Consider the following 141,366-nt stretch of genomic DNA (forward strand, 5'->3'; position numbering starts at 1 on the left):
TTAACATTATGCACTTAGCTCCACAGTCTTAGTGAAATACTGAAGTTCACCTTTTTGATCATTTCTTTCAGAGTGTAAAAATACCAGGTGCAGTTTGAAACCTGACAGATTCTATCAAGTGAAGGATTTCCAGAAAGGAAGGATGCCTGGGCATCTATTTATAGATGCCTATTTAAACTGCAGAGGTGCTGGGTGCTGATGGGCACACAGCACTGGCCAGCTATGGACAGAGCTGCCTCCCACTCAGCAAGCAGTCCATGGGTACTGGGACCAAGGCAACCAGGACAGTGCTCCTGCTGCTGTTCTGAGGGCCCAGAAGGCTGATAAACCAGTGCTGCCTGGCTTTCCTGGCCAGAGATCTGGGGCATTTCTGGCCAAATTACCCACACCCTAGTCTGAGAAAAAGATAAAAAAAGCTTTATGAAAAAATAGAAAAGGGAGGCAAGATAAGGTGAAGATAAATAATGGGGAGAGGAAGTGGAGCACCTTGGCTGGGTAAAAGCTGAAGGGCAAGGAGAAGAGGAATGGCCACAGCAGACAGTCCAGGGAGTGTTCTCTGAGGAATGTCCCTTGGTGTACTGTTCCTAACAGGCAGTGCTGAGAGTTGATCCAGCAGGTCATACCCTGCTGTCCCGCCTGCCTGTGGAGCAGGGAGGCTTCTGCTGAGCACTCTGTAAGGTGACAGGGTGGCATGGGACGGACCACAATGGCCAGGAAGGGAAATAGGAGGGGATGACCATGCAGATGAGAGGAGAGAGCGGGCATGAGGCATGAAATGGAGGGGAGGAGGAGTAAATGGACTGCCTGGGATTGCTGGGAGAGACCTGGAGCAGAGGTGTCCAGGAAAGAGCACAGGATGTTGCAAAAGGATGGCAAAACATGGCAAAGAGCAGTGGCAGACATTGGTACATTACTGCTGTGGGAGAATGAGTGGTTTGGGCTTTTGAAGGAACCTAGCCCAGAATTAGGGGGTACAGGCTGCCAACCAAACCTAGAGGACTTGAGACTCAGCACGAGAGCCCCACCCAGCAGAGCACTGCACAGGCACCCCAGCCCATGCCACGGGGGCTGCTCCACATGGCAGCACAGCACTGCTGCACCACGGTCTTCCTCCATTTCTTGATCTTTTCTGGCATTGTCCAGAGCAAATCAAAGGAATTTCTTTGCCTGCAGGAGATAAATTTCTCATCCTAACCGGGGCTGGAGAAGCCTAGAATGTATTAGTGTTACTTAGGCCAGCAAGTAAACTCTGCCACTGATATTGGGCTACTGGTTCTCTCAGGCACTGCACAAAATCATGGTAAGAAGTGATCTGTGCTCCAAAAAGGTCATTATCCAGAACAGGCAAGGAGATAAAGTCACTTGCTCAACTAAGTCAGCAGCAGAAAGGGGGAAGGAGTCCCAGCTTCATTTGTCTGAGGTTGGTGCTTGCTGGACCAGATGAGATTGTTTCTCACATTGCCCATATCAGCCAATCCCACCTGCCAGTGTTTATCTCACATCCTTGAGCAATAGCCCTCAGGACTCTGCAGTTGGGTTCTGTTTTATTTTATGGAGGAAGTGACACTCACAACATGCTCAGAGGTTATGTTGCTGCATTGCAACAGCTCTCATCCCACACAGAGATGGAAGAAATCTGAGTGGTGCAGATGTGATGACTCAGCTTTGCTGGATTTTACAGTAGTGGAGCTCCACTGACATTTCACAGAAATATTCTGATGAGCTTCACAGAATCACAAATCCACTAGATTGGAAAAGACCTTTGAGATCATCAAGTCTGACCTATGACCTAATACCACCATGTCAACTAGACCGTGGCATTAAGCACCACGTCCAGTCTTTCCTTACACACCTCCCTGGGCAGCCCATTCCAAGCATCTTTTCTGTGAAGAAATTCCTCCTAATGTCCCACCTAAACCTTCCCTGGTGCAGCTTAAGGCGATGTCCTTGGACAGCCAAAAATGCTGGCAAGAGCCCAGTGGACTGGTTCTCTTTGGAGTGATCCACTCACACAGATCAACCCATCTCATGCAGAATCAGATGTAGTTTACCAGTTCTTCAGGTACTAATTCACTGGGGCAAGAGGGCTTCTACCACAGCCCAAGCTTTGAATGAAAGGCACCTGATCCTTGTTGGTGCCTGCCTGGTTTGGGGTGATTACATCCATCCAGCTGTGATTCCCAGAGAGCCAAGCCAGGGGTAGGGAAGGGGCTTCCTGTGCCAGAGGCAGCACTGAGGGGAGGAAGGGACAGGGCCAGGTCAGCAGGCCAGGTAAGGCAATGCTCTGCTGCTCAGATCCAACTGGCTAAGCCTGACTGGTTTTGCTCTCTCTGTTAGTATTTTTGGTCATCTAACCACACTTGAACAGGGACTTTATCCCATATCTCAGCATGCCAGAACTTCAGGTGAGACTGACACGCCTTCACCAGGAGGATGATGGTCCTTTATCAAATAGATATCACCGTGCACCTATCCAATTGAGAACTGCTCACACAGTTTCCACCTGCAGTGCTGTGCTCAACACAAGTCAGCACCAAGCAGTGAGCTCAAGTTCCAAACAATGCCAGTTGTGCACATCCCAGCTCTGCTCCTTGGGATAACACTGCATGCATTAATTGCTAAAAGATGTTGTTTCACGTCGTATGCACACTTACATAACCTCACACCATATCATCAACACAGCTCTTGGCACAAAGATATCAATCATTCTGATCCCCAGCACAGAAATCCACCTCAGCTCTTATCATGTCACGAACACAACATTAAAAAATGACAGTTTCCAACCTCCACACCTGCCAACGCCCAGCACAGCTTGATGTTCCTGGAGATGATGGCTCATTTAAAACCTCTGAATGACACATGACCACCTCTGGCAACCGGCAGCAGCCAAAATCCAGCAATGTCCTTCTGCTCCAGCACAGAAAAAAATAATTGTGATGATGAGGGGGTGCCTGAGGGAAGAAAAGAAGCCAGGAAGGAAGGGGGAAGGAAGGTACATGAGGGAAATAGAGCCCTTTGCACTGTGTTCCCTTACCCTCTGCCCATCTCTCTCCCCACGCAGCCCCACTGCTGAGTGTTCTTTTCCAGCCTGGGAGCAGAGGCTCAGTCTCCTCCAGAGGCAGCACTAGCAGCAGGCTGTGGGTACTGATCCTGCACTCCCACACACAATCCCCTCTTTGCTCAGCTCTTGTGCACCTCTGAAAGGACCACAGATACTGCCTGCACCTTCAGAGCAGGCACAGGGGTAATTGTGGGACACTGGCAGGGGCTGAGAGACCTGCAGGACCCATTACTGCAGCTCTGCAGGGGCCGTGGCAGAAACACAGCCACCACACCAGGCTGCTGCCTCAGGCCTGTGCTGACCCTGCCCTGAGAGCCCCTCCTGATGCTGCCAGCTCGTGAGGAGGGCAGGATGCTCTCACAGACACAGGAGTTTTGAGAACTTGTTTCTAGGGCAGGATGTGGCTGTTATTCCCACATCCACTTACACTTATTCCTGGAGATGATCCCCTCCATGGAGCAGCAACATCCCTCTCTTATTTTTCCATCCAGGGAGCACTGTGAGGACAGAAGATGCCTTTTTTTTTTTTTCCTGAGGGGAAACAAAGGGGCCCTCTTTTGCCCCAGCATTGCTTGGAGCATCCAAGAAACACTGCAAGGTGCTTGGCACATGCAAAAACATGGGGCAATAAAATCACCTGAGAGACCTATCCTGGCCTATTCTTTGGGAGTCTAGGTCAGCCTTCTCCTCCTTCTAGCCCTCCACAAAGGCTGTCCCTAACCAAAAAATGGGAGAATGAAGAGCAGAAGGCTGTTCCTCTAATTTGCAGCCAGTCTCTCCCATGCCACCACCACCACCAACCCCTCCAGACTTCCAACTCCACAACCACACACAGAGTGCACCATGTGCCTCAAACCCAGCCGCAGGGGGATGTTGTTGGACCCCCAAGTGCTGCAGTGGGGCCCAGCCCTCGTGTGGCGCTGCCAGACTGAGTGCACAGCACAGCCCAATGGAATCCCTTGGTTTTCCCTCCAGGAGAAGGAGGCAGCGCCACGAGCAGGGCCACAGTCTGGCATCCTCGAGGCTCTGGTACCCTCTGCTGGCCCTGAAGGTTTCTGTTGCTGTTGAAACCTCTCCTGGAGTTTTTCAGCCTGAAAGCAGCCACAGGCACCAGCCTGCCCACCACGGGCAGCAGCTCTGCTCACCCAACACCGCTGCCTTCCAAGGCCCCCACCACTGTCCTCACAGGCTGCTGAGAGCAGGGCCCTACCAGCACCATACATCTTTGTGAGAACACCTGAGAGAGCCAGTACTGATTTGCTAGAAATAACAAAAATCTGCCAAGTTTTCAAGGGCAAGGTTGTGCTGCAAATGCAGTGCAAGGGTGAGTAGCTGCAGAGGGCAGTGTCCAGGAGAGGCTCCTGGTGTGTGGGACAATCTTCCCCAAGGCCACTGGCATAAGGGAGGAGGTGGCAGGGACTACGTGGAGGACAGCACACAGCTCATGGGGATTATCCTTCATCTCCATCCTCACTGGAGCAAGGAGTGAGGATGGAGATGAAGGATAATGAAGGGAACTCTGCCCATGCCTCAAGCAAGACTTTCACACAGCCCTTTAACACTGCAGAGTAGAGTGTCCCTGCTGCAGCCCAGGAAGAGAGCAAAGAAGGATTAGCAAAGAGCAGGGAACAAACAGCAAATAATTTCCTTCACTGCCACTGGCTGAGGGGGAGGGAAGCAGCAGACTGCACACAGGGAGTGGCAAAGTGCCTCCTGCACTGCTGAGCCCAACTGGACAGCTTGTGCCAACAGGCTTCATGCCTTAATAGACAAACCCTGAGTGAGAACTGAGTTTCTGCCTTCAGGGCTGCTGGTGCTGCCCATGAGGCTGGAGCCTGGGTGAGAGTAAGTGCATTAAGGGAGGGCAGGCAGGAGGGACACCCTTCTATCCAAAATCCTGCACGCCCTTCAAAGGAGGAAGGAGATCCATCCCCTCTGCCCCTCAGGGGCAAAGATCCCAAGCCACCAATATCAGGTTTTATTTTAATACAAACTAAAAGCTTTTGAAGTTCAAAGAAACACAGACATGACACAGCAACAGAGCACAAAAGGGATGCCCTAAGCACCACAAATCCTCGTTCAAGATGGAGGCCTGGGGCTTTTGGGCTCCCCGAGGAAAAGCTTCTTTCAGGAGCAGGCCCCAGCTCCCAGGGGCACTCTGCCTGCTCCTGGGCAGTGTCAGCAGCAGCAGTTCCTCCTGGAGCCTGGGACAGGGAGGTCACTTGATGCGGTACAGGACCTTGCGCTGCATGCGGTGCTGGATCTCCCCCCGCCGCATCATCAGCTGCAGCACCTTGTAGATGGCGTGTTCTGGGTACTTCTGCAAAGGAGGAGAGCAGAGCAAGGTGAGCCAGCGTGGAATAGCCAACAGGAGCTCAGCAGGAACCTGCAACCTCTGCCAAAGCCTGGCTAGGACTCTAAAAGGAGCAAGCCCAAGACACTGATGCTTCCTTTCCCTACTTTAGATCTGACTGCAGCCAGTGTCACAAACCAAACAGTTCTGGTTTCAAGGGTAGGACCCCAAACAACCCCAGCCCTCAGAGCTTTTGCAGAAACTTACCTCAGTCTCCTTAAACTCTGCAATCACATTGCACACCATTCCCTACACACAACTTCTAACGCATGACCAAAAGGTTCACCAGTCTGCCCTTGAGGAAGGGGTTTCATGCCCCCAGCAGCAGCCTGGGGTCCCTGGTCTCACAGCCCAGCCCTCCCTGGGTCCCTGACCCACCTGGCGCATGAAGTCCTGGACAATGCTGTGCTCGGACACCTGGGAGCCGATGGCGAAGCGGCGCTTGAGCTGCTTCTCAATGCGGGACAGCATCTCCTGGTCCTCCTGTGTTGTGAAGCCTTCTGCCCCTGCAGGGAGACACTGAGTGAGCTTTTGTGCTGCCCAGCTGTCACTGTCCAGGACACAGAGCTCAGCTCCTGTGTCTCCCACCACACCTGCACAGCTTACAGACTTTAGGGAACCTATGAACAACTCCACTGTAAAAGGCTGTGGAGCTCCAACCACAGAACTCAATGTGGACCTGGCTGCTGGAGCTTTCTTCAAACCCTTTGTTCCATGCTGCTGCCCAAGGAAACATTGTCTTCACGCCCATAGAAAAAGATCTTAGAGGATTAATAGGTTTGGGAAACCACACCTAGCACCAGATTCTGCCCTTGGGGCCACAAGGGTCCAAACCAGCCCTCCCCTGAGCAGCACAGTGTCTGCCTTTGCTCTCTGTGTGAGGCACAGCCCCAGAGCCATGCTGGCCCCTTGCTGCCCAAAGCATTGCTTTGTCTTTGCTCAGGAAGGAGGTCCAGCACCTGCCCCTGACAGCTAGGTCCTGAAGGAGGAGCTCGTCTCTCCCTGCCCTGAGCAGCCAGGCCCAGCATGTCTCTCCTACCCCCACAACAGAGCATCTCCTCCTCACCTGACAGGCTGCCCGACATGGCTGCATCCAGCGTGGACACGTGGAAGAGCCGCAGGGCCTCCTCCACGTCTGCCTCGGTGGCAAAGGGCTGGAGCCTCATCTTCGCCAAGGACTCGGCAATGCGCACGATGGCCTCCAGCTGCCTGCAGCCACCAGAGACATTCCCTGCTTTCTACTGCCGCTTCAAGGGTGTTTTCTTCCCCCCAGCTCCTGCCATCCCCACCTACCCTACTCCATGCACCTCCTGCCTCCCCCCACAGCACTTTCAGGGCTTGGGGCCACACCCTCTCAGGCCAGCCCCTTCCTGGGCGAGCCAGTAACACGGCCTAGCCCCAGAGGGGGTGCTGCCCACCGGACAGTGATGGGGATGCTGGAGCGGCGGTCGCTCTCCTGCTCGTGCTGGCGGGTGCCGCTGCGCATCAGGACGTAGCGGTTCTTCAGCTTCTCCGCCGCCCCTGCCGACAGCCGAGGGCCACACTTCCTGCAAGGAGGACACCAGCTGGAGCCAGCGCCCAAGGGGAGGGAACCCTGGGCACCCCTCCCTTCCCTGGGTGTTGCAGCACCACAGAAAGCTCCTCCTGCAGCCTTTTCCCAAGGCAGGAGTTAAGAGAAAGGGCACCCAGAGTGCCGGGTGCTTTGCCTCTCACCACTGCCTCCCAGGTGCCAAAGGCATGCCCGACAGACACTCACGTCCGACAGAAGGAGATGAGCTTCTTCAGCTTGTTCAGCTCGATCTCGCCCTCCACGGCCTGGGTCTGCGTCAAGGCACTCACATGTAAGGCCATCACGTGCTTGGCCAGCGTCTGGGAAAGCAGAGGCAGTCAGAGAGCAGGAAGGCCCCTGCCTCCTCCTCCTCCCAAAGAAAGGGGCACCCTGAGTCCAGCTGCACCCGCGGCTCCACGCACCATGTCTCGCTCCTCATTGTGCTCATCCTTAACGATGAAGATCATGTCAAATCGGGACAGAATGGTGGGCATAAAATCAATGTTCTCCTCGCCCTTGGTGTCATCCCAGCGCCCAAAGACGGAGTTGGCAGCTGCTAGAACCGAGCAGCGGGAGTTGAGTGTGGTTGTGATTCCTGCCTGTGGGAGAAGGCAAAAAAAAAAAAAGGATGGTGTCAAGACCCCCTCCATGTCACAGCAGGTCATTATTCAGTGAAAGGCTGAAAGCCATCTTCAAGGACTCACTGTCAATCACTTTCATTTATATAAAGCCCCAAAGTAGCACCCAGTTGCTCTGTAATGGTGGGACAGGACCCACATGTCCTTCTGGAAGGGGACTGGCTTCAGCTGAGACTTGAGCACTGAGTAATTTCATTTAAAACCTTTTGTCGAGGCAGAGACAGAGGAGACCTCACCCCAGGTTTGTGATCTGAGACAAACAATGGGCAGACAGGGCTGAGTCCTCCTGGGCAGCTCTGGCACAAAGCAAGGGTTTGCAGGTGCAGCCTGACAGCCACCAGCAAGGAGAAGCCACAAAGTTCAGGCTGCCCAAAGCCTCCAGGCAGGGCTGGCTGCTCTCAGTGACACCAGCAACCATCAATACCACTGCCTGGGCTCTAAAATGGGCAGTTCTGGCAAAAGATGTGTGGCCACTGGTTGCAGGGCTCTCAGATTGCCACTTCAGGGCAGCATGCTCAACCCACAGCTCACCTTGGCAATGGAGATGGTCTGCTGCTCCATCGCCTCATGGATGGCCACACGGTCATCCTCCCGCATCTTCACATCCCAGTGAGAGAAACCAGGCAAGGAGAAAAAGTCACTATCAGTCACCTCTGCTACACACTCACTGAAGTGAGCCCCAACATAAACGTCTGTGAGGACCTCTGCCCAAGCAGGCGGGATGTAACTGAATTTCCTTGCAACCCCATCCCCGACCTTCCCTGGAAGGAAGTGAGGGAGTCTCAGAGGAGCTGCCCTTCCTCCTGCAGCTCTGGGCTCTGCTGGGACAGGCTGGCACCCCAAGGGCTCTCCTTCCCACTCCCACAGGCAGCCCCACAGGTACCTTGTCAAACTCATCGATGCACACCACTCCTCCATCTGCCAGCACCATGGCTCCTCCCTCCATGAAGAAATTCCTGGAGACAGGGTCACGGATCACTGAGGCTGTCAAGCCAGCAGCGCTGCTGCCTTTTCCTGAGGTGTACACCTAGGATGTGGAACAAGGAAAGGGACAGGACATCAGCTGCAGCAGCACCCAGGAGGCCACTGCTCCAGCTGAGAGACAAAACATCCCTGGCACCACAAAATCCAGAGCTCCCGAGAGAAGAACCTCCAAGAAAAGCCCTCAGCACATGTAAAAAGCAGATGTGCTGGGTGAAGAGCAGGGCTATTGCCTCATCCCAAGCCTCAGACTAAGCAGCTGTGACACACCGGAGGGCATGCAGACACAAACACAGATATTAAGTAAAGAAGAGGGAGTGATTCATTGTTTGGTGGGCTGCTGCATTAGCTTTGTTTGCCCCTGGAGGGAACAATACAGTCAGAGGCTGAGTTTAATAGAGACTACAAAAAAACACAGCTGAAAACATAATTCTATGCCTGGGCTCAAGCTGGAGGTCCGTGCCTGAGATGCAGTCAACTTAATTTGTCCTGACCAGCCAGCCCCTCTGCTGATCAAGTCTCAACAATAAACAGCAGCACCAGGCACGTCTTTGGACATTTGCTAACAGCCTGGCTCACAGCATAATAAAAGGCATGACCTTCTTCACCTTCCCTCCCTCACTGCCCATCCCTTCCAGGCTGGTACTGGAAATGGCAGCTCATCTGCCTGTGGATGCACAGGCAGGTGTCTGCCATGACCACGGTCCTGTCTCTGGGGCTAGACACGGAGCAGAAGGGAGAAAGGGGTGCACTACACGTGGGCACCTCAAGCCACATACCCCAATGGGCGAACACTTCTCAACAAACTTCAGCAGCTGGGATTTGGCCGTGCCAGGGTCCCCCAGCATCAGCAAGTTGATGTCCCCTCTGCGGGTCAGGCCATCTGGGAGCCTGGAGTGATGGGGTTGGGAGGAGAGAGGGAGGAGAGACGGTGAGCATTTATTTTGGTAACAAAACAGTGCAGTTGGGAACCAGGGCTGACCCTTCCCCACCTCTTGCGGGAGCCCCCAAACAAGAGGCAGGCGATGGCCTTCTTGATGTCAGTGCTGCCGTAGATGGAGGGCGCGATGCTCTTGGCAATGGTCTCGTAGATGTTGGGCATGGCAGCAAGGCGACGAAGTTCCTCCTCTTCTTGAGGGGTCACTGAGCCACTGAAGCTGTGTCCTGTACAGGGATGAGGGGAACGATGCAACAGTGAACAAATAGAGGTCTTAGAGGAAACTGTATCACTCCCCCCATTGCACACTGCAACCAAAATCCCCTCTTGAAAATGATGCCAAGTGCCACCAGGTAGGAAGGGTGGAGAGGGCAGGCATCTGCTAACCCAGCAAGGCAGGCTGTGTCCTTAGAGGCTGGTAAGAAAAAGCAAGGATCTTGGGCAAAGCAGCTCTGCAGGAACCAGAGGGAGAATTACAGTCAGGACTACGTTTTAAATACAGTCTTAACCATGGACTTCAGCTGGGATCCTCAGGGATGGCTTAGCACTGGAGGACCCAGGCTGAGACCTCATTTAACATGACTGGGAAAAAGCCTTACAGGACATGACTATAGAAAGCCCAGGACAAGTCAGAGCCTGGAATGGCTTGAACTTTCTGCTACATAAACAGCAGAGATAGATGAAGGCTGTGATTTCAAACAGTTCTTGCTGAGGGATCGCTTCCTTGTTCAGGAATAGGGTGGGAAGTGTCTCCCAACACCAGGCTACCAACACAGACCAAATGAACACCAAAAGCAGCCCTCACCTGAGCCCTCCGTGTCCACCTGGATCCCCACCACACGGATGTAAGCGCTCCGGATGCCCACCCCCACATTGTAATGGCCTTTGTTCTTGCTCTGTGCAGATTTCTTGATGGAGTAGATCCCCATGATAGTGACTCTGTTCCCTGGGACAACTTTGTCACACAGGTACCTAAGAGGAGACAGGCAGAGGATGGTGGTGGGAAAGGATGGCAGCAGCACCAGCCAGCAGGGGCAGGGTGGCAGGGCTGTGCCAGTACCTGTCACAGTAGAGCTGCAAGTGCCGGGGCATCTCCCCGTGCGGCACGGCGTCTGGAGACTCCTGCAGCTTCAGGACCTGGAAATCCACGCACTTGCACTTATCTGGCATGATAAAGTAAGGGTCCAGAGGGCACCTTGGGCGGCCAGCTTGTTCTCTGTGCAGAGAGATCAGTCAGGGGAGGCTGTTAGCACTGAGGAGCCACCCTTGGAGCGCACCTGAGGAAGGGACAGCAAGGGACAGCTGCCCCTCCAAGCAGTGCCACATCAGCAGCTAAGGGCAGACACATGGGGCCACACCAAAGGCCAGCAAGCTCTCTGTCCTGTCTTCTACAAGTGCCAAATGTGTACATGAGAGCAAGCAGAGGCAGGGTGACACTTGTCTGAGCACTCTCCCTGCCTCCCACCCCTCCCCTGCTAGCTCTAATTCATTAATTACACAGAGGGCAGCAGCACAGACTCGGTGACACGGCAGGGCGTTTTTCTTTACAACCTCATGCACTAAGCAAATGTTAAGTGGTTTCTGGTGAGAAAGCAATTAGCAATGTGACAAGGCTGACATCCACCTCCCAGTCTCTCCAGCCATATCTGCCTAGCTAGATTACAAGTTCTCTGAGACAAAGAGCAGCTCCACATCCTGCTGCTGTCTCAGAGTGGCACGACTGATGCCTGACTCCATGCAGGGCTTTCAGGTAGGGCAACACCAGAGAGCAGATGCACTCATGCAGTCAGGGATCGGGAACAAGGTGCTTTACAGACCACACACATTGGGAATGATCCCTAGCCCAAACCCCTCTAAAGCTGCATTAGAGTTCAGGTGCAGAAAATAAATACTGGCAGGTATGAACCCAAAGACACAACCCACCAGGACTGGTTGCCTCGAGAGTTGCAGCACAATGGCAGTTTAATGCTCACAGCTCTCAGAGGCACCAGGAGCTGTAAAGCAGGGTAAAAAGGCCAGCAGAAAAGCATCCCTAAGGAAGGTAACACAAAATAGCCCCCTCAGGAGTGGGAATGTGGAAGCAAGGAGTTTGTTCGGAAAAGAGGAGAGCAACTAACACAGCATTATGGGACAGCTGGAGGCAGGAATGAGCCTTTAGGCACAACAGGTGAAACTCCCTATGAGTAAGAAGAACTCCCTGGACACGGTCACTCAACGCTGCATGCAGCACTGACCGTGCAGGGTCACAGCCAGCACGCCCACAGAGGGACAGCTGGAACCTGCCAGCCAGAAGTGCACACTGGCTCAGGGGCAGCACGAAGGGCGGAGGCAGAGCCACGCAGATGCTGCTGCCTTGTGGAGCAGGGATTCTGCAATGCATGGGATGCAGCAGGAGCAGGAGGAGGGAATGCAGTCTTTCCTGGCCCTGCAGCCTGTCAGTGCTTACGTGTTGCACTTCCTGGGCAGGGCGTAGCCCTCCAGGCCCGGGCGCACGGCGATACTGCTGATGGTGTTGCGGCAGCTGCGGCACTGGATGGTGATTCTGGTGGCCTTGGCTCTCACGGGGGTTGCTGCAATTACAATCCCAGGGATCTTCACAAGGTGGGACATCTGGTCAGACTGAAAAGGCAAAGGTGAAGGGATGGTAAGAAAACCATCAATGGAAGATGGATAGAAATCTACAAAGTACGAGAGCAAAGGACAGAGCACTCTGTGCAGACCACCACCAACAGCAATAATGTCCCTGCAGCAGGAACCAGCAATAACAGCCCTCTGCAGTCAGATCTGAGCTGCAGAGTAACACTGCTTGTAAATTAGTGAGTGACCTGCTGTGGTGTTACATTTTATTTAAATTGTATGCTCAGTCTCACCCCTTGAAAATGTACAGTTTATTCCAAGCCTGTGATCCTCCCCTGAAGTATCATGTAAGTATCTGTAATCCCATTGGCCCAAGGCTTATTCTGTGCTCACTTTGAATCTCCCTGTAAAATTGTGCGAGGGAGACGAGGCTCTCTCTTGGCCCTTTGCTCTCTTTTGGCCCTTTTCTCTCTAGGCTCTCCCTCTCTTCCCCTTTCCCCATTCTCCTTCAGAAACCATGCTGCTCCTGGGGGTGGGACCCCCAATAAACGCTCACCTAATGAGCACCCTCAGAATCTGTGTGGAGTCTCCTTGCCTGCCTGCTGCTACCAGGGAACTTACAGCTTAGGGGGCCCCCAGGTACTCCCTGGGAACCCTCAAAGGAACAGCAACAACCTGTCCTGAGCCATGAGACCAGATCCCCAAAGCTGCCCTGCAATCACACCACAGGCTTCACTTCACTCACCTTCAGGCTGCGGATGTTGGCTGCGTTGGCATCCGACCTCAGCATCACCTGGATGTCCTGGGGAGTCTCTTCCCCTGAGGGACGAGGACGAGTGACCTCATCTGCAACTTCTTTTGCTGCTTCTTCCAACTAGAGAGGGAGCAATGGGCCATCAGTGGGTCTGTTACAGCAGAACATCAGAGCTGCTCTCGTGACAATAGTCTGGGTTGCCAACCCCCATCCTTACCAGCTGCAGGTGCTCTGTTGGCTGCTTGTACAAATAGTCTGCGAGATCTTCATCAAAGCTGGCCAAGTCTTCCATCTCCACCTCCACCCAGTACTGCCCCAGGTTGTAATGCCGCTTGAGCTCATCCCTGCAAGGCAGGAAACAGCAAAGCATTGCAGGGCAGAAAGCAGCAGTCAAGCAGGGATCAGAAAAGGCAGGCTCTGCAGGGAGTCCTTGGTTTGGAAAGCAAGCAGGGAAAATCAGGTGAGCTCCAGGAGAAGCACAGGGGAAGCTGGGCAGCCTTTCACCCAAGCCCACTTTGAAAGGTGACACAAGACCAGGGACACCAGTGCCGCAGTGGCAATGTGAAGTATTTACTGGAGTTACATGACCAGATAAACAGGGAGAAAAAACTTGCACGTAGGATAATAATTACTATACATAAGATGTGGTTTAAAGCAACGGAAGTAATAACAGAACAGGTAACATTTTCCTTAAAAATGCCAGGATTAATGAAATTCAGAGGTGAAAGCCTGTTCTAACCCTTGATTATGATGCATATCCATGTTTTCTCAACGTGTTGAGCTATGTCTCTAAACTGCATAAGCAAAAGGTGGCCAAAGGAACTTCATAGAGTTGAAAGGAATACGTGCAGAGTGGTGCACTGATTTAATGGACACAGACAATTCTCCAAACCAGAGAGCACTACAACTTCAAACACAGAATCTCAGAACTAAGAGCAGTGCCTGGCAGTGTGGATCCCTCTATTGCTACGTTTTCCACTGGCTGGCTGCATAAAAATTTGTGACAACACCAGACCTCTGCTTTTCTGTCAGGTTAAACACAAGCATCTCTTAATACTGAGCTTTTTATGGCCTACGAGAAGAGACAGAGCAGCTATTGTTTGTGGGGTGTGCACTGCAGGAGGGAGGTTAAGAGCGGACTGGATGTGCAGGTGGGGATGGGCAAGGCTCAGAAGGAGAAAAGGGGCCACAGCAGCACCTGTATTTGAAAGTGAAGCCCGTCCGGTCCGTGCCCACCCGGTACTGCCGCAGGAACTCCTTGAACCGCTTCTGCAGCTGCGACTTCCGAACCTGCCCCTCGTCCACGGACGCGTCTCCCCCGAAACTGTCGCTGTAGTAAATCCCGGGGTCGTCGAAGCCGGACATCGCGATCGCTGCTCCGCTGCGGGGCGGGAGCGCTGCCTCAGCCCCGGCCGCCTCTTTCCCCCGGCCCGCACCCAACGCCCCGCGGGATCGCCCCAGCCGAGGGCCCCGCGCCGCAACCCACGCACGGGCCGCGCTCCTTCACCGCAGTACCCCAGGGACAACCCGACCCCGACCCTGATCCCACCCCGACCCCGATCTCACCCCGACCTCCACCCCGATCCCGATCCCACCCCGTACCTCGCTCCCTACCGGAATCCGCTCCCAAAACTTTTTCGCGGCAAAAGCGGCGCGCGGCGGAAACCAAACCGGGGCGGGGAGCGCGCGCTAACTCCTCCGCCGCGCGCTGCGATTGGCCCGCCCGCCACGCCCCGCCGCTGATTGGGCTGCAGCCGCCCCCTCGCCCCGCCCCTAGAGGGAGCGCGCGGCGCCGCTGCCGCCGCTGATTGGCCGGAGCGCTCCGCCCCCTGCCCGCCCCCAGCGTTGTGGCGCGAAATCTGGGAGCGAAGGGCGGGGGGAGGCGAAATGGCGGGCGGGCCGCACCATTGCGGCGGGGCGCGGAGGGGGAGCGGGCGATACCATCGCATTAATCACTGCTCAGGCTCCTGGGACAGCCGGCGCCCCTCAGGGCTCCAGGGCCGCCGCACACGAGTCCTCCGGGCCGCCTTCCTCATGGCTGTCTGTGAACCTGGGGGAAGGCCGGCCGGCCGGTCGCTGGGTGCGCAGTTCGGCCCCTCCAAAGCCTGGTACAGCGCGCCCTAGTGCAGAGTGAGGCGGGAGTGCACGGCAGGGGAGGCCCAGCCGCAGCCCGCGGGAAATGAAGAGAGGCCATTGCTGCACAGAAAGCAGGTGTACTCATACCGATCATAGACAGGCACAAACAAAGCCTTGGTCTCCATTTCTGCGGGCTTGAGGCTCAGTCTGGAATCTCCCGTGTGTGACAGCAATGGCTGTGAGATACCCAAAGCAGCATCTCTCTCCTGGCGTGAGCAGGGAGGGTATGATGCCTGTCAGAACCTGTGAAAAGTGCATGTATTTTATGATTGGCTTCTCGCAAGTATTAAAATGAATATTATATGTGTTGTGTTAGAAAGCAATGCTGTATTAATTTTCTGAAGTACTGTGTTAAATATAGTTTTAGGTTATAAAAATTGTTAAAATAGAAACTATGCTATGTAAGATGCTTTGTTTAACAGAAAGGGCTTGCAGCGAGATGACAGCCACAGGACACCTAGATCTTTCAGAGAAAGGGAATTTATTGCCTTCTTATCAGAAGAAACAAACTTCTTCCCACCTCGAGGGCGCTATTAGGATTAGAGGGAAGAATTTGATGAAGACCAGACCGAATCCTGTGTTTGAATGGAATTTATGCATCATGTATGAGGTGTATGAATACGCAACCGGCTATTGTTTTTAAGGGTTAATCCTTTGTTAACTGGTGTCCTTTTTTGGGCTTGTGATGCCCAGAAAAAGGTACCCGGACGTCCGTAACTCTTTGTTTTTATTGTCTCATATTGTCTTAATTCAGTTTGTCCAAATGGTTATTACTCTAATTGTGTTACTATTTTTTAACCATTTTATTTCTATTAAACTTTTAAAAATTTTAAAAACAAGTGATTGTTGTTTTTCACAGAACCCATATTTCCCACCTTTGAGGCTGCAGTCAGGCTCTCTGAGGAGAGGAGAGGGCTGAGTGTGGTGCAGTGTGTTTCTGAGCTCATGGGCATTTGTTGGTCTCTTTGGGATCTGAGCTTCCTGATCATGTTTGAATGAACAAAATGGTTTAGTTTGGCTGGTTTAGAGTGTCTCAACAAGTAGAACTTAATTCAAATCTGAATAAACAAGTTCTTGTATTTAAATAGCTATCAAGCAATATTCCTGCTCTTCAAACACCCGACTATCTTTTTTGTGAATTAACTATTTTTTCTGGCAGGTGGAGCCAAAGGGAGAACTATTAAAGAGGGTTGGGGAAGGGATGCAGAGTGGAAAAGAGCCTGAGAATGATAACAGTCCTATTTTCCCACTGCTCATTCTCAGCAGGACCTGCCTGCTGATTCTTGTTCTTTGAGCAGGTTTGGTGCTGATCATTAAAACAGATCAGTAGGAACACGTTTCTTTGGGATTAAGGTCACAGCCAGAACAGGCACATCAAGGAGACAGGTTGATCACAGAGGCTTTCTGGGTGATAACACGGCACTTTTGTCAGTACCTGCAGTGCCATACCCACCTGCAGCCTCTCCTGTGCCGGGGGGGCTCCTGGAGCAGGCAGGGCCTGTGGCTGGGCACAAACCCAGCCCTGCAGAGGTGCCTCAGCAAAAGGCAAGGAGAGCCAGCTGTGTGCATGGGCTGCTGCAGCAGTGCTGTGAGTTTGGGGTGCCTTTAGCAAGGCCACCTGTGTGCCAAGGCCTGGGACTGAGGGTGAGGGCAGTGGTTGTGTGCTTGATGCCTCCCTTTCAGCCACCTTGACCGAAACCTGGGGTCCCTTTAACTTCTGGCAGGTGAAATCACGCCTGGCAGTTCTGATTCCCCATGAAGCTGTTGCAGAGGCAGCCTGTAATGCAGCCCTTTGCTGGCAGCTCAGGGAGAGCTTCCTGATTTCAACCAGCTGAGGGTCCATCACCTTTTGCTTGTGACAGAATAGCAACCAGCTCTTATGGGCCACTTCCACCCCTTAAAAGTACTCTGCACGCTCACTGAATTTCGTGCTGTTTCTAGAAATAGAGAGAGCAGTGTGTAGGAGCTGAAGGAACCTGCCCCAGCTTAGAACAGGTTATTGTTAGCACTGAGTGGGAGCGGAGTCTGGATCCCACTTCTCTCTATTGTTGTGTCTGTGCAGGCAGCAGCTCCAAAAGACATAAAGCCAGGAGGAAGAAAGACACCTCCTTTTTCCCCAGGTAAGGCTTTAATAATAGCAAACACCAGGCTCAAAGACTTTACATTGAATTTTATTACGTGTATAAATTATACAACCAGACAAGAATGACACTGTATGTCCAACAACTGTCTTTTGTTTTTCAAAGACAAAAATATGGGAAAAAGAAATAACAAAGACCTAGTAATGTCATGTAAAACGAACCCATGGGAGCATGTGGCTCCACAGGGAGAGTGATCACAGTATTATCTAGCAGTATAAAAAAACTGAGCAAACAGAGCTCCGAGGAGCTCCATCTTTCTGAGGAAAGACAGATGCCAAAGCTGTGTTTCTGATCCTGTAGGGTTTTTGTAGGCACTCTGTAAAGCAATGACAATTCCTGGCCATTGTTTTTAGCCTTTTGCACCCTTGGTTTTTGGTGATAAAGTTAGTCTCCGAGAAGAGCTCACACCAAGCACAGGAGAAACTTTGCCTGACCCCCCTTACAGCACTCTCTGATTTCCAGGAAGAAAAGTCTCCGAGTGTTAGTGGCAGAACCAAGATCACAGTACCCAGTCAGGGGTAATTTCTCTCATGAGGACTGGGGAGGGTGGATTAGTTCAGGGTGAGGGAAGTCACAAAGAGAGGTGAAGGTCCTGCTTTCACATGGCAAACAAGCCCACGGCGACGGTCATGGCGAGGCAGCTGAGCGCCACGACCCACCGCAGCAGGGAGGGCGCGCCGGCGTCTCTGCTCCTCGGCCGTGTCCTCTCGCTCTCCTTCCCCGCTGCTGCCCCTGCACCGGATTGGGAGAAAACCAAATAAAGACAAGTGAGAAGAGGCTGGGGCAAGGAGCTGCTAAGGAGCAGTGTGTGCTCTCCCCAGTGCCAGAGCACACCCTGCTGGGTTTGTCCAGGGAAGAGGGAGAAAGGCCAGAGCGCAGCTGGGAGAAACAGTGGCAGCAGGTTCTGCTCTCCCAGTGCAGAGGGGAAGCAGCAGACTTGACCTGGGAATCACAAAGGCCACAGCCCCTCTGCCTGGAGGTGACCACCAGCCTCTTCCCTTGTCTCCTCATGGGCTTACATGTGCACTGCCCAGCTCCATCGAACCCCTGAGACGTGCAGAGGACAGACAAATACTGAAGCTAGGATTTTAAAAGGCATTTTTTGTGTCCTACTTCTCACTGATTTAATTAGTTAAGCTTCTAAAGACCTTGAACAGTCTTCAGCACTCCAAGCAATTTCTGCAGTACAACTTCAGGATGGGATTCCTCATCCAACACCAAATTTTTCTGAAAATCTTACTCGTATGCATGTATTGGGAAAGGAATGGCAACGTTTCACAGACAACTTTTAATGCCTTTCCCACAGAAGCTGCTTTAAGCTTCACTATCCAGAGATGCTTAAGGCAAGGTTTGCTTTTCATCTTTGCCATGAAAAAACTGTGGTTCAATCCAGGATGCACTGAAAACAAATCTCCATTTTAGCTTCAGAATGGGCAGGCCATGAGGGGTTTTTATTTGAATTGCGTGTCCTCATGGGAACCACTCTGCTCTGCAAACATCTGAGCTCACTCCTCACTCAGGCACAGGCCTGATTACATTCCACCATCCACAGCAGTGCTCACTGTGAACCCAGCACACTCTCTGCAGTGTTTTCAGCAATACTTCTGGGAGGCAGGAAAATGATCAGAGGGAGATCCAGTCCAAAAGGACAGGCTGCTGGATAGGACTGGGTCCAGAGAACCTTCTGTCAGCATCACAGCACCACGGCTGATCTGCAGCACCCAAAATTGATGCCTTTGCCTCTGTGAACTCCAGGTCAGTTTTCTCTGTGGTGAATGAACGTACATTTTTTAAAGGCCTAGAGGTGGAGAGAGGAGTCTCTTTTTGTAAAGCTTCCTCCCTGACACACTTTCTGAAGAGCCCACATGTGTTATCCTTGCTCTGCCATGTCTAGAAGTTTTGCACACAGCAGTGCCTCTCCTTGCACTGCCTGCTGATGGCTGGAGAGGAGATGGGGCAAGCGCCTCATGCTAGTTTCCCAATGGCTTTTACAAACAAGGACAGAGGAGGGGAGGAAGGAGCCCTGTGAAGCACCTGCCCCTGGAAGTGCCTTACCATGCTGGTGTGATTTGTTGACGCTCCTCGTGCGAAGCTGCTCTGCCTGTGGCTGCACAGGGTGACCATTCTCCTGGCCCTTGGACACCAGCTCCTGCAGTGCCTCGAACACCTGGGGACAAGGAACCCTGTCTCATTGTGTGGCCTCCTCTTGCTCTTTCCCTGGACCCCCTGCCCCTTCCCCAGGCATTTTAGGAACTAGAGGAAGACACGAGGCTTCAGTCTAAATCTCCTGGCACATTTTGCATGGAACAAAAGTTGCCTGTGAGCTCAAGAGGATGTCTTTCAAACTCCTTGTTCTCTTTGCAGGTTCTCCCTGAAGCTTTCAGCTAAGGAGAAGCCTGTTGCCCACCTTCTGTTGGGAAGGAAAGTGAGGTGCCTGTCACCTAGTCAGAGTGCACAGGGGATCTGTGTAAAGTCACCACAGAGGCAGGACAGATACTCTGTAGTATTAACCCTCATTCATATCTGAATAGTGGCACATGGAATGACTGAATTCAAGCACTAAGGGAGGGAGAAGAGCTTTTCAGAGACCACTGTTTTATTTGGCTGCCAGGTTGGAGAAGCATGGCCATCCAACTCTGACCAGCTCGCCCTGATCCACAACTTCTCCTAAGCTGCCCAGTGCAAATACTGGCCTTGCATTTCCCCTGTAGCTATTTTCTTGTTTGAGAGAGGATGTGGGCTGGCAGGGCTGGCTGGTTCTTACTCACCCGTATATTTAACAGGAATGCTTTCTTGGCCTCCTCCGTGACTCTTTTCTTAGTGGCAAGGTCCATCTCGAGAGCGTTCATGCGGGAGCGATAGAGCTGCTTGAACTTGGTGGCATTGGAGACCCCATCAAAGGTGAAGAAAGCCAGCCCTTCCCCAGTGCTGGGCAGCTGGAGAGCCTTCTGGGCAATTTTCTTCAGCACCTGCCCCCCAGACAGGTCTCCCAAATAGCGAGTGTAGGCATGGGCCACCAGGAGCTCTGGCTCGTTCTTGCCTATGTAGTGGAGCCTCTCGACGTATTCCTGAGTAGCCTCAGGACAGGGGAGCTCTTCCCTCCAGTTTCTGCCATAGAAGTACTTCAAGTCTTCCTCCAGGGCAGCTTTGCGGTGCAGCTCGGCCGGAAAATACAGCGGGGCATAAACGGGATTGTTCTTGTTGCGTTCAATCTCTTCCTCCAGAGCAGAGTAGATGAAGTACAGGGATGCTGTAACCAGCTGAAAGAGAAGAAAGAGGGTGAGCTATAGGTGCATCTGTTTGTTGCTTTCAAGTCTGTGGGACAAACTGTACTAACAATAAAGGTACTCGTGGGCACACCCACTGTGAGTCACAAACATCTGTGATGTTGCAGATTTCCCACCTGGAAAACAGTGCAAGCTACAGGGAGACACTGTTTATCCCTTCCCTTCTGCTTGAGATAGCAATCAGGTGAGCCCTTTCCAGCAGGTATTGGTCTTACTTGCTCTGAAGTCACTGCCTTGCCTTCCAGTTAAAGTCTGGCAGCTTGATGTGATGTAAACTGGAGCCCTGTTTAAGCATTCCCGGTCCCTTCCCGTTCCCTCAGTCAATAGGAGGGTATTCCCAAAGGTATCCTTTCTGGTACATTGTTCAAATTTGAATGCTCCAAAATGTGGCTTTCCTTTGTGGGGCCTTGTGAGATGATGACACACCCTGGTTATTTTTCAACATATTCATCCTGTCAGCATCCCACCGTCCTGGGAACTGAGGCACCACCACTCTGCTCACTCAGGCATGCAATGGGGTTGCCTCCTCGGTTGCCCCAGGGAGACAAGATAAAAGGGATCTGGAAGCACAGCCTGCCTCTGAAAGATGCCTTTGTGAAGGAGTGCTGAGAGACTGTGTTCTCCCCTCTATTTTGAAACCATTGTTATTGTTGTTTTTCCCAGCTTATGTGATACTTTCTTCTATCTGCCAACTTTTCCATGTGATCTAAGACAATATAGCTGTGTTCTTTCCTTCCCCAGGCATTCTGTTTTCAGAGGCTCTCACACCTTCACCACCCCTTCCTTACCCTGGGACCCCTTGCGAGCAGCAAATGGTGAAAGCTGAAGGTGTTGCAGTAGAGCTGAGTCAGGTTTGGGTAGGGGGGATTATGTTGCTCACGGGAGAGAAAGCTGTTTACTTTCTCACAAAGCAGTCAGTTCTGCAATGAGAGAGTTCCTGTTTCAACCTTGCCCCAGTGTGCCAGAAAATAGGACTTTGATAAGCACATGGGCAGTGACTGGTTGTGGAAACAAATATCCACCATCTGGGGGGTCACGTAGCAGGCCAGATATATAGGTCTGCCAAGAGTAAACAAAAACAGTTTTTTAAACAGTAACCTGTTACCCAGCTTACCGGAAAAGAAACAAAACATGGCAACACTGCCTTCCAAATTAAGCAAAAATGTAGCTCAGCTGATTGTTTTCAGAGGCAGGTAGTGGTTTAATGAGAAACATGGCTTTTAAACACTTGTTAATTTTTAAAATCCATGTCCCATCTCATTTGCCTGACAGCATGTAAAAATCATCTAAGAAACCAAGTTCTGTTCCTGAAGGTCTTTTTACAGCTTGCCTGTCTCAAAGATCACTGCCTAACCAATGCCATATTTCGTACAGCAGGAAGTCAGCACCTGAGATTGAATTTATGCTTGGCTAAGTATTCTGAATGTCACCTATCAGAAATAAGCAGTCTCTTTCCTACTTCTGTGGATTTATTTGCCAAGGAACAATCCAACAACAAAGTAATTAAGCCACAGGTTGAATTGGTAGCTGTTGTTTGCAAGTCCATGTGTCACTTCCTATGGCCTCTCAGGAATTTCTGGCCCAGGTGTTTGTTTTGGTTTTGCTCTTTGTTATGTGGCTCAGATCCCAGGAATTGTATCTAGCCAGGTTAGGTTAATATGTGGAAATGTTTCTCTTTTCTCTTGAAAAAAGCAACAGGCTCCTGCTTGTTAGCAGCAGACACAGATTGCTCAAACTCAGTCTGGTTTTGAGTTATTGTTCATGATCTCAGCTGTGGTATAACTCAAGTGACAATGCAAAGTTCAGTGCCAGCAATGATCCCACATCCTCACTTTCTCACCATCCCATCATTATTTCTAGCTGCAGCTGCCTGGAGTGTTGTAAATACAGAATTCTCCCTCTTTTGGGCATTTCAGCTGCTCAAATATCTGAACATAGTTCTATCTCCATTAACTATGAGTGGCAATAATAACATGCAGGCATTTATGAAGCAAGAGAAAAGCAATAGCATTAGTCCCATCAACCTTTTTTTCCTTTTTCTCCTGTTTGAGCTTGGCTGCCCATTGTGATATCGCAGAGTCCTTCCCCACCTTCTGCAAGGGGAGCCAGTAACACCTCAGGGTGCAGAAGTTCCATGTTTGCCATAGGAGATGCTGATACATCATGTCCCCTCACTCCTCACCTGTACTGGCCCCATCCTGCCCCCTTTAGTCCCCATCTGATCTGTCTGGTGAGGAGTTCCCATCCCCAAGCAATGCTGCTGGAGTACCTTGAACTCCTGGAGCGACACCTGTCCCTTCTGGAAGTTCCTCATGAACGGCGTGTTCTCTGCCTGCTCGTGCACCTCCTTGGTGGCTTCCTTCAGCAGCTCTGACAGGTCTCTGGACATCCTGGGGAAGAACAGTGAAAGATATTAGCGCTGGCTCCTCTGACAAAACAGATCTTTGCTCTCTAGGACAAAAGGGGGAGCCTGGGATGGCAGAGAAAGGAGCAGAGCGTTCCCGAGAGGTGTGGATGGGACCCAGAGAGCACCAGCTTTCCAAACAGTGTCCCGAGCAAGGAAGGCTGCCAGGCTCCATCCAGAGGTGGAGGCAGCAGCGTGCCTTTCCCTGCAGAGCGGGAACAGGAACAGCATTCCTAAAAGCAAGGCGAGAAGCACAACGCTCCTCTGACAAAACGTCCCTCTCGCTCCCGTGCCGCTCTCACCTCTCGGAGCTGTGGGACTGGGAAGTTTCCATGTTTCTCCACTCCTGTGCTTCCCTGCTGGTGCTGGTGCTCTGCTCCTTCCCGTCAGCTCCAGGACAGCGAGGCTCTGAGCTGGGCTCCGTCCCGGCCCGGATTTATAGTGCCGGGCCACGTGAGCAGAGCGCTGACCTCAGGCTGCACAAACTCCTCTTGCAACACAGCAGCGCTTCCCTCGCTGACACCCCTGCCGGCCCCAGCCCCCCGAGCCAGGAGGAAGTCACCAGATGCATCCTGATAACTAAGCAAAAACAAGAGGACGTCCAGAAACTTCTCTTTTGAGGGTGCCTGGCTCTGTAACCCTTTCAGTGCTGTGAAAAACGCCAATCACTTGTTTTTAAAATTTTAAAAAGTTTAATAGTAATAAAATGGTTATAAAAATAGTAACACAATTAGAGTAATAACAATTTGGACAAATTGAATTAAGACAATATGAGACAATAAAAACAAAGAGTTAAGGATGTCCAGGTACCTTTTCTGGGCAGCATAAGCCCAAAAAAGGACACCCGTTAACAAAGGATTAACCCTTAAAAACAATAGCCGGTTGCGTATTCATACATCTCATACATGATGCATAAATTCCATTCAAACACAGGATTCGGTCTGGTCTTCATCAACTTCTCCCCTCTAATCCTAATAGCGCCTTCGAGGCGGGAAGAAGTTTGTTTCTTCCAATAAGAAGGCAATAAATTCCCTTTCTCTGAAAGATCTAGGTGTCCTGTGGCTGTCATCTCACTGCAAGTCCTTTCTGTTAAACAAAGCATCTTACATAGCATAGTTTCTATTTTAACAATTTTTATAACCTAAAACTATATTTAACACAGTACTTCAGAAAATTAATACAGCATTGCTTTCTAACACAACACATATAATATTCATTTTAATACTTGCGAGAAGCCAATCATAAAATACATGCACTTTTCACAAGTGCCTTGCCCGTGGCAGGCAGAGCCTGGGTGTTGCCAGAGGCGCTCCTTGTCCTGGGCACGGTGGGTTGGACAAGGAGGGTGGATGTACAGAGCTGATGCCTGGGGCACAGAGGGCAGCCTCCTGCACCCTGCCTGGAGAGCTAACCCAGCCCTGATCCTCCCCTGCTCGGGCACAGCTCAGCTATGACCATCCCATCTCCCGTGGCTGCGCTCAGGCACCACCAGCTCTGGCCTGCAGGTGCCAGACGTGCCCTTGTGCAGCTCCCCCTTGCCCTGGGCAGTGAGCCCTGTCACTTTGCACAGGTGTGCCAGCACCCATGCACAGCAAAACCCTTTCCACGCTCTCCTGCTCATGGAAACAATGGCATTGGGTTTGTTTGACAGCTGGCTCCTGTCATCACCACAGCAGCGTGCAGGGCAATTCAGGAAAATGGCACACCCATGTCCCATATTCCCAGGAGGCTGGGGTAGCTGAAAAGATATCATACAGCACTTGAGGGACACTGAGGAAATCTGCAGAGACTTTCAAAGGCAAATAATTCCTCTGATTTGGGAAAAGAGTTGGACATGCTGCTTCTGCCAGTAGCTGTTGCTCTGCTGGGCCTTTTTTTTTTTTTTTTTTTTTAATAAAGTGGTCAGTGAAGCAGCCAGCAGATGAAGCTGGGCCCTTCTTTTCTACCTGTAGCTATGCTGGAAGCTGGGCTAGCAGGGGCAGGTGATGCACTGGCTGGCTGTACTTTGGAAAAGCACACATTTGTGCTCAGCCCAGAAGAGCAGGGCACCCAGAGCCACCATTCCCCTGCTGCTGTGGGTGTGAGAGCCTCCCTGGTACGCTGGTGCAGGGGCTGGTGGGGAGCAGAGCCTGGGTGGGAGGAGAAGGGCTGTGGCACCTGCTGTCCCTGTGCAGCCGCCCTCTCTGTGGGGGCTGCCACCCAAGCCAGCACCTCGCCTGCCTTCCTGTCCCTGCACCCACACCAGCCCCAGCAGGGCCGGGGGCTGTAGGTTGAAAAGCTATTCTAGAAAAAGTATCCTTCCACGCTTCTTTTTCTGACTCCAGCAGACATCTGGCGTGCAGTGCTCAGGAAGGATTACTCAGCATTTCCATCCTGACTCAGCCAGACTTTTCCTGTCTTGCTTTTGTCTTTTAAAGCAACAGTGCACGCTGGCAAAAGCTGATGTTCCATTTTTACCCCCATGCCACTGCAGACAACTTGCTTGCTTTTCTGGAGGGTAAAATAAATTTATCAGGATGTCTTGGATCTTCAAAGCAAATGTGATAAAGCCCCAATCATCTCCTGAGAGTGCAGAGTTCATGTGTAGAGCAGACAGCCCCAGGGCCAGTCCCTCCTGAAAACACTGAAACCACAGGAACAGACCTAAAATGAATGCTTCCCTCGGGCATAACTCCTTAAAACTCTTGTTTTCTGTAATTTTCAGTGAGTCCTATTCTGACAGGGGAAGCTGGAGCACAAATTGAACCTTTAGTTCTAGTGAAGTAGGGAATATATGGAAATTACATGAGAATAAGAATTATATAATGAGAGTGTATTATTCATTTTGTGAAATACTATGATAAAAATCCAATCCTCAAGCCCTGCCCCTCCTTTCACCTGCAGCCCCTGGCAATGCACCCAGATCTTCCCAAGGACTTTATGGGTGCTTTCAAGCCAATGATTTTGTCCCCAGAAGCTGCATGCTTGGAGGCCCTGTAGCAGATATATCCCAAAGTCCTTTCCCTTTGTGGTAGGTCTGTGTCAGACTGGGGGAAGAAAGAGAGGGTCTCTAGTCATGTTGCTACCATTCCAGGCAGATTTTCTGGCTTGTAACCATTCGGTCCCAGGACGTGGAGCAGTACCTCCTCTGGCTCTTGGGGCTTTACCTTCCCCTGGGCAGGTCCCAAGAGATGCAGCTCACCTCTGCCAGGAGATTTGCAAAGGTGAGACAAGCAAGCCATGCCCCATAAGTGATTTTTGCTGTCTGATTTCTCTCTGATTTGGGTTCCTTGGGATGGAGCAGTTGTGAGACTCAGCCTGGCTCTCTGGAAAGGCCCACATGCCCTGCAGCAAGATGGAAGGAGAACTGAAAGTGGGGTGTCATCATCTTTGCAGTTGCTGGCCTGGAGCATTTCTGCCCCCCCAGTGTTGTGCAGCAGGGGCTGGGATTGCTTCTGCTGTGCTGCTGCTTTGTGATGGGCGGGAGGTCAGTGCCACCCAGGGAGCCAATGTGCCAGCAGGGATTTGTGAGGGACCATCTCTCCCTCAAGAAAACTCTGGGAGTTGGCACTAGAGAGCAATGAGCGGGGAGGGAGGGGAGTGCTTTTAGTGGAAAGAGCAAACTGCTCCCAGAGCAGTGGGCCATGGGAAATCAGAGGCCAGCCCACATGCAGGTCACTAGGAAATTCAGCTTGGATATCACTAAAGTCTCAGAGCTGTGGTCTCCGCTGTGCCTGCCAGAAGCCCTGCTGTCTCCTGCCCTTCCAGGAGCTGTGCCTGGCTGCTGCCAGAGCTGCTCACTGTGAGGACACCAGCAAAACTGCCCAGGGGATTTCTAGCAAAGATGAATAAAGCAGCCTCAGGCAAGGTGTTTGTAAAAAATCTTGCTGGGCTTAAAAGCCTGTCTGCACATCCCAGCCCCTGAGAAAATGCTTAGTCACGAAATGGGAGATGAATGGTTAAAAACAACAGAAAGTTATTGAGAGGTCAGTGTTTCCATGCGGAACAGGGAAGTGAGGAATTTTCTCCTCTTTGTACATTAACAGCCTGTTTTGCCAGTAGATTTATGGCCAGAGATGTCTAGTTACACAGGCAGTCACGGGATGCCGAGTCAGCTCTCGAGTCCCTTGTGGGCAGCGCTGTTCCGTGCTGGGCTCTGGCAGCGGCTCCCAGCGGCTCAGCTCGGCTTCCCTGGGGACAAACCGGCCCTGGCCAGCTCCGAGGGGCTCACGGGCTCTCTCACACCGTGACACAGCAAAACGCAGCTGCCTCGGAATGCTGAGTGCAAACCAGGCAGCTGAATCAGCACTCCGGACCAGGATTTGCTGCGTAATGCTAGGGGGAAAAGGAGTTACGGTAACTGCTTAAAATGACTTGCTGGAGAAAGGAGTCTCTGCTGGAGTGTGCAGGGATATCCTGTGTGTTAGTTTGTGTTTATCAAAGGGAGATTACCTCTCCCAGCCCCACCTTGGCAGAACTGACTGTGCTCCCTGCTCTCTCAGCACCTAAAAAAATCCCAGTCTAGATCAAAGATACAGGTGGAGAAAAAGGAGGTCGAGAGTCCAGTGCACTGCAAATCCCTATGGAGAGCCCAGGCACTGCAGCTGTCCATGGGGCTGGCACTGCTGGTACCTTTGGAGGTTGTATAGACAGGCATGGCTGTGCTAGGCAACCACCCACACAGGAACCCTGGAAAACAGTGGGGTGGGAGGCACAGGCAAATTTCCCAGGATTAATGAACCAGCGTGACAAAAATGGGACATGCAGAATACAATAAATATTTTCATAGATATATGGGGATAAGTGTGCTGCAGGACACTGGTGTTTCCAGCACATAGCTGTGAGCAAGGAGAGAGCCTGGGCAGTCTGGAAACAGAGCAGGGAGAAGGAGGGAGAACAGAGCAAGTGCCCTGCAAGGCATGGGCCTGGCCAGAGTCAGGCAGTGACCTTAAGCACACAGCAGGTGATGGGTACACTGGGCTGAAATTTTGGGAGAGGGTGCATAGAGCCCAACATGCTTCCTAGAGTCTTGGTGGTCATGGGAATCAATCCTGCGTCCAGCTAGGAGCTGCTTTGGCAGCCAAAGGGAGGTGTGGAAGGGAATGGGGCAGAGTTTGCAAATAAAAATCCCATTTGTGCAAATGTTTCGGTAGGTGCTGCTCCCTCCTTTGTTTCAGTGCCACAACCGTGGAAAACAAAGTGTGCCCTGACTGTGAGACGGAACAAACCGTGAAACTTTGGATTTGAAAAATCACACATATGCAACAAAGAGGACCTTGTACCGCACTGCTCACATCCTTTTCTCAGGAGGAGGAGGAGGAACGGGAAGCCAAGTTTCGCACAGAAAGTGAGACCTAAGTCCTCCCTCCCCACAAGGTTTCCAAAACACCTCTGCGTGGTTCCGTAGCCCAGGGTCCAGGGAAGCGCTGGCCCGCAGGAAGGGGCTGTTTCTGGAGATTTCTCCGGCGTTCCGGACGCTGGAGCGGGGCCAGGAGCAGCAGCTGCAATCTCAGCGCAGGGAGGCGCCGCCCGGCACGAACAGCCCGAGTGCAGCGCTCCGTGACTCAGCAGAGCCCCTCGCTCAGCTGACTCAGCACCCGCCCGGCCTGACCGTGACTCAGCAGCACGCCCAGCTGGGAAAAGGTGACTCAGCACCGGCGGGAGCCGGGTTTGGGGGCTCATGCCCCGGCGGAACGTGCGGCATCGCTTGCAGCCACCGAGAGTTCCCCTTTCAGCCGTCCTTCCCAGAGGCGCCCCGGGTGAGGCAGGAGGGCAGGAAAAGCTGCTGTTCCAGGCTGGGCAAGCTGCAGCCCTCTCCGACCTGGGGATGCATGGGATTGCCGTGTCCGTCTGCTGTGGGACCGGGACAGTCTCTGCTCCGTACGGGGGAATCAAGGCATGGGAACTCCGGGGTGCCGCATGGGCACCCGGCTTTCACCTGTGCTGGTGCAAAACAGCAAACCCAGGAACCATGTATGGGAATGAATCCATTCTAGAGACTGGCATTCGGGATGTGCCAAATTTAAGTGACTCAAGACACACACAGTGTCTGTGGCACAGAATGTGCTCCCTCCTTCACTCATTACCAAATATCGCTCCAGGGCAGGCAGGCAGGACCTTATTTACTCCACCGAGCTGCTCTCTGTCTTGGGAGGGTGACAGATACATGCTGACGAAGAGAAATATGCCAAAGAAGGGTTAGAAAGGGCAGATATTACTTCAAAGACCTTAGTTTAGGGCAGACTGGGCTCAGCATTGGAGAGCCCTGTGCACTATGGAGCTTACAGACTGCAGCTGGTACAGCAAAAGAGCCAGAACACCCTTTGGGGGTTCTGAACCATCCTTTTGGGGGGATGCATTCCCCAGCATCCCAGGCACCGAGGAATCAGGGCTTTGGGCTCAGCCCTTCCCCTGAGCAGTGCTGGGCACAGCAGAACCTCGGGGCGGTGGCGGCAGCTCTTTAGCTAAATAATCATTAACAAGGCGACGTGGGATTTGAATTGAAGTGTTCGATTGCCGGGTGTGGTCTGGCAGAGGCCGAGAGGGACCAAGGTACTCCGCAAGTGGTGAGACTGAAGGTGCCTGGTGTGGGGTGAGCCACCCCCTGATTGCCCGGCTGCAGCTGGTTGTTCATGGTGTGCATGCCAGCACTAAACGTGTCCCTGCCCAGGGGCAGCGGGCCACTGCTGGCAGATCACCCACACCTCGACTTTTTTCTTATTTGGACTACGACTGCTAAAGTGCTGAGAGAAATTGCCACCTCCTTCTCACTGAGACTGATCTGGCATTTAAGCTTTTTTTTTTTTTTTTTTTTTTTTTTTTTTTTTTTTTTTTTTTTTTTTTAATGGTCAAGCAGCTAAAAATACCAGTGAAGTGCCTCGCAGCAACTTTTCTAAACACAGATTTTCCTACCACTCTGTGCTGGTGAAAGAAACTCCCCATAAGCCACAGGAAAGCCGTGTCCTTGCCTCACCCTGCTGTCAAATGTGATCCACGCTTTTCTGCCGAGATTGGCCAGGAAAACAAGCGCCTGGATAGAGGCACATGCAGCTTTTCTGTGCTGCGAGGGAATTCCTGATTCCCCAAGAAAATCCCTGCTGCAGAGCCCCTAGGACTCTCCCTGGCAGGGCTGAGCCCCCAGCCTCTCTGTTGCACAGTGTAGCAACCCCTGCAGCCCCATCCAAGACTGCCTGGCAAGAGCCATGTCCAGCCTTGCAGGAATGCTGCTGGAGACAGCCCTGCAGCACGCTTGGACTCATGGGGAGTGATCCTGTCAGTGGCCATCTCTCTTCCCTTGCTCCTGAGCACTGCAGCACCTACTTTTCCTCTCATTTGTTTGTATCGTCTTCATTCACCCTTAGCAGCACCAACAGTAATCTAAAGGAAAGGGGAAGTGGCTTTATTCTCATTTTGTGAAGGGAGGGAGATTTGTTATTCAGAATAAGCTTTGAGGAAGTTTTGACACGGCAAAGCAACATGAAAGTCCTTTGAAATGGAGAACAGCCTTCCCAGTAAACTGGCTTGGGACACTTCTATGCTGACTTTGTGAGACAATGCTGTGGGAAATCAGGACATATTTTTGTTATCCCCCTTTAAAAAAAAAATTCATGTACTAATTGGAGGGGTAAAAGAGAAACATGTAATTTTTTGCCTGTATGAATGTGATGCTGGCATGCCCAATATCATGCTACCCAAACATCATGGAAATTCTCATTAACTTTTAGTGTATATTTAGTTTTTAGAGATGTCAAGCAACTCTGACCCAGTACAAGGAAGTTATGTCTTTCTTCTTCTGGCATAGCAACAGCTGTTCTGGGTCATGCAAAATATCTGTCCAGGTCAGGATCCTGTTCCCAGAGTGGTTATTAATGGATGCCTAGGCAGAGCACAAACACCCTTTCCCGTCCTCCGTGCAGTCACAACGTGTGGATGAATCCATGTTCTGGAGTGGTCGCTGTGCGGGGCCGCACAGGGCTGATGGCTGCAGCATAATATTAGACTACGGAAAAACTTTGTTTTGGTTCTGTCCCCGGAGGTGGCAGAGCCTTAAGCAGGTCACTGCCAAGGGAGGGGCTGTTCTCTGTAATCGGGAAGCCCGGGCTGGGTGTGCGAGGGACCACAGCCATCTGGTGGTCAGAGCGAGCAGCGCTGTTCTTTCTAAAACAACATCAGAAAACTTAAAAAGGGAAAGGCATTTAAAAGAATTCCTTAGAGTGCTGTCATTTTTTTTCTTTTTCGCAATCATGAAGCAGTTTTTGCCAATGAGAAGTGCCCAGCCTCTAATTAAAATGATCCCTTGCAGAACTAGCAGGTTTTTGGGTTTTTTCCCCAAGTTCCTTCTCAAAAGAAACCTTGCAAAATTATTCAAGCTATTACTGGTATAATCTATAACAAGTATGACAGTACTAATTTGGAATCTTTCCATGCCTTCATCCTTGAAAAAGAGCTACCTTGTCACTGTTGGGTAAATCTCAGTGGAAAGCACTGTGACCATGGCTGGCTGCGCAGTCGAGAGGGGACAGGCTCACCCCAGGAGCCACAAGCAGCACTCTGAATTTTCACATGTTGGCCATCAATTCTAACTGACCTTACTTGGCAGACACCAAAAATGCTTTCCGTCTGTTTGTCCCTTGACAAAAATAGCAGCAACCCCTTTCTGCTGCACTCAAGTCTTCCTTGGGGACAGCTCCCTCTTGCCTTTGCCAGGTCCTGTGCTGGCTGCTTGGGGAATTAAAAACAAGGTGAGGGTGAAGATGGGGTTTTGTCTTGACCTGGGCTCAGGGCCTCCCTGAGGCAGTAAGGAGGAGTTGGGACTCCCCATACTCAGGATATTCATTCACTCAGGATGTCTTTGTTTCTCCTTTCAGGGAATTTGCAGGGAGTGCTCTGAGGGAGCTGGAGGCACTGAGAGGCACGAACCAGTGTTAAAGCATCACCAGTGGAACAGGCTGGTATGGTGCACAAATGCTGATGGGGCACCAGGAGTCCTTCCTTCCCAGCTGAGGCAGCCAGCCTAAGGCCAGGAACTGGCCAGAGGGCTGGGCCTTGCTTCTTCTGGAGGCCTTTCTGGCCCCACAGTTACAGAACCAGCCTGTGTTCCATCATGACCCTGCTCTTGCTTCCTCTCCTGCACGTGCTCCAGCAGGCGAAGCTCAGCCCTTTTGCCTTTTTTCAGATGACATTTTCAAATCCACTCAGCTTCCTTTAAAGGATCCCTCCCACAGCTCCCACTCAGCTGGACACTGGAGAGGTGGTATAGGAACATCTGAGGATGACACTGGAGAGATGGTATAGGGACAACTGAGGATGTCCTGTGGATACCAGAGGGCCCTTTAGTAGCAAATATATTTCTTGCATGTCTTTATAAGTGACTTATGGGCTGCAAGGTGGGTATTCAGATGTGGTCACAAGACACAGAGGGAAAGGAGAGGAGGTAGCTCACCCTCTTGCTATTTTGAGACAGCCTGTAATCACCTCTCCACAAGACTGTAGTAAAAAGCAGGGAGCACTCTCAGCCCCCATGCTGTTCTCCTCTCAGCACCAGTGCCCTTGCCTTTTCATGGAAAGCAAATGTGGCTGCATGGTTTCATCCCTCTTCTCCCCACAGCAGCCTCCCCTCCCCACAGCAGCACTGACAGTACACACCATGCCTTCAAGGGAGGCTCAAGTCTTTGCTCCTTTAATGTGCAGTAAAAAAAGACAACTCTCCCACGCTCAACAAGAAATCCCATGAGCAGGAGCCCTGAGCTTGGCACCCTCCTCCCTGCCTTTCATTTACAAGGGGGCAGTATGTGCAGTTTGCTCTGAAGGGTATTTCTCCCCATGTGCAGATGAACTTCTGGCTGCTGCAGGGCTGTTTTACTGACATGAGATGACTGATGTCTCACTTCCCCTCTGTGCTCACTAGCTGTACAAGCTTCTCCAGCAACAGCACGTTCCCACTGGTGTAACAGTGCTGATGGAAGGGCCTCCTGCTTTAGGGGGACGCAGCTCTGTGACCCTGGCACACACAGCCATCCCAAGGGAGTTGGTAGCATTGGCCTGGCTCAGAGGGACTCCCTACACCAAAGCACAATGTGGTGGAAGGCATCAGTGAAAGGGAGAGAGGGAGGTAGGATCGCACTGGGATAAAAGTAGGATAATGGAGAATTAAATTAACTGCAAATAGTTTGCTGAAGGCACATCCTGCCCCATGGGAGAGAGCCCCTTCAGCCTGGGGTACCGCATGCAGTCCTGTGTGCTGCCAAGGGCTTGGATGACTGGCTGCTGTGCAATGGAAACATCTGGGCTGTGGGCAGGATTCTGGATAAACTGATGGGGAAAGGGAGGTGAGGAAGAGGAAGAGAAGGGGTTGTGAGTGGGAAGGTGTTGCATACCACAAGCACTTGTGCAAGAGAGGTTAGAGCAACAGGGTGCCTCTACCATTATTAGTGTTCCTCCTCGGCCACCAGTAATGCTTCACATCCCCCTGCTTTCCAGTCTAACACTGGCAGGCAGAGGGCTGGAGATACATTCTAGGGGAGGGGTGAGGAAAGAGGCAGGCAGGAATGATTTCAGCAGCAGACTGCAGCCTCTCCTGTTTCTTGGGCAAGATCTCTTAACTACCTCACTGGAGAGTAGGATGGGGGAAGCTTCTTCCGGAGCTTCTTCTGCTTTGCCCACTCTGTACCATAAAAAGAAAAGCCCACTGAACTCCCACATTCTCTAGCAGCTTTGAAACCCCCTTTACAAGTCTACTGTATGATATCCCTAAACACAACAAAGATTATCTGAAGTCTGAAAGCAGCTTAAAAATAAAAACAACTCAAAGGTAAAACAGGAAGAGAATGGAGGAAGGGGACAGAGTCCTTCCTCTGCTGGCCCCTGGTTGGAAGCAAGCAAAACAGCACACACAGCCTCTTGCTCCACAGCACACCAGTCCTTAGCATTCACAAGGCAAACATAGCATCATCTTCCTTTGCTTGCTTCTGATGATGGCTGGCAGCAGGAGGGGAGAGGGATGTCCCTGCTGAGGAGCTGGACAAAGTGGGGAGGCGGTCTGCAACCTTCGCTCGCTCTTCCAGAAATTTGTCAAACTCTGAGGGCAAGAGAAGAGCAGAGCATTAGCAAAGAGGGAGGTTTGTGGAAAAGCCAATGTGCTGCCAGGAACAATTAAGACAAGGGCTGGCTGGCATATCTCACCTTCACTGGTGACACCTTTTGGATCCTCTGATTCTCCCTAGCAGAGAAGGAGAAGGGCACGGTTAGAAGGAAGGTAGGTAAAGGCATTTCACAGATGTGATTCTTTGCTCACAGAGAGACAGGACAGTGTTTCCCCCACTTCCACAGTACAGACATGTTAGAGGGGCCCTCAGTTCATTAGCTGTGGCTCCCAGAAGGCTGATGATGCTGTTGTGGTATCCCAAAGCCTGTGTCCCTGGCTTTTCTTTCCCTGGTCCCTCCCAGCAGTCTGTGCCACACATTCAGGGATGACAGTGCTGTTATACACTGCCTGAAGTCCAGCCCCACAGGAAACTCCAGCAGGACTGCTGGCTCCAAGAAGGCAGCCCCTTACTTACCACATCAGTGGAGAGCCACTTTTCTATGTCTTCCATGAAATTGGCTTGAGGAACTGGTACCTGGGACAGAAAGAAAAAGGGCAGTGAGGCCAAGAAAATAGAGGATGTTCCAGTAAATCCACTGGAATGGATTTGCAATGCAAAAAGAAAGCCCAACTCAGAAGCTCAGGCTCTCACTCCACTGTTCAGTCAGGTCAGGCCCATCCAAATCCAGCTGGTGCCAGCTATCAGTGCCATTGCTTACCTGCTTCCTCTGTCCCATCCATGCCCAGACACGCAGTTTCCAGGATACATGCCATTAAAAGCATCTGTGGTTTGGTGGTTGGCTTTGGGATTTTAGGACTGGACCAGACTTTGCTTTTTGGTGAGGACCCACTAGGTGGAAGCTGTCTGCTTGTGTAGGCAGCCAGAGAACAAGAGACATGCATTCCTCTACACCTTCTCCCTCTACAAACCAGTGACAGTCCGATGTCAAAGTCTGCAATGCTGAAGATATTGGAGGTGCCAGATCTGACAGCACACAAAGGGGGAAAGACACCTGCCAAGAACTGATTCCCTGGTGTGATCATGGAGCACAGCAGGATTTGATATCACACCAAACTACTGAAAAGGACCCATCAAAGAGGAAGTCATCTACAATTAAATTTTACTTCCAGTAGGGATGAGGCTAGCTCAGAAGAATTCATAGCCCTGGTCAATTTAAACAGCAAAGAGACATATTCCTAGTGGACAGAGGTAACCTTGAAAGAAACAAAGTCTGATTCAAAACCCCAGATCCTTTTCTCCAGTCGAGGTCCTGAACAAAGCTGAAAAAGAAGCAGTCCTTGCTAGAGGCTCCTCAAGCAGAAGAATGAGAGAGTATTTGTGGGAACTTATTTATTAGTTTTCTAATATATATAGCTCCCTTGCCCTTAGGAAACACCAAGACCAAGAAAAAGAGAACACCTTCGTACCAAAGACAGATTTCCTCAAACCAGGGAACAAGCACAGATAGTTATCACAGCTGCCAGATGGACGAATGGGAATGGAAAAGGATGTGTGAGATTAGGGAAGTTTCAAAGCAAACTGGCTTTGCCTGCCCAGAGAGGATCTCTTTGGGGTACAAGTGCATTCAAGCCAACTGTACAGCATGTGGGGAAACTTCCTAGAGCAGACATCAGCCTGGGCTGTGCCCATTACAGGAAGACAGGCTAACAAGCTTCAGACCCAGGAGCTGTCAAAGCCTCTGCGTGCCTGAGGGAATGTAATTGCAGGAATTCCTGCTGCCAAAAGACCAAATTCAAATGCCTGAAAGCTCAATCATTAGTTACAGGAGGAGGCCTTCAACAGGGTTAAAGTCAGAATGTGTTTTCCTTCAAACAAGGCACCTTCTGTTAAGAAGGAGAGGCTGCAAGGAGAATGAATGGTAGCAGCCACCCTCGTGATGCCACCAGCTATTGCCTCTGCCTCAGACACCCACCCCAAAACAGGCCATCCTCTAGCTCAGAGTGGCACATGCTCTCTTGGCCACAGAGCTCCTAGCATTTTTTCCTATGCATATGTTTACTTGAGAAAGGACAGGCACACTGCCTGCTTCCTTCCCAAGCCTAGTCTCCACTACTGGCCCAGCCCAGGGTTGCTCCATTTCAGTTAGCAGTATCTGCTGATGTCTGCTGTGCATCCTCATGTGCTGTGCCAGTGATGATTCTGTTTCAGCAGCCCCAGCCTCCTCCCTCCCTGCTGGCCCTCCACCACCTCAGATCTCACCATTCCTTGACGCATCATCCACTTTGTCAGCTGGGCTCCATCACTAGAGGCACCAGACTCCCCCTGGATGACAGAGAGTCTGCATTGCAATGTGAGGGAGAGGGGAGGCAATGGGGTTAAGGTGGGGGAAAGAATTTACTAATTCTCTGGTTGCAGAGAGAAGGTGACTGGACATAGAAATCTACTGAAGAGGAATAAAATATGCATTTCCAGGTGGAAGTTTCCCTGGGGAGGGACATCCTTCAACTGCCTGAGGCAACCCCAGACTTTTCACAGTTCCTCACCTCAGGGCTTTAAAGAATGAGGTATGCAGCCCAGCTAGGAAATGCAGGTTGGTGGAGACTGGGAGTTATCATCACTTGACTTTTTCCCAACAGACAGCACCCTTACTTCCTTGGTGAGCCAGGAGGTTACTCCCATTCCTGGTGATGCAGTAAAAGCTATGGCCACTTACCGCTCCTGTGTTCTGCTGCCGGGCATCCAGGGCACCAGCAAGGCCTTTGGTGGCTTGGGGGTCTTCATACTTTACCCTGGAATCAGAGAGGGAAACAACAGGCTGATGAGATGCCTGAGAGTGAAGAGCAGGAACTCCTACATGACCGCACAACTTTTCATGCCTTGTCATTCTGCTACCAAGAGCTTCTAGAAAGGTATGCAAAGCCCTGAGCCCTGGTTATAGGTGTAGCCCACCACAAAACAGACCAATCTACTCACTGGAACATTGTGGGATACAACAGCACAGCCCTGGCACAGTGACAGAAGGATGACAAGGACTTGTATGAAAATCAAGACACAGACTTACAGAGCTAGGTGCATTAACCACAACACTCACCTTCTTTGGGGTGGAATATAAAGAGAAAAAACTAACACAGACTGAACAGAATATTACAGATATTTCAGAAAGGATTTGAGCAACAGGCCCTCACCTACATACTCACCTATCTTCACAGACACAAACAGCTCAAAACCAGCTCTCTAACTAATACCATGTAAGAAGTGGTGGTGGCAGAGGTTCACTGGCTATTCTGGCCATAAGTGAGACTGGATGATCAGAAGAGCTTAGTGTTGCTTCCAAGTCTCCAAACGCACCATTACAGAAACCTCTTTCCACACACAGACGTGTCTCACCCATAATTTCCCTCATCCCAATCCTGTGTCCCCTCTAGGCTGCTACTGCACATGACAATGCCACACGTCACCGTTTGATCCATGCCGAGTGGGGAAAACTCTCCATGCTAGGAAAATGAAGCCTTTCACAGAAACTCTCCACAAGTTTCCCCTCCAGCTGCTCCCAGGCCCCATCCCACAGATCCAGCAGACCATCAAGTGGAGCTGTTTTTGTTGGGGGCCAGGGGCTTGGGCCACCGCCGCTCAAACTTCTCAAAGAAGTGCTCATCGGTGAAGGGGCCGCTGTGGACAATGGCATCCAGGATGAAGTACAGCGCTGCTATCATGCCACTGATGAGGAAGAATGGCAGGAAAGGCTTGAAGTGCCTTAAGCACTCCCTCACTGAGACACACATGAAGCATGGGGGGTCAAGAACAAACCCCAGAGGCTCTGCCAGCACGTCCTGTTCGGGAGCTGTAGAGCAATGGGTCTGTTCAAGTGGAGGGAGACACTGAGAGCAGAGGATCTCAGTGAAATATGAAGCCAGAGCCACTAGAGGTTACCTGGCAGGAGGGCAAGTGCAGGCAGGAATAAATAGAAGATGTCTTGTTACTTGGTGCAGAGATCATAAGCCTCGGACTGTGCTACAGCAGAGAGGATACAATTCCACCTCTGTCCAGAACTCCAGCACTGAGCACATACCAGTGGCTCTGGTTTCAGCCCCAGACTGGGTGCTGTGTTGTTTTTGTGCTGGACTGCCTCTGTCCTCAGGCAGCACAACCCACAGTAAAAGCGGTGGGGAAACCCAGGGACAAAACACATGAAGTCATGTGTGGGCCATGGGTTTCCCCACCACATTTACCAGAAGCAGTCTGAGGCAGAGGAATGGAAGCAAACATCATTAGGAGACCTTAACTTGCCACGTGTAAGAGACCTTAACTTGCTACTGGCCAGCTGTAGAACAAGGCACTCCAGTGGCTGCAGGAGTGCAGGAGCACAGGCCTTGGAGGGCTGGAGGCAGTGATGGGCCTGTGGGCTCTGCTGCTTGGTACTCTATGGAGAGCAGTGAATGGCTCTGCCAGGCAAAGCAGCGTGATATCAGCCACAGTCTATAAACCCAGGGGATCTGGTCAGCACAGCTCTTGCCAGCTCCTCCAGAACAAGGATTCAGGAATCCACTCTGCAGTGGAGAAGGCCTCTTTAGTTCAGCCAGCACTATGGAGAGGAAAGCACCAGCTCTTAGTGCTTTACACCAGGAGCTCTCAAATCCACCATGGAAGAAGAATCATCAGTCCCCACTTGCCAACAGGGAAGCTGAGGCACAGAACAGTGCCCTCTTGCAAGCCACAACTGACTGCACTCTTCCTGCACTCCACCACAATACTCTGTTAGGCTGAATCAGTACTCAGCAATTTCCAAATTCAACATCACCCCAGTCAGGACAGATGACTTCAGAGGCAAACAAGAAAACTGAGCCAGTCCCACTTCACACCTTCATTCCCAGACACTGAATCTCCCAGAACATATGGGAGACCAATTCCTTCTCCCCATACCCAGAGGACGCCATGAAGGGGAGATGATGGAAGCAGGAAAAAGGACTGGGAGCACAGAGGTCATGCTACAAACACTGTGTGTGTGAAGAGCATTTCTGTTTCATCCTGCTGTCTCCCAGGAACTGCTGCTGGTCAGGGTGTAGCCCCATTTTCCCTGAGCCCTTGTCCTTTGCAAGAAGGCAGAAAGGACAGAGCAAGCTGTCCTACTCACCCTTTGCGCTGCTCAGCCAGTGAGCTGCCACGGGTCAGGGCAAACATGTCAAAGTCTTCCTCCAGCTTGCCAGAAGTGTCTAGGGAGTGCAGCCCTGCACTCACACTGCTTGAGCCCAGGTCTGTGGGAGACAGAGCAGGGTGAGCAGGCAGTGCAGAACAGTATAGGGAGGACTGTGGGCTTGGAGAGTGTTGGATGGAAAACTGTCATCAGAATGGGCTAAACTACTCTAGGCCCACTCCTCCATCCTGCTTATTAGATGCAGCACAGTCTATGCATGTGTGCAGTCGTGGGTGAAGTAACAGAAGCTATTTCTTTGCCCACTCAGTAGATATTTTTGGCTCAGTTTCAGACAGAAGCAGCAGCATCAATTTACCGATGCTGGAGGCTAGATGTTCCTGACTATCTTAGACAACTCTGGAGGGAATTGCTCCATAACCTCTGGAAGAAAATAACCTGTGCTTCTGGGCAAGCACCTCTGAGACAGATGAGTGGATTTTCATGACTCAGGCATCATCTGAAAAACACTTGACTTGAAAAATATCTCAGCTGGCTTGTCTGTAAAAACAGTCTGGTGCCAATTTTCTGCAACTGCATCCAGGCAGTGCTATGTAGGCTGTTGGTAGGTCTTGAAGAACCCCCAGGACCCCATGGGTTTTTTGAGTAAACAACCTGTCAAATCCTGGGTCCTGGGCCCAATATGCTCATGGCTGCCTTTGCAGCATAGCTTCAGCTGCTCTGCTTCTCCCAGACCTCAGTGGTGAACCTGACACCACACAGCAAGAGAGGCAAGTAGGCAACGCTGCCAGGCATTGCAGAAGGAGCAACTTTATCCCCAGTCTTGCCAAAGGCCGGGTCCTTAGCCAGACTAATGGTGACATCCTTCTTAAGTCATGGCCACCTCCTGCACTACGTGAGGTGAGGATGCCAAGACAAATGCTTGAGCGCCTTGGGGCATATACAAGTTTCTCCATGAGTTTGTTAGTTGAAAACACATGGCATTTCTCTAGGTTACACTAGGAATCTGACTAAATAATTTTGGGAGATGATTCAAGGGCAGGAAAGGATTTTCAAAGCAGCACAGGATAAAGACTGAGGGGAAAACCGCATAGCAACACACTCATTCCAGCCAGCTGAGAGGAAAGGTTGCTGGTGACTTCAGGCTGTTTCAGTGCTGAAGGAGTATTGGGTCCCAGGTCAATCAAGCTGTTCTCTGCCTCATTTGGTGCCTTTGGAAGAAGAAAAAAGAAGATGGTGGAGAGTTTCTGAAGCTTGGATACCCTGACTCTACAATCCTAGCTCATTGATACTGGAAAGCCCTTCTGCACCCATTGAAACATATCAGCTGTGAAGAGGGAGAAGAGGGACAGTGATCAGACAACTGGCTAGGAATAATGTCCCAGGGCAGCATATGCCTGGGTAGCCAGCCTCCCAGCTCTGCTGGATGTCAGTAAGTAGGGTGAATGCTGGTTCAGAGGACAGGGTAGTGCTCAGAGTAGGCTCATATGGGAATTGGAATCTCATTATTCAATAACTATAACTGCTACTGCTCCGCTCTTGCTCTTTGGGCAGGGCAGGAGAGGTTTGCAGTGGGAAATGAAGTGTCCCATGTACCAGGTGCTTTGGTGCAGCTTGGCTGGGAAAGTAAAGCCCACCATTTCTAAATGGGGCAGACTGAACCTCCCTGCAAGTCAGTAGGGCACTGCTGGACCTGCAGGATGCAAACCAAGCTGCAGAGAGGGACAGTTGCTCTGAGTTACCTTAACAGGCTGTCCTGTCCGAAGTCGCTCGAACCTGCAGGAAAGGTGACAGCATGCATTTCAGTAGTGTGGGCTCATTCACCCACAGCCCAAGAGATTTTTTGTAAGACTTGGCACAGTCTGCCCTTTCCTACCCACTAGGAAAGGGGAACTATGGCTCAGTGCCCAATTTCCCCTCAAGATACCATAGCAAGACCCATAGAATTGACGTCTCCTGAGAGGTGGTGTGAGAAAGCTTCTTAGGATCTTCCACAGTTACTTGTAACTAACAGCTCTCCTTTACAGTTCATCTGGGGATGAACTAGCAAAGATGTGTTTGTTGAAATGGAAGAAAAAAAAAGCAGTGCTGATCCCATCTGGGCAATTTCTTTCTGTCTCCACCTGTCTCAGAGCTAGAAAACCATCTCTTTCCATGCAGTTGCCTCCTTCTTTTGGGTTATGCCACAAGGACATCTTTATACCCCATCGAGAACTTACACAGCAGCTTTGAAAGGGCTGTGTAACTCCCTCAGTGACTCAGTCAGCAAAAATTGAGGACATTTGGCTTTGTTCTCAAAGATGGACGATACAGACTGATACATCTCAAGTACTACACTCTTGGGCAGATCAAAAGGGTGGGATAGGCAGCCTTCAAGGGCAGTAAAGTCTTGCGGGAGAGCAGGGAAGAGAGGGGAGGAGAGAGGTACCTTTCATGGCGCAGAAACACGTTATTGAGGTTGTCATTGATGAGGAGCAGCTCCTCAGTGAGTTGCTCATGGAGGACACGGGGAATCAGCTCCAGGACTCGCTGCTGCATGGCTCTGCATGTCCGATTCAGCTCCTGTTCAAAGCAGGGCAAGTCACCACCCACAAAGGTCACACTACAGCTAAGCACTCACAAATTTGGAATTCTGACTGGAACACAGATTCCAGAGGCTACTGGGATCTATCAGGAACTGCTGATGGGCAACAAATATTTGGTGTGAGAGGTAAATTGAGTCTAAGCTTTACATGGAATAATTGTATGCTTTTTGTATTACACATCACCCAGAAAGAAAGGCCCTTGGGGACTACAAACTCCCTTGTGAAATAATTCCAGCCTTGGCAATGCAATTTTCATCCACCATTGAAACTCTACTGTCCTTGTGTCTTCTTTATCCCTTCACTTCCTGATAAGCCCCACAGTAAACTGTCCAGTTGTTCCCCACACCTGGCATGCATTGGGCCTCAGTCCATCAAGTCACTGCTAAACTGTGCTGCAGGTGCCAGCCCTCCACCCTGCCCAGGGTTTCTTACTTGCAGCAGCTCCAAGTCAGAGGGCTCGGCCTGGGATGGCACCAGCTCTGTTAACATCTCCGACATCACCTTTGTGTTCCCATTCACCACTTCCAGCTCACTGCGCAGCTTCCCGATCTGCAAAGGCAAAGTGGAGTGACAGCTCTGCCAGGGGAGGCTGGGGACATGGCTGAGGTAGCCCTGAAGGCAGGGAATGGCACTGCCTGTTCACAGCCACCGGGGAGTTCATTTGTCACCACTCATTTTAGCTCTCAGGAGCTCCCAGCAGGAAACCCCTCCATGACTTACCATCAAATTCATTTGCTGGTAGCAGATGCCAGGCCCTCACCTGGGATCTCGGCCACCAGTCTAGCCTTGATTTTTAATAGCCAGCACAGGCTGCTGGTATGATTCAAATCTCTCCTCAGCTAACAGCTCCCATGTGGTAGCCATTTAAATGGTTTAACTTCCAAAGTGGTGTAAGACAGGGGAAAACAATTAATTCCTATTCAACAGGAGAGCCTCAGCTAAGTGTGCAGTTGAAGCTTTAGTCCTCTGGTTTACAAGCTGCTGATGAGCCTCTTTAGAACAGTTTCTACCCTCTGTTCTGCAAGGGAAATGCAAAGTACTGACAGCTAGGGGTTTGGTGCTGAACATGGTGTTGTATGAAGTCAGGGTGAGGAAGGAGAAAAGAGGATGGGGAAACAAGTGAGGAAGCCCAAGCCTTTGGAAACCACATAGCCAGATAGGGTTGATTCATATAAAGTAAGCAGTGAGGCAAGATAAACAAAGATGATAAGGAGGCATCATGTCTCAGCACTCCACTTCCCTCTACCTGCAAGTAGCCCTGTCTTAGGCAAATGTTGGTTGCAGTATCCCAGTTCATCACTGTGACCACAATGGAGCTCTGGGGAGCTCTCAAAGGACTGTGCCTTAGAGGAACAGCTCCTTGAAGACAGAGGCTGGGGCAGGACCAGTACTGCAGTCCCAGAGCAGCGTCTGTGAAATAGCTTCAAACACAGGAAGGGTCAGCAACATCCTGGGACCTGTGTCCAACTCACCTGCTCGGGTGTGGGTGTGATGGGCGCGTCGCTGGATGTGCCTCTCCCGGGGGGCAGGGTGACAGGGTGGAGGATGGACTCCATCTGCTGAGCGGAGTTGACTGCAGGTGAGGTCTGTCCAGATTGAGAGTTGGAGCTATACACAGTCTACAAAGGTGGGGAAAGTGACAGAGAGAAGGAAATGTTAGACACACATACTTGGCAGGACAGTGCAACTAGAGGAGAAATATTGATGGCAGCTCCCCAACTGGTCCCAACAGCTCTTGGCTGTCCTGGAGCTTCTCACATCTCACCACCCAAACACCCTCTAAATTCAAGACAGAGCTCCTAAAATCCCCTCATCGCTCCAGAATGGCAGCTGCCCGACATTCTTCTCTTCAGCAATGCTCCCATACCCTCTGTGGTGTGTGGATAGGTGACAGCATGTCCAGATCAGTCATGGGGAACTCCAAACCCTTCCGTCTCAGGTCTTCATAGACAGCAACGACACCAGTCAAGTCTGGAGAGCTGCGGAAGGCGTCCGCCCAGGACTGGGGAAGAAGAGACAGTACAGCCCATCAGCACATACAACAGCCTTCTGTACAAGCACCTAAAGACACATACTGTCTGCATGGTGCAGATGCTCACACTTCTTGGCTCACCTGGATGAGGGTCAGCACCTTGTCATGCACTATAGCAGGTGGATTGTTCTTTGGCAGGATTGTTCTCACCAGGACACCTTCTACAAAGTCCTGGCTGGACACAAGGACATGGAAACGATGGCCACAGTTCTTGACGCAGGTCTCCAGGACCTTCAAAGGCAATGAAGCATTAGCTGTAGCCTTCTCTGTCCTCATGTGTTTGCCTTACTGGCTTTAGGTACATGAGTCTGTTCAGCATGTATGCTAAAACCTGTGTTCAGCACTCAGCTTTACAGCAGGGTATCACAGAGCACTGCTCACCGTCAAAGCCAGCATAACTTCATGGAAGTTCTTATTCCCTACAATTCTCTTCTTAATGGCTCGGAATGCATCTTTGGGCCTGAAGGAGAAATGAGATGAAGAAAGATCATCAAAAGGTTGAGGCAAAGCAAAACAGCCATAGGTTCTGGATGCCTTATACTCAGTAGGTGTCCCTCTTCACCATGTTTTCAGCATGGCTTGAAGCAGTGATTGGTAAAGCAGCTTTTGCTTGTGGCTCTGCAAGAGGAGCGAGGTTGGTTGATCATAGAATCACTTAGGTTGGAAAAGACCTTTTAGGGTCATCAAGTCCAACCATAAACCTAACACTGCAAAATCCACCATTAAGCCCTGTCCCTGAGTGCTATTACTGAAATTAGAGGCCTCTGTGCTGATGTCTGCAACAGGGCAAGGTGTTCAGCACACAAGAGAGAACAGAGTAAAAACAATGCTAGAAACACACTCCTGTGGGGTAGAGCAAAATCCCATGGCAGAGAGACTGAAGAGGAGGAGATCACAGAAAAGCTTGGCACAGCTTACAAACAGGAAGGAGAGACCAATCTGCAGCAATTCCTGCGTTACTCAAAGAGGAGCTATTTAACATTTCCCTGGAGAGAAGGAGGCTGCAGGAGACACACTGGCAAAATCTTGCTTGTATGGGGCAGGTGGGTAAGAGAGCAACAGTATAGCAGGGCCTCATTAACCATTTTCAGAGGGGAGAAACACCATGGTCTCAGTCCACTGTGGTCTTAAGAGGGCACAAATGAACCAGATTCAGAGCACAGGAAGAGAAGCTGAGTTGGAAGAGCAGCGGTGCTGGAGGAGAAAAGTGGGGTGGAGACACTGACTCAGTGAGGAGGCAGAAGTGTATTGGCCTGTGGGGCAGCCTAGTGTTGGAGGATGGGCCTTAGCAGGACAATGGGAGAGCCTGTCCAGCTGTGTATCTGAAAGACCTGAAAGCAGCCACAGCTCAGGCCTGAGAACTGTGGACAGAGACAGATGCATTTGCACCGTGGAGATAGTGGAAAAGGAGTGGTGACAGATCTGTAAGTAGAGGTGTTTGACTTTGTTTCCATACATGTGAAGCTGAAAACTGGGCTTGCTAATCCTCTGTCAACATCACTGTGGGGTAAGACAGCAGGAGTGAAACCTACACGTTTTATTCCATGTAGCACCTTCTTTTTTACATGCTGCTCCTGACATCTCCACTGTGAGAAGGAGCACTCTCCCTTGAATTCAGTGGCAAATCCCCAGCTCCTGAGTTAACAAGTCTGGCAGATTGATGAACACCTCCCTGTAGGGAGAGGGAGACAAGAGCTCCCCCACTCACTTTGTGTGGTTTTGAGTGACTGTACATGAAAATACCTGAGAAGAAACCCAAGAAAGACTGGCACAGTAAGAGGACTGAATAGCAGCCTGAGATTTCCCCTTCTTCTCTCAGTCACCAGCCTTTAGATTTTTACATTCCCAGAGGAGAGAAAGAGAAGGGTATGAAGGGGGAATAAATCAAAGTGGAAGAAATGCAAATATGCCTTCTGGAGATGGGAGGCAGCCTGGCTTGAACTGAGGGTTGTCTGGGAACCCTGAAGGCCTGTTTGAATGGCTCCTAGCACTCACCAAGATTATAGAAAAGCATCTAATAAATGCTCTGACAGCTTTTCTACGTCTCTAGGTCTCCTAGCAGAGTACTGTCTCAGGGATTGCTGGGAAGCCTAGCTTATTACCTCCAGCAGTGCATGCTACTACTGCAGCCTAGGGATGTGGTGTTCCAGGGAATTCAGGGACTTGCCACTGCATATGGGCCCTTGCCAGCTCCCTTACCCTTCTTCAGTCTCGTTAATGATGTCACAGATCTCCATGTTGAGAGCCCAGTCCTCACTCCGCAGGGACCCATCGGTGGCTCTCTCTGGAAAACAGAAACGAAGGTGAAGAGCAGCCCTGGCACTCTTAAGCTCTCACAAGGCCCCAGACCCCAGCCTGCTTCTCCCTCGCTGCCACTACAAAATATAAGGAGGCAAATTCATATGCAAATTGTGGGTCACCAAGTGCTCCCCACTAGGTGTCACCATGGCAGAGCACACTGCTGGGATGGTGGGTGCCCAGCTTTGCCCACCAATGCTACTGACACTACAAACAGACTCTGTGTGACCTCTGGTATCCTGTGCATGAAGGGAAAGTGCTCAGCATAACTTCAGCTCCACAGCTAAGGAAAAGGGGGCTTATTTGCTTTGCTCCTGCAAGGCCAGAAACTGTTGAGTTCAGCTCACTTACCCTGATACAGATCTAATGCCAATAGCTCAAATTCTTGGTTTACACATAAGGAGACAAAAGAATCAGTCCCCTTTTTTTTTGTACACCAGCTCTATAAAAACAAACAAGCAAACGTAGAAAACCAAAGCAGGGTTTCTCTTGTTTAATATTTACACCTTTCCCCTGAACTTCTGGCCTCTAGGGAGTGTGGGCAGAAGCAAACTGCAGGCTGAAGTCAAAGTAATATTGTTCCACCTTTGATTGTGTCCCCTTTAATTAGGAATTCCTCAGTCAGCCTTGATGTTATTTATTCAAGGCAGAGATTTGGGAAATGAGCAGCTATTACTGGGAGCACCAATGCCTCACCCTGTAATCATCCATGTCTCAGTCCTAGCCATGCCTTTGACTGATGCCTTCAGGAACACCACCAGTAGAGAATGGCCAGTGGGGCCAGAAGGACCCAGGCACTCCCAAGACCACAGGGAAACACAGACACAGCTAATGGCAAGCAGATGACAAGAACCATCCTTTCCAGCTCTCTCATCCTACAAAACTCTTGACTTAGCACTGGGGCAAGAGAATTAAAACTGGCCAGACCTGTTCAGCACTTACCAGGTGCTCTTCAGGAGAGCTCGGTCCTAGCGAGGTACTTACAGAAATGCCTGCATTTTCAAAACTGCTGTCCCTGCAAAATCTGCGGCTCTCCCTCACTGCTGCGGGTCCTCTACCCCTTTAGAGAGGTCCTTCCTCTGCAGAGCTGCCTTTTTCTGCTTTTGACCCAGCAGCTAATGATCCCTGTGTAGGAGTGAAATTAAATGCCCATTCACACAGTAATGAGATAAGGCCCTAACACAGGAAGAAGAATTTTTAACTCTTGCCTGGGTAAGCACATCCATCATGTCCTGTTTAGGGTCAGGCACAGAGCTATTCACAGCACTGTGCAATGCAGCCTCTTATACACGTGTCCCTCCCACAGATTGCACACCACACTGTGAAGCTATCTGCATCTTATCACAATCCAGCCACCACCTTTTCTGTTGGCTACAGAATGCATTGATTACACAGTGATTATGGTGATGACATTGTGGCCACAGCCAGATAGAAGAGGGCAGACAGGGAAGGAGAGTGGCAGACTGTTCTTGATGCTCTTCCACCTTTCCAAAGGTCTGGCTATTACTGGAATAAACTTAAGGTTCCTTGACTCAGGTAAACTTTTGTCACTTTGAGTATTAACTTTACATAGGGATCCTTATCTCTGGCAGATCCAAGCTTCCTCAGTGAGGCACAGGAGGAAGGATTGCACTGGGTGATCTGGTGGAGAATACATCCAGGGCAATAGGCATGTCTGGTGCACCAGGGCATGTACCAGCCAATGGGGGAAACTGTGGTAACACATGAAGGAAAATATTTTCCACTGGTGTTCCTTTGGGATCAGGACACAGTACAGAGCTCCAGGGTTCCTCCTGCCCTGGGACAGCAGCTGTGCTGGTAGGCTGGTTCTAGCTCAGGTCAGTCTGATGGGTTTGGATCATGTGGTCACAAAGCCCCCCTCACTTGCACTCTCCTCCAGGATCCCCTGCTCATGACACATCATGGTTTGAACAAGTCACAAGTTTCCCTGCACTGTTTGCTGCACTGGCAATGAATCACAGAAATCCACTACACAGGGGTTGCTCTGCCAAAAGTGAAGTCTACATCCACTCTTCTCATTGAACATGGAAGGAAAAATCCACCACTTGGGAACAGGGCTGAGCCTGCTTGGAAGCTCTGAGCTACAGAAAAAACAAAGGACAAAATAAAACCTGCATTTAACCATCAATCCTTGCTGTTCAAATCTCCCCAACCTTCCTTCATATTGTACACAAACATGAATTTAATCTGCAAACTCCCTTTCCTCACTTCCCAATGTTTGGTGGCACACTGTAACCTGCTCCCCACCACCCTTTCCCTCCAAATGCACCAATCCTGCCAAGGTCAAGCAGCAGGTTTACTTTTCAGAAAGGAATGTAAATAAACCATGTGTGTTCCTTCACCTGCCTGGCCATTTAGGGGAAAACTGGGCTTCCTCAGAAGTGACACACCCTGCCCCTGTTACCCCACAATATCATGGCCATCCTGCTGCCATCACCCCGGTTCATACACTCATCAAGGGAGAGTTGCAGGAAACCTGCCATAAACACAACACAGGGTCACAAAATGCAAAGCTGGAAGAACAGTATTAGAGCATATGGAAAACAGGAATGCGACCCTGAGGCAATTCCAAGGACAAAAGGCTTGAATTTACCCAGTACAAATTAAGGCCTGGCCTAGCTGGCATTGGGAAAACTGGAGCTAATGCCCTTCTAATCCTCCTTGCTCTCTTCCAAGCTGTAAGGGGCTGTCCAAGCCTAGTAAGATATGGAGTTCATATCCAAAATCCTGAACTTTGCCCTTCTGTAAAGCCTGCAGAAGGGAAGGAAACAAAGTTTAATTAGTCACATGAAGGATCAGGGTGGCTGGCCCCATTTCATGAGCTGTAATTAGCACATGAGCTGTCTGCTCCGCACGAAATCTGAGCCTGGGATGGCTGGGGACAGCAACAAGTCCCTAAAAAGAGCGAGCACAGGAGGCAGGGCACTGCCACACACCCAGCACTCTGCCTGGTGGTCATCAGGCAGCATCTACTTGTGTGTGTTACCAGCTGAGCCTGACCTGCAGCAGAGAATTCCCCTGGCAGAGGTTATTGTGAGCCTGTGAATGCCACTCCAAGCCCCAAAGCATTGGCTGCTGAATGTACAGGAGGCCCTTCATGGGGCTGCTCCAAAGCCACATTGTTCTGGCAGCCAGTCCGGCTCCCCGGGTGTGACAGCATTGGGGTTTGTCTGATTCCAGTCTGCTGCTTCACAAATTGCTCAGATGGACCCAGAACCGCACAGGACTGTGGTAGGGGTTGAACCAGAGCATGGACTCTTTTCCTGCATGGCACTGGATGTGCTCCTGCTGACTGCAGCTAGTTGATAAAAGTTATTTAGAACCAGCAGATAACAAAGAACTCCAAACACTTGGCATAACTGGCGCAAAGGATCTGTACACTGCTTTGTGCTATGAGTACATTTCACAAGTTTGCTTCTTTTCAAGGTTGTTGTGTGTGCCCTGGTGGCAGGGGAGAGCACACTGTGCAGCTGGGGATTCTACTCAGCTGTCCCTGCAGCAGCACACTGGCACTGCAGAAGTGTGGGGAAGTACAGGAGCCAGGGACAGAAGGTATTGTGCAGGCTCCTGTCCCCTTTGCTCCCCACCCCACACCTGAAGCACCCATAACCAGCCAGATGCTGCTCAGAAATCCTTTGCCTGTGATATGCTCTGCCCCTCCTCCAAGTGAAGCCTTCAAACAGTGCTCCCTGCAGTGTTCTTGCTGGCTCTAAGTTCCTCAGCAAAGCATCAAACACCTTCTCACCCATTTCAACAGGTGTTTGAGGACACCAGCAGTTCATGGCATGAGACAGCTTAGGCTCAGCAGAAAGCAATGCATGATGTTCCTTCTTCCAACTTCATTTCAGTTCACAAACTCACAGGCCCAAATCAGCATCCTGTACAAGCCTCATGCTTTTACTTCCCTTGAGGGAACTTCAGCACCAGCTCTGTCAGGACTTCACCATTTAGCTGTATCCTTCCCCCAAAGCCTGAGAGCACAGCGTGCATTCCAGAGACACCAGAGATACAGCTCCAAACCTAATTCAAGGATGGTGATGGACACAGACTGCGCTGACACTGTGCTGTGGGTATGTGTGTCTCTGAACTCCTGCTCCTGTCCTGTGAATCAGCTCAAATTCTCAGGGATCAAGTGACTCTTCAACTGCTGTGTTTGCCCCTTTTCCTCCAGACAGAGGAGGCACAGAAGACAAGGCAATGCCTTTTTGAGAAGCACAACCTTGCAGGGACCCACAGAGCCCACAGAGGGGTGCAGCAACACCTGCAAGGTGGGATCCAAAAGGTTGTGGTGATTTTTCTGGTACACTGTTTTGCATCTGCCTCTCTTCCTCACCCAGGAGCCTTACTTGCTCCCTCTTTACAGCCTCAACTTTTCCTGGTCCTCATGCTTAAAATAACCCCCATCCATAAAAAACATCTGTGTCATCTCTGTGCTACACCGTTACTTCTATCCCTTGCCTGCCCTCACTCACTGAAATAACCTGGCTGTGTCCCTTTTGGTATTGCTATAATTACTAGTTATTTTAGACTTCCAGGGTGAGGAGAGAGCTCACTTGGTGGTTTCTTCTCCATTCTCTCACTTAGAGACAATTCACTTCCTTGGAATTAGATTTTTTCCATTTTGAAAATGGAAAAAAGCTTCTCTTAGCTCCTAGATGGAGGCATAGTGGATTTCCCTTTCCAGAGGGGAATCTGAACTATGATGCTTTATCACTCTTTGGAAATTTTCCCACTGGTGTTTAAAAAAGCCCACCACACAACAGAAGCAAATACAAAAAACCCCAAACAAGTGAGTCTGTATTCCTCCTGGGAAGAGACATCACAGTGCAAAAACAGGAGAGGCAACTTTTGTGACTAAATCTCAGAACTGTGAGTAAGAAACTAGAAAACCTACTCCTCTGCAACTGACTCATTCTGTGACAGATCACTGAGATTATCTGAGCATTGCTTTCCTAGTCAGCAAAATAAATGGGTCTTACTAGATTAACATTAATGAAGGAATTTGAGAACATTGCTGCAGTGGCCACAGAGGACTTTTTTTTTCCCCTTAGCCTTCATCTAAAGCTATTTTAGACTTTATAAGCTCTATCAAGCGTACGTGACTTTGCCCAAATAATTTGCAAGGACGCAGCATTATCTTTCTGCAGACAGCCCAGGGCAGCAGCACTGTGCAGGTTTGGTGCTCAGGCTCAGGGGCTGGACACGCAGCTGACACAGACCTACCAAACGAGTTTGGGGAAGTCATGTTTGCGTCCCAAATTAAGCAGGGGAGATAGCATTAATCCACATCCCCAGGATGTTGATAGGCAATGTTCATATTCATATTTTCAATCACCACCCCTTTCAAGTCCTCCAGAGAGCTCCTTTCTCATATGCTGTAATTCCTCCACTTCTTTCGACTTCCATAACCCCAGTAAACCCCCACTCAGTAAGAACTCCCTAGAATCACACCTCTGCTTCTTACATCCTCTCAGACACTTTTGAAATATCTTTTCTTTTTTCCTCTTTGCTGTTGGTTTGTTGCTTGGGAATCCCTTATTTAATTGAAACAAAGCCTAGAGGTATAACCCACTTACAATCTGGTTACTAGACCGACCAGAAGATCTGTGAGGCAACTTTCAGATTGCCTCTACCCAAACACAAGGACATATCTGATACACTCACTGAGGGAACAAAGAGCATTCATTCAGGAAAGGGCAGGAGACGGCTTCTCCTAGAACATGGGATTAAACATGTGATGTTCTGGGGGTATGTTGAAGATCATCTGGAGGATTTTGATAACACAAAGTCTTCCCTGATGATCCTTCCACCACCTGGCTGTAATAGATCTCACCTATCTGTCCCAACACCAGAGTGGCACATCACAATGCCCCGGACACACTTTGGGACAGTTGTAGGGTAGCCTCTAAAATCATTATAATAAAAGCATTAATTAAAGCAGCTGCTTGCTCTGTTCCCACCCCAGGCACAGCCTCCTATTCACCCATGCAAGGACACCAATGAATGTGGGACCGGATGTTCACAGCAAACAGCAAAGGTCTGACAAGCAGTGAACAGCAAGAATGAGCAAGTGCATAAAGTCACAAATGGAGTTTAAATAGGCATCAGCCTTCAAGCACAACTTCAAGGCTCTTAGGCAATACAACACAGGAACAGAGAGTCTTCATCCTAAGCATTTTAAGAACTGCATCCCTGCTCTGACACCAGTGCAGCTGTTGATGGTCTTCTTCTCTCTAACTGTGGCATCTCTGCTCCACTTTCTCAGGCCACATCCTTCTCCCATGTTCCCCATCTGCCCTGAGCACAGGGACTGCAGGACACCCACCATGTGCCCATGGGCCTGCCAGGGCACAGGGTGGGTGCTGTGTTCATTGCTGGAGCTGGTGCTCCATGCTGTGAGCCACAGCCAGATGGAAGAGCTCGTACTGCAGGAGCCAGGGCATGGCCCTGCCAGGCTCCACTTGTCCCACAGCTCAGTGCGGGGAGGCTCAGGACAGGCAAACACCCCCAGCTGCCCAGCGCTTGAGTCCTTCGGGTAGGGGACACTGGTCCCACTGGGCAAGCCCAGTGTGAGGCTGCTGTCCCCACAGCCCTGGCTGACCCCATCCCACAGCCCCGCTCTCCCCACAGCACTGCTGTCCCTGCAGGCCTGGCTGGCCCTATCCCACAGCCCTGCTGTCCCCACAGCCATCACTGACCCCATCCCACAGCCCCACTGTCCCCACAGCCCCGTTGTCCCCGCAGCCCTCACTGACCTTGTCCCACAGCCCCACTGTCCCCGCAGCCCCACTGTCCCTGCAGCCCTCACTGACCCCGTCCCACAGTCCCGCTGTCCCCAAAGCCCTCAGTGACCCCGTCTCACAGCCCCGCTGTCCCCGCAGCCCTCACGGACCCCGTCCCACACCCCGGGGTCTCGCGGCCGCCCCTCGTGCCGCCGCGGCTCACGCGACCCCTTCGCGCCCGGCCGCGATAGGCTGCCCAGGCTGGAGCCCAGCCAATCAGCAGCTTCCCGAAGCCCCCGAAGAGGTGCGGGCGGGAATGGCCCCAAGCCAATCACGGGGCTCGGCGATGCAGGGGGGCGTGGCGCGGACCACCGGCCTGCGGCCCCTTTAAGTGAGCAAACTTCACCTCGCCACCCCGAGACCCCCTCGCACCCGGATTGGCTGGCGGGGCCCCCGGCGGAGCCGCCTCGGGCTGCGCGCCCGCTATTGGTCCGCAGCACCCGTCAGTCAGAGCACAACTCTCTTCTGATTGGCCAGCGCGCTGCTGGTCCCGCCGCGGAGGCGGGGGCCGGCGTTTCCCCGAGGAAGGGTCCGGCGGACGCCCCCGGGGGCGCGGGGCCGGACGGGCGAGCGGGGGCTCGGGGAGGGTCGGGGGGCGCGGATGCGGCTCTCACCGATGCGCTGCCCCACGGGGGAGCTGAAGGGGTTCCCCAGCAGAAAGTCCATCGCCGCCGCCGCCGCCGCGCCGCGATCAGCTGACGCTGCCGCCGCCGCCGCTCACGTGACCGCGCGCCGGCCGGGGCGGGCCCCGCCAGGCCCCGCTGTGACGCCACCGGCCGCCGCCCGGAGCGGCCCCGCCGTGCCACGGGCTGAGGGAGGCGCGGGGCGGCTGCGGTGCCGGGGTAGAGCCGTGTGCAAGCCGACCGCTCCCTGGTCCCGCTGGCCCTTAGCCCCGGGCGCAGGAACCGAGGGGCTCCCGCCGAGAGCCGCCGCCGCTTTCTGCAAGCACTCCGAGCTCGGGCAGGACACCCAGGAGCCTGAGCGATGCCCAAAGCCCGGAGAGCCTGTGGCGATGGGCTTTTAGTGTTCCATAGCCCGGTGTGAGTAGGAAGGACTTCTGATACTCCCGGTAGGAGTTAGGAAGAAATTCTTCACTGTGAGGGCGGTGAGGCACTGGGACGGGTTGCCGAGTTGTGGATGTCCATCCTTGTAAGTCTTCCAGGCCAGGTTGGATGGGGCTTTGAGCAATTGTTTTGTGAAAGGTGTCTCTGTGGCAGGGGTGTTGGAAATGATCTAAGGTCCCTTCCAACCCAAACCATCCTGTGACTCTGCCCAGGTGGTTGGCACATTCTGGGATGCGCTCCTGGCCTAAGCAACTGCCCTGCCCAAGCTGAGCCTGCAATCAACCAACACCCATACGTGGAAAATGGGGACGTGTTAATAACCAGCACAAATCCTGCTCTAACGCTGCCACGCCTGACTTCCCGCATCACACACCTGAGTCCCGTGTCACCTGAACGCCAGGAAGCTGAGCTGAGGCAGCAGGGAAGACAAATGCCCTGGTGTTACCTGCAGTGCTCCATGCTACATATCCCTTCCCTCCCCAAGCAGTCAGGAACCTGAGTGATAATTTGGGTGACTGGTGTTGCTGGAAACAGTACAGCTTGCCTGCCAAGTGAGTGAGTTTAGGTGGGTTAGGACTGGATATGTTTTGCTGAGAAACAGTAAATACAAGTAGTAACAACAGCTGTAGAAAACAGCACATGCCAGAAATAAATGACAATACTCCAGAAGTTTAAAAAAAAAATTATATTGTAAGTACAGTACAAAAAAGTCTGTGTATAATTGTAATGTAATCTGGACCAAACAGCAAAGAAATAATAAAAATATAAAAACTGCTAAGTCTTGACAAAGTTTCCCTATAGTACCAAATACCACAAGATACAGATTATACAAAGTGTACAAATTTTAATAAAAAATACAATACACCAGGGTGTGTGTTTATCACTCTTCAAGAGTTTTCAGTTGTACAGAGGACAAAGCTAAGGTTGATCCCCTTCTGTTTCTTCAAAAGCAGACTTACCCCTTCACCACACTGCTCTCAACTGTGAAGGGCTGGAAAGAACCAGTTATTTTGTGCTGCTCACAACAGCAGATGCTTTAGTATGGGCCAGGATCTGAAGCAGGATTGGACTGCCTCCCTACTGGCCCTTCCTATTTCCAGGCTCACTGGGATTTGTCCTAAGCTGTTAAAACATATGTTCTGGCCTGGTGGACTGAGAACCTTCTGTGCCTCCTCTGCTGAGAAAACCCCTGACTGCACTGAGAAAAGTTCTGTAAGAGACAGACTACCTTGTACAGGCACATCTGAGGAATACGTGGCAAAGACGCATGGGGAGAAAAATCCTCCACACCCCAGGATTTCATTTACTTCTGATTTGGGACTCAGCCACAATGAAGGACAGCTCACTTTCAACTGTCCTAAAAAACAAGCTAGACTTACTTGGAAGTAAAAAATGCCTCGTCTCTAATTTTAAAACTTTCCTGTTAGAGAGCTGATAAGGCCTGAGTCAAATGATATTTCAGTTGTTCTGCCCACCTTCACAAGATAGCCTGTTTCTACAAACTCTTAGAATCTTCCTGGTGTTTCTTTACACAATGCCCATGCTTACTACTATACATAGAGTTGACTCCTGCAGGAAGTGAGCTGAGACAAACTTGATTCACATTTTTCACACACTGTTGGCTGAGGGAGGGATTTTTGCTTTTAAATTATGTATATATATATAAATATATACACACACACAGAGAAATATACAGGATAAATTAAAATCTGTTACAGATATTGGTAAAAGTTAAATACATGTGATATGAACACCACATACACATACACACACAGACAAAAGCCTAAACAGGAATCAAGTGTTCTCCTGCTGCTCCTCTTCCAGAGGAGCAGAAAACCAAACTCCAAGTATGTGGCTGGAAGGAAGGGAAACCAGTCCAATCAACCCACATGTGCCTTACTTGGCCATAACTGCCTCAAACTGGCCACTGGTCGCTGCCTTGCAGCTGCACCACAGCTCCTGCAATAGTGCTGGTGAGAGAGATGGTGGATGAGCCATTTCACAAACAGGTGCAAGATGGGCAGAAGCAATCCAAGTTTTTCCCATCTGCTTCTCTACTCCTTTCCATCAAAGCAGGGTGACCATGCCGTGGAAAAATCAGCAGGAGGTTCATTCTCTCAAGCCAATGCAATGGGTTGATACATTGTGCTAATAATGATTGGAGTCCACAAGGAAAAAATTGTTGTCATCTACTTCACTTCAAATACCAGCTAGCAGACCAGCCAGCCAACACTGACAAGTTTCAGTTAGTACTGAAAATACTGAGGCATGGGGGTTGGAGAAAGTGACCAAGAGGCAAAAAGCTATCCAGCTTTTCCCTCAAGTGTGTTTTAAACAGAAACAGTTACAAATAGGGCTGGTGAAGAATTCAGTTCTATTCCCTGGTCCAAAATGTATCATCTCTACCTGCCCACAGAATATCAGAATACTTTAGTTTAGGCAGGGACCAGGAGATCATCTGGTCCATCTCCCTGCTTAAAGCAAGTCCAACTAGAGCAGGCTGCTCATTCAGTTTTTGAATATCACCAAGGAAGGAGAGTCAGGAACCTCTCCAGGCCACCTGTTTCAAAGACTCCTCTCACGGTGACAGCTTTCTTGTTTATATTGAAAAGTTCAATCTCTGTTTGCTTCCCCCACTGAATCTGAATTTAAGGCAAATATGTCAAAAGCTTTCTGAATTCTTCATACAAAATACTTTCAGACTGGAGGACATTTCACCCACCAACACAAAAGGGTTTTTGCAGTTTAAGTTCACAACGTTTCATAAAATAGAAGTCAAGTAGTTACAATCCTATGTATATACTATACACATATAAAACTTTAAAAGCCTCCACATGGAGCCCCTCAGGAACGTTGGCATAGTGCACATCCACAAGTCAGTTACACAGAGGCTGAGTACATCCCAGGATCCTTTCCCATCAAAGTCCAGGCATGATGTAGGCAATGTTGTCTAGTGTGTTTGACTGGGAAAAGAAATTTGGTGATTTTAGTGTCAGGTAATAACTCAACATCTCTGAAAAATGGCACAGGTGAGGGTACTAAGCACAATTGTTTGACTGGGAAAAGAAATTTGGTGATTTTAGTGTCAGGTAATAACTCAACATCTCTGAAAAATGGCACAGGTGAGGGTACTAAGCACAATTGTTTGACTGGGAAAAGAAATTTGGTGATTTTAGTGTCAGGTAATAACTCAACATCTCTGAAAAATGGCACAGGTGAGGGTACTAAGCACAATTACTTGAGGTACAAGTTATCATAGGATGAGACAACCAGAACTGCCCATTGATCATCTCTAACAGGGTGTCAGATGGCAAAAAGAAGTGTCCTTCAGTTTTTCTTGGAAACCATAACAGAATTCTTAGAGTAGGAATCCTTCTCATGCCCATCAGAAAAAAAGACCCAGCTGTATGTTTTTCAGATGCAGTGTTTCAGTTACTCAAGCCTGTGGCTGGACAGCTGAAGGAGGCCTTAGAAACAGCATCTTTAACTGAGAGATGGTGGAGCTGGATCTGCACCAGTTGTGATTCTAGAATTTAGCAATGCCATCTACTGTCTCAAATATAAATTGCAACACAACTGCTGGGGTTTATCTGTGTCTCAGAACACCACTGTCGTTATGTACCTGACTGTGAAAATCAGATTTATTACCAGCTCCTGAACTGGGCTTTCCAGAAGTGAAGCATAGCTGCCATAATTCACCTAAAGCTCCATTGCTCCTTGTAACAGTAAGTTGATCGAGTTTCTAATAAACGCACCACTGCTCATGTGGCGTCACTGCTCTGAATAAACTTGGCAAGCAGGAAGGAAAAAAAGCATCAGGTTTTCCATGGCTTATGATGGGAACACCCCACTGACTCAGCTTTTGTGCATAGAGCCAGTTTGTGGGTGTTCACACACTAAATTTTCAACTTTGTTCCTGTTGTTGACAGTCCATTCTTGTAATGAATAAACATTTGGGCTGCCCTATTATGACATGTCAATTCATATCCCATTTTCATTAGCCCCTCTGCCAGATTTGTTTTTAATCTCTTCAGTTTTGCAGACTGTCGTTTTTTATTTTTGCTCCTCTCCTTTGCAGCTTTATTCATGTCTCCTGTAGGAAGTATGAGTCCTGGTGGCTGCTGCCATCTTAATCTATGTCCACACCAGGCTACACAGATGCCACGAGCTGTTGCTAAGTCAGAGCTCAATATTAAGAGTAGCTTAAAGCAGCAAAGAAACTGTAGTTATGCAGCTCCTTAAGAGAGAGACTATTTTTCCTTTCTCAGAGAAGGTTTCAGCCACTTGTAAAAGGTCCTACACCATCACATTAGGAATCCTGAGATCACAAATTGGTTTTTATGCTACTGAAGGAAAAACAGCTGGTGTGATAAAGAGCAGCTTGAAGGTGATTTTATTTTTATGGAAAATTAGAACTTTCAAAAATACTGGTTTACTTTTATTTGTTTTAGATTGGTTGACTCCATCATGAACAAAAACAGGACCTACCCACACTGCAATCCATGCTACAAATATTAGGTCAGTTGCCAGTGGGAGAAAAAAAGGTTGCACAATGTTGTACAACGGTAATATCTGTAAGAATTTCAATACATATTCCTCTATAAAAGCTCATGACCAAGACAAATTTTCTTACTGCACTGGAATTATAGTTATATTACACTGATTAATCAAAAAAGCTCTATTTGTAATCTACTGAAATTAACAGTGCTAGAAAGAAAATAACCACAAAAAACTCACCAAAACATGTTTTGGGCAGCCATTCAACTCAGGCAGTTGTGTGGTCAGACATGCCAACGGGCCCAAAGCACAGATGATTGAGTCTAGGAGTACTGACAAACTTCCAGAAACAGCCACCATTCCCTGGTAATGAGGAAGAAAAAGATTGGAATAGGATAGGATAGGATAGGATTGGATAGGAATGAGTAGTGGAAATTGCACTTCTTTCTCAACTGTATCCACTGTCATGTAGATATTGTATCTTCAGCTCCTCCAGTCCACTTTCGATATTTACACAGTAACAAAACTGTGCCTTGTGCTTTAGAGAGACTGCTGGCTCAAAAACTTAAGATTTCAGTAGGCAACAAACTGGTGCAAGATAAAGGTAGGAATCAACAGAAAACACCACAAAGTGGTCAGTTGCATAAAACACTGATTCCACAAATTTTTGTAATATATCTTCTGTGCCATTTTGTACCATCTATTTTGTTAACTACATGAGTCCTAATGACAGTAGTTGTTTTATTTTTGAAGGTAAAGAAATGCTAAGCCTGTAACAAATGCTTTAGTCATTGATATACTTTCAGGAAAGTATATCAATGTGTGCTTTTCTGGGCTCTGGTTGTTCCTCCCATGATCTCAAATCAGTCATACCAAAACCAAAATGCAAGAACATCTATTTCACCGTTGATAAAATAAGCAAGCATAGTGGGGTGAGATTATCATGCTACTCATAAAACTCAGTGATATTATTTGAGACAAAAATATTTTCTCCTTAGAGGCTGGGCTGAGTTCTCTGTGAATGTGCATTCACAGAGTCACTGTTATTTAACAGCAGGAAAACATTAAAATGTGACATTATGTTACCAAGTAAGTTGAAATAATTGTAGCCCCTATCCAAAGCACTGGCAATCGGATACCGCCAGAAAACGAGAGATAATGCAAGAAACTTCTTGTGAAAGGGTGACAGTTCTGTAAAAAGTAGAACAGTAACAGAATCTGACCACAGACTGACTAAATAGTAAGGAAGTACCAAATCCAGGGTGAATATACAGCAAGAAAAGACTGAAGAGTTTGCTGAACTACAAACTGGTTTCAAAGACTAGAGCTGCAAAGCACCTGTCTTTCATTGATGCCTACTGTTTACTGAGGCCTGAAAATAAAGAGTGATGCATCAAAGAAACAGGGCATGTCACCTCTAGTTTCTCTTCCTAACAGAAAGCCACTGGTTAAACTCTTAAGAAAATAAAACAATCATCCCCTTGAATGTATTGTGTAGATTACAGGACATCACTGTGACATTGCTGGTTACAGGCTCACCTCTGTTTCCTGCAGTCTGTGTCCAATGAGGCTCAGAGATTCACCCAGTAACTGTAAATGTGCAGCTACATCAATGGGATCCGTCTCAGGGGCTTTGGCTGGTGAGGAAGGCACCACCACGGTGCTGGTGGGGGATTTTTTGTGAGGAGAAACCACTCCTGTTGGAGAAGCTGCAAAACATACTAATTAAAATTCCATATTCCTTGCTTTCACTCTTTTACTCACAAGCCTATTTAGTTGCTGAAGTTCAAATCTCATAGGCATGAGGTGCTTGAATATTTCTGTTACCCCAGTCTCATAGTCTCTGGAGTCTTGAATTTTTTTTACATGTACAGAACCTATCTACCTTAGCTGAATGCAGCTGGGGAGATTTGGTATCAGAGATGCTAAACCACGAACAACCCACCTTATATCTAGCACCAAACTAATCCCACTAGAACCTCATTTCTGTCTCTTCTTCTTTTACATTTCAATCCTTAAACTGCCAAAACCAATACCATTCTATGAATCAGACAAGGAAATCTTTATGAAAAATGCTGGCATCACTCTCACTTTCACAGAAAAGTTGATCTGACTAGTGATTTAAATGTCATGCTTTAAACATGATTTAAATGTCATGTGAGAAAGCAGGTAAGGAGGTGAAGCAAGTAAGGACCTTTGTTTTTTATTCTACAGGCAACACTACCTTCCCCAAGGTAGAGAATTTGTCTTAAAAAATTTGTCTCGTCCAAGAAAAGAGATGAGACAAATAAAGTGCAACAATTACCTTTCATTTTTGGAGCACCATCTGAAGATGATGCCTTTCTCTTCACAGTGGTGGCCTCTGCTTTATTCTGCTTGTGTTGGAGATACTGAGCTTTCTGTTTCCAGATCTGTAGTTACCATGGTAAGAAAAGAAAGATTCATAACATTAGGTAATTCTGTTACCTGATGCCAGGACCTGGAGGCAGAATGATGTTACATAGCTAGGAGGTGAAGCAATCCCATGAGAACAAAATGAATGCTTTTATGTTTGCAAGGGCAAGATTTCCATACTTTCCACCCTTACATGCTTTAAGGATATAGGTAACATATTTCAAGGCATTGTGGCAATGCTGCCACCACATTCTTTATCTAAGCACCTAGTTCACAGAAATAATTTTACAAAAAACATCTCACACAAATACTCACCAACTTATCCTTCTCAGGTAGCTGCTTCCACACTTCTGCCAGTTTTTTACTTAGCTCTCCAAAATCTGGCAGAAAGAAAGAGAGAAAGAGAGAAAGAGAGAAATGTTTAAAACAAATTTGATCATAAAATTGTGGAGAGAACATAGGAAATTTACCAGCCCCTCCACACACATTTAGGAAGCAAGCCATTCTACAACTGCAACTCTCCACACTGTCCTGAAAATGTGCATTCATGTTACTCTTTAAAATAAATAAAAAAAAAAAAAAGCTGATAGCAGGAAGATGAAGTCACAGTGTATTTAGGGGAAAGTGACAACAATGAAGGTAATTTTTTAAGTAAAGCAAAAGTTAGCAAGTTCTTTACCTAGATTCACAACTTGGTTAAAATAAAATTATAATACAACCATGAAATCCACTCCTAGCTCCTTTGCCATCTCCTATTCTAAAAAACATTGGCAGATTCTTTGCATTATGTCAAAATTAAGAAGTTGGTCTGAAACAGAGACAATATGTTCTCCTAATTAATCAGACTGGTGTAAAATCAAGAGAAGAGAAGGCTGGATTATTCCCTTACCTATTCCAGGATGCTCAGACACAATATTTGTACGATATTCCTTACAGAACACTTGATAAGCAGACATGTTTTTCTTCTTTGGCTAGTCAGAAGAAGAAAGGAAACAAAGATTTTTAATTATGATGAGGCCTTCTCCAATTTAATAAGAATTTGGCATTTATTAAAGACTTAAAGAAAGATATGGTACTTAGGTCAGGAAACTTAAAAAGCAGGCGTTTACATCTCCTGGCTGAATTTAGGAATCACAGGAATCACCCAGAAACAGTCTTAGTACAAAGCTTATCTTGCAAAACTCAACAAGCTACTATTCTAAATTCAGGATCAACATACAACTTTGTTAAGGTATTTCACCTTTAAAACCTATAATAAAACCCAGTATCTGTTATTCTATTCATAGTACCTATTATAGATCTGTCAAAAGGATTAAGTCCTCATGATAATGTTTTGTTCCATTCCTTGCATCCTTACAAAGTACTTCCATTTGGCAGGAAAAGAGACTGTGCAGTACATTGACAGCAAAGATATTGCAATTGCTGAGCTATGATCAGGGAAAAATTCCAAAACAGAATAGGATAATGGCTGAAGAGATTTGGGCTCTGTCTGTCCATCTCCTCATACAAAGCATTATTTCTCTAGCTGAACATGCACAAGCTGTTTTTCCCCATTTACTTACACAGCTACAGTTATCTCATTTGTAAACTCATTCACATGCTAGCTACCACTTCTGCTACTCATATCTTTACGCAATAACCATCGAAAACTGAATGCATAGGACAGGACAAAACTGGGAACATGGTACTCTATTAGAATTAGAATTTCATTTGAATACAGGAGTAAATGGGTAAATATCTTCAATTTTCAAGTAACAGCTTGATTCCTTTTTACAGGAACTTTGATCACTAGTCCAAAAGTGTGCCTGGGAACAGCTAGAGCCAGTCACATTAGAAAAAGATGCAGATGTGCTTGGTACATGACCCACACCAAGCAAAATTAAGTATAACTTTCCCAGAGAACCTCTACTGGCTAAAGATTGTCTGTACCACAAAGCCAGAAGAGCCAGAAGAACATATATTCCTTCTGCTACAAACAGAAATCACAGTGGCTGACACATTTTTCCAAATATGCTTCAGTTAAACCATTGATAATTGGTATCAGTTATCCTTTGTTTCAATTTAACATGCCTTTGTAATGGAGTGCCTGATTCAACATTACCCACCACCCAATTTCTATTTTCTGAAAAGAAATTCAAATTTTCCTTACTTTGTCTCTTTCTCTTTCCTTTTCTCTCTCCTTTTCTTTTTCTTTTTCTCTTTCTCTTTCTTTTTCCTTTTCTCGTTCTTTTTCTTTTTCTCTTTCCTTTTCTTTTTCTCTTTCCTTCTCCTTCTCTCTTTCCTTTTCTTTTTCTCTTTCCTTCTCCTTTTCTCTTTCTCTTTCCTTCTCCTTCTCTCTTTCCTTTTCTCTTTCCTTTTCCTTTTCCCATTTCTCAGACTTGTCCTTCTCCCTGTCTTCCTTTTTCCTCCTCTTCTCACCTTGACCATCTGAGTGAAAAACAGCAGGAGCAGGTGGAGGGACACCATAGGGGGTGGTACTGGCAGGTGGGGGTGACACTCTTACTTCTGCTACTGCCACAGGAGAGTGCCCAGAACTCTTTTTAGACTTGGAGTGCTTCTTCTCTCTGTGTTTCTCCTTGTCCTTTTTTTTCTTACTTTTTTTGGACTTCTTCTTCTTCTTGATTTCCCGGTAGGAGTCATCTATCACCAGCTCTCCAGCCTCCAACTCTCCACCAGAGGAAGAACCAGATTCTGGTGGTGCCTCCATGCCTGAAACCTCGTACTCGCTTCCATGGCCCTCTGAATGAAGGGAGGTGTCAGCACCAAAGCTCTCAGAAGGTGGATGGGAGTCCAGAGGTGGTTTGTGCTTCTTCTGGGATGACTTCAGGAAGCTCTGCAGATCGTGCCCCAGCAGGAATGAGCCTTGCTCATCTCGAGCTGATTTCTTTGAAAATTTCTTTGCAGCTGCTGGTGCTGAAGAGTAGGATAAAGAATCATCATCTGCTGCACTACTTTTTTCTTTTGGTGAAAGGATGAGCTTCATCTTCAAGCCGTCAGGTTCACGAAGAGTAAGTGTCTCCGTGTTCACATAAAGAGGTTTCATTTTTTTAGATTTGTGGGAGCTGCTGTCATCCACTGAGTGCTCCCCACTGCTCCCACTCAGCTTCTTCTTGGGATGGTCCTTTCTGCTTTCAGAATGGCCAGAGGAAGAATGAGATGATTTTTCAGAGGTCCTCTTTGAAGACTTTGAGCTTGTGGCCAAAGGTGAGTTGATAGTCTTAAGTAAATCCATGGTTGTATCAGTTGAGGATGGACTAGAAGCTGCTTTTTTCTTCTTTTTTGATGGTAGATCCAAAGGCGAGACACCTGAAAAAGATCAAAAGAAATGTACATTGAAATGATTCTCTTAAAGCTGGCAAAGAAGGGAAGTGAGAATCCTGTGGGCTTTCCAATTACAGGTGACAGATTTACATCCTGGCTTAAAAAGAACCACAGCCATCTCAGCACAGCCTTACTGATACAATTCAGAGGCTGTGACATCTGAGCTGGTCAAATAATTTAAGGAAGGGAGAGACTGCAGGGAAGTTCTTGAAGTTTTGTGAAACTACATTTGTGACTTATGAAATAAAATATTTTGATGAAAATACATCTAACTGAAATTACACCTCAAGTGCAAGGTTTTTGTGACATTTTTAGCCAAGGTGAAACCAATGAGTTGAAAATATGAGCTTTTTCATTCTGGTGAAAATTTTGATGAAAGATGAAATTTCAGCTTGGCTTTCTCCTTCTACTGGACCAATAATAAATCCTAAATGTGTTAAGCTTCTATGAGCTGAATTGTCATTTTCTGGCCAACTTATTAATTGTGAGAGTACCTGAACCGAGAAGCATTTCTTTTTCAACCTCAGACATTCTATTTTTTTTTAAATCCAGAGGAAGTTACATTACCCATAAGTATAATTAGTTTTCAATGCAATCAGTAAACAAGAAAAACAAATGTCAAATGTGAAGGCATGAGTTAGCAAACTACAACTTGTCAATGAAAAGGGGATGGAAGATCTCTACCCCCTACCATGGCAACTTGTTAAGTCAGACTCTGAAAATATAATTCCCTAATCTTCTGCTGTCTGGTGCTGATCAGTGTCAGGTTTCTGATTAGCTGTTCCAATGCAGGTTGATGTGTTCTCCATCTTTAAAATGCTAACCACAAAGCTTGATGACACTGGTTTAAGACATTCCTTTCCTTAAAGGCATGATCTATTAGCCCCTTCTCCTGCTTGATTACTTCCTTACCTCTGTAGCAGAACTCATCAGAGGAATGCTTTCTCTTCTTTCTGTGAGCTTCTGTCCCTGGAAAAAACTCACTGTCCTGAAATAAGAAGAAATAAATTGCTGTCAAAAAGGAGGGAAATAATATGAGAGTCACATGGACTATTAACAGATAAAAATTTATAGGAAGTATCAAGGGTTATTTGTACTGCTGCAACATCAAGGATCTGTAGGTATGAACCAGGATCATCTTTCTAGGTGCTAAAAGAAAACCTACTCTGTCCTCCAGAGCACACAGTGTAGGTTTAAAGTAAGATGAAACACATGTTACAGATAGGTGGGAGAATACAAAAATATCATTAGTCAGGATTGGTTTCAGCACAATGGTCACCTAATTGACACAGAGTTTTCTGTAGGCATGGCAGCACAACAGGGCTCCAATGAAACTGAAAGACAGATCTCTGCAGGGAGACCCCCAAGAGAGAGGAGCAACGTAAAAGAAAAAGCACATTTGCAAAGTGTTGAGATATGGGCAATGCAAGCCATCACTTGAAGATCAGCTGATAAATTGATAAAAGACTGACATCTACCCTTTAATAAAGCTAAGAAATAACTTCAGATACATAGACTGTCAAGCCTTGAAAACAAAGGAGAGCAGTTTATGCTTACCATGCTGAAAAAGAAGTAACAGGAGGTACAAAGAGGCGACAACTAGAATGATGGGACAAAAATATGTCCTTAATATGCCACATCACCTAATTATTATCTGTGGTTTGATCAATTTATGAAATAGAAATTGAAACTCCTCTAAAGAATTCCAACTGCAGGGTAGAAGATTTTAATTTTAAACAAAAATTTGCTTTTGAGATGAAAAAAACCCCAAATCACTAGATAGCCACCTCTGAGCTAACAGCAGAAATTGTAGCTCAAAGAGGAAAGAAGTTTTTGAAAAAACTTAAGTTGCCACTATGTGATTTCAAGAGTTAAGGCCCCAAAGAGGTAAATAGGACAAGTTCATTCTTCTCAAGAGCTATCGTTTCAGGCTCTGCAGAATCAGGAAGACAACAGTGCATCAGTTAATATTCTGTCCATCCTTTGCTGACTATTCCCACAACCACATATTTAAAAATGTGTGTAAGAAGTTATTAAGAGCATTTTCTTACTTGCAAGGTATGTCCCATCAACACAGGGACAACACTCCTACTATCTCATTTTCTGAAGCCAAAAAAATTGGAATCGGGGATTGATTCCCTCCTTTTCCCCAGCAAAGTTACTGAACAATACAGGACATGATTAGCTGCTCCTGTTGTCTTCTACATGCATTTCTAAATAAAAAACAAATTAAAAAAAGGAAAAGAAACCCATCCCATCCCATCACTACCTTTATGCATATCCATACAGCCTGAACCTTTTCTCTGAGGGTTTCTACCTGAGTTGCTGTCTCGTCCTCCTCTTGCAGAAGATCCTTGTACGAGCGCTTCTTCTCTCGCTGTATCCTGCCAGGTACCAGCCCGTCGTCAGCACTTCGGTGACTCTCTAGGGACTCTGATTTATGGGAAATGGGAAAAAAGGAAGAAATTAAATACCACATTAAGGAACGACAGACAAGGGGATCAGTCATAAAATAAGCTAACAGAGGATACTGGTACAGAGTGATGCACAAAACCCAACAAGCACAGAGGCCTGGAAGGTAACAAACAGTCTGTACTGTCTGACCAGAGGGATGGGGCTTGGTGATGTAACACAATCATTCCAGATTCAATCTCTAATCCCTGTATGTTCCTTCCTAAAGACAAGTGGATCTAGAAATGTTGCCATGACTAAATGTACCATTATCCCCTGTCCCACTGACTTGTCAGGGAGAAGAAAGGCTGCAGTGGCAGAGTTCCCCAATCAGGGTGTCTGCAGTAGGAAATACCACACATTTCTCTCAAGTTCTAATACCAGTACTTTACCTGAAAGTCAAGGGCTTGGGATCCTCCGGTAACCTGGCCAGGTTAAATTTAAGGGCTCCACAGCACCCTAACTTCTTTCCCACTCTGCATGGCCTGGCAAGGGCTGTAAAGGGCACCCTTTAAAAAATTATTTGTTGATTCTTTTTGCAAATCCCTCTGAGATTATGAAGCAGTCCTACCTTCTTTCTTCTTGGCGCCATCATAAGCCATGGTGGTCCTGCAGGAGCCTGTGAATGAGCTGCCACGTCTGGGCTCCTTCCCCCGTTCCCATCTATAGGAAAAGGTCTGAGAAACAGAGAATGAAAATAACCCTCCCACAAAGAAGCGCTATGTAAATGGGGAAACTTTCTCTGAACCAAATAAGGATTCTTTGGGAGACTGTGGGAAAGGAAATGAGTGGTCACTCTTCAGGCTTGATAGATTTGGGTGTTTTAATCAAAATGGATATTGTATTATTCTGAAAATAGAAAATGCCACCCTTTCTTATAAAATATCTGAATCACTGAACTAATTTATTTACAAAAATAGGAAGACGGTGAGAAGACAACTGAGTTTGATTTTCATGACACACAAAACTACAACCTGTGTCAAAGCCATTCTTTGTCAGGAGCCACTGTAGCAAAGAATGGGATGTTTAAAGAGATTTCAAACCCTTGAGTCTCAGATGAAGTGAAGGAAAAGAAGGGACAAGGCAGAAGGAATTAAATTACAAAAGAATTATTATTGGGGGTTTTTTTGTTTGGTTTTTTTTTACTAGAGGATCACACATTTTGTATTAGAGGTGTGTATCCTCCTGATGTGCTTCCCAATGCTACCACTGCAGCCATTCTGAATGCCAGCCTGGGAGAGGGGATGAGGGGATGAGCACTCCTTTTAGCAAGGCCTGCAGTAACCCAACCTCTATCCCTCAGGTTTCAGCCTCCTCTAAGTGAGCCACTGTGCCAGCTAGGGGCATGCAGCAGGACAGTGCTGCTGTGGAATGGCCACACTCTGGTTCTCTCAGAGCAAACAGCTTTTGTTCCTCAGCCAGTGACCAGCTCAGCAAGATCAACGTTCTGCTCCTGCGGGATTAATCCAATGGCTGCCAGCTGCCTTTGTGTGTTTGTGTGTCCGTGCACATGTGTAAACACCCAGGCACAAACACCAGGCAGCCTGCTCATCCCAGCTGCCATGGTCATGTCGCCACACCGAAGCTACATGGGAATACTCTGGGAACAGGGAACTGGTGATTGTACATCCCCAACACAACTCGATTTTATAAACAACTGGCTCAGGCTGACAATGTACAACTCATTCATCCTACAGTGGTTACTTAAGTGATGCAACAAAGTCTCAACTAAATCAGGCTTGTGGGTACACACGAGATGTTTCTGTTTAATTTCATAGGAATACATGCTATTTCTTCAGGTTTTGGGAAAACACCCACTGCTGAATGTCAAGACAGTGTTCTGACCATTATATATTGCTGGTAGCAAACACAAGGATTCCACCTAAAAACAAGAGCACTGCCTATGTACATGCAGAGAACACTGCACTCAGCAATAAAAAAGAGCATCTTGCCACTTGAGGGCTAGTGATCTTAAACCAGACGTTTTCAACATTTTGTGCTGTTTGTTTGTCAGACAAACTTCAGTGAGAGGACACACAACACCAGAGTATTATACTCAAGACAGAAAGAGTCTAATACAGATACTGCTCGGCAAAACAAAGCTGAAGACATTCATTTATGAATGGATGACATGGAGAGCCTAAGATTTCTTTGTGCCTACATGCATACCTTTAAGTCTCTTTTTAGATCTTATCTGCTTGGCAAGGACAAAGCTCGGTAGATACTGCCCAAAGGTGCTCACAGCCCAGACCTCCAATCCGGCAAATACAAAACAGACCCTTAACCACTCTCATCTTGTAAACTTCAGCTAGGTTCCCCTGCTTCAAATTCCCGGCTTTCAGCACCGACGGCACGGGCTCAGCGGGGAAGCTCTCCCTCCACGTCTCCCGCTCCTTAGCGCACATGCCCGCGGGTTCAAGGCCCAGCGAGGCTTTTCGGCAGCCCCGGGGCTCCGCACGGAGCCCCGCTCCTCGGTCCCGGCTGGCTGTGGAGGCGGCTCCCTCACCCCCGTGCCACCGGCGCTCCGGGCCGGGGCCGTCAGGGCAGGCGGCACCGCCGGCAGCTCCGCGCGCAGCCGAGGCGCCAACCCCGGCACCGACCCCTCCGCGGGCACGGACCGGCGCCCGGCCCGTCCTGCGCATGCGCCCCGACACCCCCCGGAGCCCGGGCCCCGCCACCGCCGCCTCCGTTCAAAGCGGGCTCGTCCGCGCCGCTCCCGCCCGCGCGTCCCCTCACCCGAGCGGGCTCCAGCCTCACGCCAGCCCGCGGCTCCGCCCCTGCAGCAGGCCCGGGCGTGCCCCGACTGCGGGGCCGCCCAGCGGCGACAACGCCCGCCGGCGCCAAGCCGCGGCCGCAGGGTGGGGACGAACCGCGGCCGCCTCACTCGGCCCCGCCGCTTCCCGCCGCGCCGCCGCCCGCGGCCGCCATCTTGGACAGGGAGACAAGGGACCCGCGCCAGCGCCGGCCAGCCGAGCGCCGAGCGTCTCCAACGCGGCACCCGCGAGGCGGGGCGCCGGCTTGCCGAGCTCATCGATGAGCGGCGCGCCCCCGCGGGGCCGAGCGACGCACGGGGACACACGGGGGAATCTGTGCCCGGCTCCGACCCCACCACCACCTGTGCAGGGGTGCCCACGTTCGCCGTAGCTTGGCACAGCCTCCTCTTGGTGTGTGCGGGCGCCGCGCGGTCCCGGCACAGCTTCCCCTCGCGTGTCCGTGCCCGTGGGAGGCTGAGGTGGCCGGGCTCGCAGCCCGGGCTGGCTGTTGGCCGCTTGTCGCTGCCGCGGTGGTTCAGTGGGAAAGGGTGAAATCCTGTTTTTAAACATTAAAAAGCCTGCACTTTCGTGAGGTTAGTCACACACACACATGAATGGGCACATCTCCCTTCAGACTGATTCCCCGAGGAGCTGCGTGGATGCAGTGCACAGCTGGGGCAGCGATAAGCGCGACTGCACAGCCCACTCGGGACTGCTGCCCGCGAAGGCATCGCCCAACCCTCGCACCCGTTCTTATCCATTGCCCAAAGGTGGCAGCCAAGAGAAGGGCAAATTGCCCCCAGCATCTTCTAAAGGGCTCATTCATTATTGCAAAGGCGTCAAGACAGAGGTTAAAAGAAGCTCAGGAAACAGCCAGGTCAGGAAAGAATCCTTTTCCCCATTCGGTTAGCCCTTCTTCACTCTGACCTGATGGGAGGTTTAACAAACCTCATTTCACCGTCACCTTAAATCTCATCATCTCCCCTGATGCAAGAGGTGCCGTTTTATTGAGGTGCCGGCTGACCCCCCGTGACTCTGGCAGAGGCTGCTCACGGCCACATGCTGTCTGTCTGTCTGCAGACCGCTGCTCCCACTGCTGGGTCGGGCCTGACCCATCGCACACAGGCCATTCCCCGTCCCCACAGACCCGCCTTCTGCTCCTGCTGATGCTTCTGTGTCCTAACCAGTACAGAACGATGACAGTAATTATTTGCACTCCAGTAGGGCCTAGAGGAGTTTGAAGAGAAGAGAGGCCTATGCATGTTATGCTGTGTGAAAGTGTAGTTTGATCCAAAGTCAGGGGTACAGCCTGCACACACAGCTCAATGTCTGCAAGTGCAGTAGCTGTAACACAACAGGGCCAGCCCCCAGGATGAGCACAAAGCCTGTGCTGATGTTCTCAGGCATGTACACGTGTGCTACTGGCAAAACCAAAATCACTCCTTGCCCTCCAGACCATAACTGAAGAAGGAATCACCACGGTGGACAAGTGCCTCTGCACATTTATGACCAGGATCTTGCCAGAGCTGAACCTGACATGACCTACTCCTTTACGTTTGCTTATTGGTGATGTTTCTAGGGGTCCCAGTAATGGGTTCATACGCATTTGACAGTGCACAGGACAACAAAATCACAGTTCCCATGTTTTTATAGTCTGCAGCTTTCTTGCTTGTGCTACAGGCTGTATAAAAACATCTACGGACATAACAGAATCATCAGTCAACTCCTGGGAGCTCCTGGCCTATGGGTCAGGTGGAGGCAGAATGGGAGCAAGTCAGAAGAAGCTGTGAGCATGGTTGGGAGAGGCTACATGCAGCCCCAAGAAACAGGGATTCAGATTGCTTTGAAAATTGAGAGCTTAAATTATCCTGGTATTTGATGATAGCAAGCATTTGGTAATGATAGCTAGTAAATGGGTGGGGATGGTATGCTTAATATTCTGCACCCTAGAAAGAGAAAGCATTTGAGCTCCCCTGCAGTTTAATGTTTTTAGTGCTGGATGGTTCATACGTATTAGATTGTGTCAGGACTGTGTGTATATGAGAGAGAATGAATTTGCAGGTGAATTTGCAAAAATGAACATCTAGCAGGATACTTGCACATAAAGCTGCTGAAGTACCAATCATTCAGATTTCCCTTGCTGAGATCCATCCAAGTTTCTTTCCTCCCACAGAACAAACATAATAGTAATAATAATAGGAATTGTAATGGTAACAACAATAACATACAGTCCCTTCTACTGCACTTTTCATCAGCGAAGAAATGCTCAGAAAAATTCATTTCAATCATTCCCATTCTTCAGAGCTCCTAAAGGGAACCAGCCAGCACAAAATATTGGCATTTATTGGGTGCTTTCAGACAGCTTAGCCTTTTGCTGTTCTAGAAAATCCAGGAATCTCTTTAGAGTATACACCTAGATTAAACAGGTCAGGTGGGGAAAATGTCAGAATGCTGATAGCAAATTTAAGAGAGTCACAATCCCTTCAAATTCTTAACACTTGACAGATCGTTTCTTTGTACTCTGGAGTATAAGAGGTCATAGCAAGGGAATCAGAAAATCAAACAGTCCCTATAGCTTTTAAGACCTGAAGTGCAACTTCAGGCAGTCTCAGACTGAAGTCTGACTGTTGTGAAAATATTGCTTATTCCTTTTGCTCAGAGCATCTTGCATTCTTTTGCCTACATCCCTGGGAAAGAAAGAGCAAAAGGGTACATGGTATGTTCCCTCAGGTGTCCTCTTGGCTGTGAGTTAACTATTGTATAAAATGCTCTTGGCAGTCCAGAACATTTTAGGATGTGTGTATAGTTCCCTATGCTTAATACAAGATTAGCTATGTGCTAAGGACTTACTGCCCATGAAGCCACCCAATCTGACCTTGCTTTCCCCTCTTCATTTCCACCATGCATCCTTGTCTGCTTATTTTCTCCTGAATAAATAACAGTCCAAGCTGCTAGATTTAGTAGCCCTCTTTTGTTTCATTGGGTTTTAGTACTTAGTTTTGTGGTTTGTCAAGTGCAGTGAGTGTAAGAGGAATGAGTAATGAGCACGAGCTTACAACCAACTTATGTACTGAATTAAATTCAGCACTCATCTGTGTGAACAATTATCAATTTTACCTGTCATAGTTTTGCAACTTGTAAATCTCTCTTCACTCATTTCAGTTTCTCATGTTTTTCCCTAGATTCTGAGATGATTTGGCATTAACTGGAAGAGGACCTGGTTTAAAACCTCTGCTCTCCACCTATGGAAGAGAAGCAGCACACAGGCAGTGCTACTTTTGTAGCCCTCGTTAGTCCTGTTGCTTGTTTTGCAGGGGCTGTGTTGCTCTTCTCTGTGCACATTACAGCACTTGTGTGTTGTGGCTGTTACCAGCCACCAAGCTGCCCTTAAACAGGAAAGGTGGAGGAAGTGACCAAGAGGTCACAGTGACTTTTGGCGTAATGAATCTTGCTTGCCTGCTTGCCAATTGCCTCACCCATATAATTTCCTTAGTCTTATGTATAAGCAATGCTGGTGACTCCTCTTTGGATACAAGGACTTGCTTCCTTAGAGAATCAAAACTTCAGAAGATTTGTTATGTGCATTGTTTAGGTGTTGGGGCTTTATTTAAATTACTTCCCATTTGTCTTTGCTTTTTTTGCAGGATACATTCATTTTCATGTCTGTTCATCTCTCAGTACAGTCATTAATGAAACCACAAAGTGTGTGCATTCATTTGTAATGTCAATACAGCAGCCTGAATGTTCCCTGGAGCCACAACCTCTGTCACAGTGTGGACACACCTTCTCCCCCTGCTCCTTGTGCTGCACCCTCTGTATTAATGCTGAGAGGGCTAAGGTGAGATGGGAGGCCAGTGTCCATCTGGAAGGGAAATAGCATGGTAAACTACAGTAGGATTTGTGGGGTCTGGAGAGGAAGAGCCTGTTCCTGGAAGTGGTTGAGCGAAGGGGAAAGGACTATAATGGGCTGATACACAAAAAGGAAAGGCTAAATGCAGGCAATCTGTCAGCATTGAATTTGCCTCTTTTCACTGACTTTGCTGTCTCCCTTCTCACCAGCTGCCAGGAAGGTAGAATTGGTTTAATCTGAGTTTCGTGGACCCATGCAAGGCCTATTGCATTGCTTTCAGCACTCTGGTTGTCCTCCATGCCTGTACCCTAGACACCTTGCTGGTGTCTGCTCACAGCCCTGGTCCCATAAAACAGCAGGCATTCAGCTCTGTCTGTATTCTTGGTTTGCCTTTTTTTTTTTCCCTTGAATCTGTTAATGTATTTAAATTCCTCCTCTCATACCTTGATTCATTATAGTCATCTTCTGTACAGGTCAGACTGACCTGCTCTTCTCTTTTGAGACATTGTAGCATGATCCTTCACCTTTAGGAAAAAAAGCCTGTAATTCTGGGGTGCTTCATTCCTGCAGCTTTCTTTGTGACAGATCCAGAGCGTTGACATCTGTCCTGTACTGGGTAGCAGAAATTATGTTATTACTAATATTTCTCTCCAGATAATGTAGATGGCTCATGGCTATTTCTGTGGACCAAGCCTGCATATTGCCTCTGCTTCTGGCTACAGAAGCCATTGCTGGAGATCAGAACTTTTGGGAAAAGCAGGAGATTTCACTGTTACCTGAACAGCTCGAAAGTGGCAGTGGAGTTTGCAGAGGCTGGCACTAGGACAGTGTTGCCTGCAAAATTCTTGAGATGCCAGCTGAGGTAATGCCAAGCTTGTGACTGTAGTGTGCCATGGTCTGTGGAGCTGCTGCAAAAATATGGGCAAGAGACAACATATGGAAAGGGCTCCAGACTCACCAAGGGTAGAGTCACAGTAAAGGCAAGGGAATGTACTGATGTGATGAGAGCTGAGGAATAACAAAAAGTTATGAATTGCAGAGTGGTACGTGTTGGGAGAAGCTGGGGGTGTTGCAGGACAATTTATGTGTTTTACATAACAGGTAATTTTCAGTGCTTTCAGGGTCACTGGATAAGACAACATGATCTGGGTCATCAAGTGCTGTTCTCTGCTATTGTAGGCCCACTGTCATTCAATCCCTTATTGTAAGCTGATCAATCTTTATCCTCAAAGTAATCAAGTCTCATTCCCCCACAATGCTCATTGGGAGACAGAGTCTCTTTTGTCTGATGGTTAGGAACCATCTCCTAATTACCAGCTTAAATGTATACCTGGTTAGTTTGCATTCATTTGTTCTTGTGCCAACATCTTATTTTAGCTAATATAATTATTATAATTATAATTATTGTCTTTTGTTGCTGTTTTTGCTCAGAAGTATTTATAGAGAGTTGTCATACCTGCACTCATTCTCATTTTACAAATAGAATATGTCACTCAAAGAAAAGAAAAACTGTACTGTCTGGAAACATCAACCCCTCTTTCCCCAAATATATAAAAGCAGTTAGCCCTTGGTATGGAGTTAAAGATAGCTGGTCAGAGATACAGTGACTGTTTTTTGTGACTGCACTACTGTTTGTTTGCAAACTTGCTTAAAGAAGTCTCACCTCTCACTGTGCCACAATCTGAAATAAAATTAAGTCAAGCTCACTCTTCTGGGTTACAGGAGAACCTAAAAATAATGACCTGTGGCATGGCAACCTGGTACAAGAGAGCTATCTGATGGGCAATTCTGCAGTCTAGGCTGTGGCTGAGCTCATGCTGAGAAACATGGAGAAATGAAAGGCCTCTATAAAATGAATTTTAGCTTCCAATTTTGCACCAACCAGACAGAAGAGTCATAAAGCTGAGCTTAAAATTTTTGTGTGAAGACAGTAATGGTCTGAAATGTAAGTACAAACGTGGGATAAACTTGAAATGAGAACATTTTCTTTGTAATGCACATCAGAAACCTTCAAAAGAAGTTAAGGTACTTCAAGATGAATCAGAGTGGAAGCTCCTTCAGCTCATTGTTCACTGTAACATGCAACAACATTTTGAAATTTCTTCTTTTCTTTCATCAATTGCTCTCCAGATGGAAGTTGAGGATCTTCCATATTGTCTGGGGATGCTGAAGCTGTGACAGTCTGAGAAGCAGTTTAGACCAGGCTCCCAGTGGTTCTCAAATCCTTATCATGTGCCTGGGCTGTGTAGTGATCACTTGTACACAAGGGGGATAAATTGTCCTCCCAAGAAGTACTGGTCCTAAATAAGGCACATGGGTCTGTGTGCCCCTCATGTATTTTGATGAGAGGTCTAGGGAAGAGTTTGGTGGGTTTCAGTCATGATTTCAGAATGGGGGAATATAAAAAAAAAACCAAACAAACAACACAAAACCTGTTTGTTCCTATTCAGGATGTAACAGTGTACTTACATAGAGAGAAGTAGAGAGATTATATCAGATTATACCCCAGCCATAACTCATTTCTTTTCTTAACAGTACCAGCCAGGGAAGGCTATTGAGTGTTGGTGCTGCACTTGGAGCACAGAAAGATTGGGATGTTTGACAGTCCTGGATTCAATTCACGGTTAAATGTCTCGGGTAATGGAAGCGTTTACCACATCACTTGAGAGCATTCTATTGTCTGCTAGATTTCATAAGCAAGGAGTTTTTTATTTAGTTGAGCTGCTTGCTTTTTCTGAAGAAATAAATGACCAAATAAAAACCAAATCTGAAAACCCTCCCCACTGAGTCTATTTCAGTTGTTGCTGTTTTCTTCATATTTTCCTCCTTGAAATGCATTAGTTTCCAGTTGAAGGAATCTGAAGAAAAGATTATTATTACCAAGAAATTTGCAAATTAGCAGAGCTCAAAACACCCCCACAGCAGTGTTCTAGTAAAATAAGTGAGGCTGGGCCAAAACCTCTATATATTTATTTGGATCTTCTATATTTGGATTTAGCAATCCTATTACTGAGCTAAAATTTAGGACTCTTTAGACACATTTGTTCTGGAAACAGCACTGGTAAATTACAAGCTCTGATAGGTGGGAGGATGAGGACCGTGTCTAAGATCTAACAAGGAGAAAAGTAACAGACATTCTTCCATTTCTATTAAGTGCATTTGCATATTTCCAGCACATTCGACAAATGAATAGTTATGTGCTTGGACAAAATTAGTGGCTAAAGAGAAGCAAAATGCACCAAGTCTGGTGTGTGGGATATTGCAGTGCTATTATGCAAATTAGTGCTATGTCTTTAGCAGGAGTTTTCAGTTCAATTTAGATCTACTCCAAAGGAGGAGAAGAGTGTGCTTTAGTCAGACCACTGGGATGAGACTATGCATGAAAAAACTCCCATATAAACAAAGATTGAAAAATCAGTGAAAAGATGGAGAAGGGATGAAAAATGTACACCATGTAAGGTAGAGTGCAGAAGATGTGACCACTAATCACTGAGGATATTTTGTGAAACAAGGAGAAAGGAGAGCTGAGTGGAGAGGGAAAAGACTGGTAAAATGAAGCTTTGTGCTAGGACAAAAGGAGGCAGTGGAAATCCCTGCTTTCAGGTTTCTTGGAGTACAGAAGCCCAATTTTAAATAAGGCTGGAAATTTTTGTGTTAATTCTAGTGTAATTACTGTAGTTGAAAATACACTTTTTATTTAAACTCTTCCATTCTGGAAAGCAGACCCCTGCCATATTCCAGAACAGAAGGCAAATTTGAATTCTGAGAACCTGTCAAGAAATGCTTATGAGAGACAAATGATCACATAAATGTCAAATGCATCATTTCTTAAATGTTCCTGCTCTGGTCATTGCTAGCAGTCATGTCTCAGCACTATCTTTCTGGCTGAACGTGGATCTACACAAGCTTATGTTCATTATGTGCTGAAGAGATCCAGCACTGTATTTTTCACCATGTTCCTCTCTTTAGCACAGGTAAATCCACAGTTTATGTCTGTATTATTCTGCACTGCTAAGCTAGTGCTGCCTGCCAAGATTTACAGCATCTCCCCTTAAGCTCAAACAGTTATAAAAATCACTAGATGGCAGCAGTGCCATTTCTGGGCTGCTGTTGTCCTGAGCTCCTGGTCTCAGCTTGTGCTCTGGGGTGCTCCTTGCTGCCGGTTCCCAGCTTTGCAGGGGATGCAAGGGCAGCCATATCTACCGAGAAAATACTTGCCTCTTCCTCAGCAAGAGATTTGTGTTCTCCATTTGGTGCCTTCACAAAGGCTGGGTTTTAATGGGTGGTTCCCTATTTTTTCTTTACATTTCTTGTTTTTCCCTGAAATGGCCCCAGTTTGTAGCTTGCAGACACTGGTATATACCATGCTAATGGCTGTGTTGTTATGTTATATGCTTCCAAGGTAGCGCAGGGTAACTAACTTAGCTTTGGCTGAGAGCAGAGAATATCCGTGGAACCAGCAGAGGTTCACTCCATGGCTCAGGTATGAAACTGGATAACAGGAATTTGTTAATGGCACTGTTTGTTGCTGCTGCACTGTTGCAGTTGGCTTTCCTCAACAAAATGCTAAAAGCAAAGTGTTAAGAGGAGAGAAATACACTGGAGAATTTAAAATCAGAATCATTTTGGTCCTGAACAATCCTCAAGTTTCCCAATTCAGGAATTTCCTGGGAAAAGGGATAATTCCAGTCAGTTCCCCAGCTACAGCCATTAGACCCTGAGGCTCCATAGCAGTGTGATGAATGGGTGCACAGCCTGGCTGGTGGTGTCAGTGTTGTTTTGCTTGCTTTTCAAATAAATCTCACCAAATTTAAGCAGTCTCCAGGATCCCTTCAGATGTCAGTGTCAAAACCAGGAGAAAGTTTCCTCTGATGGTCACAATCTGGTGTTTGTGGGTTCAATAGCTCCTTCCCTGTCTGCTTCAATGACAAGCTGAACTCTGGGGCGGGGGCAAGAAGGAAAGGTTATTGTGATTCTTCTGGCTTGCTTTTTTTTAAACAGATCCTCCCCCCCACTCCCCTCCCCCAACCAAAAACCAGCCCACACTTTTATTCCTCATTAAAAAAAAGCTCTTTTCAATGGAGTTTTAGGTCTGGAAATGGACCAAGGCAACTGTGTGCAAATGTACTGGGGAGGACATGGCTCTTTGCTCTTGTCACAGATTTTAAGATCACCTTCACCAAATTCTCACAAAATAAAAAACTGCTGCTGTGCTCTGCGAAAAGGCAGATGGGAGTTTCAAAAGTGAGGGTCATCAAACATAATTCTGGATAGAGATTCTTCCAAGGTCACCTCCTCTGTAATTTATGAAAGTACTGATTTATTTTTTTAAATTGATACTGCGGGTTGGAGCATCTGGAAACTCTCACAATGTTAAGGGCTTAATTGTTATTCCCACAAGTTCCTATTACAATTTGCTGGTGGAAAGAATCTTCTAAACTGGTGCTAATCCATGCATTTTTGAGGCTGTCTTTACACAGCCAGAGTTGTGGAAAGGTAAGTAGAAAAGGAGACAATTTTATGTGTTTGCACACCCAAATACACATTTTAGGCTACAACTTTTCACTTTCTCATTCTCCCTCCTACTTCACTTGCTCCATGCTGTCCTTCAGCAGGGGTTGGAATTTTGAAATGGATTTAAAACAAAAATACTTGCTCTGTTTTATTATGAGCATATTTCAAGGGGAAAATGGATTGTATTTTTATTGGACTGAACGCATTCAATTGCAGCAACTTTCATTATTTTGAAGCAAAGTTTTGTTATTCAAACAAAAGCCTAAGTGGTACCTACTATGCCAACTCTAAGCATTTTTCTACAGCTCATTTTTAAATTATCCTTTAGGATTTACTTGACTAAATCAAGCCTCAGGAAAGAGAAGCTTGCAGGGGGGAAATCACTGCATTAGAGGTGATAAAATGAGAAATGAGAGAGACGAACATCAGTGCGAACTCATCAGCATTAGAATAAACTCAGAAATAGACATTCTACATTTCCATAATGCTGTCAGCTGCCACTACAGAGACAGGGATCTATTACTTCTGTTTGTACTGCTGCTAACTTAATTTATAGCAATTTATTGTATAAAAGTAGACAGTAACTTGACTGGCTGGGAAAAAAAAAAATCCCCTTTGTGCTGAAAATAAAAATGATAATGCACATAATAGATTTCTGAAAGTAATTTGAATGGCTGGTTGAAACACAAGGTGAGTTAGACATATTTTTAGTAAATCTCAGCACGAATTCCCTACTTTCATATGCACGTTTGCAGATGGATCGATAAAGGGCAGACATGGGACATTTACTTTGTAAGATTGGATGGGCCCAGGTTATTCACCACTTGCAGGCTTCTTTATTTTGCTGTGGCTGCATGGGGGGATGAAGCAAGAGCAGGAATGGGTACAGTGGCCCCAGGGCTGAAATCAGGTGCTTATTCATGATCGGTTTTGTGAGAAAAGAATCTGACACAGCCTTGTCCCAGAAAAAAATGGGCAGTTCATGTAATTTCTGTCCAGATGGTGGAGAGGATAAGAAACACCAAGCTTTCCACAGCTTTCAATCTAAGGGAGTATCTATAAGATATTTTTCAGGCAGACCTGATTTTCCTCCAGACAAGCTGACACAAGCTCCAGACTGGAGGCTTTTGTTAATGCCTGTGCCTCATCTCAGTGTCTCAGCTTGGACTCAGCCCTGTGCTCACCACCAGTGCTCCATGTTGGGTCTGGAGCTGATGGCATTCCTGTCAGATTGGCTCCAGAGCAAGCTGACATTGGTTTGCAAGATCCCATGAAGACATACCTAGAGGTGGTGGGATTTCAGCCCTTTGTTAAAGCCTGTGGCCTGACCCTGTCAGACCTGTCCTGCTCTCAGGCAGTGGTCCTTGGTCTCTTCATTCCCTGAGCAGGAGTCTGGGCCTTCTCTGTAGCAAACAAGCCTCTTGGTGAGAAGCTTGCTCTTCTTAAGTACCTTTCAGGCCCCCTTAGAAGTACTTCATGAGTCTCTAGGGGTGCATAAACCAGAGACAGAAAAGCATGGCTCTGGCAAGTCTAAGGGATATAATCATCAGCCTGCAGGTAAACATGTGCTTAAATGTTTTGCTGATCAGAGACAAACTGCTGAACTGGGGCCTTGGGAGCTGCCTTGCCACCACAGTTACTCCCTTTATGACAAGAAGTTGATCTTCAAACTGAGGTGGAATGCTTTTCTGTTCAGCATAACCTGGTTTTGCAGGGAAAAGGAAAGGGAGGATAGGACTGGCAGTAGTTTGTGGCAATCTGTGCTCAGAATTAAAATATATGGGAGCAAAATTAGTGTCTGCTGTGCAGACACTACCCAGGTTTGACTAAAACAGGGGATGAGGTGGCTGAGAACTGGGTTGCATGGACCAAGCCACTAAAGGAGAAGCGTAACACAGAAACAGCCAGGTCTGTCACATCTGATAAGGACTTTGGTGGAGAGAGGCATGAGGAGTTTGCACAGTGTCAGCTTTCTGTCTCCAGAGAGTGCTGGTCCAGAAGAACCTCACATCTCAGGACATTGTCATGAGCAAAAAAGCCCCTGTCGCATTTGGCGCCACAGTGATCCCACTGTCTCAGTGGCATTCCCAGTGGCATCCCCAGCATTTCCAGGATTAACAGTTGTGTTTGCCCTCATATGGATGTCACCTCAGAACTGCAAGGACTCCAATGATAGCCTGTGTTTCTCAGCCCAGCTATTTCCATGTATTCCATAATCTGGAAGCCTCCAGTGTGCTTTCCTCTGAGCAGCTGCAGGTTGTGACCACATCCTCACCTCCCACAGCTGTGGAAATTTCTGGGGTTTGTGCTGCTGTGCAGGATCAGCTTGGGAGAGGACTGGCAGAGTCCCCTCACAAACAGCCTTTGCATGGACTCCCTCCAGCATGGCAACTCATCTGGCATACACAGAGCACCCAGGGGAGCCCCCTCTGAAAGGCCAAGCTCTCAGGCTGGGACCTCCTGCTTTTTCTGTCTCAGCGCCTCAGGATGAAACCAGTGGTTGAACTACTTGGTTGATGCCTGTGCTGCTCCAGTTGTGAGCTTTGTACAAATAGTTGTTGACAAAACAAAACTGGACTATGTTCAAAAGTCAAACTAGTTCTCTCTGCTTCAGGCCCTGGACCCCTTCATTTGTGGCTAGTGGAGGCTTATCCAGCTGCTAGCCACAAACTCTTCCTGCTGCAGGACTATGCTGTATTATATGTCCCTGCTCCACTCAAAGGGAAAAGAGGAGCCAAGGGAAGCGCTGAATTTAGAATGGTTTTTGATTTAATGCTTCAAAGCTTTACAAAATACTCAAGCAGGGGTCTGTGTAGACTCCTCATTCTAACTGAAATTTTAGGTTAAGAAAAACAAGCTGTTGATTCATTGACTCAGGTCTTTAGTTCTGCAAACCAGCAGGGAATTGATTTATAAAAGGTGAGAGTCTAGGACAGTCTGGAAGCCCACATCATGAGTAAGCATACAAAAGGATTTATAAGAGTGCAAAAGGATAATGCTTCTGGTCCTTATTGGTTTTTAGCTGCTTAAATACCACAGTAGGTGTCAGAAGATTAATAACTTTGAGGATCTGCCATCTTGCACATCATTGAAAACCTCCTAATGGGGTTAAAAGAGCACAGACACATTTTCTGAAGTTTGGCGTACGTCAGCACCTGTTACAGTCTCTCCAAATTCATACAGTCAAGCAGACAACACTGGCATGTGCAAGAGCATTGTGAGAAGGAAGGGAAATGTCACAATGTGTGGAAAAAGGTGACAGGTCTAAGACATGGTGCCATATGAAGCAGGATGCCAGGCTGGTTGTTGGAACAGGGAACTAGACAGAGGGTGAGGAGTGACACTGAAGTAGTGAGCGTTGAAGTGCAAAGCCACACACATGTCAAGTTGAAATCTTCTCACTGTACAGGATGTACCAACACAAAAAGAAACATTGCCTATGATTTCAAGCCTGATTGCTGCTCCTTGAGGGTCTCAGCATAACAGTTTATTATCAATGTGAAAGCAAGATCTTCCTAGTTAATTAAAGATTTGAACTTTAAAAGCTTTGATCATAGGGATGATTTGTGCTCACTGCAGCCCAACTTACTTAACATACAGAATAGCTCATGACAGCATTTTTGATAGTAAACATTTACAAATCATTTTCTGACCACACATCAGAAAGAAGAGTCAGTTAGCAGTGCAATGTAAAGCATCCAAATGCAACACATACCACACTACTCAGCCACTCTGCAGATTATAAACATCACACATTGCATTTGAATAGCTGCACTCTCAGGTCTGCAGAACTCCATGAGGTTTGCCTTCAAGTGCCATCCTGCTCTGAAAAACAGGCTCTAAGAAGATAATTTTGTGGCTCTGTGTTTATTCAATTGTTCTAATCCTTGTCAGATTATAGTGGTTAAAAGAAGATCATAGAATCATAGTGGTTTATGTTAGAAGGGATCTTAAAGTTCATCTCATTCCAACCTCCCTGCCATGGGCAGGGACACCTTCCACTAGACCAGGTTGTTTAAAGCCCTCTCCAACCTGGCCTTGAGCACCTCCAGGGATGAAGCATCCACTGTTTCTCTGGACAGCCTATTCCACTGCCTCACCACCCTCACAGTAATTTATTCCTAGTATCTAATCTCTTTGTACCCTTTCAATTTAAAGACATTAGCCCTTGTCCTACCTCTACATGACCCTGTAAAAAGTCCCTCCTCAGCTCTCTTGTAGCACCCTCTAAGTACTTACAAGTGTGATAAAGTCTTCCCAGAGCCTTTTCTTCTCCAGGTTAAACAACCCCATCTCTCTCAGCCTGTCTTCACAGGAGCAGTGCTCCATCCCTCTGATCACCTTTGGCCTTCTCTGGACTTGCTCCAACAGGTACATGTTCCTTCTCACATTGGGTGCCCCAGAGCTGGATGCAACACTCCAGGTGGGAACAGAAGTCCAGAGCAGAACAGAGGGACAGAATCCCCTCCCTTGCCTTGCTGCCACACTGCTCTGGATGTGGCCCGAGATAAATTGGCTTTCTTGGCCTGCAAGTGCACATTGTAATGGAAGGATGCTTCCTTCTATTCAAGGAAGATGTCTTTTTCCTTCTGTTTCTCAGCTCAAGATGAGTTCAGAGAAGAAAGGTAGATTGTTCTTCCATGTCAACTCAAAGAGGATAACTGATACACAAAAAATTAATCTCATGTTTTCCACCATGTTTGGGCAGCCCTTGTTTTCTCACCTGATAGCACTGCTGATGGAGCATTCACCATGGTATTTGCTTTTTACAGAAGTCAGCTTTACCTTCCCTGCCCAGCATCATTTAGGCTGAGTTGCATTTCAAGGTAAGGCAGATAATAGGTCAGCTGTGGTGTGCCTCCTTCTTTTGGTGTTTGTTCTCAAATGTCTGTCCAGCCTTAGACTCCTGGGGATGGATAAAAAGCACCATCAGACACCAAAGGGTGCACATCTGCTTGTGTGTGCATGAATCAACATCCCTGGCTAACAGATGAGAGGGAAGCCAAATGAAGTGAGACATGGGGTATTGAACGCATCTGTCAGAAACATCTGTCAGAAAAGCTGAGCACAATTTCACTGCTGTGCAATGCTCATTCCTTTTCAGTAGTTACTGACTGGGCCTTCTGGGTCTTATTTAGCTCTCCTAGATACCTGACTCCTACCTGTCCTCCTTTCTTTCCCCTCCTTTTGTGGAGGTTTTCCTCTTGTTTCAGCAGGCAGGCACAGATGGACACGTGCTGAGACTTTGGCCCTGTTGTCAAGAGAGGGCTTTCCAGGAGGCAGGGGACAGAAGGGACCTGGCAGGAGGAAAGGTGCTGTGAGCTGTGAGCTCCAACACAGCACAGTGTCCTTTTTGTGCTTTTTGGGGTGATAAGTTCCACCTTGAGGTCTTTTGGTTGGGGTGTACTCAGGAGTCTCTTCCTTATGGATCCTCTAATCCCTGTGAATGTTGAGTTCACTCTTGAATGATTTGTTTTTCAGCTGTGCTATTCAAGTATTCACCACTCAGACAGCTTTTGTCCATTGACTTATTGGGACGTAAAAGTCTCTGGCCCTCTTTGTCCACCTGGCTGGACTCACAATCAGCCTCTTCAGAAGCCACTCATGGGAAGGGAGAAGGACTGGAACCTGATAGTTTTATTTAATATTTTTTAATTAACTTTGTTTCTGTGGGAAAGCAAGGTAACAAGTACACATCCAGTGAGTTTCCCACCCTCTAAGAAGATGACTTGTAATACTTATGCATCTGGTTTCTTCTGACATGCCTCTGGGTCTCATGGTCTGCTCTGACAATCTTCTAGGAAATGCTGATAATGAGCAATCTTGGCTTTTCCCAACATGCTTGTTTGTTTTCTTCCTAATCCACTCTAGAGCAAGGACAAGATCTCATGTGGGGGTCCTATCTACACTATCTTAACAGAAACAATTACACTTCTTGCTTTAATTAACAGTGAGCTTGACTTTCCTTTCTAGAACCAGAGGATGAATTTTCCTTACCTGTAGCTGTGCAGCTTTCTCTGACTTGGAGATCAGACAGGTGCATGACAGGAAGCACCCAGCTTCTTTCAGGGTTCCCACAGGAATCACCATGGGGAGAGACTCTCCCTTGCTCTTTCTGAGAATAAACTGCTCAAATCCCTCCATAATCTCTAAGGGAGAGGAATTAACTCAGACATAAACACTGCCTTCAGATACAAGCTGCTTATCTGAGAGCTGAGCAGGGCTTTGTACGGGACCCCCTTAGGAGGCATTCCATCACAGGCTTCCCTTCCAAAGCAAGCAGTCAGATGGTGAGCCCCCCAGCAAGAGACAGTGATACAGCTTAAACTACCCTGCTTAGCAGCCCCAGCAGCCTTAAGCAGGCTCCCCAGGCTGTTGGCACTGCTCTGACACAGGGAGTCCCTGACTTTGCTGTGCTTCTTCACACCCACAGGCTTGAAGGCCAGGTGGGGCTGGAGGAGTGCTGCCTTTGCCAGCATCCCCAGCTGCATGTGCTTGAGTTTTGGTAGTGGTGCTCCCTGGCCCCCCTGTTGGCTGTGCAATCCATAAATGGCCCTTGATGACCTCCATCGTTTTCCTTGAGCCCTGACAAGGTCTCATCCCTGGGAGTGGCTGTAGATTAGCAGATTAGTAGTAACATAGGAAGAGGAAAATCATCTGGGAAGTAGCAGTCATAAAGCAAAATACTTATCCTCTCACTCAAGGGCAGCTTAGAGGAAGGTGAGAATAAAAGATAGTTTCTTCCTTTTATATCATTGCAAGAGAAACAGGGAAAACAGAGCCTCTGTTCTGCCTAAGCATCCAGAGGGACAAATGAATGTTGGAGGAGCACAAGTGGAAATTCTGTCCTTCCCCATGCCGAGAGGGAGTGGATTCAGTGCCTGGAGGAGACTGCTGGTGGCCCAAAAGGTACTGAAAACCTGCTGTAAGGGAGCCTGTAAGAGGCAGGGGAGGAAAGGAGGAAAGGAGTGAATAGTTGATGACGTGGGGAACTAAGGAGACCTTGGTCAAGCCACTCCAACTGAAACTTTTTCTGTGGTTGGGGCATTTAAAAGGTTTCCTATCCATATGGACTGTCCTGAGTCTAACAAGCTGTGAGTTCAGCCAGCAGACTTTCCATTATTTAGGACATGGAGACTATGTCCTCTACACAGACATCCTCTTTTTTTCTAAGAAGCCTTTAATTTATGCCTGTTATTCCAGTTAAAATCAGCTGAAATTGCCCAGTGAGCTCAGGGGAGTGAGGAAAAGAAAGGCAGGCAACTGAACAGACAGACACATGTGCGTTAGCTCATCTCCACAAAGCATAATTGTTTGAATCCCATTTCTATAGAAAATATCAGATTTTTCAGCAAGTGGAAGACCATGAGAGCCTTAGGGACATGAAGGACTGTGCAAATGGGATGCTCAGTTTTTATTGTCTAACTTCCATCACTTTTCTAGAGAAGGAGAAATGTCACATATGATGCCTAAAATCTTCAGCCAGAATCTACCTCCAGCTTCTCCCCTGCAATTATTTTCTCTATGAAAGAAAATGGTTTCTCTGCTCTCAATCTCTAACTCATGCTTCCTTCTTCTCCTTTTTCCCCCCCATAAACATCATGAAGTCATTATTTGGAAAGAGGAAAAGAGGGAGAGATTAATTAAGAAGCTTGTATTCCAGTCTGAGGCTTTCACTGGTAAAAAAAGTTGAGTTGTGCTTTCAGGGGTTTGTAATATGAACAAAATCTCTGGATAAGGAGACGGGCTGTAATTAATTTCTCTCTTCAGGACAATTACAGATATAAATAGCAAAACAAAGACTGACAAACATCAGCAGAGCTGCCCACATTGTATGTACTCCATTGTAATGTGGCTCAGTAGCAGATTATTTTCCACTCAAGGTCAGTGATTCACAGCATGAAAAAGATATGGCACAGGATTTCTAGGATTTCTAGCCTTTGCTAGCACACACCTGATAATCATCACTTCAGCCACTTCTCCAAGTGGCAAAGAAACCAAGCATAGGAAAGAAATCCAGCATAAAAAATAAACTTTTTCTTCTCATCCCATCCCTGCACTATCCTGTCCTCTGGAGAGCTGGCAGCAGAAACCAGTTAAGCTGGGATAGTTTGAGCATGAGTGCAATAGTATTGTGAGCAGCAGGAAGCCTTAACAGGGAGATGAAAGGGAAGGATTGGCAGAAGCCTCTAGCTGCTTTTCAGCATCTTAGGTTTCATGGAAAAAAAAAAAAAGTACCTGGCTGCCAGGGCTCTGCAGCAAATTTGGAATGCAAGAGCTGGCCTAGTGTTGCAGCACTGAAGGAGTTTGCAGAGAGCTGCAGGAGCAGCTGTGGTGTGTGAATGGCACTGGTTTGTTTTGGTTTGTTTCCTCACAGCCGTCGCTGACACTTGCAGGGTCCTCAGCAGGGAATGTTTTGTTGCTGCCCAAAGAAGCCTGGGGAGAAGAAGGAGAAAGCTGGGCTCACAGAGGTTCATGTGCTCTCCTCAGGCAAGCCAGGGGCCTGGGCAAAGTTTTGGGCTGTAAGACAGCAGTGGGTAGGGCTGGGGGAGAACATGGCCTTGCTTTCATATCCTGTGAGGATGGGGAGATGGAATGTTTTGGAGGAGGGGCCCTTTGTACAGGCCAGTCCAAAACCAAGGGAAATTGCTGATGTAGGATAACAGCCAGCTCTTTCTAGAGCTCTTCATTAGCAGCTATCAATGTTCTTGCAAAGCAGGTCCACAGCATCACTGACTGTTTCATAGAAAGGGACAAAGAGACATGAGAGGACACAGACCAAGGCACTCACAATTTCTGCTAGCAGCAGACACTCTGTTTTCCAAGACCCATCTTGAGCCCTACTCCAAAACTACAGCTTATTTTAGGGGCAAAAAAGCCCCAAAGAGCTAAACTATGAGCAACTTCCAAAGCCAGTCGATGCCATAGCAATAAAAACTGCTTCTGTTGTTCTCCCCAGGCTTGTCAACAGCAATATCCAGCTCTGAGTGTATGTTAGGAGTAGAAATAAGGGGATAACTCACTTTGAAAGCTTTCTTCTGAGATTTGTGTAAAGATTTTATCAACTTTTTCTTTCACTGACAATCTGCCTAAAATGAAGGACTTTGCTTTGAAAACAGGGACTCCAGTACCTGCTTTCAAATAAGCAGAAAGCAAGCAATAGTCAGGGACTGGCTGAATAATGCAACAGGCTCCTTTCAGAGGACAACAGGAAGGATCAAGTTGATGAGAGGTCAGAAATCATTGTTTGTCAGGTGAAGAAAAATGTAGAAGATATTGAAAGGTCCAGAGAAGGTCAGTGAAGACACAAGTGTCATTGAATTTACAGATGATGAGAGATTACAGGGACTCTTTAGCCAGAAATGATGACTAGTTGGAGGGAGCCTTGTCTGAGACATTCACAATGATTAAAGATGGAAAGTGAAATTGATTGCTTCTTCCTTTCTCTCCTTTTTTTTTTTCTTTAAACTCTGTCCTGCAACACGGGAACAAGGGGTCATTCACTGAAATTAAAGGGCAGCAGCTTTAGAGCTGATTTTTTTTTAAATGCTGCATGTAGTTTATCCATTGAATGTATTGCCCCTCTCCCTGAGGTCATGGATGCAAAGGCTGTGGCTGGATTTTAAAGAGGCTGGACTAATTTCACAACCCTTTACAACATACCTAAGGCAAGGCAAAAAGGGCAGGTATTGGGTCACATGCTTTAGGGTAAAACCTGAAAAATCCTGCTCCTGAGGCAAGATGGACATCTCTTTGTCAGAGCATGGCAGGCAGTTGAAATGGGCTAAAATAAACATGCTCACCCCTGTGCCACACTCTTTTGTGAGGAGTTTCTGCCTCCCTCTGGAAGCACTTGAAGGGAACATGAGTCTCAGCTTCTCTCATTCCCAGGGTGGGATCTTAACAAAGATTCACCTTCTCAGCTGCTGTAAGCCATGAATTAGTGCACCTCATGCCTCAGCTCCACCACAGGAGGCTGCAGATGCAGGGTGACAGCAATTCTGCAGCCAAGGAAGAGTCACTGTAGGATGGGAAGAACTCAAAGGCACGGATGGGAGGGAGGTTAATGATGCACATGCTGCTTTGAGAAGCACTTGTGAGAATCAAACATTATTGTCAGACTGACAAGGTAAGCCTTCTGTCAAAGAAATAAGTATATGCCAAGCCTAGTGCATGGCTTTTGAGTACTCTCCAGAGTAACTGAGTTCAGAGCTGAAGGACAGACTCAACTCTCAAGCTCATTTGGCCTTGTCTTTTCTTGAGGAAGATACCAACCACCATGTTTAGTACTTCGGAAAGAGATGGCTTTCAAAGAGATTCATTGGCCATGAAACTCCATCTACTAAGGAACAAAGGACAGATAAAGCTGCAAATCTGCTGTGACATGAGTCCCAGGGTGATTCTGCCAAGGATGAAGGACTCTCCATTTCACCACCTGGGCCCTACAGGTAAAATTTGAGCCTTCTAAAGTGCCATAGATGGCTCACACAGAGGAAATAATGGGCTGGGGGTTATATTTGGGGGCTGGGATACAGTCTTGTTTGCCATTCTGTTTTCAAGGGAAGGTGGTGATGAACATACATGTTTGTTTGAAAAAGAAGTGCCCTCTGGCAAAACACAGATTAGGATTTATTAGTGGATCCTTCTCTGGAAGTATCAGTGCTTACATTCCTGTGTCCTGGAGAGCCATCAGACATTCTAGTGTTAAGGGAAACACAGGGCTCTTAATGCCCTTTCCCAGAATTTTCTGAAGTAAGGATTACATGTCAGTGCCCCTTGGCCCTTCTCATGCCATTGTTTTGTTTTTTTCTTTCACAACAGGAGCCATGACTAATAGATGAGGTTCTTTATTTCTCTGCTGTGCCACCAGACACAGTTTTCCCACTTCACCAGTTAAAATAGGATATTGTCATCCTATTGACAATGCTGTCAGCTCACTAAAATGTTGCATGATGCCCTTCCAGTGAGGACTTTAGCCAGGCAAAGCTGTTATCTTCATGGTTTCCTGCAGAGTTTTGGGGTGAAATCCTCCTTCACCTGCACACTCTTCACACTGTGATCTTATCAGGATAACTTCCTGATTAGTTCCATTAAAATAAGTAAACCCTTGTTCTCTTCCCTGTCACTTCACCTGTATCCTGCATGGCCAGCTGGAGAGGATGCTTTAACCAGTGATGGACTGTCTCTCAAACTGACATAGGAGAGCAGACTTCTTGTAAATTTTTTCCAAATCCCCACACGGTGCCCTCCACTGAGATTGCTGTTGATCAGGTGGAGCTCTTTTCCATCTGGGCTACAAACATGCTCATATACACAGAGGAAGGATTATTAATAATGCAGCAGTGATTGTGATGAACCATGATAGGTGGTGACAGAAACTGGGAGATGAATGTATTCAAATCAGCATGCTTGGCAGGTATGTGAAATATTATTGTGTTAGAGAGAAGACCTTTAGCACTATCATGCCAATACCTCAGGCAAGAGATCCAGAACTGAGGCTGTCAGTCAAATTTGATTTTTCCTAAGTTCCTCTCACCCATCACTGAGGTGTAGGAGTTCCTTTAATCAAGCAATATCAGTGGCGTCTGTCACTGGTTCTTTCCTCCCTTTTTGGCTCCAGGAGAAAGAGAGCAAAATTAAAACAAGCAAATAGAGAGTAGGAGAACTGGTGCATCTGTGGGACCTGTGCTACAAAGAGGACCAAATGATACTACAGGCCATTTAATAGATCTATCCAGGCTCCCCATGCTAAAGCAATCATCAGATGTGAAATCAGTAAGAAAGATATTCTGCTGCAAGGAGAATCGCCCTCATGTATGCAAATGCAATTACTTTTTGAGACCATGAAGAGAAAATGTGAAGTTTTCCAAACAATCCATTGATCAGGCTTATGCTTTTCTTGATTCTTTAGACAGGAAAGGCTGAAAATAATTCTAAATTTGAACCCTGCCTTCATTGTCTGAATTTTATCTCACAGAAGAGCAAAATGTCCTGCTGTTTTTTTTTTTCTCTGATCCTTCTTGCAGGAATGTTTCCCCTTTTTCAGCCTTAAGAAATCAAGGCTGAAAAGAACAGTGTGGTTGACAGTACCATAGTCAAATGCAGTGACACATTTGGCAGTATGTGAATGTTGAACTCTTGAGTGAAGGTCACATCAAATGATCTGTGTGCAGTTAAACATGTTTGCACATACTGCTCATCAAATCATTTTGAATAATGAGGTGCAGGTGCAAAAGTCTTGATGTGTTTGCAGGAGCTTCATGACCAGAAATAAGAGCTTAAAATTTGCCATCTTAAGTTGCTCCTGACAGAATAATCAGTGTGCTCTGATGTGCCCTGTGGTTGCACCCTCTGTTCTGCACCTGAATTACAGATAGAGGAGATGCTCTTAGCCCTTCCCATCTAAATGTTTTAACAAGCCAGTTTTCCCAGTGTGCAAAGCAAGGAATCTCAAAAGCAGGCTCACTGAAAGGTAGGTTGGGTCTGAGGAATTCAGAATGAAAACCAAAACTGACTTGGATTCAGAGGAGAGTGGAGGTGACCAAGGTTTTATGAAATGAGGCCATTGGCATTGGTAGCCAATCCTGTCAGCCCTTGGGTGCTTGTTTCCTCATTTTACACACAGCATTCATGCTCCACCCAGCTCTGTTCTGAGGAGAGATGACTTGGCCCGGGTTGGCTTGCTGTGAACCAGTGAGCTGTGCTGGTTCACATCCCCAAAGGCCACATCCAGAGGTGTGTGAAGGAGAGGAACCAGTGACCTGGGTGAGGTGGGCACTGCTCCTCATCCCAGGCTGGGCTGAGTGGACACAGTCACAGCCAATCCTCTGTGATCCACAAGCTTCTGGGTTTGGGGTGGTGCTTTATTGACTCCTCAGTCGTGGGAAGAAATACTTGCATCTCCAATTGGACACCATGGCCAAGAGCTAGGCAGGTCTGCTGCCTAGGCAATCCCCAATCCCTTGCCTCCAAGGGACTTTGCCTTTAGGAATACTTCAGACCACTTAATACAACTTTCCTGACCCTACAAAATCATGGCAACAACTTTTGACAGCCAAGGGTCAGCAGACATCATGTGCTTCCTGAAGCCAAGGCTGGGAGAATTTTTGGGAGACATTTACAGGCAGGGATTGACAAAGCCTGGCCAGAAATCCTGTTTCTTCATGGGCAGAAGGGACTGAGACTGCAAGAAAAGTTAGTCTGGTCTTTGAATTTGTTCTCCCCCTCACACATACCCACATACCTTTCTATGATGGCAATGTGTCCTAAGATAAGAGAACCAGGTGGGTATTTCAGGAGGAACTCTCTGGTTGCTTGCATAATTAATGTATTCCAGTGGTGGGGAAGTTGAGATGTTTTCATCTGACTTTGGTGCACACTAGCTTGCAGAAGGGCATAAAATACTGCAGAAGACTGGAACAACTTGGCAAATTGGCCTCCCAAATTTGCAGCCTGCAGGGTACATCCAATCTAAAGGCAGGGAACACTGACTTTTGGACAGATGATTAAAAAGACTAATATCTGGTCAAACACAGAGATAAAATCCTAAAATAGCTACATAGGTGCTTTGTTGTTTTGTAATTGAGAATTCAGCAGGGCCAAAGACTGGAAACATGTACATTTCTAGTCAAATCTGCTTATTACCCTTCAAACTGTTGACCAAATTGGACACTAAGTGGGCCTAGCTGCACCTAGACTTCTCTGAGAAGTTTAGACAGCAGGGGGGGTCTCACTGAAACTCATGACTCAACAGGAGGGACCATGACCTGATAATACTGTAATTAATTGTAATACATGATAAAGCTGTTGTTTGGATACTGCATTGGCAATATTTAGATATTGTATTAGCAATAAATCTCATCATAATCTTCCATATAATCACTGTGTCCTATTTCTCACATGCAGCTGACAGCTTTCTCTCCACTACTCTGCCACAGGGACTGGTTTGACATAGACATGAGGATGGGACTTTGAGGTTGAATCCATTTCCCATCACAGCTGGAGAGCTGGATCACCTCCAGCTCCTGCACTGACATGGTTCTGTCATGGGACAGATCCTACATTTGAGCTGCACTTGAACAGTTTCTGAGTCTCGACTCACAACCACAGGCTGGTGGCTTCTGATTTAAGGTCAGAGGTACAGACATGAGGATAGATGTCATTGTTTGGGTTACTCTAGTGCTTGTAACAGTGCTGGTCAGTATCTATACAATGATCTAGAGTAGCTGCATCTCTGATGGACAGGATGAGCCTCGCTGAGAGGGCAGCAGCTCTTCCTGGATTGAATCTGTTTTGTTTATAGAGGGCAGAGATCTTTAGGGCTGTTGGCTTGGCATATTACTGGGGTCCTATATGTTAATGTAATTATACATATTAAAACCCCCTGAGAAAAATCCAAATAATTCTTAAATTGGCACAGAGACTATACTGTTAAAGGTGGTCAGCCTGCTGGCCGTTCCATTTCAATTACCTTTATGTTTATTTGGTGCCACTGAAGTGAAGCCATTTTCACTGATTAGTGCCAAGAACTGACAGATATGGTATTCCTTTTTGTTTTCTCTTTTTCAAAGTTGTTTTTAGTACTGGTGAGCAGTGCCAAAATTACAGCTCTGCAGGCTGTTTTATTCAGCCAGGGAACTAATTCTAGCACAGTATGAGCAAAAGATGCTTTGCTCAGGAAAGGAGGCACTGAGAAAGCAGGAATCAAGTCAGCTGCACCTCCTCATTTAGCTGTGTGGTGCATACTCCTAATGCTGGGGATGGAGTGGCAGCTTTGTGAATTTTCACAGCCCTAAATCAGCTACATGAGGCCCATTTTGACTTTCCTGGGAAAAGGCATCATTTTTGGACTAGAGGGAGTAGGTGGAAGGGGATCCTACACTTGTGCAGTGCTCAGACACTTATTTAGTGCCTGACTGGGGTAATGAGGTGTGCATACAGGGAGCAGCAGAGTGAAGAGAGTCAGTCTTCTTCTGTCAGAGACAGCATTTAGTTGAGCTCCCTATATCCATGTAGCACATTTCCATGGGGATAAGGTTGTGAAAATGCTGCAGCCCAGTTAGCAAGGGTCTGTGCCTGCCCGCATAAGGGCTGCTCCTTGTGCCTCGGGCACATTTAGGTTGGAAAGGATCCTTAAGATCATTGAGTCCAGCTATTAACCTAACACTACCAAGCCTGCCACTAAACCATGAGCTTACTGCTTGGATGGAAACTGTTGGTGCTGATGTCTCCTTGGTGTACTCTCATGGAGCAGGTGGATGAGCCCTCTTGTACCCCTGCTAAAGGGACTGGCAAAAATCAGGTTGCCCAAAGCACAACACAAAAGGTGGGATAACAGTGGTCTCCAGCCACCTGCCATGCACCTGGGCACATTGACACACACAGTTAGTCTATGGTCCTTTTGGTGCCCTTGTAGGCAGGGGGAAACAGTCACATCAAGCCTGGGATTGGCTTCTTGGTTTGCTTAAAGCACAGCCAAGCAATGCATGGTCTTCAGGACAGGCCAAATATTCCCATGAGGAAAAAGTAATTAACTCCTAATGCTTTTGTACAACATCACTTCCCATTTCTGTGAAGCTGCTCAAGACATACTAATGAATGGCATGGGCCTCAGTCACCAGGAATTCCACAAACAACCTTGCTGCTTGCATGTCACCCCCTTCTCCCCACCCTGCCACCTCTCTTCCTGGAGCCCTAAGAAAAAAGAGGAGAAAAGTGGGTATTTATGAACGTGTCAGGGATAAACAAATGGCAGGTGTGCTTGAAGCCATATTTTCCCACTGACATTTTGTTATCATAATTATTATTTCAGTTGTCTATGGAGGATAATCAACAGTTGTCTCCCCATGAATGTGCTTAGTAAAAATATGTCAAATACACATGAGAATCCATTTATTGCTTCAGTGTTGCAGGAAGCTGAAATTACTGCTTAAATAACCTCTCAGTTCAAGTGAGGGTAAATCAATGCCAACCATGGAGAACAAAGAGTGAAGCTTTTACTCTTGCGACCCAAAGCTGCACATGATCACAATTTATCTGGTCTTCTCATCTTGCCAAATGAAATTGGAGGTGAATTACCTGTCTTTTTCCAGCTGGTATCCCAATGATGTGGACAGAAGCTGCCTTATTACAATAGTTTAGGGGATTATTTCTCTTCAGTTGTCTGCTTGTACATTAAAAGGGAATAGAAAAAACCATGATGCTGTCCTGTTTAATGTGCTTGTGTATATTGTCTCTTGCTTAAGGTTTTCTCTAATGAGTAATTTAAAATCTTATTAAGCATCTGCTTTCTCTGTTAAATATTTCACATTATTATGAACTGAATATTACTTTCAGCCTTGCCTGCACCATCTTCCTAAGTCTAAGAGGGTATGTAGTGAGAAATGAGGTCAAGTCCTTGTCTTCTCAGCCATCCAAATGTATGATTGCTTGTATTGCATCTTTATGGCCAAAAAAGTGCTAGTGCCTGTCAAATCAGTTTTGGCAGAACGTGGCAGAAATTGGTCTGGAATGCTGCATTTTTTGGATGCCATTTTTCTACAGTCATGTTCATCTGAGATTTACCTTCTTATGCTCTTTGAGCTCCCTGGATTTTTGAACCATTTGTCCAGCTGTGCAACTTGGCAGACATTTAGCCATGAGTTTCACTGTTGAAGCTGGAACTGTAAAGAAAGACATTTCTCCATTTCTGAAAATTTAGTAAGTAGCAGGACTTCCATCATGATTATTCTGCCAGTTTGATTCCTACAGCAGGTCCAAAACAACAGTGAAGAGCAAGTGTAGACAAGATGTCTATGTGTTCCAGGGATATTGTAGCACTCAGGGATTGTCTGTGAATAAATCTCACTTCCAGCTGTTTGCTTTAGCTTCATAAGGCTTCCAGACCTTTATAAGATCCTTCAAAATGCTTGAAAAGAGTCCTTGAATTTGTTAATGGGCTGATGAGTCGAGGAATCTTATAATCTTCCAGACAAGGACCTTTTCTAGAACAGGCATTTTAATTCTACTGTATATTGGTGCAAGAAGTGGAGGGTGAAATTTATGATCTGTCATGTGCATGAGTGAGATTAGTGGACTAAAATGATCTCTTCTCTGACTTTAAATTCAATTTCCCTTTTATTTTTAATTAAAGTTGTGTTTCAATGATTTTAGTACTCACTTAAGCAAGGGGTTTAACATGTGGAATATGGTAATGTGGAGAGAGTCCTGGGAAAAGCCCTGGAAAAGCTGTTAAATGAGCAAAAATTCCTCAGTGTGATGCAGGCACTAAGAACTCACTTGTTTGTGACCAAAGAAGGGGTCCTAGAAGGGTTCCTACTGCATGTCTTTGGAATACCCTGTCTCTGGTCACCACTGCTCTGACAGCAGAGCTGTGGGCAAAGGAAAATTTACAAGACAGAGAGAGCTTTCCAATTTCTACCTCCAGTTCAACAGAAAGAGAAAAATCAGTTTCTGTGGATACCATCTACATACTTAGACATTCCCATGCATTTGAATTAGTAAAACCTATCTCCAGACTGTTGGATGATCTTAATTAAACTAAATTAATTATTTATTCAAATAAAATAAGACATGCCAAGATTCTCCAGGGAGGCTGTAAGGACAATAATGCCTCTTATTAGGAAAACATGTCAGTACCTCACACAACCTGGGTCCATTTTATTTGCATGGGATCCTGTTGTCTGGAATTCTTCAAGACTCAATAAATTTCCATTTGCATAAGGTAGGACCCCTCCACCCCCCTCTTGCCATTACCCTCTTCCTACTGTGTGTTGTGGAGCTGCAAATGCTACAGATGGACATCTCTTTTCCTAAGAAGCTTCTGGCAGACTTCACACAAACTTTCAGGATTGTTGATACAGAGAAGAGCCTAGCAATGCCAAGAAGATATTTCTTTTCATGACACATTGTGAGTGATTCTTGCATAAAATTGCCAAAGCACTTGACAAGTCATAATCATAAACTAATGATCCATAAGGCGATTGCTGTAATTAGTAGCATTATTGATATTACCTTACTAGAGTAATTGGACTCACTTAACCTTTGTTTGTAGCAAGAGAAATTGGGATATTGATGCTGACAAGGACTGGCATCAAGTGGACAATAAACAGTCTGTACAGCAGTTATTTGCTAACATGCCTGCAGCCTGGTCTCTGCTGCTCACCATGGCTGTGTGATTGGCTTGGAGCTGCAGGAATGTGGAGCAGTGCAGAGCCCTTTTTCACTTGAGCCTGCTCTGACCTATCAAGGTCAGACTGAAAGGTTAGGAGCGCTGTAAGTCCCATGATCAGTGGATTAAGCCTAATGTGTCCATATGCTTCATGGAAAGAGTCAGTCTGAGGTATCTGCTGGAGTGCTTGGCCCCCTGCACGGAGGTGAGTGGGGAGATGCATCCCTGCAGTGCTCTGGACCTAGAGGAACATCTGCAGGGGATGGGGGGGTGCTCGCATGCTGTGCCCTCTGCGCTGCTCTGCCAAAAGCCGGGCAGCCCAGTGGTGAGATGTGCTTGTTTTCCCCCAGCATGGAACCAAGCTGAGACAAACCACCCATCAGATGGTGAGAGCTCTGGCTGCTGGGAGGCTGGGCTGGATTCAACCTGTTGTCATGGAGCAAAAGGCTGGCTCAGCCTTCACTAGGAAAGCAGCAGCCAGAAAGATGAGTTTGCTCAGACAGCTTGGCTCCAGTGAGGGGGTGAAATGACAGATGACAGATGATGGTCACGTGGCACAAGGTGCCAGCTAAGGTGCCAGCTACTTTGAGCTGAAGTCCTGTAGTAAAGTCTTTGGGGAAATCAACTCTTTCTCTTCTTAATGATTGCGATATATTATATTGTCCTCCTCCTGTTTGTTTTAACAGGAAACATCCACCAAACCTGTCCATCTGTGCACAGGCCTCCTCTCTGAAGGCTGGTGATGAGGAGGAACGCCACCTCTGTTCCCACTGACCATCTCAGGCAGGCTGGGTAATGATGAAATTCCTCTTGGCTTTGTACCTGTACAATTTATGGCAATAATAATGATGATGATGATGATGATATCTGGAGAAAGAAACCATGTCTGTATGGAACCCTTACTTTCCAGCCTGAGCCCCATTTTGAAGGATGCAGTGGGGACAAAGGCAGAAGTGTAGCGAGGGGTTCTTTGTGGAGAGCTGTCTTTCATCTTAGCAAAGCCATCCCTCCCACCAGCTCACCCCAGGGCATGGGCAGGAGCCTCTCTGGCTGCATGGCTGCATCCACACTCCCAGAGCCTCACAGGGCTGGGTGAGGGCCAGCCTGATGGCTCTGTTTTCCATATTGGGCCAGCAACCTTGGTGCCATTCCAAAGTTATGTCCTAATTAACCTTGACACAAGCCTTAGCTTTCAAAAGTTTGCTGGACCTCTGAAAAATTCAATTTTTTCGCTGATGAGATAAATTCAGATGAGTTACAGTGTATCAGGGCCAACAAACAATCTCAGTCCTTTATGCGTACAGGTGGATGCTTAACCATACTTGTCCTCTTCATCATAAGGAAAACCTGCTACGTGCCCAAAACTTAATTTGCTGATCTTTATAAAATCTATTTATGCAAAAAAAAAACCAACAAACCAAACTACAGAAGGGAAATTAGATTGAAAACTGACTCCAGACACCACTTAGTAAGAATTATTTCATGCCAGTATATGTTAAATTCAATATCTATTCCACTCATGCAGTGTAATTTATTAAAATGAACAGCATCTCAAATATGCATTTCTGCATTCAGTTACCTCAGCCTAGTCATGATGGATCTATTACTGCTGAAGGATACAAATTTCTGTCAGCTGTGAGAGAGTTCATGGCCATTTGATGGTGAAAAAGGGGGGAAAGTTGAAGGCAAAAAGTGCCTCAGCCTAAAAATAGCGGTAAGAACTCACCAGCAGGAGACCCACCTCAGAGCAATCTATAGGCTGTCTGTGGCCTTCCTGGTGACAGAGCCTGACTGCCACATCACTGCTAACATATGGCTTACTATGCCCATTTTCCATGAGAAGGAGGCATTTTTCCAGGGCTGTCTCAGGAGGTGCTGGCGCTGAGGTGCTCTCAGCAGCCTTCAAAAGCATCCTAGGTCATGAGGGCTTGGTTTGTTTGAGCCAACAGATGAGGTTCCTCCCCAAACCCAACCACATCTTTATGTTACCAGCCCTGTACCAGTTCTGCTTCTGGAACCTGTCAGCAGGCACCTCTCCACCCCATCCCTGACACACCTCTGGCTGGGTCTGCTCCTCCCCTCCCTGGCTGGGTCCCACTCCTCTTCCTGACCTCCCTGCACCTGTGCAGCACCAGGCACCTGTGCATCCAAGTTTTTGTTTCTCATATCATCTGGATGCTTAAAATGTCCCTGTCCCAGGGACAAAATTCGGTGTGCAATGCACTCCCAAGGGGCAGCTGTCATAAAATTCTGCAGGAGTAAACAAAATCCAGAGGGACCAAGACAGCAAATGAAAAAGAACTAGGTGTGCTGACTGATTTAAATGGGTGATCTTGGCTTCCCTATCTGCACACATTTTCACTTTTCTAAATTTCTTGCCTTCACCTCAGATGTTTTGCTATATTTAGCTTGATGACTAACAGCATTTCCAGTAGCCTGGCAAAGCATTTTGAGCTAAACGAACATTGAAGATCCTACCCGAAATAGTATGATGTGATTTTGTCTTACACATAGGCATTTGCCTTCCTGGGTTGAAAAAGCTTGTTACACACATGTACCTAGTGGTTTTAGAGTGCTGCTCGAGTGCTCATTACATGTGTGAGCTAAGTACCTCCATTAGCTTTAAAGTGGGAGGAAAGATGACGCTGATGGAGGAAGAGACCTGCTAAAAAAAGTCAGCAGAGAGTCTATGGCAGAGCAGAGGCTGAAAACATGGACAATGATGTGTGTTAAGTCTGATAAATCAAAGCTCTCAGCAGTGCCTGCCCTGACTCACATGATGAGAGACCTTGCACCCACCCTTTCTGTGCATACTGAACACCTGACTCCCGAAAATCAAGCGCTTCTCCATGGGTAATAAAAACAAATGTACTCTAAACCATTAGCCATCATGAGAAAAATAGGGAAGGGATGGCTCTGGGGCGTTCTGTTACAGCTGGGCAGTGGTACCTGACATCTGCTACAGCCAGAGATGTGCTGTGTGCTGGAACACACCTCTGTGAACTGACTCACTGAGGCAGCTGGAACTGTATCCCCATAAATTAGGACTTCCACAAAATGCTGGGTAAGGACATAAATCAGTGGGTCACTACTACACCAGAGATGTCTTTAAAATGGATCCATTTTCTCCAGCGTTAAATCTTCCCAGTCAGAGGCAGCCATTTGGAGCCTGGCTTTGTCGTTCAAGACTAATTGACAAACCTCTGAGCTCTAATATTATCCCTGTCACCCCACTGAAACGCAGTAGTAACACTGGCTTCTATAAATCAGCCAGATCTTAAAAAGGAGAGTTAAATGAGCATCACATTATAAACCACAAAGCACATTCATCACTCTGCTACAAACTATAAATATGACAAGTACATCCATCAATTCAGCACCTTTCTTTCAGGTCTGACTACATGGACGTTAGTGACTTAATGGCTCCAGAAAGCTTTCCCTTCCTAAACACACTGTGGAGCCTGGTCTTTCATTTACTGCAGCTACCAGAAGTGGAGCTCAACTGTCTACAGTCATGTTGCTGTGCTGGGAGCTCCTGCAAAGGAAAAATCCACCTCTTTGGAGGCTGCACCCAGTGTGACTCCCTTGGAAACTCATGCTGGCGCTACACTTCTGGTGCTTTCACTATACAAACTGAGCTAAACAAGGATGTCAGTCTGCTACAGATATGGAGCTACACAAACTAGAGAACAGTCCAATGGAAAAAGGATAAACAGATCTAGAGATAAGTTTTCAATGATTTGCTGTCAGACCGTAAAGATTTATTGAGTGGGTGCTTTATAATACCATGCTTTCATTAAAACAGCTTGGTGGATGGGCTAGGGGATTATTAAATCTGCAGCTGAGGGTGAGCTCTACACACATCTGGAAAGGGCTCTGTGCATGTCTGGCAGGCAGGATTTGAAATGCCTAATGGAAAAAGTGACCCTGAAAAATAGTTTATGGTTCAAGGACAAACATCACCAGTTGGAAGACTGCTGGGTCCTCTTTTGGACGTGCTATCACCACACTCCAAGAGTTCTGAGGTGGCATACAGATAGAGAGCATAGATGGTGGAAAACATGTTGGGGGGAAAGAGTGAAAGAACTAGGCTTAACTGAGAGATGACTGAAAACAGAGTTGACAATGGTTTCTAAAAACACAAAAAGCCTCAGTAAGGAAACAGAATTCTTTTTTTTTTCCTGACTGCTTTGGTGAGGGTGAGAACAATGGCTATACATTGCAGAAAAAGAGACTTAAGTTTGGCATGAGAACAAAGCTTCCTGACACCAATGGCAGAAAAAGCAGTGGAGAAAGTTGCCTGGAAAGGCAGTGACATCTCTATCGTGGGAGGCTTTTAAGAGCTGACTAGGCAAACAGCAGATGGTGCCTTGTGGAATTGGGGTGGACAAGATGTTGTTTGAGCCCTTCCATCCCTGTTTTTTATAATTCTATGTTTGGCTAGCACCAGGGCTGTTAATCCTGTTTGTCCTACAGGATGTAACAATCCATGCTCTGCCTGCCCAATTTGCCATGTTAGATTTTGGAGAAAGCAGAACTAGCAGTTTCCCACTTGCATCTTTCCTACCTCCTGCTGAAGAATGGGTCCAGACAAGTTGTTGCATCTTTCTTCATTTCTCTTGATCCTTTGGGGTGAACAGCAGTGGAGGCCAGCTTCTCTGAAGAGAACAGATGGACTTCAGAAGCAGCACACGTGTAAAACCTCATGGAGGCATTGCAACCAGAGTGCTGTATGCCCCCAGAAACAGCTTTTAAAAGTCAAATCCCAGGCACTGCTTTTGGGTAGAGCAGCTGACAGCATAAAGACTGGAAGTAAAGTATCTAATCCTCCAAGGAGAGTAAAGCTAACAAACACTATGCTATGCCCAGAGTGCAAGGATCCTGCCATAGCTAGATTCTGGGGAAAGGGATAAGTGGTTTGGGATGTGTGGAAGTATCAGCAGAAGAGTTTTGGGAGCAAATTTCAGGACTTCATATTTCTTACTTGCTGTCTGTGGTTGTGAGGGTCTGTGCCTGATACTGTGAGGTTGACAGTGTTCTTCCAGATCATCAGACCTGAGATGCTCTGATACTGGTGCTGACCCCCAGCTCCTCCCCTCTTGTCTGAGGAGGATATTGCTGCCTTTCTGTCCAAGCATCCCCCTCCCACTGCATCCAGCCTCTGTGCCACAGAGCACCAGTGCAGCCATAACTCCCCACAATGGGGTGAACTGGCAAAGCCAGCTGAAGAACAGCACCTTCATGGACCTAGCTGGGAAGGGGAGTGGGTCAATCCTGTCTGACTAGATCCCACACCCTGCAGCAAATGGGACATTTCAGTGGGCCTTTTTCTACCTCACCCATTAAATATCTTTTGTAGTCACTACAGAATTTGTCAGCCTGAAAAAAACCAACCCCAAACAAAAATCAGTAGCTTTCTTTCCCTTCCTTCCTCCCCTTCCCTGCCAAACTGCTGCCATAGACAGATGCCTGGAGAAGAATAAGAACAGGGCAAGCGTATGTGCTGCTCGTTCTAATAAACATCACTTGGTAAATAATTTAGGTCAAGTCAATACACAGAAATCACAGCAGCTGAATTAAGTGGGTGCTGAGAAAGCTGGAGTTTTACTCTGTTTTGTTCAATGTTGCACCTAAAGCCCCAGGTGGCGATCCCTACCTGGGCTGTGGACAGTGCTGCAGATAAGGAGCTGGTGACCACGTGAAGTGGAGCTGATTCCAGGGGCAGACAGGACCTCACCCTGGGCAGAGAGGGTCTAGGTGGGTCTGGAACCTGTGAGAAAGGTGCTGTTAGCATGTTTCTTGGCCGGATGAGCTTGCTCACATGCTGTTCCATTAGCCTCCCTAAAGGCTTCTAGCTATGAAAGCACTTCTGGTGCATGTGTTTGATGTGCATGTGTGCAGCTTTAGAGCAGGTGAACTTACATGCAGACTCTACCCAGAGATTTAGGGGTAGCAGACTTACCTAATTAGATCTTTGTCTCTTTTTAAAACAAATCATGCCAAAGATACACTCAACATCTTAAGGCAAATACTGTGGATGCTGAAAACATGAAATAGATTTCTCTCCATGCTTCAGCCCAGCCTTTCATGCCAGTCCGCTATGGTGCACTTATTGATTATCATGATCACCTATTTTTTCCAGATGTCTCTGTGCACCATTTCTCATGACTAAGTTTAGTGACCAGCTGCTAGCAAGGTACAGAGGAAAGCATAGATTTAAAGGTAAAAGTTGATATTCTGGTGGTTTTAATAGGCCAAATTTGAGCAGATGCAGTTGGGCACAGCAAATTGTGCTGCTTGAACTCCTCTCCTGCAACACTTCTAGTCTGTGATGTACAGCACAGAGGTGCAAACCTCTCACAAGCTCCATGCAGACTTTTTAATAATGCAGAGAAGTGGGAAATTTAAATACAGATGTTGTGGGAAGATATAGATGAAATGGCTACAAGGATTTAGGAAAAGAAAAGGGAGTGTTATGCAGCTGCTATTCTTTCCTATGACCAGGAGAAGCATGTTGCATCAGACAGTATTTAAAGAGGAAGGAAGAGCCTAAATACTTCTGAGAGGTGTAACACTCTTTCAATCTGAAAACCTCGGCTCAAAACAAATCTGAACACAAGATAATTTAACCTCTAGAGCGAAATTTTATGGCTAGCACATAGCTCTTAGGTAAATAATGACACCAAATCATATTCTTTTCCTTCTAAATAAGGTCCAAATAGTTACAGACATCTGTGTTTTAGAAAAAAAAAAAAAAGATGACCATGCAAAGCATATTAATTAGTTTCCCTCTTCTCAAAGGAAAAAATTAAATGAGGTGGTATACTTCTTAATTCACCATGCCAGAAAAGACCATCTTTGAATGCTGCAGCTGCTATAGATGTGTCACTTTTTAACATAACTGAGCCTGGCTTAACACAGTTTGACAGGATATCATAACCTGGTGTGGCATGTTAAGAAGAAAAAGTCATCCTTTGGACTGGGCTTTAGATCAAATAATATTGACATAGCAAAAGTACTGGGGAAAGAAAAGAAACGCTTACAAGTGGATTGTAGGAATGAGATGTAGCCATTTGTCAGGTGGTGTAACCTGATGCTCCCAAAGGTCAATGCCGTGTTTTCCAGTAGTGTTGAAACTCCTGTCAGTATTCAGTCATTGCTGTTCCTGAAGTGTTACAGCTGAGGATTCTTGAATAATTAAACTAGATAAAATCTAGCCATTATCGAATGATTGCTTTGGTTTTTGTTGCTGCTATAGGTATTTCAAAGAAATTATAAGATGATCAGGTTTCTGGATGGCCACAAAGTTGCGTAATTAACAGTGATGCCAGAAGTCTCACCTGGCTTCAGCCATCCAGAGACTGTGCATGTAGTGAGTATTTGGTGATTGATCAAGTTTTCTGGCAGGATGTCACCTAGGCAAGGTTCTCCATCTTCAGCTGGGCTGGAAGCATTTTTAGAATCTTTGTTGTACCCTTGAGGAAAATAGAAGCATGAGTTCTTTGGCATTCTATGGTCCAATCTTTGATCTACTCAGAGGCCTTCATCATTTCACCTTCACTGTGATGCTGTGAAATAGGCTATCCCCAGTTTACAGCTGGGATGTCTCAGGCAGAAAGCAAGTCAGGTGGCATGGCCAAGGCTCCCTGGGGAGCTGGTGGTGGGATTGGAAGCAAGGAGACATCCTCCCATTGCATGTGGTGCAGATCAAGGCCCGTTAGTCATTAACGGGAGCTCATCGCAGCAGATGGCACTGCTCCACCTCCTCCTCCAGGAGCCTGCTGCAAAGCCAGCGGTGACATTGGAAAGGCTCCGCTCACAGATGGGCTCTTGGCCAGCTCTCTGTGCTCTGCCGCCAAACGTTTGGATTTTCTTGCAGTTTACAATTTCCTCTCTCTTCACTTACCCCCATCAAGGGCTTGGCTGAATGCAGCAATAAGGAAGCAAGGAGGGTCAAGTTTATAAATGACTGTGGGAAGTTTGGTTTCCATGGCTGCCAGCAATTACTGTGCAGACTCAGATGAGTGGAGATTACAGCCCAGGGCTGCTATTTTGTGCGCTGGAAAGACACAATAACAAATGACAAACTTAATTCACTGCTGCAGCAGGGAGGAGGCATCTCACTCTGTGAACCTGGGGCTTATCTTACAGGAGAAGCAGCTCTAAGTGGATTTCTCCTTTTTTTCTGGCTGTGCTGATGCCAGCTAATGCATATTCTTCAGTCAGTAGCATCATTTCACCTCAGAGATCTTAAGCCTATTAGTCAGCCACCCTTTCTATTTCTGGACCTGGGAAATGTTAATCAAATAAGAAAATTTAGCCCCCAGAGTGGGCTTAGAGATCAGTCTTATTTTTAATTTCCTTTTTTCCACCAAAGGATCTGATGAGCTTTTTTCTAATTGAAATACAAAATAAATAGTTGCTTGGCCAAGATGCAGGGTGGCAGCTTGCATTCCACAGGGGCTGGGAGCTCACCTCTCTCCAGAACATTTCCACATGCTGCCTACTGTCAGTACAAATGCCAGGGACCTTATTTATAAGACTACAAGTCCACACTATGGAGCCATTTATTACTGTTAGCAATCAATTAATAGTGCACAGCCATCTGCACTAGCTCAACTTGGTATCATGGCTTAAACCACAGTACAGGATGTGCACTTAGGCTGTGCATGGTGCACATTGGTATTCCCAGCTGGAAGGTTTTGTGAGAGCCTCTCTGGCTATTTTGAGCCTTTCCTGATGCCTCTGAGGCAAAGGAAGCCATTTGGGGCATAAGAGAGACTTTGCAGTCTGCTCAGTGCTGAGCAGACTCAATAATAAAATGTATGGAGCTATATGGTGAGCTGGCACTGAGGCAGTGCTTTTCAGCTGTTATCTCAGTTGTTGTTGCAATGTCCTGACAAGCAGACAAGTAATGGTCCTTACTTACAGGTACAGGAGATAAATACTGGGGGTAGAGTTATTCATCAAGGACCAGCTCCAGAGCAGGTATCACTCAGCAAGTAGCTACCCCACCAAAATCAATAGTGCTTTTGCTATTGATGCTTTCCTCTCTGTTGGAAGCCAAAAGATGATGGTCAGATCACCCCCACAGCCATCACCCTGGTAAACTGAGCAGTTTGGCTCTTGGAGTCATGCCTAGAAAGGCAGGTTTGCAAATCCCAGGGATATTGTCCTGGATCTTCTCTGAGCATCTCCATTTCATCAAACTGTTTATTGAACTGAGCAGTCTGGGTCCCTGGTGTGGTAGCAAGTTTCAAATAAAAGGTGAATCATCTTCTTACTGGCTGCAGAGGTGACCCTGATCAGGTGCTCTACCAGACCTTTTGTTGACAGTATTGCACCGGATGTTTATGCATGACTAATTGGGGTTCACAACTCATTTTTGAAGGCATTCCTGTCTGTTCCCTGTCCTGTAGGTATCACCTACATTTTCTGTTCTTAGATATGCTTACTTCATGTTAGACTCAACTGAAATACATACAGTTCTACCAAACTTGTTCCTCCAACATCACCAAGAAATTACAAAGTTTTTTGTATCAGTGACATCTCCTCACAATTTTTTAGTCTTTCAATCTCAGTATGACAGAATTGAGTTACAGATTTCAGTAGACCACAGGTATGAAAATAAAATACCATCATGCAACCCACTTGACCTTGTGGAACTCAATCCATTAGACAATAGCCATGATGACAGTTTTCTGGTTTCTGTCATATTTTCAGAGTCAGTGACTTTAATTCATTTACCACATATTCTGTTGGCTTTGTATTGTTCTAGGATTTAAATCCAGCTAGTGTGTGGCACCAAGTTGAACGCTTTGGAAAATCCTAATTTTTTTTTGCCATCAACACCACTGACTTCATCAAGTAAACTTGTAATCACAACAAAGAAAGATAGTAAGTTCATTTGACAGAGTCTGTTTTCCATAAGCCCTTGCTGATGGGCATGAATTATATTTCCCCTATTAGCTGCTCCATTATTTTACCTGGGGTCGATGTCAGCTTGACAGGCCTATAATTACCTGGGTCGTCTCCTTTACCCTTTTAAAATATTAGCACAACACAAGATTTCTGTCAGTCCTGTGGAAACTCCCTGCTGCCTTCAGGAGTTATGGAAAATGACCCTTTGTGGTACAGAGAGCTGTAGCCACAGCAGCACAGGGTAGGACAAGGCTGGCTTCTCTCACTGCCTGCCACCTGCCATACTCAAAAGGCCCCCAGCCTCCCTGGTGTCATGACACACAGCCAGGAATGTTGCCCTGATTCCTTGAGCACAGGACCCGCTTTCCTCCCAGCTCCACTACACAATGCCTTTCTTCTGCCCCATACCATGGTCCTGTTCTTCTCTGTGTGGGCTTTTGGGACCAGAGCTGGTGTCTCTGGCAGAGCCATGCTCCTGGGAAGTGCATCCCAGCTGTGGGTGGCAAAGCTGAGGATTTCCTCATTGCTGTGGCTGGGCTGCTGGGACACAGGAGGTGATATTGTGATATTGTGTCTGGCAGCTCTGCCTCCTGCCTGGGGAGCAACCCTGAACAAGAGATTCCCCCTTGCATGATGAGTTTTCTGGCAGGCAAAATGGGGGTGATTGTTTCTTGGCAGGGAGCTTTGTGGTCTGTACATGAGAGCAGGTACATATGAATATATTCTTTGTCTTTGGATGTTGTGTACCTGTGAATTATTTTTTCTTTTTGCTGTCTCTTCTTTAGCCCTGCCTTCACCACAGTCTCTTCTTCACTTCTGCCTGCTTCTTAACCCTTGTCTTTGTCTGGGTTTCTGCTGCTGTTGTGATATCAGGCAGGGTCTGGCTAGAACAAATGCATGTGCACATAGGCATAAGAATCCACAGCCTATTGGAACACATGATGAGTGCTGTGTCTTTCATGCTCTGGAGCTATTCTCGTGTGTGTAGGCTGCAATTTTAACCAATGTCAAGGTCCCCTGGGTGAGAGACAGACATATTTTAATATATAACTAAAAACTGGCATGAATAGCTATAAGTCCTGTAAGGAGGCAAGCAGATTTATGTACAGGGAAGAGTTCATAATCAATAATATCATAGAGCAAATACACAAGCTCCTGCTCTCCCCAATTTTGTGAGCACAAAGATCAGTCAGCACACACACACAGAACAAGGAGATATGGAAAAGGACTGTCCATGTCAGGCTGGGCTGGATGTAAACCATATTTTAGTAGCTGATTCTTTTTTAGGTATGTTTGCAGCACTGTACCATCTCATCCCAAAGTAAAGAAATTTTTATTGCAAAGTTCTCATGGATTTCTTATGCTAACCTCCTTCAACTTTTTTTCTGGTCTTCTGACAAAAAATGGATCTGGCATGCATAGCAAAAATCTCAAGGGTTACCGGTCTTTGCTTCCAAAAGTGGTCAGAGTTAGGCAATGAGGAAGGGTAAAATAAAGTTATAGATCACAAAATTAGAAAGGAAATACATAAATGCAGAATATTTCCTCACAGGTAGCAGGGAGTGATCATCCTGTCAGGTTAAAGAGATGGAAGACACAGGGAACCCACTCAAATTTATGAGGACCCATGTAAGATGCTAAGCACGACTTGCATTTGGATATTAGTTTGCAGGGAAGTGATGTTTCTCTTCCCAGCACAGGCCCCATGGAATAGTAATAAGGAAACATTAAGGACTGGAACCAACTTAGGGTTATTTTATTAGTGTATGTGGTTATCAGGGAAAGCTTAGCACTGGGGATCCTGTTACACACCACTGCTTCCTAGTCATTACTGCAAGCGCATTTCCCTCCTGGGGGACTCCAGATAATTGTTGATTTGGAGAGTGAAGATGAATGGCAATGCTGAACCATGCATGGACACACACACACACACACACAGAGTGTCAGACTTCACGCCCAATGTTTTAATGTAGATGCTTCAAGAAGAGATTGAGTCATTGATTTCTCTCTCCAGGATGAACCCTAAAGAATAGGTAGGCACTGACACACAATTTGTTTCTCTCTTTCTGATAGTAAATAAATGAAGCAGCACTGAGAGTAGAGCTGAAGCCACTCACTGACCATAAAGCACCCCCTAGCACACAGTACCCCGCAGAGAAGGGGGTATTGTAGCATTAACTCTTACTTGCTCACAGGAAAACAAGCCTCAGCTGAAACTGGGGTCACTTAGTAACTTCTCCCAGTCTGAGCTGAGGGCACCGGTATTCAATGAAGACATTGGAAGGCAGGAAAGTCTTAAATCTTGGCACACCTGACGCACCTGTCCTTATTTGCATTGCTTAGAAAGGAACCACTTGTAAAGTTTAATCTAAAAGTTATTTAACTTATTTGTAGCTCTCCATGTAGAGTAGACTCCAGGAAAAGTTTCTGTAGGCGCAGAGATGGTTGAAAGGGCTGAAACAGTTTATCCATGCAAACTCTGGGTGCATAAGCAGGTAAGTTGTAGCTTAGTCTGTACCTCACTGTGTAGCTCCGTGACTTTATGGAGGTCACCTGGGACAAGAAATTTTATTTCCTTTCTGGACTGAGCAATGAATACCTGAGTCCAATCTGCTATGGCAGCTCAGGTGATGAGTAGTAATTTCATTTCTGGTGCCCACTCTGCCACAGACTGCAGAGTATACTGCAGATATACTGCTCATCCCACCACCCTTTTAAAGGAGAGGGAATCAGGACATGTGAAAGTAAGAGGGGAAGAAGTTTTTGTTGGTACCCACAACCCCTGTGGGCAGTGGGGTACTGGCTCATTAGTGGTTCTTCACTGGGAGAGAGAGCAGGCTTTTTTCTTCTCAGATTAGAGGAGCAGTCCAAAGAAGATTATCTGATTTTAAGAATTGCAGAGAAGTAAGCCATTTTTTCCTATGACATTGCTCCATTCCTTATATTTAACCTCCACTTATGGGCATCAAAGCAGCAATGACCTCCTTCTGTCACTAGCGCCTCCCAGCATGTCCAGGGACCACTTTGGCCCTCAATGAAAGGGCAATCAGCTCAAAGTACTCTCCAGGAAGGCTTGGATGCTGCCAAACCTACACAGCTACTGGTTTCCAAACCAGCCAAATTCTGTGTGGCAAGCAGTGATCCCTGCAGCACAGACATCTCCAGATGGGCAGGGCCCATCAGGGAACCCCTGTTGGGAGGAATATTCACATATGCTGCACTATCTGGCTGCAGGACCCTGTAACCCTAATTGTGCCAGTGGTTCTTGTAAAATGCACAGGCAAGGGCCAGTCCTCCATTTCTTAGGTCCAGAACAGGCCATTTAGCACTTACAGAGTGTGTTCAAGACATGATGTCCAGCAAGATATTCACTTCTACAACCATGTCTGACAATGTAGTCCTGCATGATGAAATCTGCAGAGGCCTGGAATTTCCTGCAGCCCCCCATGGGAGAGCAGCTGTGATTCCTGCTGGTCCATCACAGCCAGCATCTCTTTAGTGACCCTGTAATGACAGGACAAGGAGGGAGGAAGGTTCTCTTGCTGCCTTAATGCAAGCAGCAAAGAAAGACTGAAAAATTGTGAAAAATCATGTGACAGCTTGTCTTTAATTACAGAACATCAGCCCTGTGCATTGACCTGGACTAAGCAGAGTGGTCCCTCTGAGGTACAAATGTTTCCTGCTCTCCATGCTGTTTGTCTGGGAGCTAGAATGGATGCCAGTAAGTCATCAGAAAATACCATATTCTCACAGACCCAGAGGTGCCTTAATTTCCATAATTCCATTGTTTTCTTCTTAATTATTAATAGTCTTCCTAGATGAATATAGTCTTTAAAAATGTATTAAGCAGAGCTGTTCTGCCCTGAAAGAAAGAATAACAGTAAAACTTCTTCTTACAGCTGCCTGAAGGTTTTATCCCACAGTGAGATGTTTGAAGGAGAAAGAATAACCTAACAAATAAGGCATTGGATAGAAACTTCAGGAGCCTCACTGCTGTCCTTGACTGTGCCGTGGGTGTCCACTGTCACCTCTGTTCCCTCTCTCCACACCTGTGGTGCAGAACAAGATGAATTTGTCTGGCGTGTCCTTTCTTTTGAGGCTTTCATTTTCTTGCTTTTGGCTCTGCAGAGGAGGCAGTGGTCCAGGGGATTGCTGTCACATGGGGAATTCAGCTGCTGTTGAAATTCATATAGTAATGTAAAGAAACATTGGTGAGGGTTAAGAGACGTCTGGGAAACACATGAAACTACATTTGGGAGGTGGGTGTTTCTAGACATTTTTCAGGTGATGTTGGCTGTCATCAGTCTCTAAGATAATATTCCAGTGCTGTCATAAAAATAAAATTAAGCTCTGAAGGTAAAAAAATCAATGTCTCCCAGCTGTGATCTCAGATCTGTTCGTGTATGCTTTGAGATAGAGGATACCTGATGGCAGCCCTCTCCCTTAATATTCCCTACTAGTCCTTTAATGCCAAGATCCATGTGAGGCATCAGAGAGCCAGCACAAAGGCTATCCTAAAGGGAATTCTGTGCTGACATTATTATTTATACCAGGCAGTAACATGGTACATAGCTCACAGACTGTCTGCATGGTTCAGGGAGAGAAAGTAGGCAAAGAGTTTAAACAATCTACCCCAGAGAGCATAAGGGCCAGGAGCAGAGCAGGAGCAGCACTTGGATGAACCTGTGTGCATGCACTCCCCTGTGCTGGCTGTTCAGCAGTGCAGTTTGTCCCCTCAGGACAGAAGGATAGCAGAATCCCCCACCAGGATTGTTTAAACTTTGCAAAACTAATCTATTCCAAATGACTACCCAAAGTAATAATTTACATGCAACCAAGTATTGTCTCAGAAGTAATTTACTACTGATTACTCCTATAATGTGCATGCTACTCGTAGCAGCTGCACAGCATTACATGATAATCAGCCCTAGGCTTCAGAGGGGAAAGCTAAGCAGCTCGACACAATCCAGCCCCTCTTTCTGCCAGTGAGAAATAATCTGATTATTCTGTAAGATCGTCGTTTTTCCTCCACAGAAAGTTCTGATCACCTGTTACTCCCAAGGACATCCATCATCCCAGCATGTGTGCAGCAGGCCACTAGATGGAAGTGTTTGCTCAGCAAGCTGAGATGACAAGCTAAATAAAAGAGGAGAAATCCTGGGCATCCTAGTTTGCTTTCTCTTTAGGAACACCTGCACTAGCAGCTCAGCTTCAGACTTGGTGAAAGAAACCATTGGAGAAGGTGCACCATCATTTTGATGATGCATTGTTTTATGACTTGCTGTTGAATTAAAAAAAAAAAAAGGAGAAATTACAATTTAAATTGAGGCTAAATACCAGATTGAAGCAGACCCATAATAAGGAATCCAGTTCTGCAGAGTTTCTGCTGAGCTCAGTAGTTGAGAAAAATACAAGTGTTTCTTTAACTGCCTTAAAAATATAAAAGCAACCAACTCTAGCTTCTCAATTTTAGGGACTACCTGCGTCATTTCTGCCCCGCCATGTTCTCCTGGTACCTCCTTAGGCCCTATTTTGCTGCAAGTCCAGAACTGTGGGGAAAATGAGCTTTTGTCCAATGAGCAGGAGTTTGGCTGGAGAAGAGCCGGCACAGGATGGAAGAGCTGCAGAGATGTGCTGCCTCCCTGGTCCCCAGCCGTCCTGAGATGAAGGGGGTGCCCTGGGGGTGTCCTGGGGGTGCCCTGCGCTGCCTTTGGTGGCACAAGGGACACCACAGGGATCTCCTCAGGGAGGTTAAGCGTGTGGCCTGCCCGGCCTGCCCGGCTCCTCTGGGTGACATGTCGCTGGCAGAGGAGGGACTTGAGGCAGGGTGGCAGCTTGGCTGCTGCCCTTTTAGACGCTCTAAGAGTGCTGCCAAACCTGCGTGCCACGAAGATTTCTTCCTCCGGGATGGCTGAGAACGATAGAGGCTTCTTGCTTCTCGGAGCGTGCGTAGCAGGGGGGCAGCGGGAGTTTCTCTGCAGCAGAGAAGGCAGATTTACCTGTAGGTGGAGGCGTTCCTGCACGGGAGGCTGGTGCTTTACCTCTGTGTTTACTCACCCGACTGTTGCCACTTGATTGAAGAGCTCCAGCAGCAATGAACATTCCGGTGTGCGGTGTGCTGTGAGCTGCCCGGCACAGAGGGGCTCCCAGGGCTGCTCGGTGCCCAGCGCGTCCCTCAGCACACGCACGGCTTCCCCATAGCCCCGTGCCCTGAGCATGGCGAGCTGCGGCCTGAGGGGGCCCGAGTGAATCTCGAAAGGGGGGATTCCTGTGGGGACACAGCTATGGATCCTGCAGGGTGACAGCTCCCTAAACCCTCCCGTGCAACCCACTAAAGTGGAGGGCTGGATGCTGAGAGTTAAACAAAACACCGGGTTTCTGGCAAGAACATATAATTGCATGCTTGAGAGAAGATGGGGATGATGAAAACAAATGAATGCCCTTATAGTACTTGTCTTACAAGAAGTGTGAGTTAAGGGGACAAACTATGCAGTCTCAATCGTATGAATCTTAGCACTCATGCAAGCAGGAATTTATTGGGTTATCCTGTGGCATACCGGGACAACCTCATTGCTTTTACTGCCTATGGGGCTATTGCCTTTTGGGTGGCTCTTTCAAGAGAGTCTTTTGGGGGACTGAGCTGGCCTTGTCACTGCAATGTCCCAGAGGCCCAGGAGCTGAAGCTAAGCCAGGAGGTCAGGGCAGCCAGTTTTAGGAAACTTCAGCTTCTTCTCAGAGCTGATATACTGTGCTATTTCATACAACAGAGAAGTGATGGGTTGGGATATGGCCAGCCATCGAATAGTGACACTGTTGGATAGTATCTTGGATTATTGCTTGTTTCTTTTCTCTACATGCTCCTGTAAGTCAAAGCAAACCTTAGGTTAGCCCCTTCAGTTTACATGTTAGGAAACACTCATTAGTACATACTAATATACCCCTTTCAAAAAATTTATTTTTCCCCATGCTTTTTGCATTTTCATAGTGCGGTCTTCAGTGGATTAATTCCTTCTTAGGAATGAGGAGAAGCCAGTGCTGGAGGCTGCACAAAAGAAGTGCCTGTCTTTCCACACCATCTTCTGTGCTTCTCCATAGACCATCTGTTGAAGTGCAGAAGTGCCAGACCTCCCACTTGCCATGTTGAAAGATGCTGCTGCTGGGGCCATCATGATCTGGCTCATAATAGTAGAGCAAAGTACCCCTTGTTTTTCCTACCCTCTATGTGTCAGGGTTCCCAAGGAAATTAAGTTGCTGGTGCACCAGAGCTGGTGGCCTGCAATATTTCCCTAGTGTTGCTATTATTTTACATGATGCTGTAGTCACTGAAAAAGGGATAGCTGCTACCAGCAGAGCTGCCCCTGCTGTAAGTGGGGAACAGTCCAGGAACAAAGGGACCCATAGTGCTCTTGTAGTGGCTTCATCAGAGACTCATCACCGAGGGCCCAGTGGATGAAACTTTGTCCAAAGAGCAGAGTCCTGCCAAAGGTACATGTGGCCCAGCCAGTGATTTATTCCAGCTGAAGATACACCCCAAGTGCATGTGTTTATTGTGCTTTTCCTGCTCCCTCAAAGCAAATTCCCTTGTTTTCTGAAACAGCAAGATTAATACTTAGTGCTTGCTAACCACTTTCTATGTTCAGAGCACTATACAAATATTAACTAATGAATCTCATCATGACATAATTAAATCTTATTTTACAGTGATTGAATGTTATCTTACACTTTATACAATACTGTAATTACAAAGATAGGGGGAAAAAAGCCTAATAGATCTAAGAGTGAGAATGATTGACAGTATTATGGTTCCTTTCCCCCCCTTCCTTATATCCAATATGATTGGAGAATCTGGCAGAGTTTTCTGAAGGCCAGAACTTGTGAGCAAATCAGTTCAGAAGATGAGCAGATCCCAAACCCTGTAATGGTTAATTTTTTTTTTTTTTTAAAGTCTTTTCAATGCTAATCTTTTACCAAATTTCTGAGACATCAACACCAGTCTGAGCCCAGTCTAGCCTGGCTTTCTTTCTGAAGGAGCTAAAATTAAATGCAGACAGCAAAGGGTACTTCTTCCCCTGACCCTAACTCCTGAGTAGGCTTTGCTTACTCAGGAGAGCACAGATCCATGCCAGCATCCTTGGCTCCCCATTCACATTCCGTGTGTCAGACAGCCCACCTTCCTCCCTCCCTCCAGGACCTGCTACACACCTCTGCAGCTCCTGGCCCTGCAGTCCTTGGCCTCACAGAAGCCCTGGAAGGATGGATGCCAGGGGTTCCATGCAAGGAAATGTGGATCAGGACACTCAGACTCCGAGGTGCTGCTGTGTGGCCTGGTGGCAGTGCCCATCCATGTGAGGTGACCGAAGCAGCATGTGTTTGCAGAGTCCCTCCTGCATGCTGCTCCCCAGGCTGGGGCTAGGAAGAAAGGAGGCAGAGGGATAGAGAAGATGGTGCATCAGAGGGAAGGACAGGCTGTAACGTGGGATCACCCTCTCACAGCCTACTCCATGTTATGTGCTGTCTGTCATAAAGACAACTGTTGACTATGAGGGGTTATGAAACTGCTTGCCAAAGGTAACAATTTCCTTCCTTATCTGTCCTGCCTTGTTTGCCAGGAATAAAGCTCTTCTGAAACTCCCCTCAGGACACAAAGCAATCTATGTTGGCACAGAGCAGGCGGGGCAAATTGCTGTTGCCAGGGCAGAGTATTTGCTCTGAGGTGCCCTGCATGTGAAATACAGAGATGGGCTACAAGCCCTTCTCACCAGGACAGCAAAGCTGAGGGCTGCTTGCAAATAAAGCAGCTCCACAAGGCCAGGGGGGCAGGCTCTGCTCAGCACAGGACACAAGGAAGAGAATATCTGACTCTATAAAACCATCTGGATAGCCAGAAAACTGCTCTGCCATGCTCCAAGTATCCAGCGCTCCCAGGAGAGCAAGGGGTTTCTGGGATGCTGAGGGTCAGTGTGACTTCCACTGTCAGAGCTTCTAGAGACCCACAAGTCTGTTCTGGCAGCTGTTTTGTGATGGGCAAAAAGATACATCAGCAGATCAGGGATGTGGCAGGCGGTGTTTGCCACAGAGGTGAAATAAGGACGCACATACATGCTTGTAGGAGGCAATAGGACTAACATAGTCTACGACAGGAATGTTGATAAGAGGAAAAGCTCTAGAAGGGAGGATGAAGAGTATGCTGAATGTGATCAAATGGGAGTAAAAGCAACAAAGTGGTGAGGAAATGACCCAAAAAATTGTTCATGCAAAACCCAGTCTAAGATTTCACTGAGAAACAGGTGACAAGTAGCAAACAGAGGAAGCAGGCAGACAAGCTTTGGATGGCTTTCTGATTCGTGGGGACCCAGCCCTCCTCTGCAGGGTGTGCTGACAGCTGTGGTAAGTGAAGGAGCTGGAGACAGTGCCTATTGGATCTGTTCTAAAAGCAGAAGAGGTCCAGATGCATCGGAGTAACCTCCAGAGGAGCAGAGTGGGAGTAAAAGGAGCCTGCGGTAGTGCAGCTGCCCTGGTGCTAAGAGCAGACCAAACCTCATTCAGGGCTCAGGTATCCGCATGTGCCATAGGTTTGGTTAGAGCTCCTGCTGTGCTGATGAAGGTGCAGTGACGATGTTCCTAGGAGGTGTAAAAAGGGGTGAAGGTGACTGCAGTGCTATCCAAGATACTGAATCAAGATTTCTCTCTCTATCTGAGAGCAAAGTCCATTAAATTCTTGGCATTTTTGGCATGCCTGTTCTGCAGTGGATTAGTGTTGGCAAAACTTTTGTTATCCAGATAACCCTGGTGGTTTGTTTGTTTGTTTGTTTTTAAACTATAAATATCTTAGTTATATCTGTTAATATCTGCTAATACTGTTAATATCTGCTCCTGCTTGCCACAGACCTGTAGACAGCCCAGGTGCAGTGCAAACCCGTGGCAGGACATTTGCTGCAGGAGGGGTGCATTGGGCATGCTTAGAGGCACTTTTAACACCTTTTCCATGGCCTGTAAGCCCCTCACATGTGTCTCCAGGAGCTCTGCTGATGTCTTTGTGTGTCTTCCCACTAACACCACTGCACAGCATGGCCGGGAGGGTGCCTGAGCTCCAGCATCCTCCAGCTGTGTGTTGGGCTGTGCTTGCAGGCTGTGTGTGAGCAGTGAATCTGCGTGCAATAGCGACCTGGAGGTGGTCCTCCAGATGTGTGTGGACACAGCTGGAGCACCAGCTGTGTAAGCAATCTGTGGCACAGGCAGAAAGCATGCAATCATGAGCTTGCAGCATTTAAGACGATTTGAGTCCATCCCTAATGCAGCAGCACAAGCACAACCATTCATACTAATCTCTTGTTAGAAGGTGAGTTTGAGTTGTTGCACTGAGATAATGGGGAAGCAGTGATTGCAGGGGAAAGAGGCGCCCCCCCGAGTCTGTAGGACACAGAGAGGAAGGCTATGTCCCCTCTCTCATCTGGGCTGTGGGCTTTCTCCCTGGGTCCCCCTTCCCTCTGCAGCAAAAGCTCTGCATGATTATGAAACCGTGGCAGCAGACAAAAACCACTGACTGAGGGAGAGAAGCATAGTGGGCAGTCACATAATCTCTTGCAGATTTTCCCCAATGAGAGTCTGTGGCTATCAAAGAGCATTAAAAGTTGCCACAGGCTGTTTGTGGGGTGCAGAGCAGGGATCAGTTTGGCTAAGATCAACATTGTTTCCCTGCTAGGGATCATTCTGTAATGCCTAATGAAGGAAAGGTAGGAGCTCCTGCATGGATTAGCTGCAGCCGCTCTATTAACCTGTGCTATCCCACAGAGATGATAAATAATCAAGAACATCAGTGCATAAACATGCTGCCTTCGCTCTTCCCAGGTCTATTCCAGTGGAGCAAGCATTGTGTATTCCACACCAAGCTAATCATGGGGAGGAAATTTGCTGCAGACTGGAATCTCATCAAAGCAAACAACAGCAATCTCAATGAATTGCAGCAACCCAAGTGTCTGCTTTAATCACTCACTCATGTGTTTCCTTTAGTAAAACAAAAGAAAACACAACACATGTAAACTTGATTGCTCTTAAATGAACAGTTTAATCCTGGCACAGCTCTTGGTTGTCTACAAAAGGAAGGGGATTGCCTTTACAGACAGGCTTTGAGATGCAGCAGCACTGATGTGTGTGTTTTGCATGGTGAGGGTAAAAAGATAATGAGCAAGGGAGGATAGTGATGCTGGATTTTACCACATTTTTAATCTGGTGTCAGAGAGATTCATACTATAAGCAGAATGGACTGGCCTAGTGCTTTGGAAATCAGGATTGTGTTACTGGGTGGCACAATGGATGGTACATTTGCAGGCCTTGGGTAATGCCGAGGTGTCACTAACCTTTTCCTTCTGGAAGTAACAATTAAGGCTGCTATAGAGAGAGATTTAGAAACAACAGAAGCTGCTGCCCAAGACAATCTGGCAGATATGGGTTAGCTCCTCAGGCCAAGGAGAGGTTGCACCACTAGCTAGACTTTGCTACCTGCTCTTTCTACCACTGGAAGATTTCCACTTAAACAGAACTTATACTTTTTGCCCCATGGAATTTTGCTTGGTTTTCTTGCATTTATGGTGGTGGTGTACTTCAGCTCATTTGAGAAATAAATGCACAAAGCCATTCATCACCCTCTCCTCCTCTTGCAGCAAAAATCCAGAGCAACTCCATTTTAAGCAAGTAGAAGCTGGACTTTTTCTTTCAACAGTGTGTAATTGATCCATACATTATTCCATTTACTGTTTTGTCCCACTTAACCATCATTCCTCACTTTCCACAGGCCTGAAAATTATTTGGTTTGATTCAGGATTGTGTTAATAGATTTACCCCAGGGCACTGGCATTGACTGTAGTGGCATAATGCCTGATTTACATCCTGTGTGAGATCAGAACCAAGCATGCCACCTCTAATCCTAAATCATTTTCTCACTTTCATATTGTAATATTGATCTGTCCATTGCAAAGTAGTCTAGGCATTCATCTTGTTATCAGATTCTTACAGGAACATAAGGCTATGTTCAGTCAATGATTTCTCAATAAATGTTCTATTTTTAAGCAAAAAATAAAACACCACCCAAAAGCAAACAAAAAGAGTTAATCCTTAGACTTGACTACAAAACAAAGCTGAGTTAATAAACTGTAAGATGGAGTGGAGCAATGGGGCCAGTTTTCCCTGTATTCATGTTGGTTTTAATTAGGGATTTACCCTGGGATAAAGCCCCTGAACTCAGCAGAACTTGCTGCTCAATACGATGTTACTGAGCTATAAAGAGGCCTGCCTTCCCACCATGAAGCTCACGGTGCAGATGAGCACTCATGTCCCTTGGCCACTTGCATTAGGGAATGAGGAATGTGGATTTAGAGAGAGTGGGTGGTGTGTTGGTCTGTCCAAAGGAATACTCCCTTAATTAACCTGAAGCCCTAAGGATTCCGCTGGCTTCAAAAAAGTTGTTCCAGGTTTATGCAATTTGAACATTATAGAAACACTCTCCAAGTAGCTGAAGCAGCCCAGTGCAGGTGTTGAGAGTCCTGTTACACGCAGCTGCAAGGAAGGAGCTTGGTGTCACTTCTGCTGTTGGGCAATTTGCATTGAAACATGGGAATGAACCCAACCCCACACCCAACTATATCAGGATTGATGCCAGTAATGCCCAGTACACAGCAAGTTTAATGTCCTTGTAGCTTCTCTCTCATCCTCACTTCTGGGTTTTCTTGTGTCTTTAATCAATGCAGTATTTCATCTTAGCCACACTCCACTACATTTTCTAAATGTTAATCCTTGCAGGTCTAGCAGTCCTCATAGCAGGTGGTGAATCAGCTTGTTTATTGCTAAACCTTTGGAAGAAGGTGGAATAATCATTAAAGATATTTATGATGAAATATGGTTTTAGCAGGATGGGACATAGTAAGTAGCTACACTTACAATAGTGAACCAAACAGTGCCCAGAAACACCCCTGGATGCTGGCTATTATTTGCTGTCCTGTTGGAGCCTTCTCAGGCAAACTGCTGGCCTGTGCCAGCTCATGTTTGCCTATGGGATTTCTGGGCATGGTTTGGGAGCTGAATCTTTCACAGGCTCCTCCCCAGTGATAGTTTGCACACAGCTGCCTTCCTCTGGGCATTGGGCAGAGCATTGGGCAGCCCCAGGCTGCTCCGTGGACTTGGCCTAGGGAGTGTGACCAAAGAAGGGAAGCAGAACTGGTGAAGATTCTTGAGCACAAGATTTACAAGGAGCAGCTGAGGGAGCTGTGTTGGTTTAGCCTGGAGAAAAGGCTCAAGGGGGAATCTTGTAACTCTCTACAATTACCTGAAAGGACGTTGTAGCCAGTCAGTCTTTTCTCCCAGCTGACAAATGACAGGACAAGAGGAAATGGCCTCAAATTGCACCAGGGAATGTTGAGATTAGGTGTTAGGAAATTCTCTGGGGAAGAAATGCACCAGACAGTAATGGACGGAAATGGATCCTTCAGCTCTAAGGCTGTTGCAAGAGTGTTAAAAAAATCTTAACTGTGTTGAAAGGATGTTATTGTACACCAATAAACTGGTGCTTAGCTCTTCTTGGCCACCCCATGCCTGCTCCCCCCAAAGTCCAGCTCCACTCAGGTCACTCTTGAGATGGGAAACCTCGTGACAACATGCTAGTAGCAGCTATTAAGCTGAAAGAAGTAGAAACCTAATCCTGGCCTGTTGGTCCTATGTATAATGCCTAGCATAAATAAACATGCTGGTCCCCAGGTATTCACCATGTTTTTTTTCCCGTGAAATCTGCTAGAGCAGTAAAGAAACAAGTGCATAAAAAAAGCAGTTTTTATAAATAAGTTCAGAGAATTTATCACATTTCGGTGGTCTAAATTTCATCAAACTTCCCATGCTACTCATAGGGAAGGGTTAAGACCTCTAAGAAATTATTTTGGGGTCTTAAATAAGGTGTGAAACCAGTCAACATGAAGTACCAACTGCCAAGAAGTATTTCACTCATATGCCTTCGGCCAAGTGTTGCCACCAATTCTCACCCTGTCATAGATCTCTCAGCTCCACCCCAAGCTCTCAGATGACCTCTGAGATGGCCAAGGCATCACAGCAGTCACAGCAAGTCACATCCTCATCTCAAGCAAAAGAGCTGAATGAACAGAGACCTTTGTTGCACCAGCCCCTTGTGCCAACATGCACGGCTGGTCAGAGCAGCAGGCAAACCTCAGAGCCAAAACCTGCCCAGAACTGCAGGGACTGTCATTTCCATTGCTTTAGAGTGAGTGAGACTGATTTCATGCTGCATTACCTTTTAACATGCTGCAGATGTAATTTGAAATACCTGTGCCATTCGCTTTGCACTCCACTCCACACACGTGTTGCAAAGTAGGTTATTTTGCTGATGGTTTTGAGGAACACCGCGGTTACAGCAGTGCTCCCATCTGAGCAGCACCTAGTGAATAGTGTACAATATATAATCAAACAGCTTTGGCAATCCCTTTTCATTAGTGGGAGTAAATGCTTGGCACTGCATCAATCTTCTGCTCCCTCTCCTCTTCCTCTAGGAGTGCCAAGTCATTTTAAAGACACATTAAATTGCCAGAAGACTCCCAAAGAAAGCCAGTCAGCTCGCTGCTCGTTTGGATAAAGTTAATTACAGTAAAGATTAAAATCTGTGGTTCTTGATTGGTGTTGTTGAGGCTTACAGAATCACACTGTCCTTGGGGAGCTGCCTGCCAGCTCTCCTGTCTCCCTCTCTCTCCCTGTGTGTGCCTTTTCTCTGCTGTTTTCCATGGTGGTTTTGTCACCTTCACTGAGGTGTAGCTGATCAGGGGCTGTGGTGGGGGTGTGATGCCTGGTGCTGGTACCTCACACTACTGACTGAGAGAGGTGTGGAGGTGCCCAGCCTTCATCACCATCAGCATTGCATCTTTTCTTGGTTGCTGCCTTGAGTTAGAACAGGAGGGTTTTCCAAGCAAAGAGGAACGGGGGCTGATGGTGGTGCATGGAAGTGGAAGGAAGGGCAGCCTCCACAGACCTGTACTGTTACTTATAAGGCCCCCCTGAATATGTGGCTTCTGGCCAGGCCCATGACCACTCTGGATGAGCAGTGTAGCTACCACCTTTGGGGTTCTTCTTGGGTTTTTTTTGTTTATTATGTACCTAAGACCTGCTTTTCTCCAGCCAAGATTTCCATTTATAAAAACAAAATCAATAACAAATGGTTAATAAGAAGGATTTGTGATGCCAGAGAATGCTGAGGTTTGACACATGAGCTAGCTGTGTGTTCTCTGTCACTGTTGCTTTTGCATCTCTCATGTGGGATTAAAGCATTTTGGGGAAGGAGAGAGGATAAGCTTGCTCTGTGCTTACATGGTGTCCTTAGCCCTTTCCTGGACTTCAGTGTGCTTTTGGAAATGACTCGTGTGAGAGGTGTCAGAAAAGTGAAGGCAATACAGTGCTGCAGAGACATATGAAGGGCCCTGCATGTGTGTCTAGTGCTGCACCCTAGCAACTTCCAGATAAGCCACAGAAAGTACATTTCCTCTGCTTTAGAGGAATAGTATTTCAATGCCTTTATAAAAAAAAATCACGAAACCATGACTTTTATTTTTTATCAAGTGGAGAATACAAGAACACAGTCACAAATGTATTTTGGCTTAGTTGGGCAAAAGAGGGTTAATGACTGGTTTTCACTGAGCAGCAAGAATAATTATTTTTAGAAAATACATAAAACTTTCAAAATTTTGGACCATAATTTTCTGAAAAATTAATAGCTAGGAATGTCCCTTAAAAACCAGGATTGACTGGCTTAGAAGCATGTGGGATTTGGCATTCCACCTACAGAGTGTAGGATGGTGGGTCATATGAAGTCAATGTGGATCAGTGTGCTGGCACATATGTAACATATCTGGAGGTTTAACATATTTTGGGAAAACAAGTTAAAAGTATATTATTGACTTAATACATCCATTGCCCTGAAGTCCATTCTTCTTATTGAAGAATATTGCAGGGAGGTTCTATGCACAGATTAGCTGCCTGCAGGCTCCTTATTTCTGCATTTCCCTCAGCCATATTTAAACTGACTTTTTTGACTTTCTCTTCCATGCCATGAAGACAAAGTCTATGCCTCAGTGTGCATGTGTATGAGAGTGGGGGCTGCTCAGTAGGTCCAGGTGGTAAGAAAGCAAGAAGGAGGACACAATGCTAAATGCAGAATCACTTTCATGCTGCCTAAAGCCATGCCTTTGATGGGTAAGAATACATGAGGGGATACAGAGTATTTTCTTGGCATGTGTCTCCAACCAGTAGATAATGGAAGAGCTGCTCAGAATCACTGTGCAGTGGGTTTTCAAAGGAAAAAATGATGTCTAAATATCTTAAGGAGAGGGAGCATCACAAGATTTTTTTATAGAGGACTTAAAGAAACCAGCATGAAAGCAAGTACTTAGACTAAAAGCAGGTGCCTCTGCCAACTGCTTTGCTCCTTTCTCCTTGAAATTCCATTCAGAGGCTTAAAAACCACTCCTGATATTTTGCAGGACGTCTCCACTCTCCTTCACTGAGCCTGGACCTTCCTTGTGCATTAGGACATGTAAAAATAAATTGTCACCAGAAAAATAGCACCTTGAGCAGCTTCCAGGCACTTGAGGTGCTGTATCCTGACATAGCAACTTTAAGCTGTGTGTACTGGAGGGAGGAAACAACTAGGCAGTGATGAAACGCTGTTGGAATAGGGGGTGATTGCTGACTCAGAAGTTATTTTGTGCATGCAGGGACAGAGGTGGCAGCCAGACACGTTACATGAACTTGACTGACTGGCCACACCAGGCCTGGCCTTGAGGAGCATTGGTTTTGCTGTGTCTGTCTGTTCTGTTCTTGGTATTTGTCTTCTAGCAGCTAATTCGCTAGAGACTCCTACACTGCTTACTCTGACTGAAAGTCTTCCTGGAGTAAAGCCACTTAATGAGGCTCTTTCCTTGCTGCTTTGCTCTTTTTTCTAAGGGTTCATGCCCTGAGTGGACTGAGCAGGTATCCACCTCACCAAGCCCCTCTGAGAGACAGCCTGTCCACTATGGCCAGAATCCTGGCTAGCACATTTGTCTTGCTCCCACTTTGCTGGAGATGACCCAGTATCTGCCCACATAGGGAATTTAGATTCTCCCTTGTCTTCTCCAGGTAGGATAACCCACACAGGCATGTTGGGCTTTTGGTAATCTTGGAGTCAAGAGGGTTTTGGGTACCTACATTTTCTTCTCAAGTTCAGGTATGGCCTTAGGGTCTTGAAAACCATCCTGGGCTTATAAAACTGGGCCTGAAAAGGAGCTGTTCCCTAGTCAATGAAACTGGCTTCTGAATGGGAGCTCTTCACTCTGTGCTTCCTCTTTTCCTGTGCAAGAAGTGAAGATGATAATAAAATGTGAACATCAAACCTTGCTTTGTGGAGCTCTTTGATCCACAGATGGAAGGTTATATAAATGCAAAGCACTATCATTATTTATAAGAACACACAGTCAACAGCTCCTTGCAATCTGGTGCAGTGGAAATAAACAGGAAGGCACAAATTTAGCATGATGACTGCTGGATCTAATAAGATGCAAAGACAGGCTGGCAAGACCTGAGTTTGTTTGAACACATGATGCTGTTTTACCATTAACTGAGACATAAAAATTATGAAAAATTAATGTAAAAAGAATCACAGGTGATGAAAACTGGTCTGACCCCTCAGTGCAGCAATCTCTGGGAGTTTGCCTCAGTTTAATTTCCCTTATTATCAAAGCCTTTCTTCCAAAGAAATGTATGTTTTAGAAGCAGACTGGTTTCCTTCCAGGTATAAATTAATGTGGTTAAAATTACTCCTTTAAACCAGTGCTGACTTAAAAGTGCTGGGTATTATGTTTAGTTGTGATGGAAATGCATTTTAACTAATAGCAAGCTGTCAGCTTCAGAAACTGAAATCCAGGAGTTATGTTTAAGAGGAACAGGTGGGAAGACAGATGCTCCTCTTCTGCTAGAAATAAAGAGCAAATTCCTGAGCTTCTGCCTGGCTTTAGGAAACAGCTTTCCCTCTGTCTGGTTGGTGCTGTGGGATCCCTTTTTCCCTGTTTTGACCAATTTTTTGCTTCTAGTGAGTAGGAGCAGTACAGGAAGGGAAATACAAGCTTTCTGGCAATGTGATTCAGCTTTTCCTTGGGGAGATGCCAGCCTGGAGAACGAAGGGGAACTCACCAAAAGCTTGCTCACCTGTTGGTTCCCTTGGGGCTCAGATGCGGCTCAGCTTTCTCCTACCTGGGGGTCGGAAATTTGGTGCAGACACTGCAGGGGGAGGGCTGTGGGTCCCCTCGCTGACTTTGCTTTGGGCACTGTGAGATCCCTGTCAGGCAACAGGGAAGGTGCTGCTGCCCACAGTGTTGTGTAGGCCATCCTCTCTCCCTGCTCTGTGCTCCAGACAGACTGCTCAGGGAGGCACTGGCTGAGGGCTTCCTCTCCTTGCAGTGCTCTTCCTAAGCTCCAAATGAGATGCAGATATGGTTTGACCAGTGTTTGCTGGGGCATAGGGTGTTATTTGGGCTGGGTTTGTAGATGCAAGGTGGGTTTTGGTGGCTGCTGTGAGCTGACCTGGTTAGGGAGCTGTTTTACAGTGCTATCATGCCAAGCCCATTTGGACCGGTACTGCCTGGAGAGATGAGGTGAAACAGTGGCAGGGACACTCACAGCATGGCAGTATTTCAGCATCTGGCTCCAGTCCCCCTCAGTGCCCACACAGGAACTTGAGGCAGCAGGGAAAAGTACATGGGCTAAGGGAACTTGGTTTTCACAGCACACCTTTGCTTAGGATTGGGAGTCAGGTGAGGTACCTGGGGTAAGAGAGACCTGCTCAGGCTTACTGATTGCCTGTTGCACACAGGCAGGCAATCACCATCTTATTTCAAAATCTTCTTCCCTCATGCTGTGCAAAACCTGCTGTCTGCAGACTTTTCTGAGCAGCTGCATTACTCCCTCCTGGCACAGGGATTTACTTGTGCTGAGCTCAGCAGGGCCAGGCTACCAGCCATGCTCACTGCCACGTCGCTGAGGGCCCGGCTGGAGCTCAGCCTGGGAGGAGAAGATGCCTTTGCCTGCCTCCTCCAGCCCTCCAAATGGAGGTGCAAGAATGACCTTTCATGCTGGGCTCTCACAGGTGTGAGAAAGAGAAGGAAGTTCAGCATAATTTGTAACTTTGCCTGCTGTTATCAACACTAAGATAGGGAATGTGTCCAGAGATGGACCAAACATCAGATTTTCTCAAGGAATGACATGGATACAGAATGAAGTATTTCCCAGAATACCTCATTTCAAGAGTACTTGGTCTCAGGGCGTTCAAAGGATTTTGACCTGTCCCATATATCTTCTATGCCATTGCCAGTCATAAAAGTGATGTGAAATGACATGCTTGGTTAATACTTTTGGACTATGCTTGAGCTGGATGGAAACTATAGGTTTTGTGAAGTTGTGATCTTGTCTTTCACGGAGGTGTACGTTCTCTGGATTTTGTGTCATGTTCTGGAGGAATGAATTGGTTGGATATCCAAATGGGAGACACTTTGCCTAGTGCTTTGATGCACAGCATTTTGGACATATATTATGTGCAAAAAAAACTTGTCTGACTTTTTTATGCTCATTCTTTCTCTCTTCATCTGTGCCTCCTGTTCAGTGAATAAGTACTGATACTTTTCCAGAGTATGGAACTAACTTTCTCATACGTGCTTTGCACTGCACACATGCTGTATTTCCTATGAAGGTGTTCTTGCTTCTTAAAGCCCTTTGCATAGGCTGATAGATGCTATAATTTCAGTAAAACATGCGCTCTTACCTCCATGGCCTTCTGGATGCCTTCCAAAGTCATTGTTCTGGTTGACTTCTCTAATTCCCTCAAGAGGTAATAGTGCCACCTTGTTGGTCTGGGAAAGGACACTGCCAGCCGTAGCAGCATGGATATGTCTCTGTGTGTACAAGTGGAGGGATCTGGCAAAAGGTCCTCCCTCATCCACAATTGGATGTCTGCAGTGGCAGAAATCAGAGCAGGGGGCTGGGTACCTGCTGTGGGTGAGGGATAACCTGGGCTCTACCTATTACATATTCCATAATCCATAATCCTATTACATATTCCAGTATCCATAATTCCAGTTTCCAGCTCAGTGTTCTCAAACAACCACATAGTTTTTCAAAAGGAGAGAGGATATATAACTCAATGGGCAAAATCACAAATATCTCTGCTGTTCTATGAGAGCTGTGATGTGACTGGAAAGCACATATAAAGTGAGTATCCCAACCTTCTCCTGCTGTTATACTTTTGTTTGCTGTTCAGCTGGACTGAAATCTGGGAACACTGTCAAGCAGAGGAGGGTGCAAATGTCACGGAAGTTACTTCCACGTTCCACTGGGCATCAGCTTATGGAGAAGCGCCTGTGCAAAGTGGAATCCGTCATGCTTTTGCCTGCTTGCTTGCTCGTTCTTGCCAACAAGCAGCAAGCTGAAATGAGCAGTATGTGCACTCTGAATTGCTTTTCATTGCCAGTAAGCAGGACCAGAAATAGAGGGGACTGGGAAAAGGTGCAATATATCTCCATGTCCTCTGGAATATAGAACAGTTGAATATGTAGCAGCGTAAGCAAATCCATGGAACAACTTTTGTATTGTTGTTCTTATATCTGGGCAAACTACTTTATCATATGCTAAGGGCAGAGTTGTAGACACACAGCATCAGCTGTAACACCTTGCACTGGGGTTACCTAAGCCAGAATACTCTTCCACTAACATGTTCTGGGCAATTTCCTCTGGAGTCCAGGAGCCTCCACAAAACATTTCTGCAGTGGGATGACAACTGAGATGAAGGTTGCTAGTACTGGCACAGTCTGAAGAGAGATGCATTTTACTGCTGCAATATTATGTAACTAACTGCTTTTGTCAGGCAGGATGAATCTCAGTTCTGGTGAAGTCAGTGTCTTTATTATGGACAGTGTCACAACTGTCTGTAGTGTCAATTCAGAGGAGGGATGACCTTTTTCATCTGTTGGGAGGTGACATCCTTGTTTAATGGTGGTAGGGGCAGGGAAGAGAGGCAGCCTGCTCGCATCTGATGGCTATGACAGCAGCACATCTCTGTTAGGCAGTGGTTGCCTGCTCTCAGTAGCCATCTCTACCGGAGATTCTCAGTCTGGGTTATTCTCAGTCTGCTACTACTAATGAAAGCCTCTCGATCAAGAAGCAGTGCCACTTCCCTTCTCTCTCTACCCTCATGCAGAGGTGGCCGATCAGACATCTGATGGCTTGACCTGGACATTGCAACCTTCCCAGAGAGAGGTCCCTGGACTCTACCTATTACAAGAGATAAGAGAGGCAAGAGAGACAAGAGAGGCAAGAGACAACTTTCTAGGAGTCTTAGGCAGTCCTTCTGCTGCAGGGTAACCTCAGCAAGGGGCAGGCAGGTCAGCTCTTAGCAGTGATTGCAGCTCTGCCTTTGAGGTGCACCCTGGCCAACACAGGGACAAGGAGACAGGAGTACTGTGTGGCTGTTCCGCAGAGGTGCCTTTATTCCAGCACCCTGAGAAGGAGGCCAGGGACAGCAGCTCTTTCCCAAACAGGGTAGAAACTGGGGGTTTTATGGGGAAAAGCAGGGGTGGTACAAAGGGGAAAAAATAATCGATCCCAACAAATCTATATGAGGTTCCAAAGCATGCTGGGAACTCACCATGACCAAGGAGGATTTCACAGTCCATGAGAGTTTGAGAAGATCTCGTCATAGCCCATTCAAGGGATACCTCTCCAAGGGAGAGGGCTGGCATGCCCATCTGTCTCCACACCCTCAGATCCCTTTTTGTTGACTGTGTCCTTCAAATCTTTTTCAGCTATCTGGTGATCTCCCCACAGTAACTGTTGAGCCAAGCTAAACATATGTTCTTTTATTTTTTCCTTGTAAATCAACTCTTCTGACCCTTTTATCATGTTTTACTGCTCTCCTCTGAAATCTGTTCACTTTGGGCATGTTTCTGTCTGTTGGATGCTGAAAGCAGAATATAATCCCTTAGCTCTGGGTGCTGTCTGGCTGGAAAGGGCTATTACCTCCTGGAGCACCTCAGGGATTGGAAGAAAGGGATCTACTGCTGCCTGAGCTCTAAACTGTTGACCATCAACTTCAGCTTTTGCAAACCATGTAGCTGCCTTCATCTTCCTGGGCTAGCTGGTGCCCTCCACCCAAGAGGTCTCCTCTGTACAGCTGCAGCAGATTTCCATGGAGAGAGAAAACTGCCTTTCCCACTGCTGCTGCAGATGGTTTTCACCAGAACCTGTCCCAGCACTAGGGCTCAGCCCAGACCCACTGCTGGCACCAGCAAGGGAGGCTGCAGGAGGAGAGGACGAGTTTGCATTTAATAGCAGCAACTCCTTGCCTTTGCAGCAGCCACAGCTGGAGGCAAAGTTCCTCCAGCTTTTTGTCCTTGCTGTAATTCATGGCCTGCTTGTGTATGAATTTATGATCTGTCACTGCTAAGCCTCCTTCAGTTTCACTGTTTTATGGGTTTTCCTCCCTCTCTTTGCATATCTTTTGTAGATCACCTATTTTTCCCCCTTCCATACTCTCTTTGCAATATTCATCCAAGGAGGAACTGATTTTTTTTCATTCCAGACTGCAGTCTCTCCAGGTCTGTTGGTCTTCTTTCCCTCTCCCACGTTTCTGCTGCTTGCAATACCTGTCACTTCAGGACCTAAAGGGCACAGACACAACTAAGTAAGGGAGAGTCACCAGGGCAGCAGGAAGGCATGGCCAGAGGAATGAGGCTCAGAGGCTGGCTTTGCACAGTGTGCAGCATCAGCACAGTGCACAACCCTGGCTGCTGAGCTACCAACACAGTCTGCTGCTGATGTAGTTGTAATGATGTCTCTTTCTGTGGGGCAGCTCAACTTCAGCTTCTCCTCTGAAGCTCTGTAAAATGTTTTTCTTCATAAAAATATATGCTTCCACATAAAGGCCAGTATGAGAGGACTTAGAAAGTCTATGAGGTCAGGCCTATGGCTGCACAGTTTGAATCCTGTCTTCAGGGAAATCCAGTGCAAGAGCTGGAGATGCTGGGTAGCTGTGGGAAAGTTTAGTTTTCTGACTAAATGCAATTGATGCTGGTGTTTTGACAGCTTTCAAAATTAGATGGTGCTTGCAAATACCCATGTCTCTTAATGCAAAATCTTTATGGATGGCAGTATCTGAAGGAAATATTCCCTGCAGGTTATGGTTGCAAATGATTACTGATTTGTGAAAATCACGCCCCCCATAAAAAGCGGTGGGTAGGTGGGGCTCTTTCAAGTCTTTCTCCCTGGAAATTTGAAGTGATTCATTTTGTAATCCAAATGTTTGTCCCTTAGCAACTGAGCCTAAGTTGCTAAGTTTCCAATCTTGCATTCCATCTGCATTCCAGTTAACACCAGCAAACCCCCACCAGTGCCTCCAGGGCCCAAGGTCTCCCAGCCAACATAACATAAAAACTATCATCCCTGCTACCCTGAGATGGTTTTATTTGTGCTGCCTAGCAGGTGACACTGCACCTGAAACACAGCTGCTGTAGTGATTTAACCCCAGTTGGCACCATGCAGCAATTCACTCACACCTTCCCAGGTAGGGAGGAGAATTGGAAAGAAAAGATAAACATAGTGGGTTGAGATAAGAACAGTTTAATACTTGGGGGAAAAATAATAATACTACTAACAAATACTAATAATACCAATAATAATTGTAATGTAAAGAAGAGAGAGAGAGGAATAAAACCTGAGAGAAACAAGTGATTCTCAACCCAATTGCTCACCACCCAATGACTTATGCCCAGACTGTCCCTGAGGAGTGATCAGCCCCTTCTGGCCAGCTCACCTCTGTTAATGTACTGAGCAGAATGTTCTGTGGGATATCCCTTTGGCCAGTTTGGATCAGCTGTCCTGGCCATGCTTCCCCTCCCAGCTTCTTCTGCAGCTCCTCACTGGCAGATCATGGGAAATTGAAAAGTCTTTTACTTAGAGTAAGCACTACTTAGAAACAACACAAACATGAGTGTGTCAGCAAGATTACTCTCATACTAAATCAAAAACACAGCACTCTAGTAATTACCAGGAAGAAATTAACTCTGTCCCAGCTGAAACCATGACACTGTCCTCCAGAGAGGGGACAGCACAGCTGCCTGTGCAACCAGGCCAGTTGTCATGGTCAACAGGCTGATGAATAAGAGATGAACAATGCCTAAACCCCATTGGTTTCGCAGGGAAAGCAGGAAGAACTGCTCATTGACTGCCACAGCCATTGTCAGATGTTGTGCACAGAACTGAGGTTCACAGACCAGTGTTGAGGTAAGGTTAATTTTCTAACTGGTGGCCTCTTGCAGGACTCTCAGCACGCTGATGGGCCTTCACTGGCAATGTAAATACCCATGTGTGCAACAGGCAAGCACACATGCAAAATTACACAGGTGCAAAACTGTGAGTTCATACCTGAGGGATTACATGATTCATCAATTTGTGGGTGGAAAATAGAGCTCTCTGCTCCTCTATTTCCATGACACAGCAAAGAGGTGTCTGCAATACTTGGGTGACCTGATATTCTTCTGTGGCCTCAAGGATTTGTGTCACGTTAAGCCACTTGTCTCAGGGAGTGGCAGAGTGCAGGGCAGGATTTGTGGGAAGATAGTTCTGGGCCACAGAGCCTGTGCAGGACAGCACATGTTACAGCTTCTGGTGCTCCAAGCTTTCTGTGCATTTATAGAAAGGGAAAATGAGACTAAGATTTAATCAAAGCAGTTATTCGTGCTTTATAAAGAGTCAAGATGGAGCTACATTTTGTGTTTTGTGGGTATACACTAATTATTTGCTATTTATTTGCAATTCTGCCTTCAGATATGTTTGCTGTTGTCCCAGGTGTTCTTCAAAGACAATATCAAAGATGGGATCCTGCCACTGAAGAACGAGCACATCCTTAAAATGGCCCTGAGAATTCTCCCATTTCTCTGATAATGCCTTTGCTTACTAGATCATGTTCTGTACACACAGTCCTATTAGCAGAACAGGACCTAATTTGTTTCTCTTGGCAGCAAATCAGAGCTACCAGAGTTCCAGGGTTCATGCTGAGTTAATGCTAAGTTCCCCACTCTGCCTGTAACTGAGCACCCAGTTGCTACTAAATTTTCAGACAATTATGAAAAAAAAAAAAAAGAAAGAAAAAGAGGGGGGATTAGGAGGGAAGATTAAGAGAAAAGGAAATGACATTCATATTTCCTGCATGACAGTTCAGATCATTATGTTTGGAAAAATAAATCTGCCTGCTACAACAGTGTGCAATCCCCTGTGAAATGGGGTCTGTATGTGTGTGGCTTCAGATTCCTGGGTTGGTTTTAGAGATTTCTCTTTAGCAGCAGTGCTTAGCACCCACTGGTAACAGGTTAGGCATGTCCATTTCGAAATTGGAGCTGTCTAGGGAAGACTGAATGGAATAATTGATTTTTTTATCAGACACAATAATTGAGGAATAATGGAAAAGGAAAGCTCAGAGGAAGAAGGCCCTGGGAATTGTGGTAATACAAAGTAGAGGAATCCCTTGGGGACAGATCATATCAGCTGAAGTAGAAGAAATATATAGGCTTTTCTGTCCTTCTGGCCTCTTGTAATAGCAAAATGAAGAGGAAAGCTGGGAGTATGAAGGGAAGAATAAAGTCAACTTCTCTCTTTCAGTCCACTTTCAGTTTAACCCTCTGTGTCTTGTGTAATTGAAAGTAAAATGGGATGTCCTGCTTTTCTTCCTCGAATTGATGGGTTAGGAAACTGTAATGCTGCTGAAAAACAATAGCAGTCCAGCAGGTTCAAGGGTAATGGGAAACAGGCAGGTCTGGTGGGTCTGGGTTTGGAAGATGCCCCTTGAAGAATGTCTAACAATAAGAAGCTCATGCTACCTCCTGGGTAGCATTTAAAGAATGTGTGGATGGTCTGCATCAAGGAAAAAAACCAAACCCAAAACATAGATAAATGTTTGAAAAAACATCAGGAAAACTTGGCATTAGCAACTGTCAATTTCCCTACAAGCTGCCTACAAAACCCTTTTAGTGATTTATGGCACCTTACAATGTCCCAGGTCACTTGGGATATCCCTTGGAGAAACCTGTTATACCAAGTAGCATACTAACGTTTCCTGGTAAAGTTTTCTGAGACTTTCTAAATTAATTGATTTCTTCATCACTTCTTATGCTTCTCTTCCTTCCAGTAATTTTGCTGTCCTTTTATATTTGCCTCCTTATCAGAAATGATCCTACTTACTTTTAGTCACTGCTTAGTGAACGTGTACAAACTTTGCTCTTTCCACCTTTTCTTGTAATTAGATGTCTCAGTTCTAGTAATCAATATATATTGCTTTGTCAATTGCTTTTGGGTATTGAAATGCCCAGAACAGAGAACAATAGTTTAGGTGTGACATCCATAGAGAAAGAAGAGCATGCTTTGCTTCTGCATAATCTGCACAGTACTCCTGTACACAAACAAGGGACTTACATTGTTTTGCCAAAGTCATATGCAATTTGCCCTCTATTATAGCCCTTAGTGTTCCAGTGTTGCAGCTATCTTTGCCATTAAGCACCTGTGGTTTGGGTTATTTTCCTCCTCCCTCCCTGATCTCAGATAATTACTTTTTTTCCCTAAGCTTAATGTTTCATTTGGGTAATTTCTTCCTGTTGTTTCAATTTCTCCAGCTCCCAGTTTGTTATTTCTCCTCCTTGCTTGCCTTTGAAAGCAGACTCTCACATCCTCTCTACTCTTGCCCCCCAACTACTCCACATATCAAATGAAGATATTAATAAAACCAGAATAAACAACGGAACAATAAGAGCCTTGCTGCAACACCCCTCCTGATGCTCCCCGTACTGGGGACATGCCACTGGGTATGGCTTGCAGATTTGTTCTTGTTTTGTTACGTCCACATCTGTGCCTTCATGAATTTGTTTTGCCTCTGTAAGAACTCTGAAGTTGCTTTATGAAATTTCCTCCTGCATCTGGTGCATTTTCTTTTCCCATCATAATATTTTTAGCTAGCGTGTCAGGAATGCAGGCCAGTGTACCCCAATGTGCTCAGTCATTTCCCAATGCTCCTAACACACAGTGTTACTCTATATCTTGCTTGGCAGCCCACTTGCTTTGCTTGTGCTTCTCAGCTTTGCCTTACATTTATCTCCAAACTTTTCCCAGTTCCCCAAACACCAATATACATCCTTAACCTGTGGTGTATGCAGCCCTTTGCAATTCCCTCCCAAGCTTGCTGCAGTTTATAGGACCAGAGTCTCAGCTGCTATAAATTGTTATGGCTCCACAGAAATCAATTGAGCTGTATGATTTGTTCACCAGCTGGACATCTGGCTGGGATTTTATGAAAGACCATTTGCCTGGACTGCAAATAGGGCATTAAAGGTCCCTAGGGCCAAGTGAGCTTGGGGAATGGAGGGGGGAAAAGGAAAAAACAAGAAATACTGTGGAATAAGCCAGCTCTAGCAGCCAAAAGACCTGGAAAAGAGCCAGATGAGACAGAGAAGACCATCAGCATGGACTTCTGTACTCTGAAAATGTCATTAATTATACTCCCTGCAGAGATCTCTCACCTCCTTATTTTGATGCTCCACCTAGTCCTTATACAAGTTCTTATTCTTAGTATTGGGTCATGCCCCATTCTCTTGTATTTCAGCAGTGTCTCTCCTCAGGTAGCAAGACTCTTACTGTATAAAGTGCTGTACATGCACAAAAAGACCAAAACCTTATCTTAGAAACCTGCACACCAGCTGCTACCAGTCGATACAGGCTGTGAGCAGAATACTGCTATTAAAAAAGAGCATGGGCAACTTGAGAGGTAGTGAGCCTTGTCCTTAATGCTGGGAAAGTTGACCCCACGGGCTCCTGCTTCCTCTACCTTCTTCCCTCCCTTCCTCAGGTCCCATTGCCCCTTTTCTTTTGGCAAATCTCCTCCTGAAAGCAACAAATCTATTGGACTGTATTGCTTAGAACAAGATAGTAAATTACAGTAATACCATGATGCCTTGTGTCAGTAGCTAACACTGTGTGTCCTCCTTTTTCAAAGAGGAAAATGGGAAGCAGGAAAACCCCTCAAAAGAAAAATGCTTTCAGAAGATGTCAGGAATGCTCAGTGCATAACCTGGCTTCTGCTAGTGAAATCTCAGGGCCACTGTCCTACAGAGTGAGAAATAACTCAGCTTGTCCTAGCTGAGCCACAATAACTCACTGCACACCCTCCCTCAGCTCAAGCCAAGGTGTCCTTGTGAGCCCTTGCAGGAGGAGGTCTGAGCAGAGCTCGGTGCCCTCTGGCTTGTCACCAGCCCCGTGTGCCAGCAGGCAGCTGCTGGTGACCCTGAGCAGAAACTCTTGCACTGGAAAGGGGCCTGTGCTGCTCACCTCTAAGAAACAATTTGTACTTGAGACAGAGAAAAGCTGAGGCTTCTAGCAATCATTAGGAAAGCACTGAGGTGTATAAGCTGTTGGGTTGTTAGTCATTTGGGCAGTCCCCAAGAGGCATTTGTGTGGATGGGAGGGTGAAAAATGTGCCTTTACAACATGTGTAAATGGCAACTAATTTTTCTTTTTTTTTCTTCCTTTTTTTTTTCTTTCTCCCGAGTGCAAAAGGCCTATAAAACAATTAGAGCTTAAAATTGGACTCCTGGCAGAGAAGGAGAGAGGGAGTTTATGCCTTGTTAAGTGTAATCAGTCTGGTGATCAAGGGACAATTTCAGCTGCGTGAGATATAATTACATCATAAACTCCACATTACAAACAGGTCAAGCAGAGGTGAAAAGGTAAGGAGGGAATAAACTACTACGCCCTTTGGGGGACGTGGCAGACGAGACTTTTCTGGACTCCATTTCCCAGGGAAACTTCTCCAGCTGGAATGGGAGCTGTGAACAGGCAGGAGAAGCAGGCTGGCACCTCAGGGCTCCTGCCTGCCCTCATTCTGCTGGGCAGCTGGACAGGCGACAGACACACCTGAGGTTTCACATCTGCCAGCTAGGCTGGAATCTTACTTAGTTAAATATTAATCATGTTTCAGAAAACAGAGAAACATTTCTTTGCGGCCCGAAGCTGGAGGAGTGTTTGTGGCTTCTCTGCCAGCTGAATTTAGGATGACAGCCAGCTACAAAGAAAAAGGAGGCATAAATATCACTCCCAGGTGGTGGTGGCACACCTGAGGCTGAGGATGGAGAGCCTGTTTGCAGGGACAGGGGCTGCAGCACAGCTCAGCACCAAGTTAGGGAGCACATGGTGCCAGAACAGGTGTGGGAATGATGCTCTGGAGCCCACTGCCCAGAGGTCCCACACCTCAAGCATGATCCTCAAGGTATCTCATCAAAGGAGTGGTGGTGCAGAGCTCAGCACCAGCTTGTCACTGTCCCAGGCTACCTGTGGCAGCAGTGAGAAAGAGTCTCTTCCTTTCATGCAGGAAATCACATCAGGCACAGACAAGGGACCAGACTTGCCCTGGAGGCTGACTCTGCCTGGACCCATGTGGGATACAGTTCAGAAACACTTCTTAGAGCACAAGTGGCTGCTTGGGTCTATCCAGAAAAAATAAGAAACAAAAATCTGGTTTAACCTTTGCTACTTTAGGTAAATACTTTTGGAGGTGAAGTTTTGAAATGAGGAAAACTGAGTAATAAAAAAGAAGGAACATAGTGAGGAGACATGGGTTTATTTAGGAACAGGTTTAGGAAATGTAAGATTTCTCAGCCTAGGGACTTGAATTATTGACAAAAGATCAAAGTAATGTTGGGAAACTCTTCTCTCATAGTTTTCTGTCTCAAAAATAGCTGAGCATTTTAAAAACAGTTGTGTCAGTAATTGTGGTCCTCATTTCTGGTTTTACTGCTTTATAGACCAGAGAACTCTATCTGGGATCAAGAGTTCCAGTTTTTACTTGTCACTGACATGCTTCATGTTATTAGATAAATCACTTAACCTTTCTGTGACATACTTCCCCATCTGTAAAATGAGGTTGATAATCATACTGCTTACTTCACAAAAGTGTTAGGAGAATGAATTATCACTGTTTTTATAAGCACTTATATCTCTCTCTGGGGCAAAGACTGGGGATTTTTTCTGTGCTCATGCAACAGCACGGGAGTCCTGCTCTGTGATGGATGTTGGTAGGCTCTATTAGATAGAGAAAGATAAAAATTAAATATAGCTTTTGACAATGCAGCAAACAGGGTTTGCAAGTATGACAATAAGAATGGGTTAGATTAAAAGAGCAGAGCCTCTTTTTTTTTTGTGCTGAAGGAATGATCAATTAAGTATAATGATAGCATCCTGAAATACAGCCCTACCTCAAAGCAGGCAGTGTAACCATTCTTCTGTAAAAGATGGAAAAAATTATTGATGTTTATACAGCCCTATGAATTGAATATTTTTACTTAGAGTGCTTGGAGAATTTGGTCAAGACCATATTGCATTAAGAGCTTTACAAGCCCAGAGCTGGAGACAGTCCTCACCCAAAAGCATTTGTGACCAAAAGAGACACAGCATGAACTTTAGAGAAACTATGTCAAGAAAAGTAGAAATACATATGTCCAAGAACACACAACAGGTCACTGCCACAGTTATTTTAAGTTATTCTTGTCACTGCCTCCTTGTGACTATGGCTCCTGTGTTGTTCCTGGACTGCAGGCCTGCTTTATTCACACAGGCTTGGTGCTGTTACTAGGAGCAGAAACAAAAATGCAGACTGGCTAATCTGGAGGTTTAGTGACCATGCAGACAACTGAGAAAGCAGGGAATTGGGGAAGTTTGAACTGGCTTTTGCAGTGGGACCATCACCAGCAGCAGTCAATGCAGCCTTGGCTAGTGCCTGATGCTGTTGTCATGGAAGAGACTTTCATACATCAATCAGATCCAAGGCAGTCATAAGTAAGGAGCTCAGCACTTGCTGCCATAGCACATTTAAAAGGACTAATTAGTCCCTGGTGCTGTCTACAAGGAAAGACTTAAGCTGCAAGGAGCTGAACAGAGTTTCACAGGATGGCAGTGAAGAAGCCTGGATTAAACCCTGCTGTGAATCATTACTGCCACAGCTGTAGCATCGTACAGACTGCTCACAAATATCTCTGTGTGAAGTTGGGCTGACACCATTAGGCATCTTTTTGAGGCACTCCCTTCACAACTGGCTCAGTCCTTCCTACTCATGCCTGTCTTTTTGGACCAGCATAGAGGGAGTAAGCAAGGGTCCGAGTTTATGGAGAGAATTACAGCTCTGGTTGTGCTTTGGAACACAGAAGTGGCTCCTAGCTGTGCCAAGAGCAGAACTCACACAGAATTACTGCTCTTGTGTCTAGGCCACTTGGTCACCTTCCTTTGGCTTTGGGGAACATAGCTTTTGTCATCTTCCTGAAATAGAAGGGCCATAATTTCCAGAAGTTTTAGGGACCCTTCTCAGTATGGTTTTCCAAAGATTTTAAGGAAGGCTCACACTGTGGAGGATCGGCCCCCTGCCCTCCCTGCCCAAGTTACCAGGGATGGTAAGGGCAGGGGTATGGAGATGAACAGCTGGGGCTTGAGGAGAAACCAGACAGGAGCTCATGGAGCAGTGGATGAGCCTTGTCCAGTCTGGATGCAATCACACTTGGACTGTGAGCCATCGTGAGACCTGTAGGACAGTCTGTGGCATTTGTCTGATAGTTTCCTGCAGTGCTGCCTGATCCTGAGGTGGGCTCCAGCTGCCAGATGAGGAGAAGCAGGCACTACAGGACCAGACAGGCTCTCCAGTCATGCCACCCACATACAAAGTATGCCTGTCTGAAGAAAATTTAGAGGGGAACTGTTTTGTCTGCATGCTTGCAGAAGCCAGTGGAAGTGCATTGTATTTTTATTCCCTATAGTTCTTGCCCAGCCTGGAGCCATCTTGGCTTGGCAATGTGGCGATGTCCCTGGGGCAGTGCTTGCATCAGGATTGGACACCCCTCCTGCCTGTGCTCCCTGTGCTGTCCTTTGCTGCAGGGGAATAAACCCCAAAGAAATCTGTTAGCACACCAAAGAAATCTGACAGCAACTGGAAAAGAGCCCAAAAAGTTGAAACCTGCCATCAGTGTGGGAAAGGATGAGAGAGAAAAATTATGGCATGCAGTCCTGATACCACTATTTCTTGGCAGGAGACAGCTGCCTGTGCATCTCAGATAACTTCCCAGAGTTAGAAAGCACAATCATAACTCAGCATAGAGGAGCAAAGAGCTTGGAGACAAAGGCCCCATTCTTCTGCTGATCCTTGAGGGAAAATCGATGTCCTTCCCACCCAGACTGGACAGTCTGAGCAGCTTGGCTCCTCATGCTTTCCAAACCTTCTGTGTAGTGGTTGGCTCTGTCTTCCCACCCTGCTGTCTCAGATAAAATCACTGTCTGCAGAAGGAAATGCCTCCAGCAGCAGGGCTGAATCTGGCCATGATGCCATCACTTTCCCTGTGCTGCTGTGGTGAGAAATCAGGGATGGGTTTGGTTAATCCCAGCTGGACAAGCAGCCCGAAAGTTGGCTTTTCCCAGTTTCTAAGGACTGAGTTGCATTATCTGACCACACTTGGTGGTCACCTAATACCTGTGTCTAGGCTTTTTCATCCTTGGAAAAGGAAATAGCTGACATATTGCTTTGACTGTAACTGTTAAAAGGAATCTGCCTTCCAGCTGAAGCAAAACTCCAGGAAATCCTTAACAAAACTCCCAGCAGTGTCAGAAAAGTGACAAGAGACTGAAGCAAGGGCTTAATAATGGAGTGACTCTTCCAATCAATTGGTGTGAGTTAATTAATTAATTGCTGCAGTTGCAATGACATTCCCTCTGGCTGAGTAATTGGGGAAATCAGCCACCTGAGGCTCTTAGGGAGTTAATTGCCTTAAACTTTGTTAAAGCAGAGTGATAATACCATAAAAAAAATGCTATCAATGCACATTTCTTGTCTTTTGGGATCTTCCAAACCCATTCTTCATTTTGCAGAGCAAAACCTTTAGAGTTTTACTTGGAACAACTGAGTAATGGAGACAGATGAGGTGGAGAAACAGGGAGCACAACTGTGAAATACAAGTTCTGTATCATCTGAAAACAGGAGCCATGCTGGTGAATTTGAAATACCCTGAATCACTCTCCAAACTTTCACTGTCCATCCAGACTCCTGTCCCTTCTTAAATGTTTTTTTTCTCCATCAGGGAGTAAACTTTCCTACTCTCTTAGAGTCAATATTCTCTTTTAAGCCTTGTATGAAAACGCTTTTCTTTTTTTCAACCTGATTTTATCTCAAAGAAGTGTTGGTAGACATAGGAGAACTATTCTGGGAAGAGAAGAAACCCTTCTACTGCCCCTTTCACAGCTACCTATTTCTCAGGCTGAAGCTGAGCTCCTCTGTGCTTTAGCCCTCCCTGTCAAGTGAGCCCTTTGAGATCTTTGCAGGACATTTGGTCTTCTGTCTGTGAAAGTGGGTATTTTCGGCTGGAGCCCCTGCAGATATCTTTTTAAGGAGGCAAAGTGGAGGCCTTTGAATGATGTCAAGCTGTCCTGAGGCAAAACTAGCCCTGTGTCAGCAGCAGAAGAATCCCTGTCAGAAGGCTTAGCCTGTGGTGTGTCTGGCTCTCAGGCCTCTGTGCTCTCCCTGCACTCCCTGCTTGTTAGTCTGTGGCTCCAACACACAGTGTGCTCCAGGCAGCTGCCTTTGCTTTCCTGCCCAGGGCTCCCATCTGTACCCTGCAAGGTTTTGGCTCCCTGACAAGTGATGAAGCTGGAGAAAATTCTCTTTCCAGCACTCATAGTTTTCCCTAGCCAGAGCCTGCTAGAAAGCTTCACCTCTTCTTGATATTTCTGACTGGAAACAACCCACAAAAATTAAGCTGGAATAAGGAAACCAAAAGAAGGAAACAGTTTTGTCTCTCAAAAGTTCATCATATGACAGACAGTGAGTGTGTACAGAAGAAGCATTGAGAACTTGATGATATCAATTCCCATAATTTTTATCCCAGTTGTTTACAATGTTCTTGTCCTTGTTTTCCTCATAAAGCCCTTTGAGTCCTGCTATTACAGCATAGTCTCAGAGTTTGTCAAAAAATGAAAGGAGAGCATAGACCTTCAAAAGATGGAGGAGAGATTGAAATTGTTAGACTGACAGCCTCAGAAAAGGGAACAAAAACGAGCAACTCGTGTTATAAATGGTACATTTAAACATTCCACAGGTTTTATAGGGCCATAATAAAAATTTTCTTATTACTTGAGGCTGGCAAAACTGGTATTTTCTTCCTTTTCCAGCATGAAGCATTCCTGGTCTCCAAGGGCCTTTTGGGGAGGTGACTGGGGGCTGAGCGTCTCAGATCTCCCCGCTGCAGCCCTGCCAGAGCTCCCAGCGAGGGACGCCGCAGCTCTCAGAGGCAAACCGCCGTTTTCTCCCTCTATCTTATCTATCAGTCACTTCGTGTGGGAGCTCATACACATATTATTAAATATAAATACAAACCCCAGGCACACATTTTTATCCTTAAGTAATAAAATCTAATGGAAGAATTTACAGTCATGGGTTGTAAAGCAATAATAGTTGTAAAATCATTTAGCAGGGTTCAAACACAGGTGAAAGGAGAAGTTCAGAAGTTCAGCATCTAAATATGTTTCCTTGCAGTTTCCTATGACAAACAGCAAATCCCCTATTGACATGTTACCAGTAAGGAAAGAGCAGAAC

At 46.9% G+C, this 141,366-nt stretch overlaps 4 protein-coding genes and 1 long non-coding RNA gene across 8 annotated transcripts; 1 reads left to right on the top strand and 4 right to left on the bottom strand.

Annotated features, from left to right (window-relative positions):
- Window positions 1-5,032: 5,032 nt before the first annotated feature.
- On the bottom strand, window positions 5,033-14,544 carry MCM5 (minichromosome maintenance complex component 5). Of its 2 annotated transcripts, none has more exons than XM_059472535.1 (17): window positions 14,465-14,544; window positions 14,049-14,231; window positions 13,068-13,194; window positions 12,842-12,970; window positions 11,966-12,138; window positions 10,580-10,735; window positions 10,325-10,491; window positions 9,575-9,746; window positions 9,362-9,473; window positions 8,485-8,628; window positions 8,133-8,198; window positions 7,386-7,562; window positions 7,171-7,283; window positions 6,833-6,961; window positions 6,481-6,623; window positions 5,793-5,920; window positions 5,033-5,381 (listed from the first exon to the last, which is right to left on the bottom strand). In XM_059472535.1, exons 2-17 carry the CDS (start codon window positions 14,213-14,215, stop codon window positions 5,280-5,282), a joined length of 2,205 nt encoding a protein of 734 aa, XP_059328518.1. In that variant the 5' UTR covers window positions 14,216-14,231; window positions 14,465-14,544; the 3' UTR covers window positions 5,033-5,279. The 2 variants fall into 2 exon arrangements, with proteins under 2 accessions (XP_059328518.1, XP_059328517.1); XM_059472534.1 differs by having other exon boundaries at window positions 14,453-14,539.
- Window positions 14,545-17,141: 2,597 nt separating this feature from the next.
- Window positions 17,142-23,356, bottom strand: HMOX1 (heme oxygenase 1). The gene is made up of 5 exons (XM_059472922.1): window positions 23,121-23,356; window positions 22,684-22,804; window positions 19,896-20,387; window positions 19,183-19,294; window positions 17,142-17,859 (listed from the first exon to the last, which is right to left on the bottom strand). Exons 1-5 carry the CDS (start codon window positions 23,150-23,152, stop codon window positions 17,726-17,728), a joined length of 891 nt encoding a protein of 296 aa, XP_059328905.1. The 5' UTR covers window positions 23,153-23,356; the 3' UTR covers window positions 17,142-17,725.
- A 9,104-nt stretch (window positions 23,357-32,460) lies between these two features.
- TOM1 (target of myb1 membrane trafficking protein) lies at window positions 32,461-53,593 on the bottom strand. 3 transcript variants are annotated; one of them, XM_059471533.1, is made up of 16 exons: window positions 53,324-53,593; window positions 45,808-45,892; window positions 43,990-44,068; window positions 43,690-43,839; window positions 43,444-43,578; window positions 43,049-43,195; window positions 42,009-42,125; window positions 41,420-41,553; window positions 40,734-40,767; window positions 40,094-40,202; window positions 38,974-39,094; window positions 36,556-36,631; window positions 36,102-36,164; window positions 34,356-34,415; window positions 33,979-34,015; window positions 32,461-33,874 (listed from the first exon to the last, which is right to left on the bottom strand). In XM_059471533.1, exons 1-16 carry the CDS (start codon window positions 53,373-53,375, stop codon window positions 33,726-33,728), a joined length of 1,548 nt encoding a protein of 515 aa, XP_059327516.1. In that variant the 5' UTR covers window positions 53,376-53,593; the 3' UTR covers window positions 32,461-33,725. The 3 variants fall into 3 exon arrangements, with proteins under 3 accessions (XP_059327516.1, XP_059327518.1, XP_059327517.1); XM_059471535.1 differs by lacking the exon at window positions 53,324-53,593 and adding an exon at window positions 46,849-46,960; XM_059471534.1 differs by lacking the exon at window positions 36,102-36,164.
- Window positions 53,594-53,618: 25 nt separating this feature from the next.
- LOC132072949 (uncharacterized) lies at window positions 53,619-54,551 on the top strand. The gene is made up of 2 exons (XR_009418445.1): window positions 53,619-53,858; window positions 53,986-54,551. It is a non-coding gene; the product is annotated as an uncharacterized LOC132072949 (long non-coding RNA).
- Window positions 54,444-69,382, bottom strand: HMGXB4 (HMG-box containing 4). Its single transcript, XM_059471531.1, has 11 exons — window positions 69,173-69,382; window positions 67,008-67,113; window positions 66,303-66,418; window positions 64,898-64,973; window positions 62,814-63,970; window positions 61,554-61,635; window positions 60,980-61,044; window positions 60,576-60,681; window positions 59,810-59,979; window positions 58,511-58,633; window positions 54,444-56,736 (listed from the first exon to the last, which is right to left on the bottom strand). The coding sequence occupies exons 2-11, from the start codon at window positions 67,036-67,038 to the stop codon at window positions 56,692-56,694; spliced, it is 1,971 nt and encodes a 656-aa protein (XP_059327514.1). The 5' UTR covers window positions 67,039-67,113; window positions 69,173-69,382; the 3' UTR covers window positions 54,444-56,691.
- Window positions 69,383-141,366: the final 71,984 nt, after the last annotated feature.

The sequence above is a fragment of the Ammospiza nelsoni genome, chromosome 5 (genome assembly GCF_027579445.1).
Source record: "Ammospiza nelsoni isolate bAmmNel1 chromosome 5, bAmmNel1.pri, whole genome shotgun sequence".
Taxonomy (NCBI): Eukaryota; Metazoa; Chordata; class Aves; order Passeriformes; family Passerellidae; genus Ammospiza; species Ammospiza nelsoni.

Coding starts and splice junctions, on each gene's coding strand:
- MCM5 (XM_059472535.1), bottom strand. CDS start 14,215: ATGTCCGGCTTCGACGACCCCGGGATTTACTACAGCGACAGTTTCGGG. Junction 12,139..12,841: donor CCAACATCCGCAGCCTGAAG/GTGAGTGAAGTG, acceptor TTGCCTTTTCAG/TCTGACCAGATGTCCCACCT. Junction 9,747..10,324: donor GGTGGACACGGAGGGCTCAG/GTGAGGGCTGCT, acceptor ATCCCTGTACAG/GACACAGCTTCAGTGGCTCA.
- HMOX1 (XM_059472922.1), bottom strand. CDS start 23,152: ATGGAAACTTCCCAGTCCCACAGCTCCGAGAG. Junction 22,805..23,120: donor CAGTCCCACAGCTCCGAGAG/GTGAGAGCGGCA, acceptor GTTCTTCCCCAG/GATGTCCAGAGACCTGTCAG. Junction 17,860..19,182: donor CAACAAATCACACCAGCATG/GTAAGGCACTTC, acceptor AATCCGGTGCAG/GGGCAGCAGCGGGGAAGGAG.
- TOM1 (XM_059471533.1), bottom strand. CDS start 53,375: ATGGACTTTCTGCTGGGGAACCCCTTCAGCTCCCCCGTGGGGCAGCGC. Junction 40,768..41,419: donor GTGTTTCTGCGCCATGAAAG/GTACCTCTCTCC, acceptor CCTTTCCTGCAG/GTTCGAGCGACTTCGGACAG. Junction 33,875..33,978: donor AAAAGGTGTCACCAGTGAAG/GTGAGATATGCC, acceptor TCTTGCCCTCAG/AGTTTGACAAATTTCTGGAA.
- HMGXB4 (XM_059471531.1), bottom strand. CDS start 67,038: ATGGCTTATGATGGCGCCAAGAAGAAAGAAG. Junction 66,419..67,007: donor TGGCGCCAAGAAGAAAGAAG/GTAGGACTGCTT, acceptor CCCATAAATCAG/AGTCCCTAGAGAGTCACCGA. Junction 59,980..60,575: donor TGGTGCTCCAAAAATGAAAG/GTAATTGTTGCA, acceptor TATGTTTTGCAG/CTTCTCCAACAGGAGTGGTT.